General features: G+C 38.0%; 1 protein-coding gene across 1 annotated transcript; it reads left to right on the plus strand.

The window, feature by feature from the left end:
* Positions 1-19192: 19192 nt before the first annotated feature.
* Positions 19193-81736, plus strand: LOC141279823 (macrophage mannose receptor 1-like). The gene is made up of 30 exons (XM_073813260.1): positions 19193-19342; positions 19661-20062; positions 21269-21442; positions 22535-22690; positions 22773-22886; positions 27197-27337; positions 28380-28562; positions 29606-29763; positions 29871-29984; positions 32660-32775; positions 32853-33001; positions 33101-33297; positions 33511-33626; positions 46811-46895; positions 47018-47162; positions 53966-54004; positions 55298-55461; positions 58577-58647; positions 66375-66475; positions 66988-67127; positions 68923-69025; positions 69330-69472; positions 71515-71620; positions 71749-71981; positions 72096-72261; positions 75064-75216; positions 76765-76881; positions 78169-78330; positions 78417-78449; positions 81594-81736. The coding sequence occupies exons 1-30, from the start codon at positions 19270-19272 to the stop codon at positions 81599-81601; spliced, it is 4062 nt and encodes a 1353-aa protein (XP_073669361.1). The 5' UTR covers positions 19193-19269; the 3' UTR covers positions 81602-81736.
* Positions 81737-103875: the final 22139 nt, after the last annotated feature.

The following is a 103875-nucleotide window of genomic DNA, read 5'->3' on the forward strand; positions in this document are numbered from 1 at the left end:
TGGCGCGTCACACGGCCGGTGGAAGACGAGAAGTTGTGGTTTAAAAATGCCATTTTTTTTTCTTGCCAAAAATGACAATTTTTTTTTTTTTGCTAGATAAGACCCTTATGCCTCGTTTGGGATCATTTAGAGCCCTTTGAAACTGCAATTTTAAACTACAATAAAACTGTTAAATGTTGGGGTCCAATAAAGTATTAAAATGAGAAAAATCCTGGAATGTTTTCCTCAAAAAAACGACTGAACAAAGAAAGTACTCAACGTTTGGATGACATAGAGGTGAGTAAATTATCTGGATTTTTTTAAAGAAAATTAAGTATTCCTTTAATATTGACTAAGTTTGTGTGAAAGATTGAAATCAATGTAAAATCAGCGATTGAAATCTAAATTTGATGCTCCAAATATCATAATTATAAGACTTTTGAATGAATTTCATAGACAGGGTGACATATGTAATGTGCTGAAGATTTAATAGCTACTGTACCTTTAAATGAAGATGATATGATGTGAACAGATTGGCAAAGTCAGACAGGAAGCTGGGCTGAATGCATCCAGTGTCTCCTAAAACAAATACATGTAACAACAGTTATTTTTAACTGTACTCTTTATCAGGGCTGGACTGGGACAAAAATTCGGTCTATCTAGGGGAAAAAAAGGACGATAACTGGGCTGCACAAACAAAGATAGTATGAGATTTATCGGCCCAAAAAGTACGTCGGCCCACCGGGAAACTGCCCGGTGTGCCAGATGGCCAGTCCGCCCCTGCTCTTTATCTATACTTTATCTTTACTATTTATCTTTTTACATTTAAACCATATTTTAATGTTAGGGTAAATTACCTCTTTATTTTAAGCCAAATAAGTTAACAAGAGGCTTTACAAACAAACAATAAGCAAATTACTCAGTGTATACCTAAAAATAAATTAATTATATTGAAATGTAAGCTCCTAGGGATGTCAGATTAAAGGGGTCATATTATAGGACTAAAAAGCACATTACTCTGTGTATTTGGTGTAATACTATGTGTGGTCGTGTGGTTTATGGTTAAAAAAACATTATTTTCCACATACCATACATTTTTTTAGCACCTCTAAGTCCCGCCCATCTGAAGCAGGTCCTTTGGTACAAAGCTCATCGTTGTGAGAAAGCGCTGTGTCAACGGGTGTGAACTGATTGGCCAGCTATCCAGTGCGTTGTGATTGGCCGAATACCTCAGTAACGTAATCGGAAATATGATGCTCCTAGCCAAGTTTTGGAAGATGAGCCGCCAAAACAATAGTGAAAGCCACGAGATACTATCGTATTTACTACTACCTTATCAACACGAGCCTGAATCTGACCCAGATAACACAGATGGTTAAGCTAATCGATCAACTTTACCAGCGCGATGTGAGCAGAACGTAACAGATGGTAAGGTAAGGATACTAAAACATAAACCATGTTTGCATTTGTGAACGTAGAAACAACAAACAAGCACTAATGTGCACTTCTCAAATCTCGCGTTTGGATCATCATTAGGAAATGCATTAAAACACAGGCGCTTCTCTGCACCAAACTCGTCTTTGAATCGTCAGTGAGAAAATGTATTAAATATGAAAACATCGGCTACATACAGGATGTCAGTGTAGTTGCAAAGTTACAATTGCTCCACTTTTTAGACGAAGCCTTTGTGTACATCCAGCGGTTGTACTCCGCGATGTTTAGAAAGTAATCCTCCTTAAAATGTGCAGCACACAATCGAGCATTTGGGCTGTACTGTTCTGAAACTGTGTTGTAAATAAAACCTAACCATTGGTTTCTTAATGTTTACTCTGTTGGAATGCCAACCAAAGTAGTTTTGCAACGAAACACAGCGTCTGCTTGACATGGCGGAAAAAACAATACTAAAGCGTGACTGAAAGTTACACCCTCTATCTTTGCGTATATATGAGGGCGGTGTTATGAAAATGTTCAAACCAGTATGACGTCTAACTGCATGGGCGTGTTAAACAAGCCGTTTTAGGTGGGCGTGGATGAGGCTTCACGTTTAAAAAGAATATCTCTTTGGATTTGAAACTTTAATTTTTGCAACTTTACAGATCTTTTATGTGCACAGACATCATTAAACATTCTAAAAACAAAGGAAAACATGCAATCTGACAATTTGACCCCTTTAAAGAAATCCCCAGACTGAAACACAAATAAACAACTCTCTGTAAATAGAATATATAATTTTAAATGTATATTTGGATTTGCTTTTACCTCTCCACCTGCCTGTCCAATTGCTCACCCCACTGTAAAGATATTTACAAATTAAGCACTGTACTGTACACATGTGTATATATAAAAGGAATATGAAATAAGGAAAAAACAATATTAATCAAACGTAAATATCCTGAAGTAATTTAAAGCTAACGTTACCGGGTTAAAGCGCATTGTGTGTGTTTATGCGAAGGCACAGAATACGTGCTGGGTGTGTTTCGGCGGGTTTGGGACAAAAAATCCACTTCATACATAACTGTTTAGGAACGCGTTTTCGTTTAATCGCATGTGTTAACAGATGGGTGCAAATTTAAATCATACCACAAACACCAATAACATCAAGTGTGCTGATCAACACGAAATCCCCGTAAATCCTAAAGGTCACTGAAATATTTAATTCCAGAGTTTTTGGTTGCTATTGTGCAGGGGAATGTGTGAAATCCTACCAAACCCGCGATGCAGATGAAGCCCATTGCACGTCTCATTCGTGTCCCGCGGAAGACTTAGTTCCTCAACTTTCTCACTGAAGCATGTAATTCTTAACGTAGGAACCCAGTTAAAGGAATAGTCTACTCATTTTCAATATTAAAATATGTTATTACCTTAACTAAGAAGAGTTGATACATCCCTCTATCATCTGTGTGTGTGCACGTAAGCGCTGGAGCGCGCTGCGACACTTCGATAGCATTTAGCTTAGCCCCATTCATTCAATGGTACCACTCAGAGATAAAGTTAGAAGTGACCAAACACATCAACGTTTTTCCTATTTAAGACGAGTAGTTATACGAGCAAGTTTGGTGGTACAAAATAAAACGTATCGCTTTTCTAAGCGGATTTAAAAGAGGAACTATATTGTATGGCGGAACAGCACTTTTGGGAGTACTTCGACTCGGCGCAGTAACACCCTCCCTCTCCCATTATGAGAGGGAGAAGGGGAGCGGATTTTTCAGGCGAGTTGAAGTACTCCCAAAAGTGCTGTTCCGCCATACAATATAGTTCCTCTATTAAATCCGCTTAGAAAAGCGCAACGTTTTATTTTGTACCACCAAACTTGCTCATATAACTACTCGTCTTAAATAGGAAAATGTTTGGTGACTTCTAACTTTATCTCTGAGTGGTACCATTGAATGAATGGGGCTAAGCTAAATGCTATCGAAGTGTCGCAGCCAGAGGCGGCCTTAGCTATGTTTCAACCGTTTCAATTGAACGGGGGGCTATGAACTGCCCCGCCCTCCGAGGAGGGCCCCAGGCCGGCGCAAGAACGTATGAACGGGGGGCTATGATTCCTGCACGGGGGAGCTCACAGTGTCAGTGCCAGTGGATGTTAAGCAATCACATATCTTTCATTTTAAACAAGTTCATTTCTGCTCTCTCTCGGACGTTCATACGCGCTTTAGCCTACGATAGAAATCAGATTATTAATATGAAATGAATGTATTTTATTTAGTCTACAATAAAACTGTAGAACTGCATTCATATTTGTTATGTCATTTAAATTATGTTTTTTTAAAGTAAATTCTTTCATTTTTATAAATCATAAATCGTTTACAGCAGCATCACAGTGTTCATAAAAACTCTCAGAAAACGTGCACATGTTGATAATTCTAGAGGTTTAATTATTCTTTAGCATCGGGATCACTAGACGAGAGCTTAATAGCCTTATTTTTGTGAAAACCGACATTTCTTAATTGTGTTACCTGTCGTAGTTAGCCAGTGCGCATTCATTCCGACAAAGAATTCAGAGAGAATACCAATTGGAAGTAGGCAAGGCAAGTTTATTTGTATAGCACATTTCATACACAGAGGTCATTCAAAGTGCTTTACACAGAAATGAGAAAACAATATATAAAAAAGAAAAAGAAAATGTAAAAATAAGATTTACACGATAAGATCACAATAAAGACAAAGATACATGAGAATTTAAAATAACAATTAAAGAAAATAAATGTGATTTTAATAGAACAGTTTAAAAAGTTAAAAAGAATAAAACAGGAGTAAAAGTGACTTGAGTTAAAGGTGCAGTCAGTGTGAAGTGCACAGTGCTCATTCAGTAAATGCAGAGTTAAACAGATGTGTTTTTAATCTAGATTTAAAAGTGTTTACTGTTGAAGCACATCTGATCTCTTCTGGAAGTTGATTCCAGCTAGAGGTGGCATAAAAGCTAAATGCTGACGCACCTTGTTTTGAGTGAACCCTTGGTATTTCTAACTGACCTGATCCTAATGATCTGAGTAATCTTTTAGGTTTATATTCAGTTAGCATATCTGTCATGTATTTGGGTCCTAAGCCATGAAGTGATTTATAAACGAGTAACAATACTTTAAAGTCTATTCTAAATGTAACAGGAAGCCAGTGTAAGGACCTGAGGACTGGAGTAATGTGCTCAGATTTTTTGGTTCTGGTCATAATTCTGGCAGCAGCGTTCTGTATGAGCTGCAGCTGTCTAATGGTCTTTTTGGGGATCCCAGTAAGGAGTCCATTGCAGTAATCCACCCTGCTGGTGATGAAAGCATGAACAAGTTTCTCTAAGTCCTGTCTTGAGACAAAACATCTAATTCTGGCAATATTTCTGAGATGGTAGTAAGCTGATTTGCTTATCGCTTTCACGTGACTACTGAAATTAAGGTCAGACTCTAAAATTACACCAAGATTTCTGACTTTATTTTGTGTCTTTAGACCCCTAGAGTCAAGGTATGTGTTAACTTTGAGAGTTTCATCTTTATTTCCAAATACAATGACTTCAGTTTTGTCTTTGTTTAACTGGAGGAAGTTTTGACGCATCCAACAGTTAATTTCATCAATGCATTTACATAGAGAGTCAATGGGGCTGTAGTCATTGGGTGACAGGACTAAGTATATCTGGGTGTCATCTGCATAGCTGTGGTAAGCAATTTGGTTCTTTTTCATTATTTGACCAAGTGGGAGCATATACAAATTAAACAGAAGAGGTGCAAGAATTGAACCCTGTGGGACTCCACATGTCATGGATGTCCACTCAGATTTATGGTTACCTATGTTCACATAGTAACCTCTTCCTTGTAGGTATGTTTTAAACCATTTGAGAACCATCCCAGAGAGCCCTACCCAGTTTTCCAGTCTATGTATGAGTATGGTGTGATCTACTGTGTCAAAGGCAGCACTAAGATCTAGTAGCACCAGCACTGATATTTTACCTGAATCAGAGTTTAAGCGAATATCATTTATTATCTTTAGGAGCACTGTCTCTGTGCTGTGATGCAGACGGAAACCAGATTGAAAGTTGTCCAGATAGCCATTTGAGTTTAAGAATTTGTTCAGCTGATTGAAAACAACCTTTTCAACGATCTTGCTTATAAACGGAAGATTTGAGATAGGTCTGTAGTTGCTAAGTATGGTTTTGTCTAGGTTACTCTTTTTTAGGAGAGGCTTAACAACTGCTGTTTTTAATGACTCTGGAAAAGTGCCTGTGATCAGAGAGGTGTTTACTATTTTTAAGAGGTCAGTTTCTAAGCAGTTAAGTACCTTTTTGAGAAAAGATGTGGGGAGAGTGTCAAGGCTGCAAGTTGATGCTTTAAGATGTTGTACTGTTTCTTCCAAGGTTTTTATATCAATTATGTCAAATTCTGAGAGAATGGCTCATTTCTGAGGTTGTTGCAATGATATCTGACTGACCACAGTACAATTTGAGGTCGTATTGATTGCCATTCTGATATTACTGATCTTCTCAGAGAAAAAGGTTGCAAACTCATTGCATTTGTTGTCAGAGAGCATTTCACTAGGAACTTGATTTGGGGGGTTTGTTAGTCTCTCTACAGTAGCAAAAAGAGTGCGAGTGTGGTTTATGTTGTTATTTATAATATTGGAGAAGAAGGTCTGTCTAGCTGTGCCTAGTTCTACATTGAAAGCACGAAGACTGTCCTTATAGATGCTATAATGTACTTCAAGTTTTGTTTTCCGCCACATACGTTCAGCTTTTCTGCATGTTCTTTTCATGTGCTGTACTGCTGTTGTGTTTCTCCAGGGTGCTTTACGTCTGCCAGTGATCACCCTGACCTTTACTGGAGCTATATCATCAATAGCATCTTTAACTTTTATGTTAAAGTTTTCAAGGAGAACATCAACAGAGTCTGCCGATATGTTTGGCAACATTGACATAGCATTCATAAATACCTCACTGGTGTTCTCATTTATGAACCTTTTTTTGATATAGACAGATCTAGCATCAGTGGCGGGACAGATCAATAAATCAAAGTAAACACAGAAATGGTCGGATAGCGCTTCATCCTTGATTACAGTGGATGAAATGTTTAGACCCTTGCTAATGAGCAGATCAAGAGTGTGTCCCCGATTGTGTGTAGGACCTTGCACGTGCTGGGTCAGATCAAAAGTGTTTAAAACATTTAACAGTTCAATCGCAGTATTGTTTTCTGAATTGTCTATATGAATATTGAAATCTCCAGCAATAACAAAATAATCAAATTCAGAGGAAATTGTTGATAAAAGTTCTGTGAATTCATCAACAAATGCTGAGGTGTATTTGGGAGGTCTATAAATAATTGTAAACAGAATGCGTGGTGTACCTTTTAGAGCAATACACAAATATTCAAAAGACTGGTAATCACCAAGTAACACTTGCTTGCACTGAAAGGCATCTTTGAATAAAGCAGCTATTCCTCCACCCCTTCTAACAGCTCTACAGACATTTATAAAGGTAAAGTTGGGTGGGGCTGATTCATTGAGGACTGTAGCACTGCAGCTGTCATCTAACCAAGTTTCATTTAGAAACATAAAGTCCAGGTTGTTAGTGGTGATAAGATCATTAACTAAAAAGGATTTGTTCTTAAGTGAACGGATGTTCAGAAGTGCGAACTTAACAGTAACTGGTTTTGGAACTGTATCAAGGGAAGTACTCTTCCCTTTCCCCTATTCCCTTCGAAGATCAGAGCTGTGCATAGAGTTGCGTAATTGTGTCTCTCATTGCGTGAATGTGACCGCTAAAATAGCCTTTGGAGAATAGAGCAATGAAAACAACGTCATTTTATCTGGACTGAGTTTAAGCGGCGTTCCCTTCCCGAAGTTCCCTTCAAGGGCGCAAGAAAGCAGTTTTGAATTCGACCATGCTCTCTCTCATCAGGCTTGGCTATGCAAGTGCGATTCCAGGTTTTTAATAATAAACTTTTTAGGGGCTGATTTCAATGGTTTTTTTTAAAAATAATATGATTGGATTTTATACTAACCTTAATGCAGTATTTCACTGTATTAAAAAATATGTGTTTAACATCTGTGTGCATTTACTGACTGCCTTTAATATATTTTGTGCATGACTGCATTTTCCTCTAACGCAACATCCACACAATGTTCCATTAAATGAACATAATGACCAAGAACTTTAGATAAACAAGGGGTGATTTTTTACTTTGGCTTGGAAATCTTTTTTTGTTTTGCTCCCGCATCACAGTATGTAAACTGTTTTTATAATAGCCTGTTGAACAAAGATGCCGTCAGCTCTCGTTCAGATTTTAATTGAGCACGAGGCGACAAAATCGCTGGACAAAGATTAACTTATCAGGGCATTCTCAGCATTCAAAAACAGAAGGTTGGATTTCTAAAAAGGGCTCAGGTGAAATCTACGCCCGCTACCAGGTGAGCTGTCTATGGTGCTGAAAAAACGCTTAGCCCATTGTTAAGTTCGGTTCAGTGTCAGTCAGACACTTTTTCTTCTTTGCATTTGTTAATTAATAAAATTTAAGAGAATGTTTGAGCTGTTTTTTTTAAGTCAGCCCAGACAGCTGAAATTATACTGCGCAAATCAATTAAGCAGATAAGTTTGCGTCCATGAAAGGGGCGAGGCTTATTCCAACTATAATTGTATGGTTTTAATTAAATAAGGTTGGATCAGTTCTGTTGAGCTGCCTGTTCGTGATGCTGAAAGTCAAGTGCACGTAATAAAATAATATACCATTGATACAAACCAACAGGAATCCTTGCTTTTTTGCTCTATTATGCTTATGTTTTATGTGGATAGGGCCTCCTATAAGTTATTGAAACGGGCCACCAGATGCTTAAGGCCGTCTCTGGTCGCAGCGCGCTCCAGTGCTTACTTGCATGCACACAGATGAAAGAGGGATGTATCAACTCTTCTTAGTTAAGGTAATAACATATTTTAATATTGAAAATGAGTAGACTATTCCTTTAAGGCGGTAAGTTATATGTGTGAAATACTACAACGACCGCGCGGCTAAAACCCCGCGTCTCATTCGCGTCCCGCCGACGAAGGAGTTCCTGTAAATCCTAATTTTTGTCACGGAATGTAACTCTTAACGTAGAAAGCCAGTTTTTGACGCTGCTATATTTAGCGTCAGGGTATGTGTAAAATACTACAGAGACTATGCTGTTCAAACCCCGCATAGGTATCATTTGCCCCCGCGAACGGAGAACGGATGCGACAACATGGTTTCCAAAATGAACCACGAATATAGATACTTTCATATACTACTGCACTTACCAAATATTAAAAACAAATACATGAGTCACTTACCCCAGCTGTGAATCACTCCTGTTGGCGCTTCACGAATCTCGACTGTTGAAGATCCCTTAATGCATTCTGAAAATTTGAAATTTGTGACCCGTCACGGAAACCAGGGACTCAAGTCGGCAGCACAAGTTTCGAGAAAAGAAGAAACAAAGTTTTTTTTTCGAAATTTGTGATTTTCGTTTTATTGCAGAATCTGTTAGTTGAGATCACGAAGAAGCCTCTCCATGTTTGAGATAGCAGTTTTTGTATATTTAAAAGCATACATTTTGCGGTTAAAATAGGCTTGTTTTTCCGGAGATTCTGGCGTGCAGCGGGGGGCGTCATTGTCTGTGTGTATATTTACATACTGTATAAGCTTGTGTTTTCGCCTCCGCCCCCAAAGGGAACAGCGTGACTACTAAATAAGGATAGTTCACCCAAAAATGAAAATAATGTAATTAATGACTCACCCTTGTGTCGTTCTAAACTCGGAAGACCTCCGTTCATCTTCGGAACACAGTTTAAGATGTTTTATCGTTAGATTTAGTCCGAGAGCTTTCCCCTTCATTGAAAATCTATGTATGGTTTCCATGTCCAGAAAGTTAATAAAAACATCATCAAAGTAGTCCATGTGACATCAGTGGGTCAGTAAGATTGTGTTGATGCATCGAAAATACAGTTTGGTCCAAAAATAGCAGAATTACGACTTTATTCAGCATTGTCTTCTCTTCCGGCTCGAGCGTGAAGTCACGTGACTGTAGTGACGCGCTGCCCTGTTCCTCAGATATGTTTGCTAAGTTTTTTTTTTTTTTTTCAAACTTATAGCCTGCGTCTCCCCAGACTGTAAAGCTCGGGCGCACAAAACAAAAGAAAAAGAAAAGAAGCTGGGGCGGAACAAATAACAGTCAGCCGCATCGTACGTCAGCCGCGTCACTGACTTTATGCGGCGCCGCAGTCGGAAGACGTCAAAGTACCGCGAGAGCTCTTCAAGAAATCTTACGGAGTAGTTTAATTTCGACTCGCTCTCGCGGTACTTTGACGTCATCTGTATGTCAGTTCTTGCAGCGCAGCATGAGTCCAAACACACAGAAGTTACACAGATATCGTTGTATTCTTCATATAATTGGCTACATGTTTTGTCTATCAATATTTTCCATGAAGTCATTGGCTGATGGAGGAACGAGCGAGCCATTGGTAACCTCTCTAAAGGATGTCACGTTTTCGACGGCGCTGTTTGGATGATCTATTATACTACTTCCCTATTTTAAATACAAACTTTGAAGGCGGGTTCATGTGTTTAACGGAGTGTAAGCTCATATACCCTTACATGTTACGATTTAAATAGTCTTCAGATTATATATTATATTGTATTACCAGACATTCATGCGAAATCTGATGTAAACAATCTATATTTCACGGATTATACGACTGGATTCGACTTGTGATCCCCACAAAGGTAAAAGAGTCATGTTTATTTTTGCGGGTTGTCATTTGGTCATAAAATACTACATATGATGCTAGAACATCTCAAAAAGGGTTTTACAGGGGGCATGGCTTAGCTAAATGAGATGTAAATGAGCCCTATTGTCTCCCCCAGCTGAAAAGAAGAGTGTTGATGTTGTAATTGTGTTAATTTATTTAATGTATTTTTTATTATATGTAGTTATATTTTTTTCATTGTGTACATGATTGTAACTGATAATAGGAGATCTCTGACCACTATGCCATGTCTGTGATTCAGTGGGTGTCACCTATAAGCCTGTGCTTCACCTCTGTTATTCTGCGGGTCAGTGTTAAATGCACATGTCTAGTAGAGACTGCAGGCAGGGGTAACTTCTGTCCCTCTGTATTATGATAGGCATCACGTGTTTCTATTTGTTACCCATTTACTGTAACATTGCAACATTGTCACAAGTAATATGTTAAGATTTCTGGCTCAATAATGACAATGTATTTGCACACACATTTAGACCTCCTTGTCCGTTTCAGCTAGTTCACGTGTTCTGAATGAAAACGCATTGTGGAAACGCTTTGGTAGACTAGTGCTTTTTGTCCCTCTCTGCTATTATAGTTTATCAATACGGCAAGCCTCCTGAAGCCTCCTTGGACTTACGCGTTCAATGTATGTAAAGAGAAGAAATTCTAAGCTTACTAAGAAAAGTCAGATCACTGGAGGTCATTTGACACCAACAAGGACATGTTTATGAAAAAAGCCATTGAATTTGATTAATAAAACAGTTAAAACCCTACTTACTGTCCCTTTAATGACATGTTTGTGCATGCCGCAGCCAGCCATTGTGAAACAGTCAAAGGCGATTATAAAGGAGCAAAAAGTCAAGACGAGACTTATTGTCAAATTTTGGTGTCCACCAGTATAGTTTGTCCAAAACAAACCAGAAAATAGACACAAAGTGCTAAATATTGGAATTTTCTTTTAAAATCCAAAATATCTAAAGGAATGACAAGACATGATGGGGTGGTGATGGCACAGTGGATAAGACATGGGTTCGAATCCACTGTGGCACACCATTGTGTCCCTGAGCAAGACACTTAACCCCTATTGCTCCAGAGGCGTGCGACCTCTGACATATATAGCAATTGTAAGTCGCTTTGGATAAAAGCGTCAGGTAAATGACTTTTGTCAGTGACTGTAAATGTTGGCAGCGTATGCAAAGCTGTCTGGACATCCACCCATCCATTTACCCACTACTGTAAATGCCAACCCACAATGAGGTTAGAAAGAGTTGCTGATCTGCTTATTTTTGCAGAAGAAAACCAGGAGGACTGAAACTACAAAAGAGGATCCTCTAGAGAAATCTTCTGATTCAGATGCAGCAACTACTGACTCAGTCCAGGCAACTCATGAAAGCATAAGCTGCTACCTGGCCACACATGACATCTTCATGAAAATGTAACACATCTGCTCAACAAAACTCCAAAAGTGTGTGTATTTTGCTTAAAGGAAAATTCTGGTGTTTAGCACTTTGAGTCGCTTCTGGTTTGTTTTGGATGAACTACAGTGGTGGACACCAACATTTTGACAATAGGTTCTGTCCCTTGACTCAAAGTGCTAAATATCAGAATTTTCTTTTAAAAACCAAAATATCTAAAGGGATGACAAGACTTTTGCCAGTGACTGTACATGTAGGCAGTGTATGCAAAGCTGTCTGGACATCCACCCATCAATTTATCCACTACTGAAAATGTCAACCCACAATGAGGTTAGGAAGAGTGTGCCATGGTTGTACAATCCCATTATTTGCTGATTTTTGCAGAAGAAAACCAAAAGGACTGAAACTACAAAAGAGAATCTTTTGATTCATATGCAGCACGTGCTGACTCAGTCCAGGCAACTCATGAAAGCGTAAGCTCCAGTAGATATAAGCCTACATTTTTACTGACCCAATCTGAGATATGTTGTGCAGTCTTTAACAAATGCTACTTACCAAAAGTAGCCGTATAATAAGCACTGCGTGTCAGGCTTTTCCTCCCCCTCATTCATTAATACTGTTTAACAGGACACCTCGGCAGCCATTATCACTTACTTAAATATCTCGACACCATTGACAAATTATCTCATCAATTATGAGTTAATATTTACCTGTTATAGCAGTATTACGGCTCTTTAGCGGCTCCCTGGCTTTCGCTACAAATGGCAGTTTTAAAATATTTTTAACAATTTCATAAAGTCGTTAAAGCGATTGTATTGTGATTCACTATTGTAATAAATGACTCACCCTCATTTCGTTCCAAACTCATAAGACCTCCATTCATCTTCAGAAACACAGTTTAAGATGTTTTAGATTTAGTCTGAGATCTATCTGACCCTCCATTGAAAATGTATGTACGGTATACTGTCCATGTCCAGAAAGATAATAAAAACATCATGAAGTAGTCCATGTGGCATCAGTGGTCATTTATGATGTTTTGAACTATATTCAGCATTATCTTCTCTTCCGGTCTGTTTTGAATCTCGTGTTCCCAAGACTGCAGTGACGCTGATGACGTAGACCTGCTGACGTGTTATCTGGTGCGCCCGAGCTTTGTTTACTGTCTGATGGAGACACATGCTGTATTCAAGCTGTTCTACATTGTTTGTGTTTAGTATTGCTCTATTTTATTGACGTTGTGGTTGTCCTGTCGGATATTCTTGCGTTGCATATTTTGCATCTGCCAATTTTTTTTTTTTATTGGCATGGTCCAGTTCAAAGTCTTTATAGCCAAACTAGACTATTTGTGGACTAACTACTGTCTGCCATGTTTGGCGCAGTTTGAGTACCGTCAAAAATAACGGATGCTGATTAGTGGTGCTGACGTCACAATTATATGTTTTATTTAAAAAACATTAAAAAAGTCATTGTCAAGTCTTCCCAGTCAAGTCATTTTCATACTTTAATCAAGCAAGTCGCATGTCTTGTAAATTGTGACTCAAGTCAGACTCGAATCAAGTCATGTGACTCGAGTCCCCCACCTCTGGGAATTACCATGCACCTACAGAACATACCCCGAATTTCGAACAGAATTTGACTGTGTATTGTCTGGTGATTGTTTCACAATGGATGTAGATGAAGTTACTTTTCACTTTTCTGCTAATAACAATCAATCGTTTCTCATTCACACATAAATGTTAATCTTAAAAGTGAATCTTAAAAAGGAGTTAAAACATGAGATAGCTGTTGCCAATCAATGTTTGTTGTTGTAATTGATGTAAGAAATGTCACACTTATTTCTTTATAAGCATCAATGCCTGTATTGACACATGAGATTTTGCAGATTTGCATGTTGCTGTTCATGAAAAAGTTTGGACAGTAATGATGTCTAGAGAAGTGTGCTGTCCTGTTGTGTTTTTGTAATGGAAGTAGTTAATTGCGATTAATCTATAGCAGAATAAACGTTTTTGTTTACATCATATATGTGTGTGAACTATAACTGTATAGATAAATGCACACACATGCATGTATATATTTAAGAAATGTTTACATGTGTATATAGATTTGTATATTTATGTATAATTAATATATAAATTCTTAAAATATAATTTTTTTCCCTTAAAATTATACATGCATGTGTGCATATTTATATAAACATAATTATTATAATTATACACAGTTCACACAGATATATGATGTAAACAAAAACTTTTGTTCTGCTATAAATTAATCGCGATGAATCGTCCTTAAATGAAAGTAAAATTGTTAAACTTTTACTTATTTGTTATTAAGCATCAATGCTTGTTCTGTAATATGAGTTTTTGCAGATTTGCATGTAGCACTTAAATGCTGTTGCTGTTTATGAGAACGTTTGGACAGTGATTATTAAGATACATTTTTGTTATATTTATGTTATGCCTTTTCATGGAAGCTTTTATTACTGTACAATACTGCAGAATATTGCATTTCACACATTCACTTGTTTTAATTGCAAATACCAATGGCTGTTTTTGTTGAAGCCTCACATGGGAAACATACTCAAAATATCCAATACTTTTAAATAAAAATTACAATTGTTCATTCATGTCATATACTTTATTTCTTTGCTGTGCTTGTGTCCATATTTCCCTGTTTATGATTGATGTGAGGGAAAAAATAAAACCTTCTAAATTACTAAGATTCATAATACACATAACAGATGAATTAACAGCATCAGTAGGCATCATTTATCCATTTACGTGTAGATGGAATGAGAGAGGGGATCTGATTGAATTTCTCAAGTGCAGATACAAATCCAATGCTTGATAAGCATCAGCCGGAAAATGCAATTGGGATTCAACCATCCGGAAGTTGCAGATGTTGTAGATGTCTGTCTCAAAAAAGCTGTAAATCAGCTCTTTCCACTGCAGTCATCAGTTCTGTAGAGTTTAGGGAACATGTACATGACTCTGGGTCGACCACTGGACACTTTGTCATTCTTTGATGGTCTGATGACATGGGAATCCCACACACAAGTAGTCTCATCTAACTCATCCTGGAAAAAAAGGGTTATTGGGAAGCAATTAAGTGACTTTTGCAATTTGTTATTTTCATGGGTTTTTATTTAGGGCCTAACAAAATATTTAAAGGAACAGAATGTAGGATTGTGGCCAAAACTGGTACTGCAATCACACAACTGGTGGCCAATACACAACATGACAACATAAACATCAGTTGAGGGCTGCAACTCCACTTTTTAAATGACAATATCCTGGCCGGACCACTGTTGTCAGTGATATAAGTATTTGAAATGAAAATGATTTTTTAATGTCTAGTGACATATCAGGGCCATTTTATGATTCATTGATATAAATTTCTTACATACTGTTCCTTTAACAAAAACTCGTAAATCACACTAAAATAATTACTGCATATATAAGCCTTAACAGTTTAACACCAACTACTAGTTTATCACAAAACTGATTAGTATGCAGTATGTCACTGCAGTCACGCAGATTGTGTGACTGCAGTCAGAATGTCATGAGTTACACAACATCCAGACACAGGAAAACATGATATGCTCTTGCCAATTGGTTTGTTTGTGTCAGCCTATCTTTACAGTAACAATGTAGGTGTGTAACAATGTAATCAACAATGAGTGTAAGCTGCAAAAAATTATTTTCAAGAAAAATATCTTAGTATTTTTGTCTTGTTTTCAGTAAAATTATTTAAAAATTCTTAAATTAAGATGCCTTTTCTTGATTAGTAAAACGACCCAAGAAAATAAGTCTAGTTTTTAGACCAAAATATCACATTTAAGTGATTTTGTGCATAAAACAAGCAAAAAAAATCTGCTTATGGGGTAAGCAAAATTTTTTTGAATTTAGTGTTTAAGAAAAATGTTCAAGATTTTTTTGTTTACCCCATTGGCAGATTTTTTTGCTTACCCCATTGGCAGATTTTTTTATGCACAAAATCACTTAAATTTATGTTTTTGGTCTAAAACTAGACTTATTTTCTTGGGTCGATTTGCTCATAAAGAAAGTTCATCTTAATTTAAGAATTTTGAGATATTTTTACTGAAAACAAGATAAAAATACTAATAATTTTTTGCAGTTTACACTTTACACATAAAAGGAATATGGGATCAATCAATCGTTATGGATACCCCTGTTTGAAAAACTTGTGTTTTAAAAACTTTTTTGACACTTTGCTTGTGTTTAGCATGAGGGTTACAAAGTGCATGCAAGTGTGTGTGCGTGTGTTTAATGTGGTTGACAGACTTTGAAAACTAAATGAGAAGTTTAACCCATTTGCGCCTGATACTTCACGCCTTTAAAATGCATTTTATTTTATGTTTCTAAGTGCTACAGAGGCTTAGATATTAAGTTTTTGGTAAACATTGACAATTCTTAGTATTTTTTCTGAAAACCCTCAGGAGATAAGTGTATTTATCCTAGAATAACATAGGTTTTTATAGCCGTTTTTAGCAGGTGTTTTAGAAGTAAATACCAAGAGGATGCAAACAACACTGAACATTTTGATGCCTTTCTTTCTTTTATTTTTTTTAACAAAGAATGTACAGAACATACAAATAGAATAGTAAACATAGATTATTCCTCTTTCTTATCTGTTTTCTGTGTGGGTACACAGCAGCATTTTGATGATGCAATCATGTAGCAGTTCGGACCCAAATAATATAATATGAACAGAGACGCTGGTGCAGGGTGGCTGTCGAACCTTGAAAATGCATCTATCCAATATTAGGCAGTCGTAGCCTAGTGGTTAGAGAGAAATAAACTGAAATATTGTTTTACAAACTTATGGGCTTGGATGTGTTTTTGGTTAAAACAGGCTCATAGCCCAAACATGAAACATTTTTGGAGATGTATGTCACATGTAGGCAGCAATCAGTATTTGCCAGATGTTATTGCAATTATTTTAATGTTGCTGTAGGCCTCTTGGCAGCCTCCCTTGCCAGTTTTCCCCTGGTCTACTCATCAACTTACAGTCCTGGTCTTAGTACTGTCAGTGTTGTGCCATGTTTTCTTCACTTGTTGATTATTGTCTTAACAGTGTTTCATAGTATATTTAATGTCTTGGAAATGTTGATTAAGCTCTCTGCGGCCTATGACTTTTTCATTTGGATATTACCAAACTGATGTCAGAAAAAAAAACTTTAGAACCAGTCACACTTTATTAAGGATTAATTAGTCATTTTAATTGATGATAGGTATTTACTAATTGATATTTAAATTAGGTCAATGTTATTGGTTGATTCTAAACACTTCCACAATCCCTATTATAAAAGGCTGTGCACAATTATGCAATCAGGTTATTGTACTTTTATTGTACAATGATTTCTATTGTTAGATTCCAGCACGATTCATCTTTGTTTCATTTTTAAAACACAAAAACCTGCAATTTGAACTGGAGTGTGTAGACTTTTTATATGCATTGTATAACATACTTGAGTTTGTATATAAAAATATCCTAACTGCAGGGAAACAGATCAAATCCCACTACAGAGTGATATTTCAAGGACAGACAGACTGTTTTAAAAATCAAACAGTTGTAATTTTAAAACATCTCTGTCTCTCATACATGTTGTACAGTGCTTTATAATATTAATTGATGAAAAACACATGATTTTGAAATATACATTTCTGTTCCTTTTTGTTTTAGAAATCAGGAACCAAAACTGTTCACGTGCAGAATTATGCTGTTGGTATTACCAAAAAGTTCCTCGAAGAAATTTGCTGACTTATCACAATCACAACATCGAGTATACACTGCAAAAAATTATTTTCAAGAAAAAAATATTCTTAGTATTTTGTCTTGTTTTCAGTAAAAATATCTAAAAATTCTTAATCTAAGATGCTTTTTCTTGCATAAAACAAGCAAAAAAATCTGCCAATGGGGTAAGCCAATTTTGCTTACATTTTTCTTGAATTTAGTGTTTAAGAAAATTTTTCAAGATTTCTTTGCTTACCCATTGGCAGATCTTTTGCTTGTTTTATGCACCAAAGCACTTAAATTTGATATTTTTGGTCTAAAAACTAGACTTTTTATTTTCCTAGGTCATTTTCCAAATCAAGAAAATACATCTTAATTTAAGAATTTTTAGATATTTGTACTGAAAACAAGACAACAATACTAAGAAATATGTTTTCTTGGTTAGTATTTTTGTTTTATTTCAGCAAAAATATCTAAAAATTCTTAAATCAAGATGTATTTTCTTGATGTGCAAAATGACCTAAAAAATAAGTCTAGTTTATATAACATTGAAGCGAATTTGTGCTTAAAACAAGCAAAAAAATCTCCCAATGGAATAAGAACAATTTTCTTGAATTAAGTGTTTATGAGTAATGTAAACTTATTTCAAGAAACTTTTTCTTATTCCATTGGCAGATTTTTTTAATAAATTGGCACTCTTACCCAATTTATAAAAACTGAAGCTAATTCTGAGCTGAACTCAACAACATTGTAAACTCTGCGTTTGTTTGATCATTAATCTGAATCTGATCTCTAATAAAAGTCCTTTAACAAAGATGCTATTTTTTCCACTTTGTTTGTTTGAAAGCAGAGGACCTGTTCTTTCATTTGATATGTTGTATTTTTATATATTTATAGAAGAGGATTTTCCTGGAAGGCATTTTGTGAAACTTGTGAAAATCACAAAAAATACTTTAAAAAAAAAGTCTGGTGGGGAATGAGTTAAAGGATTTTTTGGCTTTTTGAGGATATTTTTAGTAATAATTTATTAAAGCTTTATTAGTTTATTTTATTATTATATTTTAGTGTAATAATTCTGTACATTTTCTGATTTATATTCTAAAGATGTGTTATATAAAGTTACCATTGTTGAGTTTAGTAGTATTGTTCCTGTGAGCAAAATACTGCTGAATAGAGCTTTTACTACTTGCATAAGTAAATGACCAAATTCACATAGCAGATATTTTGTCTTAAATAATAGGATCACCCAATCACCATACAATTGGGGGGGGGGGGTGCTGCCCCCTAAAACCCCTCCTTACGACGTGCCAAAGGGTATTGGTATTGATCAAGGTGTTGATGCAAAAAAAATGCAGCATGAAGTTAAAACTTAGTTTTGCAATTCAATTCAACTTGCTATTTAAAGTTTTGGCTTGTAAAAATTTGACATAACTTAAAAAAACGATTTGAAATTGAAATATTGAATTCTTAATTTGTTAAGTTAAGGTAACATAAAAAATAAATGTTGATTTAACAAAAAAATGCTGCATATTCTTTACAGTGTGTGTGAATGATATCTTAGTAGTAAAAAATAATGTTGTTCCATGTGTGAACAGCACATTTTTTTATTTACTTGCAAAGTAATTTTAGTAATTTACTGAAATAACTGCGTAAAAGAGGCTGTGCCACTGAATCATCGACTTAAATCTCATGTTTGGAGAAACCACTAAAGGCATTTAGATGCATGTAAGGAAAAAGGAATAAGTCCCTAAGATAAGGAAGAAACTTTGGACACTTGCAAGCCAGAACCCTTCAAACACATGACTGTATAGAAACTTTAACAGGAGTGTATATAAGTGTCTCACTCCTCAAACACACGCTGGATATCTTTATGTGTGGATCACAAGTTCAGATATGAAGATGTTTGGTCTTCAACTGTTTGTTTTGATTTGTTTGTATGCTGCAGTACAGACATCCAGTCAAACAGGTACATTGGTTTATTTTCAAAATTTATTTTGAATGTAAGATATTACTATTGTATAATGGACACTTAAATTTATAATATCTTTTTCACTTTTCATTACAGTAACATTAAAAAATGACAAATATCTGTCTATGTATCTGTCTATCTAGATGTGGTGTTAAAGGTTGAGCATCATTCTCAACCAAATACAGTAGATATAAATAATATAGATGTTTTATGAGTTCTGCATGCCAGTGGCACTTCAGGTTTAGTGAATGAGTTAAAACACTTGGTCAGTGTAATTAAATATCATTGACATTGTCTAATATTATTTTTCTTTAGACTCCAGCTCTTTTCTCATCTACAATGAGGATCACAACAGATGTGTGAATGTCATTAATGCCAGTGTTATACAGACGGCACCGTGTGATGTATCTTCTGACGCTCAGCGTTTCCGATGGGTTTCTTCTTCAAGAATTATCAGCGTCTCTCTTAAACTCTGTTTGGGAGCTCAAAGACTTAAAGACTGGGTGAAAGTGATTCTTCTGCCCTGTAAAGAGCTCAATCGTCTACAGACCTGGGAATGTAAGAATGAGACCTTGTTTGGCTTAAAGGGAAAACCGTTACATCTGAACTATGGCAAGCGAGTGGAACAGAACATGTTGCTTTCTAAAGGAAATGGATCTTGGAGTCGCTGGCAGATTTATGGGACTACAGACAATCTGTGTTCTCATGAATATCAAGGTACATCTACAATATCAAGTAATAAATATAAAATTTGGATAGCAACTTAGAACTGAGTAAATGCAAACACAAATATTATTATTGTGCATTTTATTTATAGGTGCCTTTCTAGACACTCAAGGACATCGTACAATAAAATAATACTAGGTTTCTTAGGTATTGGAGTAATCACAGCAGTTTTTAAGGAAGTTGGTACAATGCCTGACATGAGTGAAGAGTGAATAATATTAGGAATTAAGAATTAGAGAGAAGAAATACAGGCTTTAACCAAATGTTTAGGTAAAGGGTCACGCTGAGAGATGATAAAAAAAATTTAATAGTCTAAATTATAATTTTATTCTCAGAGCTTTGGAGGCGAGAAGTGGATAGTAATGAAAGTATAGGTTAGTTGAAATAGACAGTAAAAGACCCCACATCTAAAGTGCCAATCTGCTGATGGATATGTTTTATTTTTCTATTTAAAAATTATACAAAATCCTCAGAGAGATTGATTGAGCACAGATGTGAGGAGAAAATATCAGGTGGCCTTATGATGTCATGTATCACAGTAATATTTTTTTTGTATTGCAATCACTAGAGCTGGTTGATCTTGCATAGTGATCTGTTCTTGCTACACAAAGAGTTAGTTTATAAGTCTGTATGTGTTCAGCATACAAGTCTTTATGTGCTGTGAGCCCAGTTTTAAAACACAGATGCTCCAAGTGACGACCCTTGTGTTTTAGCTCACGGAGTTCATTGGTAAATCACAGAGTAAAGTTTTCAAAGGTAACAGTCCTAGATCTTAGTGGAGCATGACCATCCAAGATCCTGAGAAAACCAGGATTACAGGATAGTGCAGGACTAATTCGTCAGCTCTCAATTGACTGAAAGAACCAGATTAAGTTTGTACTTCATCATTAAAAGTTTACCATTTTATTAGATTATAATCTATTTATGAAGACAGCAACATTTGCAATAATGATATATGCTAAATATATTTCATATTTTCCCTGAGGTTTATGTAAATTAATGAAACATTGTAAAAAGTGCTATTTTTACTTGACTTTTATAGTAAAAAGATAGTTTCATTATATATTTAGCATCGTTTATTGCCCTGCCCACATTAGAAAAAAAACTTCTGATCCAGTTTTGAGTCACAACCCATCAGATTCACTCATTCACAACATCGATATTTCTCTTTCTTTCCTCTAATTTTGTGTCCTGTAGAGATTTATACTCTGGGTGGGAACTCATTTGGAAAGCCATGTCAGTTTCCCTTTAAGTTTAATGACAAGTGGTACGCTGAGTGCATCATGGAGGGAAGATCAGACGGCAAACTGTGGTGTTCAACTGAGACAAATTATGATACAAAGAAGAAGTGGGGCCTCTGTCCAGACAAACGTAAGACCATAAATATAATACAGCAAATATAATGATAAATTGCATGCAAAAGCACATAAAGCTTTTAACTTTTTCCCTGCCAGCATTTTTTTAATTTGCCAACCAGCGCCAGCATTTTTAATGATTTTCACAAAAGTTTTATTCCAGAAAATTTTCTTCTTAAAATATATAAACATACAATATTTCAAATGAAAGAACAGACCCTCTGCTTTCAAACAAAAAAAGTTTCATCCTACCTTCATTAGTTCTCTTTTTATCACTTCTCAAATATGGGTAGGTTTCTTCAAAAACACCAAATTAAGATAATTCCATTTTTGTGATGGACTTTTGATAGAGATCAGATGCAGAGCGATCCTCAAAACTTTTACAGACATACAGCTGTTTGCCCTAGGGCGATACTTCTGGGTTTTATAACTTGAGTTAGAGCAGATGTGGACACTACTTGAGTACTTTGAGTAACATTTTTCAACCATCTGTGTGTTTGTCTTGGAATTTTTTTTTACTTTACTTTACTAAAAAAATGTCACTACATTCTAAAGCATAGAATCATACTGTGTATTCCTTTTATATTGCGTATTAAAATTGATTTAATACCTAATTACATAAAAATTGTGTACTTTTACTTTTTTGAGTAAAAGTACAAAAGTACTACCTTGGCTAGGGCTCACTTGCAAATGAGATATTTATCTCAATGTGATTTTATTCTCTGGTTAAATAAAGGTATAATAAAAAAAAACTTTTTAATTAAGTAAAATAAAAAATACTAGATGTTTAATGTACTTAAATATTAAATATAAACCAAAAACTTGAAATTATGAAATGTAGTGGAGTACAAATTATGATAATATGCTTTGGAATGTATGTTTTCTAAAGAAAAACACTTTTTAAAAATTTTATTTTATGTAGAAAGTAAAAATACTTAAGTAGTGTCCGCCTCTGGGTAAGAGTATTGGGATAATAGCGGTATTGCGGAATGCTGGAAATACTCGTCATTGGCAGGGAAGCGTTTTCTCTTAATTTACAAGTTAACTCGTCAATGGTGGGGAAAGAGTGAAGTCTGATTATAATTTTAATTATTGTTTGACTCAATAGGCGTCTCAGGATGGGACAGTGATCCAGTAACTGGTGTATTATATCAGAGAAACACACAATCAGCACTGACCTGGCATCAAGCTCGAGCCAGCTGCCAACAACAAGATGCAGATCTTCTCAGTATATCAGAACTACATGAACAGTCTTATATATCAGGTACACAGATCCCACTATTATCATAAACTAAAATGATATCATGCACTAAACAAAGCAGAATTTCATGAACTTTATATTTCAGGCTTGACAGATCTCTTGGGTTCAGCTTTATGGATCGGACTCAACAGTCTTGACTTTGAGAGTGGATGGCAGTGGAGTAATGGAAACCCATTCAGATATCTCAACTGGGCTCCTGGTAATTAACATTCATGACACGGCAAAATTCACAGTGTTAAATTAACAATGCTCAGTGTTTATATAGGTCCACACTACAGAGTGTTATAAAGCAATCTGTGAATTTATCATCTCTTTCATCATCTCTGTTTGAAACCAGAAATTGCATTTTACATCTTACTTGTAGAGTTATTTGTTAACTTAGATTCTTTGGCTTTGTTTTATTTCAAGTCACCATTATGGTGATCAGTGTTTGTTTTAAGTGTACTCTTGACTCTTGGCCCCTATTTTAATGATCTAAGCGCATGGTCTAAAGCGCACAGCGCACGGTCTAAGTGGGCATGTCCGAATCCACTTATGCTAATTTAACGATAGGAAAAATGGTTTGTGCGCCGAGCGCATGGTCGAAAAGGGTTGTTCCTATTCTTGTAATGAGTAATGGGTGTGTTTTGGGCGTAACGTGCAATTAAACCAATGCGAGTCTCAGCCTTCATCCCCTTTACAAGCCAGTTGTAAACTGAAAAACTAAACGGAGGAAGAAGACCCTCAGTTTAAGATTAATGTTAAAAAATTGTGTTGTCTTTCACTTGTATTGAAATTGTTATTTTTTGGATTAAAACCTTTAAAACCTGTTTTCTTTTAGTCATGGAAGTAAAAATAGCAGACTTTTAATTGCTGTAAATGTATGGCTGTACAATATCATCAAAAAATTGTTTACAATTATGTAAGAAAAGGTTTGTACTCTAAAAATACTTTATTTGTAACAAACAGGAGATAAAGGATTTACAAATGTGCGGAGAGCAAATTTCTAACGCGCTCATTAAATAACAAAAAACACTATTGCACCATTGACTTTAGAGCAGGTTTTTGTTGGTCAATGGCGTAGTCTATTTTAGTCGCCTCCAAATAGCAAAGCGCCAACAATGCGCCTGCCAACACACCTCGTTTTTAGATCAGAACACCCATGGGCACAAAATTGGGCGCAAATGAGAAAGGCAGTTCATGTGCGAGTTGCATATTTGAAAAAGACCTGGGCTTTACGCTCCCTAAATGGCGTTGCATGCGATCTTGCTTTGCAGCTCTCCAGTCTTCCTCTGTTCTAACTTGTAAAAGGAAATCAGAGAAATCGGGTGGGTTTTCTGTTTTAAGCCCTAACTGCAGTGCTAGAATAAGGGACTGATCCCAGCATCCACGCCAAAACTGTCATAACAGCTGTTTTTTGGCATCTGCTTTCGCAACACCACCCCTCTTTATAATAATAATAATAATAATGCATTTTATTTATAATGCGCTTTTCATATACCCAAAGCGCTACAACAACATAGCAAATACATCAGAATAAAAACAAGTACAAAGCAATTACAGAAATCAAATAAAACAACAATTGGCTTAAAAAGTTAGACATTATAAGCAGTCTTAAAAAGATGTGTTTTAAGCGATTTATAGCTGTAGTGATCAGCACCTGTAATCACTGCAGGTATTCTGAGGCTTTCTCTCCTGTGTTTTAATGAGTGCCAAGGAACCTTGCAAAGATCTCTTCCCCATCCTCAATTAATCCATATGCTAAGTCAAGAAGTTTCACGTAATCACGTGGAGCTGCTTCTGGACCTTGCTGGCTTATTAAATCAGAGGCTGGTGGAAGCAGGCTTTCTAGGATTTTGCGTCGCTGCACGTCAACAGGGGTTTTGTCCTGAATCTTAAGCTCCACATTAAGGGACCATGTCTGAAAGTCAGCTTCATTAGGGGTTTAGAAAGTTTTCCTGAAAAAGGACGAAGTCGCTTAGTTTCCTGTCCTGAGGCATGGAAGTTATCATTTTTAATAACATGCTCTACAATGATCCTCTGAACGTCAGGTGGAGTGAGTATATCATTGTCTGAGGCTCCTTGGTGGATTTGAGCCGACTGTGTTACAGTTGTCTGTTTCTTTTTTTTAGTGGTGACTGTAGGGGAAGAATGTTGGGTTGGGTGAAATTTTGTGTATGCTTGACGAACTAGAGGGGTCCTACTGCCATGACTCACTATCAGAGTTTGAGCTGTTACTTGAATCCCCGAGCTCTGCTCGCCGTGTGGGTAAGGATTTCTCAGGAGTAGGGGCTACTTTATAAGCCTTATCTATTCGCCACATAATGTTAGAATTTCCAACACTAGGATGATATTGTGGGAGGTTAGGAGCTAGGCCTATGACTGATTCCTCAAACTCAACTAGAGCTTTTACCCCATTCTTTTGTCCTGTCTGCCTTACCCTAATGACTTTGTTCACAGGCCCAAAATCTGAACACAATTTGGTTATCTGTTCGTCAGTATCAGCTGTGGTAATACCCTCAACGTACACAGCCATTTTTAAATTCACAGCGTACTCTTCCATGACTGCATAGGATTTGACAGAATTTACAAAAGCAACTGAAAAAAATTTTAAGAAGAAGAAAAAAATAACATTGTGTCCATAATCAGGTTTGACTGGCAATGTAAAGAAATGTGAACAATTTCTCCTCTTGGCCACTGGCTCGCCAAATTTTGTAACAGGCACTTATAAAGTAGAAAAAAATAATGCCTTTCTAAGGAACTTTTCAAAAGAGGAGAAGATACCAAAATAGTTTACTTAGAACATATAGCCGACATTTATTAAACATTAATTATCCAACAGCATGACTTTGTTTCTCTTTTGTTTCTTTTTGTATTGTCCTTTTAGTTGTGAAAATCAATATTTCTCTTAATTTTCACTTTCCACATAAAATGAGAAATAAAACAAAAAATAAATAAATTAAATAACCTCAGAGGCTCTGGTGAAATTACCCCCCAAAAATAAACCAAAGTCCATCTACCCGGGTAGTATGCTTTTTTCCTTAATGTGTGGTGAGATCCCGCGCTTATCTGTATGAAACTAAGAATAATGGTGAATAGAAGCAGTCTGTGTTGCAGGCAAGATGATCCACTCCCTCTGCACTTCTGCCTTGTGTGTCCAGTGACGAACACGTCAAATGGAACTCTCTCTCTCTCTAATCATGCATAAAAACAACAACCTGCAGAGCAGGGTAATATTCAATTACTCTCAATAACTACCAGATCTGGGAGAATAACTCTCATTCCTTAATTTTAGTAGGTTAAATTCTTATTTTTACTACACACATGAAACTCAAGCACTAACATACCAAGCAGTAACATAACTTCAACATAGCATGGAATAGCACTTCAAATCATTAAACTCATGTTTAACTCTGAGAGAAAAGGAATACAAGAAAATAATATCCTTGTTGCAACCTGTTATTTAACACTTATTTTCACTCAGTTTGTAAAATCAAAACATGGCTTCAGCTCACTAAGGGCGCACTCACACTATCCAAACCAAACCGCGCTCGGGCGCGTTTGACCCCCAAAGCCTGGTTTGTTTGACTAGTGTGATCGCTCTGTTCCGCGCCCGAGCGCGGATTGGTTATTCGCGCCGCGGCCGGGTTGCAGAGGTGGGCCGGAGCGCGGTTCACTTGGGCTCAGGCGCGGAAGGCTGTGGTGTGAGCGCATTCGCGCCTGAGCGCGATTCAAAAGGTGAAGACGTCAGTTGCGCGACCACTCACCTTCATCTGCCTCCGTAAAAACCTTTTGATACGCGCCGCGGGGTTACGTGAATGTCCGAGCTGCGCACGTGACAGATGAACTAAGCAATATGATGACATGTGAGAGGGCTGTCTGTAATTGCGCACCAAACGACTCTGAAAAAAACACACAGACTTATCAATATGGTGGGTTCCAGTGTTAAGAGAGAGCTTTACTTCCTGCTTTTTTCAAAACAATCGCATCTTAATGACGAAAGCGCGCCCGGACTCGGATCGATACAAGTACAGTGTGAGTGCGTGCATCTGGGGGAGTAGGGAGGGGTGACAATCGCGCTGGGGCTTGGTTTGGTATGGTTTGGATAATGTGAGTGCGCCCTAAGTTCCATCGTGTTTTGTTTCTTCTTCTCTCTAAAAATCTGTGTAGCAGTTTTTCCCTTATGCAGCACCACCACTGCCATCTACTGGACAAATGTGGCATACAAAGAAAATGTAACTACAAGTTAACAAAAAATAAATAAATACTTTAATACAATATAGTATTAAACTAGAAATAACCCAATCCTGTTTGTAGGCTATTTTCGAGTGGGTTACATGAGTATAAACTCACAGATTGAAGACTGCTTCTGTGTTACTTTTTATCACTCTGTAGTGTGTACCCATATAAACACTGAGATTTTGCTTTAAGAAAACACAGTGAACTTTACACATGATCCAGTTCAAAGCAACTCAATGGTTAAGATTTAAATGTTTTTATTGTTTGAATGTCATCTTTATATTCCTGTAGGTAATCCCTCTCTGGAGCCAGGCCTTAACTGTGCTGCATTAAACGCTGGTAAAGCATCCAAGTGGGAAAGTCTGGCCTGCAGTAAGAAGTTAGGTTACATTTGCCGCAAGGGAAATTCAACAGATCTCACGCCTTCAACAGGTAAATAGATTGACCTTTTGTGGCTTCATTGTTCCAAGAAAAACGCAACACTTTTGTAAAGGTACAACTTTACTGAAAGGGTGCATATAAGTACCTCACAGTTACATAATGGTTCAAAATGAATACATAAATTGTTTAAAGACCTATAAAAAAGATACCGTCCCAGTAACAGCTTTTGAACCTTTTTTCTGAGTGGTATTATATTATATATAGATATGATTAACTGATTGTATGTGTAAATATTTTCCCTCAATATTACATTGTACATTACGAAGTGCACTTGCTCATGCTGATTAATTTTAACTGCTGATAAAAAAGCACGTCATCTGCAACTCTTAATGTTTAACAAGAGAGAAACAACGGGCACAGACAATTTCAGGTTTCCTAAATGAAGTGTTTTTGGGGCCATATAGAAATATATTGAACTAAAAGATCATCACAATAATTACCTGAGCATGAAGTTGAACGTTGTGTTGATGTGCTGCTCATTTTTCTTTAATGGTTGTTTGTATCTCAAGGTCTGTATCTGTACTGTTGTCCACCTGTTAAATACATATGCATGGCATCGCCATGGAGAAACTTTTAATTTAGCACTTTTTAAAGAGTGTATAGTGTTGTTCTAGTTAATAATACAGCACAATTTTATCATTTATAGCAATAAAGTTTGCCACCCCCTGGGTATGGATCATAGACAACCAGGGGTCCCCGGACTCCACTTTGAAAACCCCTTGCCTAGAAAACTGGTTGGTTTCAACAGATTCAGAGGAAATTTAAAGCTGGGCATTGTCAGCATACTGTAACAATGAAAGCTGATATTCTGTTTTCTAATAATGTTTCCTAGAGGTAGCATGCATAACAAAAGAGGATTGTGCCTAGAACTGATCCCTGTGGTATACCATACCTTGAATACATCTTCCATTAGTTTTGTGGAAACACACACAGAGCCCATATTTGGTCAATGTTTTATGTTTCTCTCTCTCTCTCTCTCTCTCTCTCTCTCTCTCTCTCTCTCTCTCTCTCTCTCTCTCTCTCTCTCTATCAGGTAAAGATCAGCCTAACTTCTGTCCAGTGCCGTGGGTGCTGTACGCTGGTCACTGTTATTATCTGCAGCGCACAAATAAGACATGGAGTGATGCTTTGACTGCATGTCACAGAGAACGATCAGATCTGGCCAGCATTCACAATATAGAAGAACACAGTTTCATCATATCACAGACTGGATACAGTACGTCTGCACAACTACCAAGTTTTAGTAACACACAAAAAAACTACACATTATTGTCTGACAAAAGAAATAAAAATATATAAATGTGAATGGCTGAGCATAGAAAGTAAATCTGATGCAATGACCTAGCCTGGTTAGCCAGACCTACATCAAGATGTAAGGTCTGGCAACTCTTCACACAAACTGCTCAATGCAAGGGGCGGGATATAAGGTTGTCCCTCAAAATGCCTCTGCACGCAATAGGATAGCGCTATGATGCATCAGAGCAACGAAGAAGGTGACGTAGTTACCGTAACCAGTCGGCAAAACTCCAAACACATCTTTCTTGCTTAAAAAGGACTTCAGTAGGGTTTATTTGCTCTTCTCTCAAAGAAAAACATAAGTCTAAGTCCTCCAGAGTCGCGGCCAAAGCCGCTTCAAAAGATAGCTGTTCGCCAGCAGCAGCAGCCATTCTCTGTTTTCAAGTAGGAACCGTTGCAGCTCTGTCGTCATCATGTTAAGCCCGCCCCACAGACGCTACACACGATGTGATTGGCCTGACCAAATTTTGGTTTTTGGACCGGTTAAGTGTATTGTGAGTGCCTAGACTAAACCCTGGCAGCAAATATATTTTGCGGCCGCTAGGGTGCGTCTAGATTTCTAGGCTAGCAATGACCTGTCCCACAACCCACTTTTGGCACCATATTGGACAGGACAGGACTGTCCTAAAACACAAACGGGGGAACTGAGGCTTTTCTAGATAGAAAGCACAATAATGTTAATATTTCCAAACCAGTGCTTGATCTAACAGGAAATATGATTATAGAAATCCCACAGCTCTTCTATTACTTCGGTTTGCTTGTAGATCGCTCTTGCCAGGTCCAATATGGCGGTGACCTTGATGATAAACTACATAATAAGGCACCTGTTTAAGGAGATTTTTGACAACATACAAATTAAGCAATCATTGACTGTTTGATTATCAAAATCTTTGTTAGCGTTGCAACTCTAATAATTTAATATCAGTTGGTGGTATAAAACTGAGTGTTGTTGTTGTTGTTTAGTGTCGACTGATGAGCTCTGGATTGGTCTTAATGATCAAAGGATTCAGAATCTGTTTGAGTGGTCAGATAGCTCACACGTCACCTTCACTAAATGGTTTGTTGGAGAACCTTCACACATCACAAATCGAATGGAAGATTGTGTTCTTCTCACAGGACAGGTGGGTAGTTTTTATTTACTTTTTGCTCCTCATTCTCACTATAGTTTCTTTCTGATTGTTTTATGTTCATAATTCTTCAATAGTGATCCTTTACATTTGTGTAATAGGAGGGAAAGTGGTCAGATCATCTGTGTGAGTCAGCTCATGGTTTCATCTGTAAGAAGAAAGCTTCCATTAAACCTGAAGGATCTCCAGAGGTCATCAGTCCTGGATGTCCAGCTGTGAGTCTGCATCACCTCATACACTGTATTTACTTCAATAGCCAACATTAAATAATGAAGAAAGTCAACTAATAACCACAATAAAGTCACACAATAAACGCACTGAAAAATTACAAATCAAAGCCAAATGTAACATTAACATCAAGTTGTTTTTGTAAAATCATTTATATGACATAATTGCAGAGGTGTAAAGAGTAGCTGAAAGCCATACTTGAGTAAAAGTACAAATTCCTTACTGTAAAAATTACTCCACTACAAGTTACAAGTCACCAATTTAAATACGACTTGAGTAAAAGTATTAAAGTAACCCAATTTAAAAGTACTCAAGTATTTTTACTCGTACTGAATGTTGGCTCAAAGATGCGCTAGTCCTCAACACAAAGAGACATTGTAGGTCTGGGCAGTGAAAACTAAGAAAGTTTATTTATGAGGTTTTATTTCCTAATATAGAAAAGAAATCAAACACCTCAAAATTTTGACCTGGCAGAACAAACACAGATTAAACATAGTCATAGTCTTTTGACTAAAATTTAATTTAGTTTTAGTCATATTTTTGTCATCTGAATTGATTTAGTTTTAGTCTAATTTTATTCAACTAAATGCCATGAGATTTTAGTCTAGAAATCTACATTAAATTTAATTTAAACCCATTTAATTTTAGTCTAGTGTCATTGTGTACTTGAATGTGCCATGCTGAAAAAAATATAGCCTAACTTTGTGATATAAATATATGGTAACACTTTACAATAAGGTTCATTAGTTAACATTAGTTAGCTACATTAGTTAACATGAACTAATAATGAACTGCACTTATACAGCATTTATTCATCTTTGTTAATGTTAATTTCAACAATTACTAATACTTTATTAAAATCTTGTTTACATTAGTTAATGCACTCTGAACTAACATGAACAAACAATTAAAGCTTACATTTTTATTAACTAACATTAACAAAGATGAAGAAATAATGTAACAAATGTATTGCTCATGGTTTGTTCAAGTTGGTTAATACATTAACTACTGTTAACTAATGAACCTTATTGTAAAGTGTTACCAAATATTCTTATATAGGCCTATCCTAAAAAAGATATAATTTTAATATTTAAAAAAAAATATGATAAAGCATATTAAAAACGTGAAGTTGTTCATTTGAAAGATTAATTGTAAACACATGTAGTACGTAACACCACTATCTCACAAGTGCACTACATTTCTTCCGTCATGCATCCCTCTTTACAGTAAATACATTACAGCATACTTGATTAAATGTGAGGACAGTGAAATTAACTTATTATCAATCTTATAATGTACTTATGTTACTCGGGCAATCAGTACAGGACCTCGCTGGTTTATATAGTAAGTTATATCAAGTTATGTACCAGCTCAGGTTAGCTGATAAGGTAGCATCAGAGTATATAAACATTTGTGCTTGCCTTTGAGTTGCGGGACGACCCTCCTGCAATCGCGCATCACTTTTGTTTTGATTGTAGCATCACAAGTTTAACAAAGGGTCCCTTGACTGAAGCAAATGTGATATGCATCCATATGTTTGCTCTTTATCTCTTCTCTCAGACCAGACGCGAACTTTTCTCTACAGTTTATGACATACGCAGCACGCAGATGTCCCGCTACGGTGGCTCAACGCAAGCCATTCAGCGTTTGACATCAAAGTACCGCGAGACCAGACTTCTCCATATGCATTTGATTCGCTCTCGCAGTACTTTGATTTCTACGATTGCTCTGCGCAGAGCCAAATGAAGTCCCTCAGTTGTGTGTGTGCGTGTAACCTCGCGACCACAGATTCTATCCATCATCACCCTCTGACACTTTCGTCTCGTTTTTATTTGACGAATAAACAATGTAGCGAGTAACGTTAAGTGTCATTTCAAATGTAGTGGAGTAAAGAGTACAAATACCCAATCAAAAATGTAATTGAGTAGAGAGTAAAAGTTGCTTATATTTTTTATACTCAGTACAAGTACAAAGTAGCCCAAAAAATACTTAAGTACAGTAACGAAGTACATTTACTCGAGTACTTTACACCTCTGCATAATTGTGAGGAATTGTAGAACCCAAATGCAGACGTGACAAAATAAGTAATTTATTGACAAACAGGGGAAAACAAAACCCACGAGGGGACAAAACAAGAGAGGATAAACACAACAGTAGACTGACACTAAACTTAACATAACATATAACACACTAGACTAAATAACTCTCAAATACTCACAGATAACTGACACAGGAACCGACAAGATGCAACAAGACGCTCGAGCACAGAACAGCAAACACAAGGACAGTAAATAGCGACAAAATAAATTACATAAACCTGGATATCATTACAAGGGATCGGGAAAAAAGAGACGAGACCCGGGAAATGCGTGGTCAAATTAAACCAATAATAAAACCACGCATCTCCCACATAAAACATGGTACTGCCAGGACCCCGTTCACAAAGACTAGATATAATTTAACACATGATTCTGACAGGTCCTGACAATAATGTATTATAAATATAGATAGAATTCTATAGTATAGAATTTTAACAGTTTCTGTGTGTTTTCTGTCTGTTATGTGGTCATGATACATTATTGATGTTGTGTATTAAGTGTTGTGTAAATATACAGATGTAAATAAAGGGACATTTGGTGATAGTGAGAATGTCTTTTTACAGGGTTGGTTTAGGTTTGGCTATAACTGTTATAGCGTTGCCATGGAAACCAAAACGTTTGATGATGCCAAACTGATGTGTGAGCAGACCGCAGCTAACCTGGTTGATGTTGGCAGCAGGTGAGTGGATGATATTTAGTAATACTTTAGTAAATTACAGTGAAATTAATAATAAAATGTGGTATCTTTGCTGTTAGATATGAGAACGCATTTCTCATCAGTCTGGTTGGTCTTCGACCTGAGAAATATTTCTGGATTGGTTTGTCTAATACTCATCAGACTGAGCAATTCCAGTGGATCAATGGTGCTAAAGTCAAGTTTACACACTTTAATGTAGGCATGCCAGGTATGTTGATGAGTTTCATTGTGTTCGGTCTGTGTGACATCAATCAAAGTCAAATCTACAAGAGTTTAACTTCTCACATCTTTGTATTTTCTCACTCAGATAAGCACAAAGGTTGTGTGGCAATGTTAACAGGAACTTCAGCAGGATTATGGGATGTATTGGCCTGTAACACTACACAGAAATACATCTGTAAGAAAATGGCAGAAGGAGTCACCACAACCCGAGAGCCTCCGATCCTACGACCTCTCAGCTGCCCGGCTAAATGGACTAAAAAAGACCCAGCAAGTTGTATTGGGGTAAATGTGAAGACACACGATTCTCCTAAAACACTGAGCGTCTGTAACAGCATTAACAAACTTTCAAAAATGTCACAGAAGGCACAGACACAAACTCTAGAAATGTAACATTATATAAGGATGTAACATTAATATTAATATAATTATTAACAAATAAAACACATCATATTAGTTGTGTTGTGGACAATCACAGTTTTTATATGTATTTCTTAGATCTACAAAAATAAGAAGGAGAAGAAGAAGACTTGGTTTGAAGCGCGTGACTTCTGTCGAGCTATTGGTGGTGATTTAGCGAGCTTTCATTCAGAAAATGAAATTAATGTGTTATGGTAAGTACTTACATGTTCTAACACACAGAATATATTCTTTATTAGGGGTCAAGCCCAGAATGGGCAAAGACCCCTATTGTATCCGTTAGTTTTCTTATTATTATTCTTCCGATTCTTCCTCTTCTTCCGCAAATGCGTTCTATGGCAGGCATGCCAGGATTCGCCTTACGGTTAGCCCTGCACAGTAAAATAGCGCTTAAAAACATGTGCAAATATCTCCTCGGGGGTTATTCTGATCGACTCGAAAACACCATAGGAAGAACAAGGCATTACCTTCTGAACAAAAAACTCTATTGCCGTTTTATTAAAATTTCCATCAGAAATGGCTGAAATTTGCGAAAAACTAAAAATTACCTTTACATTTTGTGTTTTTTACATATAAATGGTTATAACTTTGCAACGAAATTGAATTTTACACCAGATTTGATATGCTGAGTCTGAGGCTACACAGAAAAATTGGTATGTCTGCTAGAGCTGTAATTGTACCTTAAAGGTTCTCTAAGCGAATTCAAGCGTTTTAGACCATAAAACATTTTTTGTTACATACAGCAAACATCTCCTCACTATCTGCTTGCTTCCTGTCCGCTGATCAAACTGTAAAAAAAACGCGATCTCTGTAGACAGCCCAGCCTCCACAAACTGCAATAATAACAAACTGGCCAAACCTACATCAGAAACCATAACAAAGTGTTCTAACCAATAAACGGCAAGAAGGATTTGGGGGTTGGGTTTGGGCGCGTTCATGAAAGCACGGAAGGGAGGGGGAGGAGTTAACTACGCTCAGTTTGTTTGAAAACACATTTCAAAAATCAACACACAGATTCGCGTAGAACGCCTTCAAAAGTTAGAAAGTACATTTTGATTGACAGCTTTTTGAAAGCCCGGTCGGGTTCGGGCTTCATTTCAAACATTTTACACAAGCCCGGCCCGAGCCCGTGTAAAATGTTTGAAATGAAGCCAGAACCCGTCGGGTCCCGTCGGGTTCAGGCAAAGATCTTCAGCTCTAATGTCTGCACCACTAGTTGGCCTTATAATTGAACAAAACCTTTCATATCAAGCAAGCCTTATAGTCTTACAACTGATCTTTGCTAAACTAAAGTGTATAGTCATGAAACTAGCTAGATGTAACGCAGTCATGCCCTGAAGCTCTATACACGATTTTGTCATAGCGCCACCTAATGTTTTTGAGATAGAAAAATTGCTATTTTTGCCTAAAACTACTGCAACAGTACATCTAAAACCATGAGTAATCATGGATTATTCCTTTCATGGCTTGGAGTATAATCACTGGTGTATGTCAATTTACTCTTTAGCAACCAATGAGAATACCTTATCAACCGTTTCTGCAAGACCCTTTTATCTGCATCAAAACATCATAGAGACATGGGGGTGGACTCTTTTGACTCATTAACACCACTTTAACAATTTGTGACCAGAGTTTTGTCACTGCAAGCACCAATCACATTTCCTTCAGTGTTTTCAGTGTTTTAGTTGTCAATGCTCCTCAAGAAGAGAGGGAGAGATTTCACTGAATGAGAACACAGCTTTTTTGCAGATAACTGTTATATTATTTTGTCTGAGATCAAGAGATTTTCCTAAGTTCTTTAAACTGCTCATCCGAACGTAACTTTCTTCTGTGCCCTTTTTGGCTTGACCCCGGCAATTGCTGCTTGCAGCTACTATATTGATCATTATTATTAGTTTGTAGGGTGATGCAAGCAGTGTTACATACAATTTTAAATCAGTTCATGGGTTAGGGTTAGGTCAGGCTGCATCTGAAACACTGTTATTTCTACTGAAACTTTGCAGAAATATTTTTGTGAGCTTCTCAGAATAACAGTTACGTCTAAGTCTTAACTTAATTCTTTATGAAGACCGATCCCATGGGTGCTTCCATGCTTGAGCACCCACTAAATGGCTGACCATATTTAGAAAAAGATCGGCTTGGTTCCTTTTAATCAAAATGTTTTTTTTATTATTCTGTAAACTGTCTGATTGGTGGATCTCGCGAGTTGTTATATCTACAATGATTTGATAAATAAGCTAAATAAATGGCGGTTGACATTTCACATCTAACCCATACGGCAAAAATATTTGAAATATAATTTTAAATATATTTCAAAATATACATAACAATGGCCAAAATGTGCTGAAATATATTTTGCAATAAACTTGGGAAACTAGTCCGTCTTTTAGGCAGCAAGATGATGACATCACAAGCGAGATGGACCCCGAAAGGGATAAAAGGGAAGTGCAAACAGCGCTTCTAAAAAAGTGAAGTGAGCGCTACAGCCTCAGTGAGTAATGGCTATGACACGCAGCGCTTTGTTCCCTATCTTAGGGAACAGAGGTTACAGTCTTTACTGCATAATGAAATGACACTTTGGGGAACAAATGTCTTTGTATCCCTGAACGAGTGCCTTGGGAAAGATTTGTGTCTATCCTGTTTTGAAAAGTGTTATGCACATATCCTGGTTACCAGGGGTCTCATTTATAAATGTAGGATGTGCATAGGATCTCTAATAAAAGTTTATGTGCGCCCAAAAGCCAAAAATGACGTACGCCAAAAAATATTCACATTTATAAAACCATGCGTACGCACACCTGTAGGAAAAGTTTCTTTATAAATCACAAAGGAAGAGTGCGTACGTGAACCAGCCTTAAGTCCCGTTCTGTACACGCCCACCTCCTGAATGCTGATCAGAAAAATTATGAGATGGTATGCGCTCTGCCAAAAAATGTAAGCCATTGGTGTAATCCTCCAGCATTATAACGCTACGCGGGTGTGTAGCGGCCCCTTAGGTCCGAAGAATGAGGCATAGAGTTTTTACTGATGCTCAATATGATTTTTATTCTTGATGCATTAAACTTCTTCTCTGCATTAACTGGTTTCATGCATCCTCTCTTACTTGCAGTGTATAAAACACCTTATTGCACCGTAAAACTACACAAAAAGACAAATAACAAAAAAGAAATAAACATAAGCACTTCAACATTAACATATTAACCAAATACATATTCACAATGTTCTATTTAGTGCATATCATGTTAATTTGGTAGCCACGTGCAAAGTTCACTTTAATAAAACTTAACATCACAAATAATACTGAAAGACATGAAATATATATAAATGAACATAAAATATAATACAGCATACCTCGTTCCGCACTCCTAAGGGGAAACTAAAACAATAATACAAACATTTTCATCGTTCACTCAGCACTGTTTGAGCATCCGCACTTAACTGAACAAATGTGCTGCAAACACTGACCTCTGCCCTTATTTCCCCAAGACTGTTGCACTGCCCTCTAGCGATAACTCAAAGAGAGGGAAGGGGGCGGTCATTACACTCCCACCAATCATGTTATGGTACACAACAAAAGATAAACTAATTAACATATCAAACATGATTTTAATCACAATGACCGCTCTTAGACTCTTAACACTGACAAATCTCACTTAGAAATGGTCTGATGCAAGAGGGTCACCGGTATTCATTAATCATTCACTCTCAAGCAGGACCACTAACTTTTGAATTGGTCGCTCAAGGATGGTAGGTTTGGAGTGCAGCTCTCGCTTGCTGTTTGGTTTTCTTTCTCCTGTTTGAACCTTAACTTTTCTAACTAAACCATCACTCCCCTGAATGACTTCAACAACTCTGGCTAATTGCCATTGGTTTCTTGGCATCATGTCCTCCCTGATGATGACTATGTCATTGACTTTCAGATTGCGCCGGGGTGTATGCCACTTTTGCCGTGTGGAAATATTCATGAGATATTCCTTTTTCCAACGACTCCAAAATTGTTCTATCAAATACTGAACTCTACGCCACCTTTTTGTAGCATACATGTCTTCTCTTTGAAATTTCCCAGGTGGCGGAATAGCAATTTTGGACTTCATCAGAATGAGATGGTTCGGGGTTAGAGGTTCCAGTGACTTGGGGTCATTCAATTGATCTATTGTTAGGGGACGACAATTGATAATAGCCATTGCTTCGTAGAACAATGTTCTCAGGGAAGAATCGTCAAGTCTGCCTGGACACTGTGAAAGGGTGGCATTAAGCACATTGCGAACTGTCCTTATTTGCCGTTCCCAGACACCACCGACGTGACTCGCTGAGGGGGGATTAAAGACAAATTCACATTGTTTTTCAACAAGGAACCCTTCCAGAGCTTTGACATCACATTCCTTGAGGGCTTTCTTGAGCTCGTTATTAGCTCCCACGAAATTTGTGCCACGGTCACAGCGGAGTTGACTAACAGCCCCTCGAAGACTTATGAAACATCTCAAGGCATTGATCGGTGGACAGATCTTCAAGCATTTCGATATGGACAGCTCGAGAGCAGAGGCAAGTAAAGATGAGTCCATACCTTTTGTACTCCTTTCGACCCCTTTTTATGATAAACGGGACAGATCTTCAAGCATTTCGATATGGACAGCTCGAGAGCAGAGGCAAGTAAAGATGAGTCCATACCTTTTGTACTCCTTTCGACCCCTTTTTATGATAAACGGGCCAAAGCAGTCCATACCAGAGTAGGAAAAAGGGGCAGAGGCTTCAACACGCTCTTTAGGGAGCTCAGCCATTTGTTGTTGTTCTTTCGGCTGTCTGAGCTTCCTACATTGAACACAGCGATGTATCAATTTAGAAACTGACTTACTGCCACCAATCACCCAAAATCCATTTGCTCTGAGTTCCATGAGTGTTTGATACCTCCCTTGATGGCAAACTTTGGCATGGTAATGGCCCAGTATGAGTTTGGTTAAGTGGCTGTCTTTAGGCAGAATCACAGGATGTCTTAGCTCTTCATTCAAAGATGCTTGTTGCAATCTTCCTCCAACACAAAGAAGACCTTCTCTTAATATGGGATTGAGGTGAAAGAGCGTACTTGAGCTCGGAAGAACCTTGCCTCCTTGAATCATCTTTATCTCTTGAGAGAAAGATTGCTGCTGAATAAGTTTAATCAGAACCTCCAGAAGCTCTTGCACGTTCGTCCACAGTGACAATGTCAGTAGGATATTGCTGACTTGAGGCTAGTCTTTTTATTCTAGCAACCACATTAATGAGTGTTCTCCATGAGGAAAAACAATTGAATCTGTTGGGAAATTCTAAACTGTCACTGCCTTTAGTTGCAAGTACTTGAGTTGGTCTGACCTCAGGATCACCGACAAGTAGACTGCTGGAAGGTTTGGGCATTGGAAGCACTTCTTGTTCCCATAAAAATGTAGGTCCTGTTATCCAAGATGATGTGCATATGTCTGAGGCATAAAGACCTCTGGAGGAGTGATCAGCAGGATTTTCAGATGTGTTGACATAATACCATTGATTTACATCTGTGATATCTCTGATTAACTGAACACGGTTTGCAGCGAACACATGAAATCTTTTTGCTTCGTTGTTGACATATGCCAGCACAACCTGCGAGTCAGTCCAAAAGAACTCCTGATCAATTTTCATTTCGAGTTCAGACTTTAACATAGCACTCATCCTGGCAGAAACTACAGCTGCAGACAGTTCCATTCTTGGAATGCTCTTGATTTTTGTGGGAGCAACTCTAACTTTGGCCATTACAAGACTGCAGTGTACTTCGTCTTTGTCATTTTTGAACCTAAGGTAAGAACATGCACCATACCCTAGATTGCTTGCGTCTGAGAAGTGATGCAGCTCTGTCCTAACAATGACACCAAAGGATGGCGGATGATAACATCTTGGAATGGTAAAGTACTTTAGATCTTGACGACTACTTTTCCACTCCTCCCACCGTGGGGTTAAATCAGCAGGAAGGAGATCGTCCCATCCGATGTTTCTGCGGCACAGCTCCTGAAGAATACATTTTCCTTTCAAGAGAAAAGGGCTAACAAACCCAAGAGGGTCATACAAGGAAGCAATGACCGACAGAATTCCACGACGTGTTGATGGCTGGTCCTTCATGTTAACATCAAAGCTGAATGTATCATCTGCTGTCGACCACTGAATGCCAAGAACATATCTTGTTCCTTCAGGATTAAGGTTGAGTGGTTTGGTGGTTGTTGCCCATTCAGAAGAATTCACACTGCGGAGAACTTCCTCTTCATTTGAATTAAACTTATGAAGGCGCAGACCACCACGCTTGCACAATGCCTGGGCTTCGACTATTAGCTCTTTAGCTTCTTGGACTGATGGAACGGAGATCAAACCATCATCAACGTAGAAGTTTTTCTTAATGAATGATGAGGCTGATGGATATTCAGAATTGTATTGTTCCGCCAAGTACTTAAGGCCAAAGTTGGCGCATCCAGGAGATGAGCCATCCTATACTCATGGGTTTCTCTTTCCAAATCTTCATCATTCCACCATAAAAATCTCAAATAGTTTCTTTCATCAGGAGGAACAAGGAATTGATGAAACATCTTTTCGATGTCACATGTCACAGCAACGTTTTCCTTCCTAAATCTGCACAATACTCCCACCAAGGAGTTGATCAGGTCTGGGCCAGTGAGAAGAGTATCATTAAGAGAAATGCCACGGAATTTTGCAGAGCAATCAAAAACTATCCTCAATTTGCCTGGTCGCTGAATGTGATAAACGCCATGATGTGGTATGTACCACAATGTTTCTCCATCAGATGTTGCGGGTGCTGGCTCTGCCTCTCCTTTGCTAAGCATTTCTTCCATGAAGGTCTTGTAGCTCTCATGATACTGTTGGTTGTTCTTTAATTTCTTCTTCAAATGCTGTAGTCGTGCAATAGCAAGCTTCTTGTTATTGGGTAGTGAGGGAGGACCATTACCTTTGAAGGGAAGAGGCAGCTGATAATGTCCGTCATTGTTCTGCTTGATGTTGTCGGTGAGATGTCTTATGAAACAGATATCATCTTGGGATACATGTTTGTCCTCTGAACTCTTCTCATTGAAGTCCGACTCTAGAACCTTTAAGATCTCATTAGCAGACGGGACTAACATTTCCTTCACTAAAACCCGGTGAACAAAGCTTTGGCTTCCTTGCCTATCCAGATGAGGATTACAAAGGCCTATGATGCTCCAGCCAAGTTCTGTTTTCTGAGCAAACGGCTCGTTCTCACTGCCAATAATAACCTCTAAAGGAGCTAAAGCTGAAGGACAATCATATCCTATCAGTAACCCTATGTCACAGCTTTGAAGTGGTGGCAACTCATTGGCTATGTGTTTTAGGTGAGGCCATTTTAATGCTGTCTTCCTAGTTGGAATATAAGCCTTGTCCACAGGAATGAAATCACAAGTATAGGCTTGCTTCACTTGAATACACTTCTCTCCTTGAAGTCCTCGAACTCGCAGGCCACTAACCTTGTAACTTGAAGTGACTGTATCAGTGGCGGCCATAGTGCTTAGTTTTAGCTTTACTGCTTGACTGCTTACACGTAGTTCATCCAGAAAATCCTTCAAGATGAAAGTCGAGTCACTTTGTGTATCAAGTAGAGCATACGTAAGAATTTCATTGTGCGGTTCCTCCACTGTTGAGATGAAGACAGGAACAATGCTAGAGGTGGCTGAAGTATACTGTGTTAGGGCATGAGATGTAACATTTTGGACTTCCATGCTTGAATGCGAGTCTGTAGGAGCCGAATCTGATCTTGGTGCTTTTACAGTCACTTTGTCACGCTCTTCATGCAAGCAAGTTGGATGGCGAAGACCGCAGGTGCCACAGGTGTGTCGTCTCTTGCAGTCCTTTGTGATATGCCCCTTCCTCAAACATCCAAAACAGAGGTGGTTTTCACGAATGAAAAGCCTTTTGTCATCTGTAGATTTTGCTGCAAAGACAGGACATTTGGTGATATGGTGTGTTTCATTCTTACAAACAGAGCATGATTGTGTTGGTTGGAATTCTGGTCTTTTTAGTGATGAACCTTTAACTTGAGCTCTAGTGTTCAGAGCCTTGGCTCTTTTGGGTAATCTTTCATCTGTGACTTTAGAACTCATCAGAAGGGAAGAGGTGACAGGGTTGCAAGCTATCTTCGATTCCTTCTTTAAAAACTCTGCAAACTGTTTAAAGCTTGGATAGTCACCAGATTCATCCAACTCTTCCACCACAATTTTGTTCCATTTGCGTACAATCCACTCAGGTAATTTCTTGAGTAGTTTGTAATTTTCTTCACAGTCATTTAGAATATCCAAACCTTTCACATGAGGAATGGCTTCCACACAGCCTTGTAGAAAATCAGTGAATTCTCGCAGTGACAGAGGATCATTAGCACCAATCTTCGGCCATTTCATAAGTTTCTCTCTAAAGGCTCTCTGAACAATGAAAGGATTTCCATATCTTTCTTCAAGAACCTTCCAGGCGCCCAGGTATGCATCATCTGAGTTTCTATAAAAGAACCCTTCCACAGCCTTGCGGGTTTCTCCAGCAAGATAGGTTTTCAAGTAGAACATCTTCTCACTCGCTGAAATTGACTTACGATCAATAAGTGCTGTAAAGGACATTTTCCAGTCGATAAATTTCAGTGGATCACCAGTGAAAGTTGTTGGTTCTGGAATGGGTAGTCGACTTATACTCAGAGAGTTTATTAGTGCTTGAGTTAAGCTTGATGTCTCTTGGGTCACCTGTGGCTGTTGGAATGCCTGATGAGGATGTAAAGACTCTGCCTCAGGGTTTAGCTGGGGTTTGCTGTTAGTCTCTGTCCAGTTGGACATAGTTACATCTACTCTTTCATCCTCATAGTCTCCAGAATTTCCATCAAAATCATTGTATGCCTTCACACGAGCTGCAGCTACCTTGATTTCCTTATCAGCCTTTAGCATCTGCAGCCTTGTTCTCTCCTCCTCGAGTCTTAGGCACATTTCTGTTTCCCTTTGTTTAATATCTGCTTGCATTTTTGCTTCTTTCACCTTCCAGTCATTTTCCATCTTGTGTAGTCTTGCTTGCTGATCATAGATTTCTTGCATGGCCTTTGCTTGCTCTATTTTGGCTGCAAGTTCGGCCTCGGCATCAGCTCGCTTACTGGAGGTTTTGGAGGATATCTTTGATAGATCTCCTGGTAATGATTCTGAGATGACAGTTTCAGTGTTTGTACAGCCAAAAATAGATCCATGCTCATCTTTGTTTAACACTTGTCTTACTTTCTCCTTCACAGCGACTTCATTTCTAATGTCATCAAAGGTTTCTATTCGGTTGCTCACCAGATCACAGATTTCTGCAGTAACTATGGTACAAGCATCAACTCTTTGAACTATTTCTGGAGTCGCAGTATGATTGCGCAACAAGGGAGCATAACACTGGTTAACTACATCTTGTCTGTCTTGAATATTTCTTTGGATTAGATCAAGATCTTCACGAGAGCATAACGTTTTCAATTTGGACCTTGTTTCCTTAGCTGTCTGCTTCCAGGAGTCATAAGCCTTGTTAAAGGCTTTCTGATGCTTTTTTGCTTCCATATTATGCATTTCTAGGCCCTTCTCTGTTAAACTTCCCTTTCGTGAACTCGATCTAATTTGTTGCTTTTCTGCAGGGAGTGACATTTGACTTGCTTGCTCAGCTGTTTGCTTAGATGTGTCTTCCATGTCTTGTCTGTCTTCCATTTTAAGGAGCAGTGACCTCCTTGCATCAGACCTTTATGATTTAGTCACTCAATTTGATAGTAAACAGGATTAAGGCAAATGTCATGCAACCCCTCTACAAACCTTCAACATTCAGACAATTGTAGAAATTATTTGCATAATAAAGATACAACATGTCAATGAATAGACATAACATTGCATAAATGCAGTAAATGCAACCCAAACAACTTCAGATATAGCATGTGATCAATCCTTACAAACATCTTTACTTTAAATTTTGAAACTTTAAATTCTACACGTGTAAACTTCAAGAATGTTTATAAAACGATTAATTGAAGTCCCATTTAATATTAAAAGTTTCAACTTGCAAAGTCACACTTATAAAAGAGAGGTGTACTTGAGATTTGTTTCACTTATCTTGCTTTTAACTGAAGATCAACACTGCATCTGTAACAAGGTGCTTTGATTTGCTTTTCACTTTTCACTTGAAACAGCAGCGAGACGCGAAGAAAGCCTTGAAACAGCAGCGCTGAGGCGGTGATAGCCTCGATGCAGCGCGAAGCGGTGATAGCCTCGATGCAGCGTACACACTCACTCGATGACCCAGCTGTGATGAGAGCCTCGAACAGCAGCGCGAAGCGGTGATAGCCTCGATGCAGCGTATACACTCACTCGATGACCCAGCTGTGATGAGAGCCTCGAACAGCAGCGCGAAGCGGTGATAGCCTCGATGCAGCGTACACACTCATTCGATGACCCAGCTGTGATGAGAGCCTCGAACAGCAGCGCGAAGCGGTGATAGCATCGGATGCAGCGTCACTCAATAAACCATCTGGGATGAGAGCCTCGAACAGCAGCGCGATGCGGTGAAAGTTTCATATGTAACGGCGAGTTTTACTGTAGCGGCCCCTTAGGTCCGAAGAATGAGGCATAGAGTTTTTACTGATGCTCAATATGATTTTTATTCTTGATGCATTAAACTTCTTCTCTGCATTAACTGGTTTCATGCATCCTCTCTTACTTGCAGTGTATAAAACACCTTATTGCACCGTAAAACTACACAAAAAGACAAATAACAAAAAAGAAATAAACATAAGCACTTCAACATAAACATATTAACCAAATACATATTCACAATGTTCTATTTAGTGCATATCATGTTAATTTGGTAGCCACGTGCAAAGTTCACTTTAATAAAACTTAACATCACAAATAATACTGAAAGACATGAAATATATATAAATGAACATAAAATATAATAAAGCATACCTCGTTCCGCACTCCTAAGGGGAAACTAAAACAATAATACAAACATTTTCATTGTTCACTCAGCACTGTTTGAGCATCCGCACTTAACTGAACAAATGTGCTGCAAACACTGACCTCTGCCCTTATTTCCCCAAGACTGTTGCACTGCCCTCTAGCGATAACTCAAAGAGAGGGAAGGGGGCGGTCATTACAGGGTGTTTAAATAAAAAAATGACACAGCTGTAAATAAACCATTATTATCTCCAAATACTGTAAAACTGTCCGACGTGTTTTCACATCTCTGCGAACATAAACCTTGACATTAGTGACCAAACACAACGATAGGTGTGAGCATTGTTAGATTGTGAAAAAAGTTAAACTAATAGTTATTAGGGCTGTAACGATTAATTGTGCAAATGCGCGTTTTCTCAATGAATGAATTTTAATGAACATTAAAAGCCACATCCCAAAGCCAGGGGGCGCTCTCGTGTAGAAACTCCCTTTGTGCCACAGAAGAAGTAGCATTAAAACGCTATTCCAGGAAATGTCTACAGGAATAGAGGGTATGCACATGATGTCACCGTCGGCGAGAGGGACTGCGGTTATGCCCACTGAGTGGCAAAAGACAGAGCGGCAGTATTTGAGTACAGCGTGACATCTGCAAAAACACAGTGAAAACGCGTCTAAATGGGAAAAAAGTTGTGCGATAGACTGTACTAACAGATTAACAAGAATTCAGAGCTATCGTATTACAGACTGCCAAAAAAACACAGAAAGGAGAAGTAAATTGATCATTCATGCCAACGTCAACAGACCACAGGTGGGTTGATAAGTTGCTAGGGTCACTATCAAGCAGAGGTTTTACTTTCTACTTAAAAGTATTATTTTAAGTATTTGTATTTTATCCGTGTTTTTCTTTGAAAAAACATACATTCCAAAGCATAATATCATAGTTTTTAACTCTATTACATTTAATAAATACACGTGTTTTTGTTTTACATTAAATATTTAATTACATTAACATACTTTTACTCAAGTTAAAGTACACAATTTAAATGTAATTAGGTAATAAATAGTCGAATGGTGTGAGGACCTAGTCAATGCCGTCAGCACCCCACGTGATCCTAGAGACATATAGCAGCCTAATAAAAAAAGCCAATAGGCTATAGATCATGGTCGCGGATTCATGAACGTCCAACTACCAAATGGAGCAAATGAAACCCAACCAAGGAGGCAGTGCAGTCATCTCAGACGATTAACATTCCGTCCCATTTAATTCGGTTAAGGACACCGTGAAGGCGTTGGCTCTATGGCACCAAGAGGGATTCATCCCCAAAGGTTACAAACACCACCTTCTCAGTGATGAGAAACCTGGTGGAACGACCATTATCCTGGCACAACAAGTATAATAAAATGAAAACTGAAGACAAACACAAATTTTAGGCGTGCAGCCAACACTTACCCTTCATTCATAAAACCTGCGTCTGTCAAGAGGGCGGTACCATTGGATGACGCATGTCGCTCCCTAACCTCTCAGAGCTTTTATTCCCTCTGAAGTATCCTCCAATTGGTCCGTGGATTTACCACATGTCAACCAATGTCTAGGCTATACGTCATCCTGCTACAGTAAGAAAAAATATTCTGGAAGTACTGTGATAAATGATGAAGAAAATAATTTGATAAATGATGTTAAGCACACAGTTGACGGTACCCATTAAATTCCATCATTTTTTTTTTATTCCTACTATGGAAGTCAATGGTCACGATCTGCTGTGTATTTACCATCATTTCTCAAAATATCTTCTTTTGTGTTCATCAGAAAAAAGAGATTCATACAGGTTTAGAACAACATGAGGATGAGTAAATGATGACAGAATTTTCATTTTAAGGTGAACTATCCCTTTTAGAATGATGATAATATTATGAATAATATACTTTTTTACCTTGTTTTTGCCTGGTTGACAAAAATAAACAATCAAATTCTGTATTTCCCATCAACGATGCCTCATAACTTTCAGACCATGTGTCCTTACAACACTCTAGCGGCCACTTTGTGTATCGTACTACAGAGTAATGCATGACTCTTAAAATCCACCAGAATACAAGAAATCCCATCTGAATTAAAAAAAAAATGTCCTGAGGGAGGACTTGGGACCTCACTTCACTTTTTTGCCTAGGGCCCCCAAATATCTTAAAATGGCCCTGTGCTCAATACACTCAAGTAGTCACAGAAGATTTTAGAGATTTCTGTCTTTCCCGTCTCTCCACACTCAAGTAGACATAACTTTAGTCTTATGTGACAAATATGAAGTATATGCCCTATGAGTGAAGAAACAACCCTGCTTGCAACTCACAAGATGGGAAATACATAATGCAGACCATTAGCAAAGAGAGAAGAATTACAGTTTTGTCACATGATATTTTTTCAGGTTTTTTGACATATCAGACCCAACGTGGATCGGCTTCACTTCATTGGACAGTAATTCTGGTTTTGTGTGGTCAGATCAAACTCCTGTGAGTGATTTCTCATTACTCTGTCTATTTGTGTTGATTTGTTGAGGCTTTTTCTTCTAACACTATTTTACATTTTTATCATGTTCTTCTGTCAGTGATTATGTGATTTTTTTCTGTTTTAGTCCGATTATGAGAACTGGTCCTATGGTGAACCAAACAACGTCAACAATAATGAGAACTGTGCTGAATTTGGCAGTAATTATGGACGCCAGTGGAAAGATCGTGATTGTGATACTTATTTAGACTGGATCTGTCAGATTCCAATAGGTACACGTGCAGATATAAGCAAATATATACAGTACAGAGTAAACAAAAATGTGTTAGTGAATGAATTGTCTTGATGTATATTTAGATTTATTACATGGCTCTCTGGAATTTGTGATTCTGATTGGTCAGCCACAACATTTTGAAGTCGGTACATTGTAAAAAATTCTTTCCTGCCTTAAATTTACAAGTCTTCTTTCAACTACATTTTATAAGTTATAACAACTCATCTCCAGTCAAGATAAATAATAGTAAGTTGATTTAACTAAAATAAAATTTTAAGGCAGCAAAGAATTTTCTACAGTGTAGGCTAATCTCCTGTTATAAAACGGTTAGTTTCAGTCCTAAATTCTGATCTTTATGATAAAACACAGCTGTGACCGCTGTGTATCACTGCACACAGCACACAATGTAAACATTATGTGAAACACTGTGTGTCCCCCGTCTCTTTCAATGAGACATTTCTAAACCTGGTTATCCTAATCGGACAGGATTAGTTTTACATAAGGAGGTGGGGTAAAGCAATTTTTATCTGAGCTTCTCAGTGATTTTAGTCCCTACTGAATGCTCCATGTCAGTAAAGATTACGGCGACTTTTACCTTCTGTAAAAAGGTCCGGAGAAATTACCTGAGGTAATACTAATCCAGTGCGAATAGACCAGCTGTAAAAATGCAGATAAATTTAGTCATTTCTGTTATTTTGCGTGTTTCTTTCAAATATAAAAGCGCTTGAAGAAGCAATTACTTGCGTTCTAGGCATAAAAACAAGTCTGGGGCAAGTCAGTTCATGAATACAACTACACAGACTTTCTAAAAAAGTCAAATTAACTTCTCAGAGGCACGGAACTGTTTCTGAAACTAAAATTTAACATAGTGTTTTGCGTTTTTCTCATCTGTGTCATGTTGTTTGCACATGTGATATCAGGAAGCAAGATAATGTGCACATGACAACAAGAGAGGTGACGCGCTCCGTAATCAAACCTTCCACTTCTGAATGTTTTACTGAGATTTCTAATCCCGTCCGAATTGACCATCAATATTACAGACGTCCTGCTGTAAAATTACATTACGCCATCTACCCCTGTAAAACTAATCCAGTCCGAATAGGACTATAAACAAATGAGTACTGTCTACTCCAGTAACTGGCGGTAGAAGGATGACGAGAACTGCTTCGCTCCCTTTGGTAGTCGCTGCCGAAAATCGCTCCCGAAAATTCCTCATCATTTGAAGAGTTTGGTTCCAAGACACAATAAATCCATTTTGACTCATTTCGGCTTTTTATACCAAGAAAGTGACAAGCTCTATTTTCTATTACAATCTTTCACATAGCACCTTTAGGTTATAAAAACATAAAAAATTCAAATCCATAATTTGATTTTCAAAGATTTATTATAAAAACTGATTCTTTTTTCCACAAAATGCAATAAATCCATGATGTTTTTTTTAAAAAATGCTATAAATCTATTGAATCAATATATAATTGTGCATTCATCTTTGTAACGATAGTTATCACCAAGGAAGCAGTCGCAGGAAATGTTAACACAAATGTATTAAAACACAGGAATAACACACAGGGAACAGGAACAGAGCAGAGTGAGTATATATGGAGAGCATGTAATGATGAGCAGCTGGAGTGAGACAATCAACACAGATGAAGGGAATCGTTAAAACGAGCACATGACATCACAGGTGGGTAAACACCATACACAAGACACGGAGGAAACAGTGTGTTTGCCTACCGTGACAGTACCCCCCCAGGACGTCACCTGACGTTCCTAGCCTGCTGTGCCTGTTGATGGTAATCATCAATGAGGGTGTGATCCAGTATGTCCCGAGCAGGTACACAACTTCTCTCCTCCGGACCGTAACCTTCCCAGTCCACCAAGTACTGAAATCCGCGTCCCCTCCGCCTAGAATCCAGAATACGGTTGACCGAATAGGTTGGTTCCCCTGCTACAAGACGAGGCGGAGGGGGACCGGGACAGGCGGGTACAAGCTACCTTGGAACAATGGCCCCACTGGATTGCGTTGGACCGTAACTCCTCCGGCACAAATTAGTGGTTCGGTGGGCAACGAGACGGAGGCGTTACCCCTTCTAAGGCTGTTAAAACCTTCAATTCGACCTCCCATCTGAGCACGGAGATGAATAGAGTCTCCGGTAAAATACGCTCGGGAGTAGAAGTGCGATCGGAACGCTCAAAAAGTCGAGACAAAGCATCGGGTTTGATGTTTTTGGAACCTGGACGGTATGAAAGAGTAAAATCTAAACGTTCGAAAAATAGAGCCCACCGAGCCTGCCTGGAGTTAAGTCTTTTGGCAGTTTTAATGTATTCGAGGTTCTTGTGGGCGGTCCAAACGATAAAAGGTACACCCGAACCTTCTAACCAGTGATGCCATTCCTCCAATGCCAGTTTGACTGCCAATAACTCTCTGTTACCAATGTCATAATTACTTTCCGCCGGAGATAAACGATGAGACAAAAACGCGCAGGGATGAACCTTTTCGTCTGAAGGTGTGCGCTGGCAAATAACTGCTCCTACCCCCACCTCTGACACATCGACCTCCACTATGAACTGACGTGTGCGATCAGGGGAAACAAGAATGGGAGCTGAAACAAAGCAGCTGCGTCTGACTACCTGAACGTAGTACTAGGGGAGGTCAAGGCAGTCAGAGGAGCGGCTAGTTGGCTGAATTGCGAATGAAACCCCTGTAAAAATTGCCGAACCCCAGAAATCTCTGCAGGGCCTTGCGAGAATCTGGGGATGGCCAGTTCACCACAGCCTTAACCTTATCAGGATCCATGCGGACACCCTCAGTCGAAACGATGTGCCCTAGGAAAGAAACAGACTGCATGAAAAACGCATTTTTCCGCCTTGACAAAAAGACCATTATCTAGCAACCGCAGAAGCACTCGTCGTACGTGTTGCACATGTTCCTGGAGAGATGAAGAAAAAATCAATATGTCATCCAGGTAGATCTGTCTCGCAACACGTCATTAATGAGTGCTTGGAAGACCGCAGGGGAGTTCATTAACCTGAAAGGCATGATGCAGTCCTCAAAATGGCCTCTAGGGGTGTTAAAAACGGTCTTCCATTCATCCCCCTCCCTGATGCGGACCAAATGATAAGCATTACGTAAGTCTAATTTAGTGAAGACGGACGCTCCTTGCAACTTCTCGAAGGCTGAAGACATCAACGGCAAAGGATAAGTATTCTTTACCGTTATGTTATTCAACCCCCGGTAATCAATACAAGGTCGCAAGGATCCGTCCTTCTTCCCCACAAAAAGGAACCCTGCCCCCGCTGGAGAAGAGGAAGGACGAATGAACCCCGTTGCTAGTGAATCAGAAATGTATTTCTCCATGGCCTTCATCTCTTGAACAGATAAAGAGTATAACTTGCCTTTAGGCGGAAATGTACCGGAAGTAACTCTATAGCACAGTCATAGGGACGATGAGGAGGTAGAGAATCAGCCGAGACTTACTGAACACCTCCTCCAGGTCGTGGTACTCCGCGGGCACGTTAAGCAGATTGACTGCTTCCCCCTGAAACACAGACTCAGAAACAGTTAGACACGTAGACAAAAGACAAGACTTATGATACCCCTCACTCCAGCTGATAACAGTCCCAAGATGTCAGTCAATTTTGGGGTTATGTTTGTGCAGCCAGGTGTGTCCAAGAACAATAGGTGAGAGAGGGGAGTCCGTAACATAGAAAGAGATGCCCTCAGTGTGATTGCCCGATGTGATGAGAGACACAGGTTCCGTGATGTGGGTGATGATGGGAAGCTTGTGTCCGTTGAGAGCGAAGGGAGCAATCTGATGAGTAAGTGGTTTGAGAGGAATCTGGAGCTTGTGTGCGATGGTGTGATCGATGAAGCTCCCCTCGGCTCCCGAATCCAGAAGTGCGTGGCAGTCGTGAGAACGGGTGGACCACTGTAGTTTCACCGGGAGGAGCGTCGAGGTAGATGAGGTCTTCTTGGCAGAGATCCCGCCCGATAGTAGCCTCAGGTTTACTATCGGGCTTGGTCTTTTACTGGGCCTGATGGATATGATGCCCGGCACTGCTGCAGTATAGACACAAACCCAGGGACCTCCGCCGGAGCTTCTCCTCCCAGGAAAGCCGAGCTCGACCCACCTGCATTGGCTCGAGATCATTGAGGGGGCTGGCCGCACCACTGTTGCTGGGTAGACGAGAATCCAGTCTGACGGGTAATGGTGCAGTAGCCCTCCGGTGTGCTGCCTGGGTAAGTCCCGCTTCAACCCTGATGGCGAGGTCAATCAATGCGTTCAGAGAGTTAGGAAGGTCCACAACATGGATAACTTGTTGGATGCGGTCAGCAATCCCATGCAGGAAATGATCCCACTACGCTTCTTCGTTCCACCTGTACTCCGCCGCCAGGGTGCGAAACTCAATAGCATAGTCAGATACGGATCTTTCCTCCTGGCGGAGTTTGGAGAGGAGTCTCGCGGCTTCTCTCCCGGCAATGGAGCGATCAAACACCCTCTTCATCTCCTCTGACAGCAAGGGGAACGAAGAGTAATTGTTGTTAGAGTTCTCCCACACTGCCGTCCCCCAGAGGGCAGCCTTTCCAGTCAGGAGGGAGAGCACGAACGCCACCTTCGTCTGCTCCCTGTCCTTGGTTGCAGGGCGAAATGGAGAGAACAGTGAAAAAGTAATGTACGACAGAACCTCAGCACACCCGCATATTTCTCCGGGATGGGAAGACGTGGTTCCAACTGAAAAGTGCCCTCTGGTGAAGTAGATGTAGCTGTAGGTGTGGGAGGCGCAGTGGGAGGTTGTTGATGTTGCACGTGTAGGGTCAGCTCGGACACCTTCTTCCCCATTACTTGGACCGCTCGACCCATCTCCTCTATAACTTTGTCCTGGCAGTCCATCCTTAGAACTGCCCGCTGGAGAAACTCTTCAAGAGGAGATGGGGAGTGATTTCCTGCTGCTTCCTTTAATGGCCAGATCCTTCTGTAACGATAGTTATCACCAAGGAAGCAGTCGCAGGAAATGTTAACACAAATTTATTAAAACACAGGAATAACACACAGGGAACAGGAACAAACACAAATGTCCAGATGACGGTAATGGTGATCGAAGGACTACGGTGGTGAGCGGGTGCTGGTGATTGCTGGTGCCGTTGGTGGAGTGGGTCTGTGGTAATAATCCAAGAGGTGAAGACCGGAACATCCAACACGAAGACGACACACGAAACAATCCACACGCTATACAATACAGTCCAAAACAATACTGAGACCGACATAGAACAAGGATCTGGCAGGGAACAGAGAGCAGAGTGAGTATATATGGAGAGCATGTAATGATGAGCAGCTGTAGTGAGACAATCAACACAGGTGACGGGAATCGGGATAACGAGCACATGACATCACAGGTGAGTAAACGCCATACACAAGACACAGAGGAAACAGTGTGTTTGCCTACCGTGACAGTCTTTGCCATGTTATATTCATTTAGTTAACTAGTGGTATACACGGATTAATAAAAGAAACATTAATGGCATTAATCAAAACACTTTAATTGTCATATTAATAACACTGTCATTGCTGCAGTTATCATTGGGACGTCATTGCTGAACTTTTTAACAGATATCAGCTGTAAAATGTTTTGGTTCTGCTCGATTTTCATTGGCTTCTCGTAAAATAATGTAAATTTTTTCTTAAGATCCTCTGGGGTCAATGTATTAGCATTTCAGAAGCTTGATTCTGTCGGGAGAACAAGCAACAGCCGGCATTTTTCAGTCTCCCAGCCCAAGTGCCTCTCGCATAAATTATTAGATGTTGATGGCTTACGTTTCTTTCCAGTCACAGAAAACCACCACAGGTTTATCAGTGCCATCATTAGTATTTATAAGTATTATTTTGTTTTTGTTTGTTTGTTGATCACGAAGTACAAGATGAGGAAAACAAGTATTCCGTGTGTATTTCGCGCCACCATTGTTGTTTACAATGTGTGGAATGGTGAGCTGTGATTTGTTGAGCAGATTTATTTCATTCTGCAGAAAAGGAGGAGTGGCGTTTATTGCGTTTTGGGAAAAAAGGGAGAAAAGATGACAGAATAACATGGTGGATATTGTATTTTGCATGAAATTAAGAATTTACTTTTAATTACTGACCTGATACAATACTGATTTTGGCAGTAACTCATTTTTTTTAAATGCCGTTTATCGCGTTTTGGAACCAAACTCTTAATTGCATAAAGTTCAACTTTTCTTAACTTTCCCCTGTCACTGGACACACCCATCCGGTTGCCAATGGTCACTTTAAGTTGTGTCACCAGAAGTCGCCAAGCTACCACTGAAATGAATGAGATCGCTCTGCTACTGCTAGTCACTGGCCGTCTGAATGGGGCGTTACCGGTCACATTCAGTCAGGGACTAATTTTTCCAACAGAAGGAAGACTACATATTTTTTGCTTTAATATTTGTATGATGTGGTAACCGTTTACAAAAGTTATAAGGTGCACAGCCTCGAGTACCTTATTGTTGACATATCAATGTGATTATAAAATATTTACGTCCAGTTATGCATTCATTTGGATAGTAGCTGTATAATAAGTGGGATAATGTGTTGTTATTTCAGGACAAACACCTTCAGATTGTAAGTCTTGATTACCCTGCGTTAGTTTTGTGATAATCTTTTCAGTCGCTTTGGATAAAAGCATCTGCATGTACATTATCCTTTACTTAACAAACCTCTTTCAGATTCAGGGAAGGATTTTGAAACACCACCCCAGAAAAATATTAACTTTGTATAAAATTTTATTTAATATTTTTTACAGGCATAACTCCAAAATCCCCACCGACATCAGTCATTCAAGGTAAAGATTCACTTGTGTACAGTATTTGGTATACAACAGCATTCATCTTTTTCTCGTGTTGCTCAACTTTAGATCTAAAAGGGTTTAGTCACGCTTTAAGCTAAAACAAATATAATAAGACAGCATGACAACCTTTAAAGGTGGTTTTTGATATTCAGCATTTCTTTTATTAACAACATTAACTCATTTTTTTTTACATGTAGTAGGTTTCTTTAACAAGCATAAATAATGCCAGTGCTATTGCTTTAAACAGAGTATAAATATTACTACTTCAAAAAAAGTTGGACTTCTTTTCCTCTACTAAAGTGCAGTCTGTTTCTTTTATTGTCTAAGACATTTGAGCCAGGTCAACAAAGGTTTTATGTCGGTGCTTAAGTATATAGTGCACACTAGAACATTTAATCATCTTAATTGATCAACAGACATGCAATTCATTGCCTTTATGCAGTTAATTAATAAACAATCGGTATCGGCCTTTCTCGTGCTATTGCTGATATGCCGATGGTTTCAAAATCATCAAAAAACGGCCAATAAATATCGGCGGCCGATACATCTGTGCATCACTTCTCTTTACTTAGATGAAAATCAAAACACATTTTTTAACAAATTTATTCAGAAAATTCTATAAAACTTAAAAAGGTTCACATACTTTTTCCTGCCACTGCACGTTTGGATAAGGGGATAATTAAACCAAAAATCATAATTTCATTTATCAGTTGTGTAAGACTGTATTTAATGCACATTTACGAGCCCTTAAAAAGAACACATCAGTCTGTTTGCAATCATAAAATTAACCTTGTAATTCCTGGGCAGATTTCCTATGATGATGTAATTGATGACTTTCTATCAAAAAATGTAAGAAAAGTCAGGCTTAAGGAGGTTTGGTCTTTAGTGCTAAGAATTCAATGAAAAACTATTTATTTGTTTGTTTGCTTAAAAATAAATATTTATTTGTGTTGGTAAAATATCTTCAAACAACTGGGTGTTGGTGGGGGTGCTGAAAGGGGGGTTCATCCAGTGTGCCACACAGGACTGCCACTGAACAATATTATTATTTGTATTAATATTTGGCGGCCCCCCTGCAATACTGTTGTGGCCCATATGTTGAAACTTCTCTATAGCATTGCTGTGAAGAACCCTTAGTCTACTAAACTTCTCCATAAATTATAAAAGCTATTATCTTATAATGTTGTATTATTGAAGTCACGTATGTTGAACAGAAACTTTTCAGAAATGTTTTGCAGCTATAGATCCAATAAATTAAGATTTTGTCCCATTTTCTTCTCACTATAGAATATAACAAGACATCCGATGGCTGGATTCAGTACAGTGGCAGTCAGTATTTCATAAATCTTGATTTTTGCCCTATGGAAGAAGCTCGTGAATTCTGTAAGAAGAATCATGCTGATCTTGTTGTCGTCACTGGTAATACTGAGAGGAGATTTTTATGGAAGCAGGTAAAATAAAATACTGACAATGTTTTCTAGTTTGACTTGTACTCTGCTGCTAAATGCTTTAAATAAAAATGCATGCTGGTGGATGACATCATAGTGTCACACAGGTACGAGGCAGAGCTCATATCTGCAGCAGTATGTACAGTCAGCTCAATAAATATTGGTGAGCTCAGCAACAAAAAAATCCTGAATGTCCATGCTATGGTTTACTGCACACAAAGACGACGAAGGACAACAGGATACAAAAACATAGAAATCTTTAATGATGACGATGATACACAGCAAACACAGGACGAGATCTGGAGCACATGAGGGAAATATATTCACAGACTAACAATGAGGGAACAGGTGAGGACTGTGATACTGATTACAAGACACGGGTGACAATGATAACAAAATCCTAACCGCACATCCCCCCACCGTAACCAAAACAACACCGAAGTGGTGGGGGAAAATGACGACAACCAAAAAGTCAATACACAGAAGGTGACGACGATGGGAGGAGCCAGGGATCTTGGTAGGCCAGAGGGAAGCCCCAGTGTGGAGTCGCTGGCGGAAGGAGCCAGGATGGTGGAATGTCTTTCCCCACCCTGGGATGGATGACGGGGAGTGATGCTAGGCGGAGCCGAGCAGTCAGAGAGCCCGGGGGAGCTGAGGATCTTGAGGGCCGGGGAGGAGCCGGTGGGTCAGCTGACCGAGGTGGAGGAGGGGCTCCAGACATCCGCGGTGGAGCCAGAGTGAAAGAACCCCCAGGTGACGTCTAATGGTTGAAGGAGCCAAAGCAAGCCGGTGGGACGAAGAGAAGGGATGGCACCAGGACGACAAGAGTCCAGAGGGGAGGGCGGGACAAAGAGAGACCAGGGCGGAGCCAGAGGGAGCCTGGTGGAGCTGGTGGAAAGAGACGGGACCCGACGGAGAGGGTGGAGGAGAGATCCTAGGTAAAGCCACTGGATCGGAGGACAGAGCTGACCTCATGATCTCGGGGGACAGTGGAGGAGAACAAAAGATCTCTGAGATAGCTGGCAAAGAGGCACACCGTGGCGTAACCAACGCAGTGATGCCAATGTGCTGAGGGTGAGCTGGGGGGTGGCTGTTTGCCAGTTGATCTGTGGCTGATGGACTGGCTGGTGACTGAAGAGTAGGAGTGAGGCTGGCCGTTACCAGCGGAGAGGCAGGAGGACTGGACGGGACCAGCGGGGATGAGGGGGAGAATAAAAGTCAATTGCACAGTCCAGGAACAGGTGCATGCTCACCCTCAGCGGCGGGAGTGTGGATGAGTGTTCAGCACTGCCCACCAGGTGGCGCCTGACACTCACTAAAGCACAGTTTATTAATTACCACCAATGTTTCAGTGAGGTTAATTGCCTTTATCAAGTTAATATTTTTTTACCAAGTGGAGAACAATATACTGTAAATATGAGTGCTAATTATACACAGGTGAAGGTAATTACATCCAATATTCCAATGATTCATTAGTAAACAAAATATGAAGTATTTCATTTAAATAAGATACCAAATAATGTAACTGTTTTATTGCTACTGAAACACCAAGGGGGCTCTTCAATACACTTAAACGTGCGCTGGAACCCGGAAGCAGAGACCGCTAACAGCGTCGTCACAAAACCAACAGACACAGAGCATGGTAGAAGAATCCTCAGGCGATATGAGAGACACACACGTTAACATCGGTTCTGAAGAACAGAAACTAAATGAAAATGCCTACCGGCCTCCGTTTTATACCCAGATTCCTGGGCGGAGTCATGATATGTAAATTTCATTCAATTTTCATTGGTCCATTTCATAGAGTGGTCTCCCAAGGTCAAACCCGTTGTGTCAATTCATCGACACAATGGCTGTTTCTCCATATGCGTTCTTCAGCGATCTTGCGTCCTTGTGTCCTCGCTCTACGTCATCATTAACAATCGAAGTTTAATTCCAATTCTCAGGAACGCAAGTACAGAGGACGCATGAGAATACCCGGATGATGTCTTGATATCAAGGATACATCGAGTGCAGACTTGCGCGTTGAAATCTGGGGAGGTCACGTGACCAGCAGGAAGATTGCACAGATCTCAATTCTCACAAGTGCGTTCTGTGTTCTCGCGCCTTCTGAGTTCGTTCTTCCAAGGTCACCTGGCAAGACCAGTCTCCACGAGAATGCAAGTCCGTACTTTGCGTTCTTAGAATTGAGAAACAGCCCTCGTTGAGTGAGTGACAGAAGGGGAACCTCTTTACAATGTCTGGAGAAGTGAATCTGAATGCTTCTGTCTTCTGTTACATCACCAAAAAACACCAGAGACCCAGTGCCTTAGGAAAGCATACATGGAAATGCAATCACACTGCCTGAACACTATTTTACTGAAGATGTTGTCTGCTCATATCATGAGATATTCATAGCCTTCTCCATCCCTTTTATTCTCATACATATTAGTTTTATTTTTCCAAAAAAGGTTTTATATCTTCTCTTTATAATTTTCATTTACAATGCCATCTTTACCTCCTGTAGAGCCTTCTTCATTTGTCTGGACAGTGTAAAGAGGTTTTTCTTTATCATGGAGAGGATAATGCCATCATCCACCATTGTAATCTTATATGGAAGTCCAGGATTGTTTGTTGTTGCTGAGCTCACCAGTGCATTTTTACCAAATATTTCTCCTGTCTGACTGATAGATATGTTATGATTTTGAAACTTAAACATGGTGTCTGGTGAAGATCCATTTACAGTTCCATTTGCTTTGTTTGGCCATTGATATTTGACTGCCAGGAACTTTATTTGTAGCCACATCTTGCATATAATAAAGATGTCCAGATGATTCTCACCATTGATGTCCTTTGAAAAGACAGCCACTAGGCCTCTCTTTGAATTGTGTTTATTCCTGCAGCCAGCATATGTTTTGGAAGTTAGATGATTAGATTGATTATTGTTTTTTTTTTTACAAAAACATAATTTGCTCCTTGTGTTAAAGAAAAGTCTGTGGTTCTTTTGTTTGGGCTTCACAATATTTAAGCTCACTCCTCAGAAGACTGAAGACACAGTCTATAGTTCAGAGGAGATATAAACACTTAAGTCTTTTATTCACAAGCATTTGAGGAGGACTAAACTGATGCTGTTTCATAGATATCGAGACTTGGAGAATCACAAACTCAGTACTTCATCGGGATGACTGTAGAGTTGGACAAATCATTTAGGTGAGTATGAATGACTACAACATGGGCTGGATGCTAAACTAAGATCAAATAAACAAACCATTTAAACTTTAAGTAAAAGATAATGTACAGCAAAAACAGTTGTTTTCACAGAATAAAACACAACAGGGTGATCGGGATCACATTTAAGGGATTTATTTGTGGACGAGACAGGGAGAGAAAAACAGAATCCTATTAGCGTAGGGGCCGTTCGCATATAATGCAAGTGTCATACTTTATTGTGGTTTAAAATCCGCTCGGGTCCAGACAGGCTACCTATTGCGGCATAAGTATATTACCCAGATGAGTTATGTGAATGCTTTGTTCTGGACAAACTAGCTATTGCGGGATAGGTACATTTACTTGACATTTTATGTGAATGCTTTGTTAAAGAAGAATGTCTTAAGTTTAGATTTAAATTGCTCGACTGTGTCTGATTCTCAAACATTATTTGGTAAATCATTCCAGAGCTTAGGGGCTAGATATGGAAAAGATCTACCACCTTTAGACACTTTTGATATTCTAGGGATAATTAATTGGCCAGAATTTTGTGATCGCAGTGTATGTGATGGATTGTATTCTGATAGTACTTCTTTAAGATACGAGGGTGCTAGGCCATTTAAGGCTTTGTATGTGATTAGTAATATTTTAAATTGTATGCGATATTTAACTGGTAGCCAGTGTAAAGATGCCAGAATTGGACTTATGTGGTCATACTTCTTAGATCGAGTAAGCACTCTTGCAGCAGCGTTTTGAACTAGTTGAAGCTTGTTTACCTGATTTGCGTGACATCCCTCGAGTAGTGAGTTACAATAGTCTATTCTAGAGGTCATAAAAACATGGATTAGCTTCTCTGCATCAGATGTAGACAGCATATGACGTATTTTTGAGATATTTCTAAGATGGAAGAAGGGCTGTGCGGCAGACATTGGAGATATGGCTATCGAAGGATAAATTGCTGTCGAGCACCACACCTAAGTTCATAACCGTGGAAGATGGCACCACAGTGCAGCCAACTATGGGCAACTTGTAATCTGGCATATTATGTTTGGAGCGATTTGGTTCGATAATAAGTATTTCTGTCTTATTGGAGTTTAGCATAAGGAAGTTATGTGCCATCCAGTCCCTTATATAACTAATGCAGAATTTCGCTAGGATGTGACGAGATGTAAAGCTGGGTATCATCCGCATAGCAGTGAAAACTTATGTTATGTTTCCTGATAATGTCTCCTAGAGGTAACATGTACTGTATAATGGGAATAGGATAGGACCTAAAACTTTAATGAGCGGTCTAATAACTGCTAGTTTGAAAGCTGTTGGAACGTATCCTAATTTTTGTGATGAGTTAAAGATATTTAGTACTGGGTCTGACTCTACAGGGAATACCTCTTTAAGTAGTTTTGTGGGAACGGGGTCTAATATACAGAACGATGATTTGGATGATGTTACGAATTTAGAGAGCTCTTCTATTGTAGTAGGTTTAAATGACTCAAGATGTCCGTATGGTAATCTAGTGATAAATGTACTATTGGGTAGAGTGGTGGCTGCTTGCATAGCTTCGATGTTTTCCCTAATAACTGTAATTTTGTTAGTAAAGAAGTTCATGTAAAGAAGTCATTACTATTGTGTTGGAGTTTGCTATTGGTTTCCATTTGTTCTTTGTTTCTAGTCAGTTTTGCAACTGTGCTAAAGAGGAAACAAGGCTAGTCTGTAGCATGTTGTGGACCGAGTGATCCTATCTAGAAGTACCGTGTGTGAGACAAGGCAATGTTCTGAAACTGCATCGCTCTGAGGTGATATTTCGATGTCATTAAAATTGAGCCGAGTGACAGAATTAAGTCTAATGTGTGTTTACTTGTATGCGTGGGCCCTGACACATTTTGTTAAATATCGAGAGAATTTAGAACATCCATAAATGCTAGTCCTAATGCCTCTTGTGGGTTATCAACGTGGATAATAAAGATAAAATAAAGATAAGAGCTTTAACTACAATGACTACAAGCTCAGACAGGAAATCTATAATTTCTTTAAGAAAATCTTTGTGGTGGCCTGGTGGTCTGTAGATTGTAGCTAAGATGAAAGAGAGCTGTTTAATGTTACGATCAGTTATTTCCATATTTAACAATATTATTTCAAATGAATTAAATTTTAGTACATATTTATGGTTTACTTTAAATGTTTTTTGTATATTGTAGCTACACCACCCCCTCTCCCCTTTGATCGAGGTTCGTGTTTATAATAATAGTCTTGTGGGGTGGATCCATGTAATGACAAATGTAATCGTCTGCTTTAAGCCAGGATTCTGTTAAACAGATTGCATCTAAGTTTTGGTCTGTCATTATTTATTTATTTATTTATTGGTAAGCAATCTAATGTTAAGAAGGCCGAATTTTAACATTTGAGTTTCATCTGGTAGTGTATTGTTTTCTAATTTTATGTTAATAAGATTTGTACGAGACGAGGTAAACGGTGCTCCGTATTTGTTTGTAAAATAGACTCTATGTGCTGGGATATATGTGATCTTGACATGTCAAGGCAGCTAACAGACTGACGGGTAAGCCAATCTGTCTGTTTCCTGACCTGGGCACTGGATAGTCAGACAATATCACAAGTAAGACTATTGGTCAGATTTCTAGAGAGTATAGCACTTCCTTCCGGAGACGGATGGAGGCCATTTCCCATAAGCCCACATACCTGAACTGATTTCACTTGCACCTGATACTCATCACTCTGCCTATTTAAGCCTCTCAGTACGGACTCTCTTTGCCCCGGCATCTTTTCTGAGCATTATTTTTGTCTGATTATCCCGTGCCTGTTTTGGAGTGTTTATTTATCCTTTTTATTGTTTGCTGCCTGCCCTGATATCTGCCTGTGTGTTGACTATTGTGATTATTTGCTGCCTGCCCTGACATCTGCCTGTTTATTGACGACGAGAATGCCTTACCTATATATATGTGTTTGCTGGTGTTTGACCCTGACTGTACAACAACGTGTGAAATAAAAGTTGGCAAATGGATCCTCAGCCTACTTGTGCTTCGTTACAGCCAGTAACTTACTGTAAATATAAATGTATGTTATTTACTGGCAACAATTTGTTTAAAGTAAAATGAACATTAAACATTAACAAGTCTTTGTCCTTACAAAATAAAACTATAAAATAACAGCCACATGCAACTCTGGGAACCAAAAATCCTCATCAACCTTTTTCAGCTTTTTTCCTTCAGATTTTGTTTCCTAGAATGCTTTGCTTGAGGCTGGTATTTTAGCTTTATTCTGTAAAGATAAAGACTTGCTAATGTTTAATTTTCATTTAACTTTGAACAAACTGTTGCAGGTAATTAACATAAATTTAAATCTACAGAAAGTTACTGGCAACCAGCTGCCAGTAATACTGTAATTTCTACGGAATCTTTTTATAGTAGGTATTCAGATAGTTTCATACAGATGGGCATAGAGGCATTTCTCCTCACTTAAATTAAAGTCAGAGGTTTATCCAAAACTCACTGAAACACTGAGCATCCGTCTATAATTGAGGTTGAGGCAATACTCAAGGACTGGGGGTAAAACCATTACGGATCTCACTGTCCCACCCCTTGTTAATGCGCCAAATGGTTTAGTCCATCTGCTCGCACATTTTGTTTACGTTTTTGAGCGTCTGATAGAGTTAAATAAATAAATAAACTGTATACCAATGCTGTTTGCATACAAAACTCCGTTATAATAGCCAGTGTTGGGGCTAGTTACTCAAAAAAAGTAATATATTACGTATTACATATTACTCTCAAAAATAGTAATGCCTTACTTTACTTTATTACTCCCTGGAGAAAGAAACTAGTTATATTACTAGTTACATTTTTTTTCTGGACAAGAATGTTTATTTGGGCAAGCCACGGCCAAGAAAATATCCAAACACCAAACTCCCAAATCAATAAAAAGTTACAATTTTATTAGATTAAATTTGACAACAATTTACTCATTCAAAATACAGGGATGACAACAGGTTGCAATTCATTTTAGATGGACACCTTTAAATGGACAGCTGATGAAAGAATGACGGTTCACAATAAATTATTTCCTGATAAAGACTTCCAAGAGTTCTGTATTTTTAGCAGGGGGATAACATTATGTTAGTGCACATTATTTACCCACCCACTATACACAACAATGCACAGCAAATTCATCCAACACCCAAACATATAAATATATCAATTTAACACCACAAAGTAGGTACGTGACAAAATGACGTAACGCGCACGATTGCTTTGTTCCCACGGATATGTTCCCAGGTATTCAGTGCCAGATGCGTCGGTGACTTAAAAGATCTGTTGTATCTTTGCTTTGATAATACCTCTAAAGCACATATACTAGTGACGTAAATTACATCATCACGTTGATTCTCACGTTTGAATTTCCAAGATCGCGACCGGAAGAAGAAAGATACATGCGAAGGAAAATTTCTCTCGAGTTTGCGGTGAAAATCCGATATGAAAGAGAGTATTTTTTTTTTCAAAACCAATACTTTTCATAGAATATACATTTAACTTGAATTAGGTGAAGTTTGGGATTGATTGTAACATTCGCATGTGCTTTTTTAAGATCCGCAAGTGACGTTGTTGTCTAAGCAGAATCGGCCATTCAATTGGCTTCCAAAACTTCTCCGTTTCAATCCGTGCAGTATTTTTCAAAATAATCATACACAACGAAGGATTAGACTCTCTAGATTACATTATTGGCATGATTTTGTCAAACATATAAATAAATACCATGGATGTTATAGATTTATAGATTGGTTATTCAGTACATATGTACTTTTTCACCTGGGCATGCTGTACTTGCTCTTAAGTGTGTATATTAAAATCTCTATTTGTGTTAGAGGGAGATAATATATACGCTTTTTAGCTTATGATCTTTTGTATTCACCAATATCAACTCAGCTTAAATATGGTTATAGATTTGTTTAGTTTCTAGCAAACTGATTGGCTGAATCTTTCAAACATTGTGCACTCCGCCTTTAAAACATAAAAAAATACTAAATAAACAATGAAATTCAATGCCAATTGTCCGTTTAATACAATAAATATGTGAATATAGCATTTATTTGAGAGGATTTTGATTTCATGTGGAAAGATATGCATGGATTGATGCTCTCAATTTCATTAATTAGTGGTTAATCAGAAATAATACAATTCTTATATATACCTTTTAAAAAGATGTCATCTTAACTTTGTTGGGCTGTTAATTACCTACAATTTGGTGTTTGAATTATGCAAATAGGCTAAGAAATGAGGAAGTTATTATATTTTTAAGTGTTTGGTCAAGCGGAAGAGGTCACAGTTTTTCATAGTTTTCCTGTGTTAATTGGGTACAAAAATGACCCCCAATTTTCGAGTTTAAAAACTTTCTTAATAATTATCCGATTTTAATCATTTAAAAAACATTTTAAAGTTTGTTTTATTATCTATCATATGGTTATAATTATATATGAATTTTCTAGAATTTTTTTTTTGTCACATACCTACGCAAAGTAATAAATACACAATAAATTCAATAAATATCATTACTATCACTCAAGCTAAAGACACAGCCTTCGTCAATTACGGTAAAATTTATATACAAAATTGATGGAATAAACAACCTGCACGCAACCCCTGTTTACATACAAACAAACAATGAAATGAGCGCCAGGAGACCGTATAACCTCACATTCATCAAGGTCTCCACGGCAAGAAAACCCACCGTAAATACACCACCATTTAATACAACATAAACATTACTGCTGGCTTCCTTACCCGCTACCGGACGCGGGGCACAGCGTTCGGAGAAACACTAAAGAGCGTGCACTTCACCGTCAAATTAGTTTCCTTCCGTTGAACATAATATGATAATGACTGAATCTCCACCCGTCGAAACTAGCTTTCTGTTGCTGGGAACCTTCCTCTGAAAAAGAGCTTGCCGTTGTTGACGCTTCCATTTTCCCGATCTGTCTTTGAGTGTGCCGCTCTGTGCTGCTGGCTGCCAGGTGTCGACCAATCGGTGATGGTAAATGATACCTCGAGCCAAACTTAGACCAATCACTGTTCCATTCACGCCCTCCTCCCCTTCCCTTTTGTTCTCTGTGTTGTGTGCCTTGTGTGATGAAGGTGCTACTGGCGAATGTAACGCAAGTACTTTGTAACGCGTTACACCCAACAGTGATAATAGCCTAATTTGAAACATGTTTATTTTTAAATGAATAGGCTATAATATCTAAAATTAGCAATAATAGGCTAATCAGTGTCATAGGTAGCTTGGTAGTAGCCTACATATCATGTCAACATTATATTATAAACGCCAGTGGGCATTTACTGGGGAATAAACTTCAGCATAAGCTATACATTTGAGGAGGCTATAGCATGTAAGCAATAGCATTTGTTACACCACCACCAGCAGCCTGAACCATTGATACATGGCAGGATGGGTCCATGCTTTCATGTTGTTGACGCCCAAGACACAAAATGTCATTGCAAAAGAGGCTGGTTGTTCACACAGCTCTGTGTCTAAGCACATTAATAGAGAAGCGAAGGGAAGGAAAAGATGTGATAGAAAAAGGTGTACAAGCAATAGGGATAACCGCACCCTGGAGAGGATTGTGGGGGGAGATTCACAAAGAGTGGACTGCAGCTGGACTTAGTGCTTCAAGAACCACTATGCAGAGACGTATGCAAGACTTCGGCTTCAGCTGTCACCATCCTTGTGTCAAGCCACTGTTGAACAACAGACAGCGTAAGAAGCATCTCGCTTCTGGAATGCTGCTGAGTGGTCCTAAGTTATGTTCTCTGATGAAAGTAAATTTAGCATTTTTCTTTGGAAATCAGTAGTAGTAAGACTGGGGGTAGGGGGTTAGTGGGTAGGTTAGGGATCAGAAAATTTCTTGGATTTTCAAATACCAATGTTGACATGTATGACTTCAGCTGATTTCATAGCATTGTAAAATTTAACATGAGTGGTTAGTACCTTGAAGCAGATAACCTTGACTATTTGCATATCTTATGATAACTTGATGACGCTTCCTCACGTCTCTTAGTAAATTCTTCATCGTTAAAGCAGTGGTGTGCAACCAAGTTATCAGTGTAGCTCACAGTCCCCTCTACTGGGGATTTTAACACAGGCACAACTAAATTTAGTGATTCTCACATGGGCAACAATTGGGTATGCCATACACAGGACACTAGAGGTCCTGCAATCTCTAGCACGCTGGAATCAGAGCAATGAGTGTTGTCCTGTTTCAGTTTCGGCCCAATACTTTTGGGATACTTTGTTAAAAACCTTGATTATTTGAACAATAAGATTTGTCCTTTGGTTTAGTCAGTACTTGTGCATAGCATGCAGTTTCCTTAAGGAATTTATGATCATCCTGGTTTCGGATGAGGTTGAAGGGGGTTTTAATGGATGATAAGGAGAAATGCTGTGGACCAATCAAACTGTCCTCTTCTTCTCCATGAAAGATGTCCGAGCAGCCTCTTATTTGATCGAACTGGACACCTGTTTGTGTTAACCCACCCAAATCCAGTCCAAATGTAGCAGTTGGGGAGATGTCTGAAATGCTTGTTATCAGCTGTTCCTACAGGTGATTGCCTGGTAATTTGACCCAGCATTTGGGTTGATGTGTCACGGGAGGGGTGCATTCATCCACCTGTCTGTGAAATTTGCAGGGCAAATAAAACATGTGACATTTTTTTGTCTGTTTGTAGTTGGGTGGACGGTTCACCTGTTGTATACACTGCATGGGAACAAAATGAACCAAATTTCTCCAACAATGATGAGAACTGTGTGGCCGTTTTGAAAAGCTCAGGTAAGAACTTCTCATCACAGTTGTGTATGATATAGCAAATAGATGAAGAACAACATCCACTAATGCTGAGGCAGCTATTCAGTCTTGCTCCAGAGACATCACATCTAGATTATAAGATGTTGATTCAGTTTGTATTAGTGTTGAAGCTGACCTCATTTGCATTAATAAATAACTTTTACCATTAGGTTTAAAATTTCAGAAGCTTGTTATAACAATATTATATGACACATATATAGTGTACCAGGAGTGGGGAACCCTGGGTCCTGGAGGGCCACTGTCCTGCATAGTTTAGTTCCAACCCTAATCAAACACACCTGAATTTCACTTCCAAATGATCCTAAAGACTTTAATTAGATTTTTCAGGTGTGTTTAATTAGGGTAGGAACAAAACTGCAGGACAGTGGCCCTCCAGGACCAGGGTTCCCCACCCCTGTAGTATACTGTATGTCTTATCTAATCGCCTTTTTAATGGTGCACATGATCTGATGGATAACATGTATGTGTTTCTGTAGGATTCTGGAATGATGTTAATTGTCGTTTATCGTTACCCTCAATCTGTAAAAGAAGTGCTGATTTTGTCAACACCACCATGTCTCCAACCACTGTATCAGCGGGCAGCTGCGCTCCTGAATGGACTCTGTTCAGAGGAAAAGTAAGAACCATTACTGTCCAAATACATTTGGGGACCCACATAACCATTAAGAGATGCCATGAGTCCCCAAAAAACCTGGGGATTCCTTGGTTTTCCATTAAAACTAGGACTATTTTTGTCAAATTATTGAAAGCAACACATTAGCTATGTTTACATGCACAAAATGTTGTCAATACGACTGAATTTAATCCGATTCCAGTGTACGACATTACAGTTTACATGCACCCTAAACATTGCAATCTGATTAAAATATTTGTTTACATGTACAATCTACATAATCCAAACCAAACAGCTGTATCTATATAATCTAGGGATGCACCGAATCCAGGATTCGGATTCGGCCGAATACTGGGCTTTTTGATGGGGTTCGGCCGAATCCTAGATTTTTTTTCCACCGAACAGAACCCTAGGCTTGCGCTACGCTGGTCAACGTCACGCGGCCATTGATTACAGTGCTGACGTGGAGATAAGCTTTTTCTTTCGGTGAGCCTTAGGTGCTGGACACACCAAAACGTTTAAACACGGCTGAAAACGCCTTGAGGACGCCGAATGCCAGCTGTTTTTCAGCTGAGAGCTTGGTAGCTGTGATGCTTCATCTGTGAGCCGGTTGGTTGCTGTGGTAATGTCCCGCCCCTCCTCCACTGTAATTGGACGGCCCTGTGAAAACTGACATTGACGAGCGGAGCTTTTCACTCAAAGTTGAATATTTTTGAACTCTCTGTGCGGAAAAACCCCGAGCTGCTTGCTTAATGGAAAAACGAGCGTGTCGCAATGCATCGCTTTCATTATGCATAGGCTTATGGTAATTGTCAAAATAGTTTTTCCAACTTGTCCTTTTTTTACAGTTAAAATTAAATAAAATGAAAAATACACTGCTGTGGACAGTGTTTACTTCATTAATGTGTTTTACTGTGTTAATGGAATAAGGATGCGAGTAGTATTCGAACCCCAAAAATCTGGATTTGGTGCATCCCTAATACAATCCAAACCAAACTCATCCCAATGGGCATTCAAAACCAGCCCAAAAGCATCCCAAAGACAATTCGAAGCCCAAGATCCAAAAACTAATGAGCAAAACCCTTTGATCTTTAAAGGGGCACTTCACCGATTTGCATTAAGCTTTGTATTGTTAGAACCTGAATCATGTTTTTGAATGGTCGTGCATCATTCCTTCAGTTTCCCCTGAGATAGGAGAAATACAGATTTCAGTGTTGCACTTCCTTCTTTCAATGATGTAAAAATCAGCATTTTGCGTCATTGAAAGAAGGAAGTGCTATATCTTTGTCGAGGGTGAAAGACTACAGACACTCTTTCCTCATTTTTCCAAGGTGGGGGCTATGGGTGGGACCCACTTACGCTAAAGACCTATTACAGATCAGTGGGTGGGACTTATGAAAATATACGAACACAGACAGAAAAAAAACGATCAGCCGCCATCTTTATGCTAAGCTAACAGACGTTGTGGGGTGAGCCAGACTTGTTACAATAATAGCGGAAGGTAATTGATATGGTATGAAGAAGGGTGATTTCGCAAGCGTAATGCTTTAATCCACTGTTCATTGCACCTTTATGAGCCACAATACATTGGCATTTTAAAAGTTTCTTGAAGTAGATTGGTCCCGCGAAGTGTGTTTCCAATTCGTCGGTCACGACGTGATATCTTTATTCCCTTCCTTCAGGGAAAGAGGGTTAGATACATAACTGAGACATTTTTCTTTCTGTTATTTCCCTGACCAAGATATTTTAATAATCAAAGCTGCACACCTTAATTCTGAGTGTTTGTGTTTCCAAATAGTGTTACAAGTTTTTCAATAATAAGATGTCATGGCATAAAGCACAAGATCACTGCATTTCTAATGAAGGCAAACTGGTGTCTATTTGGAGTCGCACAGAGCAATGTAAGTATGACACAAATACTGTTTTCTGTTCATCCTTTACACCTGAATTTATTTATTTTATAAGAAATGAAACCTGCTGATATCATTGTGATGTTTAAAGAATTCAAAATGTATACATTGTATATGTATATGTTTACAATTAAAAGTATTACATTGACTTTATTTAAATTTGTGACCTAGTGCTAAACCAGCACAGATAATGACTGTACTTTAAGTGGAGTGTGAAGTTTAACTGAATATATTAAATGTTAAATAAATATATATATGCATTGCATTACAACAATCCCTTTGTTTGCATTTTCAGTTTTTCTCACAACTTTAATGCTAAGTGCTGTTGATGACGTGTGGATCGGTGCAAATGACATTGCCACAGATAAAAAATTTGTGTGGACTGAAAATCGAGCTGTCAGATACACAAACTGGCTCAAAGGTCAACCTTCATCATGGGTACAATCAATATACTTTTCTGGAGAGTGAATGAGTTTATTGCAAAAATTAATGTAGTAGCACAATCATCAAGCTAATCTTTTGTTTGTTGTGTATTTGTTTCATCAGTTAGTTTTCTGTTTAATCTTTCACTAAAAGCTTTGTGTTTGATCACAGCAGTTAATATAAGCATCTCATTATATGTTCTTCTCACTGGCAGTGTGTTTCAGTTTAACTTCTGTTATGAGGTTTTGATTTTAGTTGTAAATGTTTGACCATTTCATTAACTCAATGCATCCTAAAGATAGTAGCCACCAAAGGACAAATATGCCAACATCTGAGGCAACATAGGGATGAAATGCACTCTGTAGGAGGGGTGCACAAACTTGGTCCTGGAGGGCTGGTATCCTGCAGAGTTCAGCTCCAACTTGCCTCAGCATACTGCCTAGAAGTGTTTAGTGCTTAGTAACCATAGACTGTAAAAAAAGATGGACGGCGCGACGTCGCCTCCCTCCATTGAAATGAATTGAAGCCAAAAATGTCCTTCCACGGTCGCCGCCATGTTACGTAAAAACGTCAGTTTGGAGCCAGGGCATGCGCAAAAGGAATCGTCCGTGGAGCCAGAGGCGGATCCGCGGTATCAAACTTCTACCCAAACGCTCGCGCGACCAATTAAACCACGCCAATCTTAACGACACGCCCCGTTTCTATAGCATCAAATAACTAGCTAAAATGAAAGTTATCACAAAAATGAACACTTGAACATATATCAATGTGATAACAACTACTTAAAAGGACTAAAACTATCTTTCGGAAACTTTTATTGGAAGTGTAAATAATTTTTTTATTTAGAGCAGAGTCCCATTTGTTTGAATGGAGAGGGCGGGGTTATGACTTGTACTGCAGCCAGCCACCAGGGGGCGATCAAAGAGCCAGAGGCTTCACTTTTCAAGACTTATGAAGCACACCTGTTAGTAACGCCCCACTCAGCCAGCCAGCGCAACCAGCAGTAGCAGAGCGACGCGATCTCATCCATTTCAATGGAAGCTTGGCGACTTCCGGCGTTTGCACTCAAATGTAGTAACTGTTTTACTCACATAATGCTACTGTGCCATTCCTATCAGAGCCAACATTAATGATTCTTTTAATCACAGTCTCTCTGCAAATCCAGCATCGACTTTTCACTTCTTTACAAACAAATTCACGGTACACAAATTAAACAAAAACACTTCCCACATGAGCTGGAACTTCTTTATAAACAAACTTCAACCACGCATTCCTAATGTTACAGTAGGTTCCAAGGTAAGGTTATACAGCGAGTATAACTGGTACTCATAAAAGATCACCGCGTCAAAATAAAAGTCTCTCTGGAAAAATGTATTTAAACGTCATTACATTTGGCAATCTTTAAAGAGATGTTTACTGATTGTTGAGACACTGCATATGTTTGCTTTGTCCCTGGCCCCCACATGTGTCACGCAAAGCTGTGGGTGGGGCTACAAAAGCAGTCCTTGCAATTTGAATTTTAAGGTGGGGATAAAAATCTCATTGACATCACACATTGGCACATTACTGAACCGACTGTTTTCTTGGCTCGTTGCCAAAAACTGTTATATTACTGTGTATAATGTATAGTACTATTATACGCTGTGTCATTGATTATATTGATTATTTCACAAATGAGCCACAAAACCAGCCCTAATAATTGTAGCAATAGCCAAAAATACATTGTATGGATCAAAACTACTTATTGATTCTTTTATGTCAAAAATCATTAGGACATTAAGTAAAGATCATGTTCCATGAAGATATTTTGTAAATTTTCTTACAGCGAATAATTTTTAAAATGTGTTTATCATTAGTAATATTTATTGCTAAGGACTAGATTTTCAAATCGTTGTATCTCCTTTCAAATATTGTCCTATCCTAACAAAGTTTATTTATTTAAGCTGGTTAATTCCAAACAAGGTTATTTATTCAGTTTTCAGATGATGTAAAAATTAACCCTTATGATTGTTTTTGTGGTAACAGTTTAAAAATAATCCAAACTCTTTTCCATGTAGGGCTATAGATGTGTTGTGATGGTTAAACACTCAGAGAAGTCCACTGGTATGTGGAAAAATGCAGACTGTGAAAATGAGAAAGGTTTCATCTGCAAGAGGAACACAGGTTAGATGAAGAAAAGACCTCACTGCGTAAATGTTATAACTGTAACTCAATCCAATCACATTGACTGAAGTAAACACACACGTTTATGGGTGTTTAGATAATCTGTAAGTATTTTGTGTGTATTTCAGACTCTCAGCTGTTTGCTCCCGTGACCACAGCAGTACCACAGAAATACTTCAGTCTGGGCAATGATTCATATAAGGTCCAGCTGGAGAAGATGAGCTGGGATGAAGCGAGAAGACAGTGTAAAGCTGATGATGCTGATCTTGCGAGTGTACTGGACTCCATCAGTCAGGCGTACACCAGGCTACAAGTCGACAAACTCAAAGAACCTTTGTGGATCGGACTCAACAGTAACCTGGTAATAAATTCATCTCTCTTCACAATAAACACATTCATGTAATATCATATACTGTATACACACTGCAGAAATGATTTTAACCAACACATGAGTGTGGTAATGTGGTTTCTTTAGTCAGGTGGACGCTATCGCTGGGTGGATAACTGGTTTCTAAGATACAGTAAATGGGCTACAGGAGAACCCAAAAACAATTTAGCTTGTGTTTATATTGACACGGATGGAGACTGGAAAACTGCAGCGTGTAACAACAGATATTATTCCCTCTGTAAAAGATCAACAGGTATTTAATTCGACATATAATCATTTATATTTAGATAATGTTAAGTTGCTTTACTTCCAGAAATATTTCCCCATTCATTTTTACCATTGAGATTTTAAGAAATTCCCTTACAGTCTCAATACAGTCCTTAAAAGATAAACCCCAGTAGCACAAACTTTGTCTTTTTTGATCATTTGAAAGATTTTAAGATCAAAGATACTTTAATGACATAAACTATATTTTTGTCTATAAAAGTACTTTCACAAATTAAAACATAAACCTTCAGATTAACTCTTTCCCCGCCAGCGTTTAAAAAAAGTTGCCAGCCAGCGGCAGCATTTTTTTATGATTCATCACAAAAATTTAATGCCTTACAGAAAATGTTCCTCTTTAAATATATAAGCATATAATATATCAAATAAATGGACAGATTCTCTGCTTTAAAAAAGTTTCATCCTACCTTAATTTGTTCACATGTCAAATATGGGAAAGTTTCTTCAAAAACACAAAATTTTGAGCAAAAAGCTCAGATAATTGTATTTTTTGAAAAGAACTTTAGTTTGAACTGTGTGCCCTAAGTGAATACTTCCAGGTTTTATAAGTTTGGTACCGCCACCTGGTGGTTAATAGCGGTACTATGAATTGCAAGAATAAACTTGTCATTGGCAGGGAAGTGTTTTCTCTCATTTGATGAGTTAACGTTTCAATGGCGGGGAAAGAGTTAAAAGATTTAAAATTCTGTATAGGCTTTAGGCTCGAATTTTGAGCCTCAATTTATATTTAAATTAGGAATATTTCTATTTAAAGCAGCATATGTCTGTTGTTTACTAATATATTTAGGGGCGGTTTCCCGGACAGGGATTAGACTAGTGCTAGACTTAAACACTTTTAAGAGCTCTCCAAACTGAAAATAACTTGCACTGACATATCTTAAAATACATCAGTGCCCTTTGTTTTACCTCAAAATGCACACAGGTAATGTTTTTAGTAAGGCATGTTTGTTAAAACTAGTTATATTTCCTAATTAAACTAAGGCCTAGTCCTGGATTAAGCTAATCCTGGTCCGGGAAACCGCCCCATAAAGTTTATCATATGGTTTTAATCCGGGGCGGTTCTAGACCCTTTTTAGGAGGGCTCCAGCCACCCTATCTGTCATCTTAGCCCCCCTATAATTAGTCTTAATATTTCTACCAAATTATCAAATATATTTTTTTTGAAGTTTTATTTATTTATTTTATTTGTATAAATTTTATTTATTTGTAAAAACAATTTATTCGAAAAAGATGAAAAAGAATTGTTTTTCAAACTGAAGCTGTGACGTTTCAGATTTACCGTCATGACACATTTTGCAATACAAGGTCTAAGTTTTCGAATGTGCAGTTGAGTGCTTTAAGTGGGCCAGTACCGCCACTTCCAAATATAGCTCTTGAGCGTACCACCACCTCTCTGTGCGCCCAGAACGTGCTTTTAGCGTACCGGAAAGCTCATTTGCACATCTGTTTAAATAAGAGGTTTCATTTAATCCTTTGGCTACCCTGCCGCTTTTCAGAGCGCTCTTCACAATGCACGCTTCCTTATTTGTGCCACCGAGAGCAGAGACTACATTACCCATAGACCCTCAAGTTTTACAAGTTAAAAGTGCATGCGTTGCTTTTGCTGCTGTCAGGGTCAACTGGAGAGGTGTGTTTTTGGGTTGAAACGCGCAACCATAGCTGCTCGGCTAAAAAGAAAATACAATGAACACTTAATATGCCCTCCTTATTTTAGACTCTGAGTAGTAAAAGAACAAGGTCAGAATCAGAGGACTCGCAGGCTGACATCCCACCAAGCCAGAATGACAGCTACAGGTCAGACGCAAGCTTTTTCCAATACCCTTTTGTAGGTACGTGACACTCTCCGCTGTCGCGGCTGTCAATTTGTTTCCCCTCGAAACAACTTCGGATTTCCTCAGGCGATGTGCAGAGTAAAAACATTATTGAAACTGTAATATACATTTAGTTTAATTGCTAAACTACAAGGGAAAGAAATTTAAATACATTTGAACGACACGCACAGGAGTTTTACCATCCGCAAAATGGAAAACAATGGGACAAAATAAAGTGATGACTTTCGAGTTTCAAATGGCCAGTATTTTGTTATTCTTGAACCCATAGACATGGGCTTGGTGTCATTTTAAATGTTTTTTCAAGCTCTTTCTATCTGAACAACCAGTTTCAGCATTTAACCATGTTGAAAATTTTACTTGCATACTTTTTGCACATTTTATTTTGTTCAATAGCTCTTTCTACGTTAGATCTTTCTAAGGGTATTTTTTTTCAAAATCCTTTTGCACATTTTATTTATGTTCAGTAGCTATTTCTAGCTCAAGCAAATCCACAAACTTTTTTACAAGGTCGTCTGTTGACTGCTGAATATAAAACTACTTCAATATGGTAGGAGTCGAATCAGCAAAAAGTACATATATAAATCCTCATATAAATTGTTAGTATTTATTAAACTTTAAATATACATATAGTATACATAAACTTTAATTTGAGATACACAATAATAAATAATAGTGATAAATAACTTTTATACCTTTATATCTGTACAGTTTTTTATGGGGCTTGGAACTATATAGAAGAGTAATGTATGTAGCCTACATGAATTTATTAATATAATAATAGTGGTCCCAATTTGCAAAAAGGCATCACAATGCTCTCTTCACATCATAACTAAGGGCTAAGCCCCCCTAAGAATGAAATCCTAGAACCACCCCTGGTTTTATTTGACAGTTTCAGTTTAAGAGAGATCTGATTTACTAACCCCTCACACGGTCCACAGTTTTTGCCCCTACAGATCCTCCTCAGCTGCCGGGTAACTGCCCCGAATCAGATCAGAGGAACAGTTGGATCCCGTTTAGAGGACACTGCTATACGTTCATGACCTCCAAGAGAGACAACTGGGCTCACGCCGCAGTAGAATGTATGAGAATGGGTAAGACGCTTCATCCTCCTCCCAATGAGATTATTAAATTGCCGTAGGATGTAAAACTGTATTTATATAGACATAGATCATTAATAAAATGTCTGTACATGGTTATGATGTATAGTGAGCCTCAAACACGATTGTTTCCTCCTTCTTATGTAAATCTTTTTCATGCAAAAACTGCTGGAAAACAGATCAATCTCAACATAACACAGAGTGTGACGTTACAATTGAGATTATAAGCCCCAACATTAAAAAACACATTAAATTAAAAACTAAGTTGTTACAATGCTAAACACAAAGTTATGACTGCTGAGTCAGCGCTATATGCTAGTTCATGCTATATGCTAGCGTTTAGGCTACTATTTACGGTTACATTTTGCAGCTCCATACTGAAAAAAACACACAAACTTACCACTCAGAAACGCCCCTTAACAATATTCGAAAAATGTGTTGTTCTTCAAAATCTCGATCTTCGTCTGATAATATGGAGTGAAAACAGTATCAAAACCTTCCACAGATGCACACAAAAGTACACACATGTGCACTGTAGTTCACAAATGCACACAATAAATCCAGATGCGTGCACAGTAATTCACAAATGCACACAAAATAATTCCCACAGTGAAATCCAAAAGTACACACAAAAAAATTCACACACTGAAATCCAAAAATACACACACAAAAATCACACACTCGGTTAAATACTCAAGGAGGATTGATTTTAAATTTTACATGTTAACGTTAGTGTGAATCTTCTACGTGGATTTCAGTGTGTGAATTTTTTTGTGTGCATTTGTAGATTTTAGTGTGTGAATTTTTTGTGTGCATTTGTGGATTTCAGTGTGTGAATTCTGTGTGCCATTGTGAATTCTCATGAGTGCGCACGGGTCTCCTGCACGCATTTGTAAATGACTGTGCGTGCATCTGGATTTATTGTGTGCATTTGTGAACTATGGTGCCCATGTGTGTACTTTCGTGTGCATTTGTGAGAGGTTTTGATTCTGTTTTCACTCCATATGATACATGCTCAACTATATAAGGCCTGTTTACTTAATGTGAGTTACTGACATGAGCCTCATGAGCCTCGCTGTGAAACAGCGAATTAGAGCAAATCTCAACATAATTATTAATGACTCTTCCAAATAAGGTAATATTAGACCATTTCATTCCAAGGGCAACTCTTAGGATTGTAAATGGGCATGTAGAACTGTCTCTGGATCATTTTTGCACTTAATAAAGTTACATGTCTTCTATATCACAGAACAATTGAACAGATTATTGCAATGCATTCTTTGGCTTTTTTTAAAAAAGATCACATGTTTTCAAAATATTTACATACATTTAAATTGGACACACACAGATTGAATTCACTCATCTTGAGATCAAGATTTACTCCTCACATCTGAATGTGTAGTGCCGTAAATGGACAAATGTTTTAATGTTACTGTGGTGTTGTTGTTTCTCATCTTTGGCAGATGTAACATTCAGAACTTTAGTTTAACGGCTGAATGATTGTTTTTAAAAGCAGATACAGTGAGTTATCTGTCATTTCAGGTGCATCTTTATTGAGTATTGAGGATCCAATAGAATCACAGTTTATCCGACAAAACCTGGAGATCCTGCAGGATAAAATCAAGTCAGTCTGGATTGGACTTCACCGCAGTCATAAGGGTCAGAACCATAGGTGTCATTTACACTGGGGACGCTGGGGACAAGTCCCCACCACTTTTTGAAATGGCTGATTTTGTCCCCACCACTTTTTGAAAGCATTTGGTTAAAATTTTCTGAAAAATCAAGCAATACCTGTGCGGCTTACACTGCAAAATCTTTTGTCTTGTTTTCAGTAAAAAAAATCAAACAATTCTTAAATTAAGATGCTTTTTCTTGATAATCAAAATGACCTAAGAAAATAAGTCTAGTTTTTAGACAAAAAATATACAATTTAAGTGAATTTGTGATTAAAACAAGCAAAAATATCTGCCAATGGGGTGAGAAAAAAATCTTAAAATAAGATTTCTTTTTTCTTTAACACTTAATTTAAGCAAAAATGTCTCACCGCATTGGCAGAAAATTTTGCTCATTTTAACTTATTTTCTTACATCGTTTTGCTCATAAGAATTTTTAGATATTTCTACTGAAAACAAGACAAAAATAATGAGTAAGGAAGTAATTTTTTTCAGTGTTCACTGCAAAAAAAATATTTTCAAGAAATTTTTTTTAGTATTTTTTGTCTTGTTTTCAGTAAAAATATCTACAAATTCTTAAATTACGTAAATTAAGATTAGTTTTTAAATCACAAATACCAGCAAAAAAAATCTGAACATCTGAAATTTTTCTTGAATTTAGTGTTTAAGAAAAATGTTCAAGATTTTTTTGCTGACCCCATTGGCAGATTGTTTTGATTGTTTAATGCACAAAATCACTTAAATTTGATATGTTTGATCTAAAAACTAGACTCATTTTCTTGGGTCATTTTGCTCATCAAGAAAAAGCATCTTAATCTTAAATACTAAGAATTTTTTTCTTGAAAATAATTTTTTGCACTGTACGACGGGTTTTGTGGTCCAAGGTCACATATGTTGCGTTGTATGCTGGTGTGTTTTCTTTTACATATGTAATGAATTTCATTGTAATCATTGACTTAACGTGCTGCTGTTTTCTATGGCGCTTTGGCACTGTTTGGTTGAGCTGGTGTTGTAGGGACTGTTACATGTGCAGTCGACATAAGGGTTTTATGCTGAGTATTTTTGTGTTGTTGACTGGCCTATGCTATGCCCATCTTTGATGCGCCGTTATTAAAAAATTTTCCTGTCCTGCTGTAATATTTTTTCATCTGATATTTTGTCCCCACCACTTTTCAACACAAACTGACGCCCCTGGTCAGAACGAGCCTTCATCTAAATCAATACAACACATTTAAAATCACAGAAACCTTGAACTGATGTTTGTGTATGACAGGTAATTGGATGTGGATTGATAATACGGTTGTGAATTACACAAACTGGAAACCGCAGATGCCGGATAATGTTAGAATTTGTATTGAAGTTCAATCAGACACTGGGATGTGGAACACCAACAACTGTGATGATCAGATATCTTATATCTGCAAGGCTGCTAAAGGTCTGACATATAAACTAACAAATAATCTGCATTAATATCACATCACCTTACTGTATGTTAATATCTACATGTGTCTTTATTAACAGTTATACCACCAACAGAGAAGCCATCAGTCTCAGGTATGATGAACTACATCTGCAGGGTTTTATTATAACCTGTGAAAAGTGTTCAGGAGTCACAGTTTTTTTCAGTTTCTAACAAGCATTGTTCAGTACTGAAACCACATTTTCAAAACTCTTTATACAGTCTGCACTACCAGCATGAATGTTGGCCAAAGAGTTAATCTCACCTCCAAAACTCAGACCAACATAACACAGGCAACAATTCTCATTCAAAAAACACAGTTTCTTTCATTACTACGTCATGTCCAAATCCCAAACTTTGCCCTACACAGAGGATTTATTTTCACGGGATGGAACTGGACTGTATGGAACAGAAGTGCGTGTACAGTCGATCCTGACTTGTCTGAATAAATGAATTCAAAGACAAGAGCGCTGTCCTGCTGAAACCATTTCAGAAGCTCCTGGGTCATATGGCTGCAGCAGCGGCTGTGACACCGCTCGGTCTGCTCCATATTAGACTGCTTCAGGGTTGGCTTCACAACAGAGTCCAGAGGAAAGCGTGGCTCACCGTCTTGCATTGGGTAACAATCACACTCTGACTTCTTTGGTCAGACCCATCATTCCTCAGAGCAGGGGTATCACTGATACAGGCAGGGGCGGAGTGGGACCCAAAAATCTACTGGGAAATTTCATATACCACCAGCCCTCTGTGGTTAAAAAAACAGAAAAAAGAGAATGGTTCGCTGTAAATAAGCAAATGCTGAAATCTAAAATTACAATAAAATGACTGCTAAACAACATGAAATACCAAGTGTAATAATTATTATTTAAAAGATCTTAAAGTCAACAGTTCCCTAGTTTTAGGTAAGCTAAAGCTTACTTTGGTTGCAAAGCAGTTGCTTATAAAATTATTAAGCCTGTTTGGAGAGAGATATTTTATTTGACAAAATGTCAGTCATTGTGTGATAACGAAAATATAACGAGGCTTAAACTAACTTACGTGTTCTGAGCAGGTGTTGTCGGTGAACAGGCTGTAAACTGTTGGCTAAGTTACAGACACTCGTGAAAAACTGATGCTGATTATCTGGGAAACATTCTCTAACAGCAGTCAAGTTGTCATTGTTTGTGTCAAAGTTGTGCATTTGTTGTAACATTAAAACAGGAGATCAGACTTACTATGTGCTGCTCAAAGTGATGCTCGGAGCTCCATTCCTCTGTGGGTGTGCGAGGCTATGCTTTTTTATTGGTTGTTGCATTAAATCTTACCCAGATACAACAGTCCTATTTTCTGATTGGCTGTTGTGTAGCCTCTTTTTTAATTTTTTGATTGGCTGATAGAACTCCAGGGGAGACGGGCTTGATAGAGAGAGCGGTGCGGCCAGATACATTTTGACCAGAGTGCATGACTAAAGACTGAAAGCACGGCTATTATCAGACCAGCCCTCGCAGCCTTAAAACACTACCGGCCCACCGGGAAAAGTCCCGACTCTCCCGATTGCCACTCCGCCACTGGATACAGGTCTCCAGACATGCCATTGTGTGCACAGACGCCTCCATCGCGCGGTGGGGAGCCATGTACAACGGCTTGCAGTTGCGGGTTTCTGAACGACATCTCAGATGTGCTGGCATATAAACTGCCTCGAGCTGTATGTCTTGCTCTCCTCCATTTCAACAACAACACTGACAATATTGTGACTGTTGCGTATATAAATCGCCAAGGCAGTTTACGTTCTTGTCACCTGTCGCCACTCCTCAGAAACATTTCGGCAGGGCACAGATAGATCTGTTTGCTTCTCCAGAGATAACACATTATTGCCTGTTTTATGCACTCACCGGAGGAACACTCATTGTGGATGCACTGGCTCACAGTTAGCTGCAGGGTCTGCGCAAAATTGTGTTTCCCCCAGTAAGTCTTATTGCACAAACATTGTGCAAAGACAGGGAGAAGGCGCAATCTACCTGTTGCGCTGTATTGGGCGACCAAGAACTGGTTTCCAGAACTCTCACTCCTCGCGACAGCCCCTCCATGGAGGATTCCCCTGAGGAAGGACCTTCTTTCTTAAGGAGGGGGCACATTATGGCACCCTCTCCTGACCTGTAGAATCTCCATGTGTGGTCTTTGAACAGGACGAGGAGGCGATATCCATGTGCCGGTAAACGGTAGATCAGTGGGCAATCACGACCTGGTAATTAGGTTTTTAAGAGGTAAACGAAGGCTGAATCCTCCGTGCCCTCTCTCTATTCCTCATTGGGACCTGTCTGTTGTGCTGAAAGCTCTCCAGGACCCCCCCCCCGAGCCTCTGAATACTGTGAGTATCAAATTTCTTACAATGAAAACTTTATCGCTCCTCGCATTGGCCTCCATGAAGAGGATAGGGGACCTCTATGCATTTTCAGTCAATGATTTGTACTTTCAGTGAGACAGTGCAAGCACTGCCACCAGAGGAGTCAGACCCAACCATGGCTTTGTTATTTCCTGTGTGCTCATTGCATAGATATGTGTACCAACCTCAAAGCTTTAGGACCCTTAGAGCAGCTCTTTGTCTGCTGTAAGCCCAGGTTCCGCCTCTTTAAGATAGAAGTCGGAGGGATTTACGCAGGCACTGGAAGGGTCAGCTTTAGTGGCGCTTTGGTAGGGATTCCCAATTTGTCTGAAAGGTAGCATCTCGGCTACGTATGTAACCCTCATTCCCTGAACGAAGGGAACGGAGACGTTGCGTTCCGTCGCCACAGTTTGCTGTTCCACTGCTGATATGGGCCGGGCACTGATGCTTGGCTTTCTCAGCGAAAATAGTGATTTGGTAACGCACCTGACTTTCATTAAATATTTTTTTGTGTGGTCACTGAATGCATTTTGTCTGAATGCAATGAAAAATGGTTTACAGTTTGGTCTGCACTGAATTCTTTTTCCACAGACTATGTGAAGAGTTTTGAAAATGTGATTCAAGTATTGAACAATGCTTGTTAGCAACTGAAAAAAATTAACAGAGCTCCAGAGGCATCATGCCACCTTGATTTTTTTTTTAAAGTGAATTTTGCATGGAGCAATGTTTCATACTATTGTAATAGGGTGCAAATGAACTGAATTGAGTATCTATTTTCCTTGAGTTTGTCGTGACAGCTAAATATATGTCATATTTATAGGGGGAAATATATATAGTTATATATGGTTCATGTTATGTGTTTAATGTTGTATTGCAGATGATTGACAGGTAGATCAGAGGTGTCATGGATGGCTGGCATCGCTGTGGTGGTCGTGTTGGTCATAATCGCTGTCGCAGGTCTTGCTGGGTTCCTGTTCTTTAACACCTACCCTTCATACTGTAATCAATATTAACGTCAATTAAACATGGAATCCTCGTCATATTCTTATAGAGTACACCGACAAAAAGAGAAACATTTATGAATGATTTTATTGCTATTTTACACATTAAATGCTTTAAAGTTCCAATGAGAAACACAGAATTTTTGACAGAAAACTTCATGACATACAACCACTTAAACCAAAAAGTTAAACATGTCACATATATTTAGAAGCTGAGATTCTTGTGATTAGAATGATCTAAACTCTTTTATACAATCAACACAACTAGGTACAACCTTTTTTTCAAGAATGCAAAAATTGCATGCACATAACTACCAAGATTTGAGGTTTTTACTTTTTGTTATGAAACATTTATATTCTTCTTTTGAATTAATGTGATCTTTTTTGTAACACTTGTTGTGTAAGATGCAAACTATACAACCTTTATAAGCCAAGTATTATAACCAATTTTATATGTAATCCTTGGGAACAATAGAAACATGTGGTTTGTTATTTTATACTCCAAGTGTTGTTTTTACTCCAAGTGAAAAATATTATAATCACTGAGTTGGGAATGCATGACAGCTCTTAAATTGCATGATTAACAAAAAGAAGACATATATATGATTTTTAAATTGATTTATTAAGAGTAGAGAGATTGATGCATGTATTAGATAAGAGATACATTACGCTTTGATGCATGATTTGCAGACCTGTGAAAGTGCAGAAGAGCTCGGAGAAGAAGAACAAAGAAACTCTGTCATATATATATATATATATATATATATATAACATGATAAATGTCACATCAAAGGCGTTCCATGGGGCTCCATGTATAAAGAACTTGGACTTGAAACCTTGTCTATAAATTGATGCGGCTGAAGAACTTATTCAGATCTGGACGGCACAGCCAGCATCTCCGTTGTCTGACAACCTGAAATCTTGTGTGCTCTAGACTTAGCATTTTTTAGACTCTGTGTTTTTGTTTCTGTTCTTTTTTTATCTAATTCAGAAAAACTTGTAATCGCAAACAACCAAATTATTTTAATAAATTTTATTAAAGACAAGAAGTCTGCATTCTTGAACTTAGCTCAGAGAAAATAACCACGAGGGAAGTCTTCTGCCAGTTTTGTGTGAGTATGATCTACAATGTAAAAAAAGATTTTCAAGAAAAAGTTTCTTAGTGTTTTTGTCTTGTTTTTAGTAAAAATATCAAAAAAAAATCTTGAAAACCGACCCAAGATAATTAGTCTAGTTTTTAGACCAAAAATATCAAATTTAAGTAATTTTGTGCATAAAACAAGCAAAAGACCTGCCAATGGGGTAAGCAAATTTTTCTTGAATTTTTCTTGAATTTAGTGTTTAAGAAAAATGTTCAAGATTTTTTGCTTACCCCATTGGCAGATATTTTTGCTTGTTTTATGCACAAAATCACTTAAATTTGATATTTTTGGTCTAAAAACTAGACTTATTTTCTTGGGTTATTTTCTTTTTACTGAAAACAAGACAAACATTCTAAGAACATTTCTCTTGAAAATCACTTTTTTGTGGTGTAATCTTAGAGTGCTACTTTAATTAGAGTAATTTAATTGGTACTTAGGAACAAAATTGCTGATTCGATTATCCTTGCCTACCCTAGAAAGAATAGGCAAAAGGTACTTTATTTCCGTACCATAAACACTGTGCAACATGTTTACTTACAACACAAGCAGCGGACTCCGACATAATATTAGTTCGCGTCCATATAAACTTGTCATTACTCCCGCTCATGTTTAACAGAGAGACTCGCCCACAGTCTCACAGACCACCCCTTCAAAGTATAGAGGACAGAAGCGCTCGAAAGTGGACAAAAGAGAAGAATTTAAATACCAGGTCTAAACGTGATGTGTCTCTCTCGTCTACTTGTGATCCAATCGATGAAAACACATCTTAATACCAAGTGTAAACAGACCCATAGAGTGATGATAGATTAAATACAGTCAGATACAGATAGAGGGATGATAGCTACAGATAGAGATAGAGAATAATAAAAGAAAAAAAGAGATCTTTGTATGTGTATGTACTTCTTACATTTCAGAAACTCCACTGCAAATCCATCACTTTGCAAAGAAGAGTAGCAACATGTAGGTTCACTGCAACCTGTTTCTTCTGTACCATTTGGCCTGATGTTTACTTTTCCTCCTGACTTCTTTGTTTCTCTCTCCAGATACAGAGCGCTTAAAGAGTCAGAAAATAAATATAATTCGGATTGGTTTCAGTTTTTGAGGCATGTAATTGTTTTTAAAATTAGTCATTATGTTAAAGCATTGTTTCTAAACAACAGTCCTTAGGACCCACCTCCCACAACGTTTTAAATGCCCCACTAATTTACTAACCTAATTTAGATCTAACATACGATGCAAGTTCAGATATATCATATCTACTAAATGTGATCAACGTTTGAAAACCCAGCTAAAGCTAAATGTGATTTACAGTTTATAAAATCATCCTACATAATGTAAAGAACATTCTGTGAAAATATAATCTTGATATATTTAAAGGATTACTCTATTTTCTTTAAAAAAATCGGGATATTTACTCACCCCCATGTCATCCAAAACGTTGATGTCTTTCTTTGTTCAGTCAAGAAGAAATTAAGTTTTTGAGAAAAAATACATTCCAGGATTTTTTTTTTTTTTTTCATTTTAATAGACTTTATTGGACCCCAACACTTTTTCACAGTTTCAGTGCAGTTTAAAATTGCAGTTTAAAAGGACTCTAAACGATCCCAAACGAAGCATAAGGGTCTTATCTAGTGAAACGATTGTCATTTCCACACACAGATAGCCGTGTGGCACGCAAGCGTAATGCGTTATGACATCAAAAAGTCACGGATGACATATGAGAAACTACCGCCCCAGTGTTTACAAGTGTGGAGAAAGAGGACCGTTCCCATGTTGTTGTATGTGGAATGATACTAATTAATGTCATTGTGTCAATTTATTGTTTAAAATGTTACGCAAATTGTGTACCTTTCGACGTGCTTACGCAATTAGGCAAGGTTGCGCTGGCGCGTCACACGGCCGGTGGAAGACGAGAAGTTGTGGTTTAAAAATGCAAAAATTTTTTCTTGCCAAAAATGACAATCGTTTTGCTAGATAAGACCCTTATGCCTCGTTTGGGATCATTTAGAGCCCTTTGAAACTGCAATTTTAAACTGCACTAAAACTGTTAAATGATGGGGTCCAATAAAGTATTAAAATGAGAAAAATCCTGGAATGTTTTCCTAAAAACAAAACTTAATTTCTTCTCGATTGAACAAAGAAAGTACTCAACGTTTTGGATGACATAGAGGTGAGTAAATTATCTGGATTTTTTTAAAGAAAATTAAGTATTCCTTTAATATTGACTAAGTTCGTGTGAAAGATTGAAATCAATGTAAAATCAGTGATTGAAATCAAAATTTGATGCTCCAAATATCATAATTATAAGACTTTAGAATGAATTTCATAGACAGGGTGACATATGTAATGTGCTGAAGATTTAATAGCTACTGTACCTTTAAATGAAGATGATATGATGTGAACAGATTGGCAAAGTCAGACAGGAAGCTGGGCCGAATGCATCCAGTGTCTACATGTAACAACAGTTATTTTTAACTGTACTCTTTATCTATACTTTATCTTTACTATTTATCTTTTTACATTTAAACCATATTTTAATGTTAGGGTAAATTACCTCTTTATTTTAAGCCAAATAAGTTAACAAGAGGCGTTACAAACAAACAATAAGCAAATTACTCAGTGTATACCTAAAAATATATTAATTATATTGAAATGTAAGCCCCTAGGGATGTCAGATTAAAGAAATCCCCAGACTGAAACACAAATAAACAACTCTCTGTAAATAGAATATATAATTTTAAATGTATATTTGAATCTCCACCTGCCTGTCCATTTGCTCACCCCACTGTAAATATATTTACAAATTAAGCACTGTACTGTACACATGTGTATATATAAAAGGAATATGAAAGGAAAAAACATTATTAATCAAACGTAAATATCCAAAAGTAATTTAAAGCTAACGTTACCGGGTTAAAGCGCATTGTGTGTGTTTATGCAAAGGCACAGAATGCGTGCTGGGTGCGTTTCGGCGGGTTTGGGACAAAAAATCCACTTTTCGTTTTCGTTTAATCGCATGTGTTAACATATGGGGGCAAATTTAAATCATACCACAAACACCAAAAACATCAAGTGTGCTGATCAACACGAAATCCCCGTAAATCCTAAAGGTCACTGAAATATTTAATCCCAGAGTTTTTGGTTGCTATTGTGCAGGGGAATGTGTGAAATCCTACCAAACCCGCGATGCAGATGAAGCCCATTGCACGTCTCATTGGTGTCCCGCGGAAGTCCCTTAACTTTCTCACTGAAGCATGTAATTCTTAATGTAGGAACCCAGTTAAGGCAGTAAGCTATGTGTGTGAAATACTACAACGACCGCGCGGCTAAAACCCCGCGTCTCATTCGCGTCCCGCCGATGAAGGAGTTCCTGTAAATCCTAATTTTTGTCACGGAATGTAACTCTTAATGTAGAAAGCCAGTTTTTTGTCAGTAGCTGCTATATTTAGCGTCGGGGTATGTGTGAAATACTACTGCGACTGTGCTGTTTAAAACCCGCGTAGGTATCATTCGCCCCCACGAACGGAGGACGGATGCGACAACATGGGCGTTTCCAAAATGAACCACGAATATAGATACTTTCATATACTACTGCACTTACCAAATATTAAAAACAAATACATGAGTCACTTACTGTAATGAACTCTGTCTGTGTACCCTGTCTTGTACTCGTATTTTGAAGTCATGTCTGTGTCATCCATGTCTGTAGTTCTTTGTAGTTCTTTTGTTCATTGGTCAGTGTGATGATTGTTCCCCAGGTGTGTCTTGTTTTCCCTGATTACTCTGTGTATTTAAGCCTAGTGTTTCCAGTGTCTGATGTCGATCGTTGTTAGCTGTTATGGTGTTTGGTGTCCTAGTCCCTTGTTGGAAGACCTGCTATGTTTTTGCTTATTTGTTGTTATTTTTAATAAACCTCACTGCATTTGGATCCGCATCCTGTCTTACCTGGATTATAATCACAACAGAACGATCGACCAAAAATAGGATCCAGCAGTACTCCTTGTTCCCGTGTGCGTCTCAGGGATTCCAGTATGCTTCGTTGTGGCGGCATCCGAGTTCGGGTTTGTCCTCCCTCCACGGAGGAGGAGTGGTGGGACAGACTAGCGGACCTTACTGCCCTCCATCAGCAGGGGCAGACTGTGGGTTGTTTTGCTCAAATCTTTTGGACATTGGCGTCTGGTTTGGGTCTCCGCAATATGGAACTTAACTACATATTTAATGATTGTTTGGACGAGCCTCTGCCCCGAGGGAAAATGGCCGGGCTCGAGGAGATAGAGTTTTTTGAATTTGCCCGTTACGTGGATAAGCTTGGTGAAAGGTATGCACGATTCACGCCCGAGTCACTTGAGTGCATGTCCGCTGCCCCCATGCATAAGACTGTCACTTCCGTGCCGGTGAACGCTATCCCCTTGCGTTGCTCACGTCGCCGGTGGCGGAGGAAGAAACCCAGGCCCGAGCGACCCGCTGTTAGTGCGGACGCTAATTCCCCGAGTCCTGTTTCCCCTGAGTCAGCGCCCGTGCTCAAGATGGCCGCCACGACATTCCACTCCATACCTCAGTTCGCTGCTGTTAATCCGGCCCCAGTATTCGAGTTTGCCACAACCATACCAGCTCCGATTTTCCACAAAGCCACCATCATCACTGTTCCAGCTGTTAAAGGTGCAGTAGTAACACCTACACCCATTGTCAAGATGGCTCCCATACCTGAACAAACTCACAAAATGACTGCCACACCCACTCCACTTCACCAACTTGCATTGAAGAACCCTCCAGCACTGCCAAAAATCCGACATTTAATCACCAGTCTGATGGATGTACCATTGGTAACCGTACGGGTGGCCGAGTGAATCTCCTGAGCCGAGTGAATCTCCTGAGCTGAGTGAATCTCCTGAGCCGAGTGAATCTCCTGAGCCGAGTGAATCTCCTGAGCCGAGTGAATCTCCTGAGCCGAGTGAATCTTCTTCCGCCCGCAGCTCCGCCCTGGCTCCAGCCTCCGCCCGCGGCTCCGCCTGGGCTCTTGCCTATGAACTTTCTTTGTCCGAGCCCACCGTCCCTCCCCCTGGTTCCACCTCCATTCCTCCTCCCACCTGGACTTTATTGTGGACTCTCTGGGAGCGTCTGGAAGCCGCTCTTAGGGGGGGGGGCTATGTAATGAACTCTGTCTGTGTACCCTGTCTTGTACTCGTATTTTGAAGTCATGTCTGTGTTTGAAAACGGGAAAAAACATGGCGGGAGGTCGGTTAGGTGCGGTAGTGGCTCTGCTACTATATACACTCCTTTTGAAGTTTATACAACCGACTAACATACGTCTCTGTAAACAATCTTTTAACAACAAATATGCGAATATCACTCACAATAATGACAAACAAATTGCTTACGGGATTTATCAGCATAAACAAACAAACAAGATCCACGGCGTTTTTGGGTATGGGGACTACACCCTGGCCATCCATTGTACAAGCCCAAATCGATACAACCGCAGGGTGAAAGCGACAAAAACAACGTGCAAACGACATTCCAGTCAGGCCGTGATCATAGCTATCTGTTTGCTTTTGTCGGGGGACATTCATCAGTGTCCTGGCCCGGCAACAAATGGAGCAAGTACCTCTGACGTCTATACACGCAATTCTACCTCAGCTCAGGTATGTAGCATTGTTGGAGACTACTTATGCGCCAAATCCACACAGCAAACTTACCTTCTTCAATGTCCACTTTCGCCGAGTTCCGTCGGGGATCCTGGGGGAGTTCTGTGGCGTCCCATTGGCGGCTTGGCGCGCTCTGGGGTGGTCGGTCCTGGCGGGCGTCTGGGGCTGAGTGTGGAGAGAGCCCGGGGGAAGCCGCTCATGCCACAGGAAGCCTCTTCTGGCAGTCTGGGTGTACCGGAGGATGTGGAAGCCGTCCGGTTGCAGATGGAGGATCGGCCACCGTTTGACTCACTGGCGGTAAAGCCTTCACCACAGGGGAGACTTTCGGTAATGAGTACATTTGCAGACCTTCCTAGGAGCGATACCGGTGGTGACTATACGCTCGTGAGTACAACAAATTCCCAACCGAGTGATAAGCATCGCAGGAATTTATCAGAGAAACGTGTGTTCAAGAAAAAAAAGTGTGGGGAAGTAAATAAAGCCATCCTTAAGAACCGGAAGTGGAAAATCTTTCCAACAGTAAACAACTCGAGGATTATTTGGGATCCAAAAGCTAAACCAAAGGGCATATTAGGTGCCCACTTAAACATACGTAGTTTAAAACCTAAAAGTGATCAAATAAAGAAAATATTAATAGACTCTAATTTAGACTTCCTCTGCTTAACGGAAACTTGGCTTCATGATAACTCTCCATCCGCTGCCCTAATAATCCCGGGCTATGACTTTTACAGGAGGGACCGAACTGATGCAAAAGGGGGTGGAGTTATGATATATGTAAAAAACACCATCCAATGTAAAGAGATTCAGTTGCAAAACCCAAGTAATCTTGAATGTTTAGCCTTGAATATTACTATCTCGCCTCAGATGTCCTATACTATTGTAGTAATTTATCGACCGCCTAACTCGAATATTAGTTTTTATAAAAAATTTAGGTCTGTATTGTGGCAATTTGATTTTAAGAAAGAAATAATTATAATGGGTGATTTTAACTTAAACTGGGAAGATAAGTCTTCAAGAATTAAACTTAAGCAAATTTTTGATGGTTTTAATTTGGTTCAATTGGTTAAAGGTCCAACAAGAATAACTAACAACTCTAGTACCCAAATTGACCTTATATTTAGTAATAAACCGGAAAGGATTACAAAATCATTTAATATGATAACTGGTCTATCAGATCACAATATGGTGCTAATATCAAGAAAACTTACTTGCAGGCGGGTTATGAATGCTGCCAATAAGGAATTCTTTGGTATCCCGAAAAGCAAACAAGAAGATTTCAAGGCAGCCATACAAAGTATAAAATGGGATGAGTTACTGCCTGATAATGATTTAGAAATGACCAGTCAAATTTTTACACAAAAATTGCAATCTATAATCCATGAATTTTCAATTAATATTAAATGTAAAAACAAGAAACAAAGTCTTCCCTGGATCAACGAGAAAGTTTTAAAATTAATGAAGGAACGGGACACTGCTTTGAAAATGGCCACAAAATCAAAGTTGTCTGTTGATAGGTTTAATTTCGTTAGGCTAAGAAATCTAGTAATTAGAGAACTGAGAAAAGCTAAGGCCGATTTTTTTATTATAATTGCTGAAAATTCAAATGGCAATTCTAAAGCCATATGGAGCCAGATTCAAAAATTAACTGGTCAAAACATTAGTATAACTAAGCCAATTGTATTAAAAGTTAATGACACTATCTTGGAGAGCCCGATTGAAGTGGCACAAGCCTTCAATCAATATTTTGTTGAGTCAGTAGATTCTATTGCCCAATGTTTTTCAGTACAACAAAACAATGAACATATAGTCAATACTACAGAGTCACCATTAATAATCAGACCAGTGTCGGAGGATGAGGTTGTAAAAGTAATTGCATCTCTAAAACCTTCAAGGGCTAAGGACATCTATGGTATGGATACACTAATGCTGAAAGAGAATAATTCCTCAATAGTCATCCCATTAACACGTATAATTAATATCTCATTGACCCAAGGATGGTTCCCTGATTTATGGAAGCCTGCTGTTGTGGCCCCTATCTTTAAAGGTGGTGACCGGCAGCTGACTTCAAATTACAGGCCCATTAGTGTTGTACCTATAGTTTCAAAAGTATTTGAAAAATTAATTAACAAACAAATGATATATTATTTAAATAATAGTTCTTTTCCATTGCATCCATTGCAATTTGGCTTCAGGGCTAACTACTCGACAGAAACGGCTACATGTTACTTTATAGAAAAGGTGAAGGCATCACTGGATAAAGGCGGGGTAGTAGGGGCCGTGTTCCTTGACTTAAAAAAAGCATTTGACACGGTTAATCATAATATTTTATTATATAAATTACAGAATTTTAATTTCTCCTCAGAGTTAGTCAGTCTTATTAAATCTTATCTTTCACTCCGGACTCAATATGTTAAAATTGGCAATTATAAATCTAATCCCCTATGTCTTTCAACTGGGGTCCCACAAGGCTCAATACTTGGTCCAACCCTTTTTAGCTTGTATATTAATGATTTACCGTTGGTGTGTGAAAATTGTGATGTTTTAATGTATGCCGATGATACAGTTATTTTTACTCATGGTGGGACTGCTGCAGAGGTTGCAATTAAGCTAACAGAGATTTTAAAGAAGGTGACATCCTGGCTTGATCATTGTTGTTTACAACTGAATATTTCAAAAACAGTTTGTATGTATCTTTCCAAAAACTCCTCTATAGACATAGAACAAGACATTTTACTATCAGGACATACACTAAAAGTTGTATCAGAATATAAATATTTAGGAGTTCATATAGACTCAAATCTTACATTCAAAACACACATAAAAAAGGTCTGTAATAAAGTAAAGTTCAGTTTGGCAAATTTTAGGTATATCAGAAACCACTTATCAACTAAAGCAGCTAAGGTATATCTCCATTCACTGATTTTCTCTTACATTACTTACTGTTTGATAAGTTGGTCCAATGCGCACTCGACTGTTTTAAAACCACTCAAATCATTATACAATCAAGCTCTTAAAATTTTAGATAAAAAGCCAATTCGTTACCATCATTGCCAAATTTTAAAAAAATATACATTGCTCAGTTGGGTAAACCTCATAAAGTACAGAAATGTTTGTTTAGTTTACAAAATTTTACATAACTTAGCTCCCCCACCTTTACTCGGCCTTATTAATTTTAAATCGAATGCAAATAGAGTCACAAGAGGCGCAGCAAGGAGGGACTGTATAATTCCATTAAAAAAAACTGCATTTAGTCAGGCTGTATTTTCATTTACAGCAGTACATCAATGGAACTCAGTTCCACCATCAATTAGAGAGTCGCCATCCTACTACACTTTTAAGGTTAATGTTAAGAAATGGTTTAATGATAATCAACATTGTCAACACTGAACATTCCCATCTATTAATAGTAATTGTATCATCTTTTATTTCTTATCTTTTTTATTTTTTCTATCACTTCCTAAATGTGTATTTATACCTCTTGTATTTTCTTAACAATTTTATTGTATCACAACTGTTTTAGGATGCCTATTAACATCTGGCAAAGGGACTGCCGATGAAAATTAGCCTGTGGCTAACTCGGGTGCACTTACATTTGTTATGAATGTTGATACGTGTACATTGTCCCTTTTCAAATAAACAAATAAAATAAAATAAATAAATAAATCCATGTCTGTAGTTCTTTGTAGTTCTTTTGTTCATTGGTCCGTGTGATGATTGTTCCCCAGGTGTGTCTTGTTTTCCCTGTTTACTCCGTGTATTTAAGCCTAGTGTTTCCAGTGTCTGATGTCGATCGTTGTTAGCTGTTATGGTGTTTGGTGTCCTAGTCCCTTGTTGGAAGACCTGCTATGTTTTTGCTTGTTTGTTGTTATTTTTAATAAACCTCACTGCATTTGGATCTGCATCCTATCTTACCTGGATTATAATCACAACACTTACCACAGCTGTGAATCACTCCTGTTGGCGCTTCACGAATCTCGACCGTTGAAGATCCCTTAATGCATTCTGAAAATTTGAAATTTACAGCAATACTCTGTATATTGGGTTAAACCGCCACGCGGCCCCACAATGCATTGCAGTTTACGGCAATTTTCTGTATTATTAGAAAAACAGCCCCTGCTGTAAAATAATGCTGTAATTTTTACAGCAATTCGTTACAGTGTTTATTTCAAAATACCTAGAGGCGCGCACTGAATTTTGGGATAGCCAAGGCTGTGAAGGATCAGGGGAAACGAAGGCCGCATTTGGAGGCTACCGGTGAAGGAGCCTTCAAATTGAGACAGCCTCGTCGTGGCCCGGTGACGTCATTGGACTTCAAATACTGTCAAATACAAATAAAAATTGATGTTGTAATTGTGTTAATTTATTTAACCTCTCGACGCGCACTAGCTCGCGGACGGAAGGACGTCAGTTTTTTTTAATGCTGCTAACAATATATAAATAGCCTACTGTGTACAAACAACAATAATAATAACACTACTATACATCGTTTAAAAGGTCTAAGGGTTTAGCGTCAGTGTATGGTGTCCGTTTTGAGATAAAATTGCTCTAGTATCATAAATATAGTATTTTATTACAGAAGTCCAGATAACAACATGCATAATATAAACTGACTCCTTACCTTTGTGCTGGTATAAGGAACGCGAATCGAATCCAGTCTGTTTCAGATGTGTGAATAACCCATAAAAACTCTCCAACAAAGTACATCCAATGACCAGTTTTGTCCACAAATGCGTATAATCCGTGAAATATGGATATATTTTCCATTGTTTACATCAGATTTCAGATGCACGTCTTGTAATAGATTATAATATACAATCTGAGGACTATTAACATCGTAACACTTGTATATGAGAGCACACTCGCGTTCAAAACCAGCGCTCGAACTTGATTGTACAAGTAGGCGGGAGTATAATACATAATATCCAAACAGCGCTGTCTAATATCGTGACGTCATCTGACTCGCGCGTTCCTCCAATGACTTCATGGAAAATATTGATAGACAGAACGTGTATCCAATTAGAACACGAATTCAACGATCTTTGTGTGAAGCTTTATTTCCTGGTGTGGATACGGCATTTTATACGCTTATATAAGGATAAACAATAAAAAGAACGAACGTGTATGCATGTAAACAAAAGACTTTTATTTTGTGGCTGACTGGCACTTAGAAAAGGCACTAGTCTTACAAAAACTCTTGCAAGAACCTCATTTTTGGGTCTATTGACTTCAAACGTGAAATATAACTTCTTTAGACTTGTGGCTTTGGCCTCATTGCATTTATAGGTTTCACACATATATTTATCATTAAGATTTTTAGTGTTAAAAAAGATGTTATGCAAAAAATTTTTTATTACAATGTACTTCAGCCTCTCTAACTTTTTTTTTTTAATCTTAAAATAATTTTGAAACATGGAAAACGAAGCTCAAAGTGTCTTCTATCTAATGATACCACAGTTATGCTTATACTATAAATGGTTTAGTAAAAACAGCCCTTTTAGTGAAAGTAGGTATTTTCATGGTTTCAGGCCAGAATGGGGGTGCTTTTCAAGAGGTTAATGTATTTTTTTATTATATGTAGTTATATTTGTTTTCATTGTACATGATTGTAACTGATAATAGGAGATCTCTGACCACTATTCCATGTTTGTGATTCAGTGGGTGTCACCTATAAGCCTGTGCTTCACCTCTGTCATTCTGTGGGTCAGTGTTAAATGCACATGCCTATCAGAGACTGCAAGCAGGGGTAACTTCTGTCCCTCTGTATTATGATAGGCATCACTTGTTTCTATTTGTTACCCATTTACTGTAACATTGCCACATTGTCACAAGTAATATGTTAAGATTTCTGGCTCAATAGTGACAATGTATTTGCACACACATTTAGACCTCCTTGTCCGTTTCAGCTAGTTCACGTGTTCTGAATGAAAACGCGTTGTGGAAACGCTTTGGTAGACTAGTGCTTTTTGTCCCTCTCTGCTATTATAGTTTATCAATACGGCAAGCCTCCTGAAGCCTCCTTGGACTTACCCGTTCAATGTAAGTAAAAAGAAGATATTCTAAGCTTACTAAGAAAAGTCAAATCACTGGAGGTCATTTGACACCAACGAGGACATGTTTATGAAAAAAACCATTGATTTTTATTAATAAAACACTTAAAACCCTACTTACTGTCCCTTTAATGACATGTTTGTGCATGCCGCAGCCAGCCATTGTGAAACAGTCAAAGACGATTATAAAGGAGCAAAAAGTCAAGACGAGACTTATTGTCAAAATTTTGGTGTCCACCAGTATAGTTTGTCCAAAACAAACCAGAAAATAGACACAAAGTGCTAAATATCGGAATTTTCTTTTAAAATCCAAAATATCTAAAGGAATGACAAGACTTGATGGGGTGGTGATGGCACAGTGGATAAGACATGGGTTCGAATCCACTGTGACACACCATTGTGTCCCTGAGCAAGACACTTAACCCCTATTGCTCCAGAGGCGTGCGACCTCTGACATATATAGCAATTGTAAGTCGCTTTGGATAAAAGCGTCAGGTAAATGTAAAGACTTTTGTCAGTGACTGTATGCAAAGCTGTCTGGACATCCACCCATCCATTTACCCACTACTGTAAATGCCAACCCACAATGAGGTTAGAAAGATTTGCTGATCTGCTTATTTTTGCAGAGGAAAACCAGGAGGACTGAAACTACAAAAGAGGATCCTCTAGAGAAATCTTCTGATTCAGATGCAGCACCTACTGACTCAGTCCAGGCAACTCATGAAAGCGTAAGCTGCTACCTGGCCACACATGACATCTTCATGAAAATGTAACACATCTGCTCAACAAAACTCCAAAAGTGTGTGTATTTTGCTTAAAGAAAAATTCTGGTGTTTAGCACTTTGAGTCTCTTCTGGTTTGTTTTGGATGAACTACAGTGGTGGACACCAACATTTTGACAATAGTTTCTGTCCCTTGACTCAAAGTGCTAAATATCAGAATTTTCTTTTAAAAACCAAAATATCTAAAGGTATGACAAGACTTTTGTCAGTTACTGTACACGTAGGCAGTGTATGCAAAGCTGTCTGGACATCCACCCATCCATTTATCCACTACTGTAAATGTCAACCCACAATGAGGTTAGAAAGAGTGTGCCATGGTTGTACAATCCCATTATTTGCTGATCTGCTGATTTTTGCAGAAGAAGGCCAGGCAACGTTATCACAAGAGGATTGAAACTACAAAAGAGGATCCTCTAGAGAAATCTTCTGATTCAGATGCAGCACCTGCTGACTCAGTCCAGGCAACTCATGAAAGCATAAGCTGCTACCTGGCCACACATGACATCTTCATGAAAATTTACCACATTTCCTCAACAAAGAGTGTGTGTATTTTGCTTAAAAGAAAATTCCGGTATTTAGCACTTTGAGTCTATTTTGGTTTGTTTTAAATGAACTGGAGTGGTGGACACCAACATTTTGATAATAGGTCCTGTCTCGAGACTCAAAGTGCTAAATATCAGAATTTTCTTTTAAAACTAAAATATCTAAAGGGATGACAAGACTTTTGTCAGTGACTGTACATGTAGGCAGTGTATGCAAAGCTGTCTGGACATTGTAAGACGCCACCCAATTGGCCCAACGTCGAAGTCCAATGCGTGGTGAAGGGAATCACGTGTCCTTTACCTCCGTAGCGCTTCTAGAAGAGTAATTCCATTTATTTAATTTGTTTCTTTGACCTCTGTGGTTAAATTATAATCTGACTCCAATTTCTTAGTTACCAATACTATTCTGATGCTGATCATAATTTATAAAATTATTATTATATTTATTTAGAGTGAATTATATTCACATAGGGAATAAGGTGTAATTCTGAAGGTGCTAAGGCAGTTCCATACAGCTGGGCATAGAGGCATTCTCCTTCTAACTTAAGTTAAAGTTAGAGGTTTCTCCAAACACATTGAAAATAAGAGGATCCATCTATGTTTTAGGTTGAGGTTACTCCATCTAACCTTAAAACGGGGAGGCAATTACTCCAGTAATATTTTCAATAGAGGCAATTCTCCTAATCTATGCCCCCTTCAATACATTTAACTTAAACCCTGAAAATATAATAAAGATTTGACAAGTTTTTAGAATGAATAAAGATTAACAATTTATTTTGCCAGGTAGGCTACACTTAAATCAATCATTTGGTTATTCAAATATCAAAACATTTACTAAAAGATCAGCATAAATCAATCAATTACAAATATATCACAATATTTACTAAAAGATCAGCATAGAAAAATAAACATTACATAAAAAATAAAATCATACCTGGCAACTCAAGACACACAGCAGTGCGGGAAGATCTGACTACAGAATGCTTCCTTGAATTCCTTGCCACTATACTTTAAATACTAACCAGAACAAAGACATCGTAAAAAACTACAGTTTGTCCTGTGCCAAATGATCCTAAAGAACATCTGGTCAAAATAGCCAGAGGTGTCCTGGCAAAACCCCCACCTCTCAAAGAAATGCATCCTCTATCTAAACCCTTGAACCATCTTATTTTAGATATATAGAAATTAGACCTTTTTACTCATCGCACCATGACCTTTAAAATAATATTACACATGAATATGTATGTAAAACACAATCTTAGAACCCCATAATATGTATACATTACATTTCAGCAGATACTCAGTGATGTGAGCCAAAAGGCTAACAGTTCAAAAACCTTTGTGATGAATAGATTAACACATCAAAGAGTTGTATATCTGAAGACCTCTTTCATCTACGGGTCACATTTGGGTTCCCAACACCCCCTGAGGTTTAATTGTTTTACAGTGTCTTTTCATAAATAAACTTAGTTTATCGGGTTAACAACACCACCTGAGGTTTAATTGTTTTACAGTGTCTCTTCCTGAATAAACTTAAAGTTGATGAATTATAATCCAGTACTACAACATCCACCCATCAATTTATCCACTACTGAAAATGTCAACCCACAATGAGGTTAGGAAGAGTGTGCCATGGTTGTACAATCCCATTATTTGCTGATTTTTGCAGAAGAAAACAAAAAGGACTGAAACTACAAAAGAGGATCCTCTAGAGAAATCTTCTGATTCAGATGCAGCACCTGCTGACTCAGTCCAGGCAACTCATGAAAGCGTAAGCTCCAGTAGATATAAGCCTACATTTTTACTGACCCAATCTGAGATATGTTGTGCAGTCTTCAACAAATGCTACTCACCAAAAGTAGCCGTATAATAAGCGCTGCGTGTCAGGCTTTTCCTCCCCCTCATTCATTAATACTGTTTAACAGGACACCTCGGCAGCCATTATCACTTACTTAAATATCTCGCCGCCATTGACGAGTTATCTCATCAATTATGAGTTAATATTTACCTGATTATAGCGGTATTACGGCTCTTTAGCGGCTCCCTGGCTTTCGCTACAAATGGCAGTTTTAAAATATTTTTAACAATTTCATAAAGTCGTTAAAGCGATTGTATTGTGATTCACTATTGTAATAAATGACTCACCCTCATTTCATTCCAAACTCATAAGACCTCCATTCATCTTCAGAAACTCAGTTTAATATGTTTTAGATTTAGTCTGAGACCTATCTGACCCTCCATTGAAAATGTATGTACGGTATACTGTCCATGTACTGATTAATAAAAACATCATCAAGTAGTCCATGTGGCATCAGTGGTCATTTATGATGTTTTGAACTATATTCAGCATTATCTTCTCTTCCGGTCTGTTTTGAATCTCGTGTTCCCAAGACTGCAGTGACGCTGATGACGTAGACCTGCTGACGTGTTTTCTGGTGCGCCCGAGCTTCGTTTACTGTCTGATGGAGACACATGCTGTATTCAAGCTGTTCTACATTGTTTGTGTTTAGTATTGCTCTATTTTATTAAAATTGTGCCTATGTGTGCATGTCGCAGATGTCCTAATCCCTCAATAATTTGTGTGGTTGAAGTCGCAGGCCTGTTGCACACACTTGTGGAATAACCAGAGGTGGGGACAAGTCACACATGGTCAAGTCCAAGCAAGTCTCAAGTCTTAAACCATCAAGTCCGAGTCAAGTCTTAAGTCCCAGTTCAGATAAATCAAGCAAGTCAAGTCAAGGGTTCACCCTAAGCAAGTCAATTCGAGTCCTGAAAAGTTTCAAGTCAAGTCACAGTACTAAAATAAATAGGGGTACATTTTATGGGTCTAAAATTAGCATAAGGTAAAGAAATCAAATTAAATGAATAATAACACTGTCTTTATTGCATTAATTAAATATAATTATGTTTTTTTAGAGCAACAGAATTTATTTGATTTTGTTTGATTAACATTACTGACTCTGACTTGAGTAGGTTAATTGAGGTTACTGTCTCTTTAGCACAAGCTGGTTTCTGCCTCTAATCTATACATACATTTAAGGAATAATAAAAAAACAATTATTAGAAAAAGAATACTGTGGATATAATGTTTTTGTGGACTGTCAAGAACCGAAAGATTTTATGTTCGCTTGTTTTTTGAAATGGTTCTCTCTCACAAACGGAGGACGAATTACAAACGGCGCAGCAAATGATAATGGTTACATTTCTAATAAGAAAACTCATATTAATATGCAACCAAGGCCAAATTATGATAAACAGGAAAGATTAACGTTAATTTATTGCATTAGTAATCGTTACAGAGTAAAACTGACTATAAAGAGATGACTATCTTACATGAAAGCGTCATCGTAAGTTCTACCAGGAAGACTCTAATACCACGTCATTCATTCATAAAATCGGCTTACCAATCACAGCTCAATGCCGACTATTTAAACGCTGAACTAACACTCTCTCCTGCTGCCCGTAGGTGTCGTAGCTGAAGTTCGCCTCCATCCTCCCCACCACCACCAGGTTGTTCCCTGTTCTTTTGTCCGGGGGTAGGCTCCGCCCCTGCCTTCAACATCAGGCAGGATCTGCCGGACTACAGCTAGACCCGGACGAAAGGCGGGGCATACGCCAAAAGAATCTATACGAGACTTAAGCATCTATTTAATTTTGAGATTGATTTGAATTTCTGTCTTTTAATTCAACATGGAATAAATGTCATTCAAACGTTCACTTGCCTTCTGAGTCTTTATGGTAGAACTTATGGTTCTTGACGTTGTGGTTGTCCTGTCGGATATCCTTGCGTTGCATATTTTGCATCTGCCAAATTTTTTTTTATTGGCATGGTCCAGTTCAAAGTCTTTATAGCCAAACGAGACTATTTGTAGACTAACTACTGTCTGCCATGTTTGGCGCGGTTTGAGTACCGTCAAAAATAACGGATGTTGATTAGTGGTGCTGACGTCACAATTATATTTTTTTATTTTAAAAAATTAAATTTTATTGCTGTTTGTGTATTATTTATAAGTTCAAGTCATTGTCAAGTCTTCCCAGTCAAGTCAAGTCATTTTCAAGTAACTTGTTCTCAAGTCAAAGTCAAGTCATTTTCATACTTTTATCAAGCAAGTCGCATGTCCTGAAAATTGTGACTTGAGTCATACTCGAATCAAGTCATGTGACTCGAGTCCCCCACCTCTGGAAATTACCATGCACCTACAGCACATACCCCGAATTTCGAACAGAATTTGACTGTGTATTGTCTGGTGATTGTTTCACAATGGATGTAGATGAAGTTACTTTTCACTTTTCTGCTAAAAACAATCAATTGTTTCTCATTCACACATAAATGTTAATCTTAAAAGTGAATCTTAGAAAGAAGTTAAAACATGAGATAGCTGTTGCCAATCAATGTTTGTTGTTGTAATTGATGTAAGAAATGTCACACTTACTTCAAATTTAAGAAATGTTTACATGTGTATATACATTTGTATATGTATGTATAATTAATATATAAATTCTTAAAATATAAAAAAAATTCTTAAAATTATACATGCATGTGTGCATATTTATATAAACATAATTATTATAATTATACACAGTTCACACAGATATATGATGTAAACAAAAACCTTTTATTCTGCTATAAATTAATCGCGATGAATCGTCCTTAAATGAAAGTAAAATTGTTAAACTTTTACTTATTTGTTATTAAGCATCAATGCTTGTTCTGTAATATGAGTTTTTGCAGATTTGCATGTAGCACTTAAATGCTGTTGCTGTTCATGAAAACGTTTGGACAGTGATTATTAAGATACATTTTTGTTATATGTATGTTATGCCTTTTCATGGAAGCTTTTATTACTGTACAATACTGCAGAATATTGCATTTCACACATTCACTTGTTTTAATGGCAAATACCAATGGCTGTTTTTGTTGAAGCCTCACATGGGAAACATACTCAAAATGTCCAATACTTTTAAATAAAAATTACAATTGTTCATTCATGTCATATACTTTATTTCTTTTTCTGTGCTTGTGTCCATATTTCCCTTTTTATGATTGATGTGAGGGAAAAAATAAAACCTTCTAAATTACTAAGATTCATAATACACATAACAGATGAATTAACAGCATCAGTAGGCATCATTTATCCATTTACGTGTAGATGGATTATTAGATGAATAATTTCTGATTTAAATCCAATGCTTGATAAGCATCAGCCGGAAAATGCAATTGGGATTCAACCATCCGGAAGTTGCAGATGTTGTAGATGTCTGTCTCAAAAAATCTGTAAATCAGCTCTTTCCACTGCAGTCATCAGTTCTGTAGAGTTTAGGGAACATGTACATGATTCTGGGTCGACCACTGGACACTTTGTCATTCTTTGATGGTCTGATGAAATGGGAATCCCACACACGAGTAGTCTCATCTAACTCATCCTGGAAAAAAAGGTTTATTGGGAAGCAATTAAGTGATTTTTGCAATTTGTTATTGTCATGGGGTTTTATTAAGGGCCTAACAAAATATTTAAAGGAACAGAATGTAGGATTGTGGCTAAAACTGGTACTGCAATCAAACAACTGGTGGCCAATACACAAAATGACAACATAAACATCAGTTGAGGGCTGCAACTCCACTTTTTAAATGACAATATCCTGGCCGGACCGCTGTTGTCAGTGATATAAGTATTTGAAATGAAAATGATTTCTTAATGTCTAGTGACATATCAGGGCCATTTTATGATTCATTGATATAAATTTCTTACATACTGTTCCTTTAACAAAAATTAGTAAATCACACTAAAATAATTAGGTAACACTTTATTTTACGACCCGCAAAGTACCGCGTAATTAAACCGAATTTACAGCGTACCTATTTGTAACAACAGAGTACCTCTACAGTACGTACTTGTAGTTATAAGGTAACAATATTTTAAGTTTGGGGTAATAAGGGGGTAAGAATATATGGAAAATTATTCTCTAAGTATTTCATAACTACAGGGTACCTATTGTAATATTACGTGGTATGTATGACTTACGTCCATGGGTAATATGGTCTATGTGTAATATGTTTTTTTTTCATATTTGCTACTTACCTGATGAAGTGTTTTGTATAGCCTACAGTTGATGTCTACAAGCCACGTTGGCAAATAAAATATAACACACAATAAAGATAATAGCAACTTGTACCTCTTTGATCTGTATATGTATACAGGAGTTACCAGGTAACTCTTATATTTGCGGGCTGTAAACTAAAGTGGTGCTTTGTTCAACTCTTGTTATAAATGTTATAGGGTAAAAACCATAAACATACAGAATATTGTTATTTTTATTTTAAAACAACTTATTTCAAAACATCTTTAAAACACTATAATTAAGCCAACACTTAATGTTTATTATCACATAACTTTTATTTAAAATAAAAAGTCATGACAATTTTTCATTGTTTTTGTGGCTTGGCTTCCTCTGTTGGTGTTCTTGTCCACTCGGATGATGAGTTGATGTCGTCTCACAAATGCTGTTCTGCATTACATATAAAAAACATAAATGAAAGCCTTCAGTAAATGTTTCTTCACTGTGCCTTGACAGAAACTGAGTTTTCTGAGCCAGTTTACGTTAATAACTTTAGGCTAACTTAGCTAACCTGCTACCATTAGCTGGCAACTTTCTTGAAAAAATATGTCCGCAAATGTAGGAGTTTCCTGGTAAATAGGGAATAAGTTGCTATTTTTATTGTACTTACCTTAAAAAAAAGATAACCACATTAAATCAGCTGGAATTTTGTTATTAAAAGCAAGTATAGGCTACTAAAATAAAAGTGATGTGCTGTTATATTTATTTGTCGATGTGGCTCGTAGACATTGACTGTATACAACATTCAGTAATCAATATGAAAAATTCACAATAAAAAAAAATAAAAAATAAAACATAATTTCCCCATAGACTTGACTAAGTCATACATACCACGTAATATTACAATAGGTACCCTGTTGTTATAAAATACTTAGAGTATAAATAATTTATAATTCTTCATATTCTTACCCCCTTATTACCCTAAACTTAAAATATTATTCCCTTATACCTACAAGTACGTACTGTAGAGGTACCCTGTTGTTACAAATAGGTACGCTGTAAATTCGGTTTAATTACGCGGTACTTTGTGGGTCGTAAAATAAAGTGTTACCAATAATTACTGCATATATAAGCCTTAACAGTTTAACACCAACTACTAGTTTATGACAAATCTGATTAGTATGCAGTATGTCACTGCAGTCACGCAGTATGTCATCTGCGGTCAGAATGTCGTGGGTTACACAACATCCAGACACAGGAAAACATGATATGCTCTTGCCAATAGCATGAAGTTCCATCAATTTTGTTTCAGCAATCATGGGCAACATCACATTCATTTTACACATTCGCTGTGTTTTACTGTGTAGACCTTGTACAATTGGTTCATTTGTGATAGCCTATGTTTACAGTAACAATGTAGGTGTGTAACAATGTAATCAACAGTGAGTGTAAGCTGCAAAAAAATATTTTCAAGAAAAAAATCTTAGTATTTTTGTCTTGTTTTCAGTAAAATGATTTAAAAATTCTTAAATTAAGATGCCTTTTCTTGATTAGTAAAACGACCCCAAGAAAATAAGTCTAGTTTTTAGACCAAAATATCAAATTTAAGTGATTTTGTGCATAAAACAAGCAAAAAAATCTGCTTATGGGGTAAGCAAATATTTTTTGAATTTAGTGTTTAAGAAAAAAAAATGGTTTACCCCATTGGCAGATTTTTTTGCTTACCCCATTGGCAGATTTTTTTTATGCACAAAATCACTTAAATTTGATATTTTTGGTCTAAAAACTAGACTTATTTTCTTGGCTCGATTTGCTCATCAAGAAAGCTCATCTTAATTTAAGAATTTTGATATATTTTTTACTGAAAACAAGATAAAAATTCTAAGAATTTTTTTTCCTTGAAAACATTTTTTTTGCAGTTTACACTTTACACATAAAAGGAA

This window comes from Paramisgurnus dabryanus, chromosome 2 (assembly GCF_030506205.2).
Source record: "Paramisgurnus dabryanus chromosome 2, PD_genome_1.1, whole genome shotgun sequence".
Taxonomy (NCBI): Eukaryota; Metazoa; Chordata; class Actinopteri; order Cypriniformes; family Cobitidae; genus Paramisgurnus; species Paramisgurnus dabryanus.

Excerpts from the sequence above, each read along its gene's own strand:
- LOC141279823 (XM_073813260.1), top strand. The coding sequence starts at position 19,270 with ATGAAGATGTTTGGTCTTCAACTGTTTGTTTTGATTTGTTTGTATGCT. Across the intron at positions 27,338-28,379 it reads AGATCTCACGCCTTCAACAG|GTAAAGATCAGCCTAACTTC; the intron begins GTAAATAGATTG and ends TCTCTCTATCAG. Across the intron at positions 76,882-78,168 it reads ACTTCACCGCAGTCATAAGG|GTAATTGGATGTGGATTGAT; the intron begins GTCAGAACCATA and ends TGTGTATGACAG.